We start from the raw sequence: 144179 nt of genomic DNA, 5'->3' as shown, positions 1-144179 counted from the left end.
TCCTTCTGTTTGTGGATGACATTGTATTCATTGTATCAATCTCCAAAACTTGGCAAAACCTAAAAAATTCATAATCCCTCAAAAGAGTTTAGCTTAACTATCCACATAAGAAAAAATCAAGTGAATGAATATTATTTATTGTTGGGTCTGCATTGACAATCTATATAGAGAGTTTTTTATTTCAACAGTATATATATTTATGACATAACACAAATGGATTATGATTTGTGTCCAACATTAAATAGAAGCAGAAGGAATAGAGTGGGCTAGATTTCCTTTGGGAATTTGTACTGTTCCTTTAATAACTCCAAGTTATTTTTTAAAAATGAAAGGCCATTAAAAAATAGAACAATATTCCTTTGGTGATTTTGTATGTTTGCAAATCTTGAAATAATATATTCTCCAAAGAAATGAAGCTGAGGGAAATGGAGCTGTGCATGGCAGGCTTGAGTAATTTTAACAAATTATATACAAATAATTATGAAGGCAATAGTTTAAAAGACATTATCAAGGAAACTTACAAAAAAGAAAATGAATGGCCTCATCACATAATGAAATTGAAAGATAAACTATGAATAGCATTCTTGTTGTATCCATACAATGTCAAGAAAACTTGAAGATCTCCAGCATGTTGGGTAAATACTGTTTAGCAAATTTATGTCACTATGTGTATAAGATGAATGAACAGGCTTGGATGGATCATGATCCAAATTTCTGGAGGGAAGATTCATGTTAGTTAGATCACATATCCATTGGATATTATTTCTTCCATATTTTCAATAATGCATAGTGAATCAAGGTGAAAGAATAGCAATAACACTGGCTGTGGAGCCAAAGAATCTGAGTTCAAATACTGCCTCTGAAGCTTACTATCTGTTTGACTTTAGGCAAGTCACTTAACCTCTTAACCACTCAAGCATTAATTCCTTATTTGTAAAATGAAGGGGCTGGAGGGGAATTTCAGAAAGGCCTGGATAGACTTACATGAACTGATGATGAGTGAAATGAGCAGGACCAGGAGATCATTGTACACTTCAACAATAATATTATAGAATGATCAATTCTGATGGATGTGGCTCTCTTCAACAATGACATGATCCAAATCAGTTCCATTTGTTCAATAATGAATAGAACCAGCTACACTCAGCAAAAAAACTTTGGGAAATAAGTGTGAACCACTACATAGCATTTCCAATCCCTCTGTTTTGGTCCGCCTGCATTTTTTATTTCCTCCACAGGTTAATTGTACATTATTTCAAAGTCGGATTCTTCTTATGCAACCAAAAAACTCTATGGATATGTATACATATATTGCATTTAACATATATTTTAACATATTTAACATGTATTGGTCTCTCTGCCATCTGGGGGAGGGAGTGGGGGGAAGGAGGGGAAAAATTGGAACAAAAGATTTGGCAATTGTCAATGCTGAAAAATATTACCCACGCATATATCTTGTAAATAAAAAGCTATATAAAAAAAATTGAAGGGGCTGGAGTTGACATCTGTGAGTCAGTACTGAGTATACAACAGGTGCTTATTGATTGAATGACATTGATTTTTTTTTAATCTTTATAAATACTCACACTAAAAGACAGGAGAAGACAGTCAGTTTCCACTGCCATGACCCAAAGCTATCTTTAATGTTATTCCTTAAACCACACTTTAAAATGTTAACATCAGAAATCCCAAGATAGTTTGTCTAAGGACTGAGGTGATGAAGTGTGTAATAATTCCTGGAAGTTGGCAATAAACTCAAAAATTTAATTTCATTGAAACATTCTTTGAAGAACAGATGGTTAATGGATAACAATATCCATGAACATCTACTAACAAAAATTAAGGTCAACCCAGACATCAACAACAACTATAATATCACTCAGGACTCTTAGCTTAAAGGAGGAAAAAAAATACTCTCCTGTTTGAAATCAAGGAGGGCCCAGGAGTTTTGGCAATATTAAGTCTTCTTTAGTCACACAACAGACAAAGACTGTTTATTCCATGAGCTACTGGTGCTCAATAAATTACAATTCTATTTCAAAGACAAATTGATATTTTCTTTACGTAAAATTTTATTGGTTCCAGTCACCCAGGCCTTAGACAGTGGCCCAATACATTGTTTAGGTACCACACTGTCCCTGCTTCTATCTAAAACATGTCTGATTGTTGGGGGAAAAACCTCCCCAATAAAACAATAACATCCTTCCTCTCTTCTTCCCCCTGAACCTAGAAGCCACAGGTAGTTTTCAACCAAGTAATATAACTGCTGAAGGGTAAAAAGTTTTTGCTTTTTCCCTAGGGAAGCCTTATATTAGATGGCAAACATCATTACTTCTTCAGTGGGAAGTTCTGTTTCTATAATTTGAAAATACATGGCTTAAGTATACACAGATACAGCATGAGTGCTTTGAATTCCCATGCATTTCTCTTTCTACCTGTGTAGTAGGCAGGATATGTCCCTCCCTACATGCAAGAGAGATGGGAGGCAGTTTCTTTATCTCTAAAATGAGGAGGATGACTACTAGTTTATCTGCTCCAGAGCTCTAATCTGAAGTTTCCTCCCATGAAATCTTTTCCCAGAAGGCTGGAACTCCATGGGATACAGCTTCATCCTTTCATGTTAAGGCTGGGATTTCTATTAAAATGCAAACCTCTATAATAATTTATACTGTTCTCAATATTTTTAATGTATTTTCACACTTTAGTATAAGTGAAAGATCTGAGAAATATTTTTAGAGGATAAAGGGAAAAGAGTAGGGGATAGTGGAATTCTTTGGAAATGGTGAGTTAAAGCTAGCGAAAAAAGGCTAAGCTAGAGAATGCATACATGAATCAAAAAGCATTTATTGATTTTTATGTTCCAGATATTATGCTAAGCAGTTGGGATGCAAATATAAAAAGAAATTGTCCCTGCACACAAGTTGCTTACATTCTAATAGGGAAAGTTATTGTACATAGGGAACATATTATACATAGTGGTCAGAGGAGAAATGGTGAGTTAATATATAGTGTGGTCAATTGATTTGATTACTGTAGCAGCACCATGAAGATGATAAGGTGACCTAGGTAAACAGCTGAATGATACATAAAGATGAAGTATTGCTCAGGATCTAAGGTCACTATTAAATATTGTGAACTAAATTGGCTAGTTTGCATTAATTCATTCAAATATGAGTGAATTAATCTTTCCAAGTATTCAGGGTTTGGATTCTGGAGGTCCAGTGTACAGATACCAGGAAAACTTAATTTTTATAACTAAAAGCTTCTCTAGCTCCAAAGTTTTGTCTGGACCAAATATTCCCATTCATTTCTTACTCATTTGGGGAAGCATTCAGCTAAACCAAATATTACTAGGGAGATTATGAGGTTATCATATTTTTAGCATTTTAGTCACCATGAAAAAGAAGAAAAAGTAAAATAGTACTTAGAAAATTGATACTATTCCATAAGGCTAAGATATGTATGCTGAGCTTATTTTTCTTTGTGATTACACGCAAGTAAAGCATTACAAGTCAAACTGGTATTGCTAGCCCCATCTGTGATAGATGAGGAGGTTGCCATTACTGTAAAGTAATATGTCTAAAATCTCATTGAATGCTAAGAGTTAAAACAGTGAGGATTAGATCTTAAAATAGAGGACTTCCAGCAAGTTGCCTAAATTCTGTACCATATTTCCTCTTTGAAGCTATCCCACAAGACCATGATTTTTAAAAGTAATTGATTTTGGGACACACACACACATACATATACAGAATGTAGATATAGAGATATAGATATGAATATTGGTTTTTGACCAACTTTTAACCCCAGAAGTCAAGCATGTAATTTTGGAAAATAAAGGAGTAGATAATGATGTGTTAAATTAATTGTTAAAACATGTCCATCACTTACATGCCTTTATGAAATGTGAAAAATTTCTTTGACTGATGAAGCAATATCATTAGATAAAAATTGGATGTGCCCCTCATGGTCCCTTAAAAAGCTAAACTCATCATCTCTGAAGTTCCAGGCAGGAACCACTAGCTGAGGAAGAACCCAGTCCCTGAAAAGATTCATATTTTCACCTGTGATCTTCCTCTCACTATTGGCCATAGCTTCTAGCATTAGAGACCAGGAGACAATATCTCATTCAAAAGTTCAAGAACTCTTTAGAATGAGGAATTTAGGTGGGAGCCAGTAGCTGAGCAAGTGACCTGTATTTTCAAAACAGACACATACACAAAAAGACAAAAACTTGAGAGGAAGCGGTTTTAAGCAACATCAACAAAAAAGATCTGATCATAGACTCAAAAGAAAACTAGACCTGGCAATTGAGAGTCAATCTGTGGAGAGGATTGGGGAGAAGAGAAAGACCATTTGGACGGACCGAGTAGTACCAGAGATGTAAGTTATCTTGGTCACATGTGCCATCACCATTGTGCTCTAACTTTTAATCTACTCTTTCCATCCATGAAATGTTTTAGGAGAGGCAGCATGGCAGCAGAGTAGACAGCAAACTGGCTCCAGAATCTGGAAGAACTAAATTCTAATCCTACCTGTTCACATTCTGATTGTGTAACTCTGGAGAAGTCATGTAACCTTTCAATACTTCATGAAACAATAAATAAGTTGCAGAGAAGGAGCTAATCTATTCTGAAAGTAAGAATTCCTCATTGGGAGCTCCCAAAACTGATAAAATCCATGTTAAAAAAAAATAGAAGAGGAGGGGGAGGGACGAAGGGAATGAGGACAGTGTGGGGCAAGAAAATATTTTAATTTGAAAATTATTTGAGAACAAAATGTATAATCATCAACTAAATATTTATTAGGATCCTAGCTTTGAAGGGACCACAGAGGTCACCTATTTTACAGACCCCCTTATCTTACAGATGAATAATTTCCAGCCCACAGAAATTGCCCAAGGACATAAAGGTAGTAAGCATCAGAAACAGGATTTGAACTCAAGTCCATTGATTCCAAAGTTAATACTCTATTCCCTGTAACAGAATGCCTCAGTCATATAATCTTCAGAAGAGCATATCTCTATGCTTGGTATATAGCTGCAGGAATTGCTGTTTCCAATAAAAATTCATCACCTAATGACTACTATTCTGGTTTTTATGTGCATGATAGGGCTGAACATCGTATCTGCAACCTTATAGTAAACACATAGGTGGAGTCCTTATTGAAGTATAGGTAACCCTAATTGATGACTGTCAAATATTATTTACTAATAAGCCAGGATGTGGAGTCTTCTCAGGAAGCTATATAAAGGACCAAAGAGAAAAGTTCCTTCCTCATTTGAGGGTGTAACTTGGGATTGAGGCAGCCTCCCTTTGGACTTCCAACAAGAAGGGGAGGAGCTGGTTAGCCAGCATGAGGTGATTTCTGAAATAGTTTCTCTGAGGAGAAGTGAAACACTGCTAGGATATTTCTACAGCTAAATGGGACTAAAGAGCTATGCCTGGCTAGTCAAGCAGATCTGCATGTTTGTGTAGGAGAATGATGGGAAATGAGCTTGAAAATGTAGGTTGAGGAAAGAATGTCTAGGAGATTCTGAAAGTCAAGGGAAGAAGTTTGGATTATGCAAATGATCCCTGAAAACAAAATAGTGCTTTATAGTATATATATATATATATATATATATATATATATATATATATATTGCATCCATTGAGAGGAAATATGGTATAATGGATGGCAAGCCAACCGTACAGTCAAATCCTGCATCTGACACATAAGTTTGTGACTATAAATAAATTATTGAATTTTTGAATGCCCCAGAAAACTCTCTAAAAATATATGTTACAGAACAGTTACTTATCTGAACTAGTAAAGGGAGTTCCTTCACCAGGAGTTCTCCATACCAGTGAAATTATAGGTCTAAAACATATCTTTCATTATTCCTCCTATTTAAACCCATTATTTCCTTTTTAACAAAGCCCTCCTATGAGTTAAATACTTCTAAGTAATAGTTATACTAATGTGTACAAATACATGTGTGGGCAGTTTATCAATTTCATAGATATTATTTAATTTTTAAGAAGAGAAGAACTTCACTTAGACCTTAGAAATCATGTAGTTCAACCTTATCATTTTACAGATGAGGAAACTGAAACTCTGAGAGGTTGAGGATCAATGTTTACAAAGTAAGTTATGGCAAAACCATACCAGGTCTACTGATAAGCAGCCCAGTGGTCTTGCTGCTGTCTTGTGTTGCTTTCATAGATTTGAAAAGGAATAACTCAGCAAAGACCATACCAGGGCTTTATGTCCTTGTAAGGAATTGGATGCTATAGGATAAATTTATCCTATAGCATCCTAGCTTACAAACAGACAAAATCATATCCATCATAACACAAGTGCCTACATTAACTGTGTGCTTGTGGATGCTGCTTTATAAGGTACCTCCATATTTGGGAAACAATTTTTTTTGAGTCTGTTGCTAAATGGGTTCCAGACGGACACAGAAGGACCAAAGGCAAGTCAGCAGGGGCTGACTCACAGGCGTGAGTCAGAGATGGGTGAAAGATTTCATGGCCAGGAGACAGAAAGCTAAAGATCAACCAATGCAGTGGACGCACTGGCTCCCTCCTCAGCCATCCCAGAGAAAGGCAAGTTCTTGGCAACTGTTCACTGGAAGACTGAAATCATTAATGTTGTTGCTGTTCTCAGACCTCTATCAAGGGAGTAAGCAGAGTCAACTCCTGTACATGGGATGGGATGGAAGCCAAGGGCTGGATGTGTCTCTATTGCACAATCCACAGCATGAACTCCATCAGGCCCTGCTTTTCTAGTTTGGCTAAAATGTCCTCTTACTCCCTTTTAGCCCCGAAAACTACAATTACTGAAGCAAAATCAAAAGGGGACAAGGCAGGAATTGAAGCTGGGAACAAAAAGAGAGAAAGGTATACAGCAAGCCTTTATTAAGCCTCTTTGTATGTTCTAAGCTTCTGTACTATGCACTGGGAAAATAAATATTAAAAAAATGAAACTATCTCTACTCACAAAGAGCAGTCTAATCTGTTATGGAGGAGTGAGAGAGAACTTGAGTAATTGAAATGCACAGATAATTCCTAAAATACATTTTAACCAGTAGTTTCAATATTCTTATCAACAAAGTATTTCTACCACAGGAACTTTCAACCAGTTAAATTGTTTTTTAAGGCTTTATTCCTTATGCTTATCCTATTTGGAAATGAATACATCAGAGGGCATGAAAATACCCCCAAAGGGGATATAACTATAACTTGAAAATTATAAATATATTAAGTATAAAACAAAAATACTATGTAAGAGGTTGGTGGAGGAAAAATGTCATTTACTGGGGAGGTTAGGGAAAGCTTCATGAAGAAGATAGCATTTGAACTGGGTACTAAAGGACTGATGGGATATCAACAGATAAAGAGGAGGCATAATATTCCAGACTTAGGAACAATATAAGAAAAGTCAGGTAGGTAAGGGAGCACAAAGTACATTAGGGAAAAGCTAATATTGCTGGAATATAGAAGCTATGGAGACAAATGACACACAATAAAGTTGAACAGGCACGGTAGTATCAAATGACCAAAGGCCTTGAATGCCAGACATTTGAATTTTACTCAGCAGCAGAGAGCAACTAAAATGTTTTGAGTAGAGATGTGATAGAACCAGATACAGGGCCCTCAAACTACGGCCTGCGGGCCAGATGCAGCAGCTGAGGACATTTATCCCCTTCGCCCAGGGCTATGAAGTTTCTTTATTTAAAGGCCCACAAAACAAAATTTTTGTTTTTATTATAGTCCGGCCCTCCAACAGTCTGAGGGACAGTAAACTGGCTCCCTATTTAAAAAGTTTGAGAACCCCTGGGTCAGTTCAGAAAGATGGTTGATATCCTGTTTAATACAAGTCTGTGATAGAATGTAAACATCTTAAAGACAGGAACTATTTTTCATTTTATTTTTGTAATCACAGTATGCTTTTGGAGTTGGGTTGGAATTCACAAATAATAGGCCCAATGTTTTCCTTCTTAGGCACTATCAGTATATATTAAAGATTAGACACTGACATCAAGAAGTTCATGATCGAGCAGGTGATAAGGTAGCCAACGGTAATTAATGTGGAAAAGTCTTTCTTAAATATTTTGCTGTAATGCTATGGAAGGCTTAATAGAACTTCAGAGTCCTTTCCTTCCAAGACTTTACAGTCTAAGATAGGAAATAATGTAGACACACATGCAGAAATCAAAAAAATACTAGAATAAACACCATTTCATTTCTACACTTTTTGCCCAGATTTGGGGCTGGTAGGGAGTTCTGTTATAGATCAGCATTAACAGCTCCTGTTAAATAATAAAAAGTAAATAAATAATAAAGTAATGCCAATTTAAAATATATATATATATATATTTTTTTTGGACGGGGCTTTTCCAGTATCCCCCAAATTATACAATTAAGCGCTCACTTTTTCCATTAACACCTAAAGGTCAACCTTTCAACTAGTACAAGCTAAAAATATTGCCATAAGTCTACAGGAAAAAAAACCACCTTCTGATGAAACTAGAGCTGTGGGAATAGAATAGTAAAAAAAAAAAATTGTCTGCAAGCATGATGATGGCTGCTAGTTTCTGATATTTGAGTCATGTGCTTCCTTTTATACTTTGGACATACTTTTTTTTTCTCTGAAGAACTTTCAATTCTTGCTTCTACACCTCCCTTCTCCTCCTTTTACTTTCCTAACTTTAGAAAATGTCTTTTTTTGTAAAAAATACTGCTAGAATACTAACAAGCAGACTGGGAAGTCCCTGAATTCTTTAAGCAGAAAAGTGCTATAAAATCTTAATTAATGATTAGCTAATGAATGTTATTCATGGTACATGGGGAGCCCAGGACCAAAGTTCTCTGAGGGCATTTCACTGCTGTATTTCTCAGCAGAGTTGATCAGATACAGAACAACATAGCCAGCTGGAGAATTCAGACCTGGGAAGGGCAACCTAAAGAAAAGACCAATCAAATATACCAATCCCACAGACAGAAGTATGTAATCTTTGACCACCTATTCTCACAACAGCATGAATCACCTGCTCCTTGGTAACAAAACAAGATGAGTGACCCCAGATAGTAAATTAACCACAATCTAAAAGGGAAAGTGGATAGAATGAATCAGAGTAAAGTTGAGGATTGGCAAAGGCAAGGTAGCATTTCCCTTTAAGGATCTAAGACTCATTCTGAAGTCAGACATAGAATGTAGACTCAGAAGATCCTAAGATTTAGGGCTGGAAAGGACCATAGAAATAATTTATCTAAGTCCCCTTATTTTGCAAATGAGGGATTGAAGCCCATAGAATTCAAGGGACCTGTCCAAAGTAGTAGAGCTCAGATTCCATCCTTGTAGGTGTTTTTTGCACTAAATGACCACATCAGTGGTTTAATGGGTATATGTTCATTATTTGAAAGCATATTATGTGGAATACATGTATAACAGAATACATGTGTAACTTGTTTTCAAGTCGGTCTTGAGCTTGATAATAATGAATTGGGTTCACTTTGGGGCTTTCCCAGTAATAACCTAATAATGACAATGATAATAATTATTATAAATATAAGTAAAGTACCAGAAGCAAGAAACAAAAGTAACTGTAAATACTCAGTAACTGAAAAGACTTCTCCCTGATAAAAATCAACATTACAATCATTAACTCACAAAGTAGAGTTGTCTTACAAATTGGAAGCCAGGTCTTTCTGATTAGTTCCAAACAGATAAGGACACAGGATAGCTCAGACCATGGCAAACATTGATGCATTCCAGCAGGCACTCAAGGTTGGGGACCATATTTCCATAGATTCCCAGTCCCCACCCCCAAATGTAGATCAAAGTTTTTCTCTTCCATGAAGCCTACCTAATTTTAAATAGTCTGACTCATAGGGCATGAGTCTTTCCAGTAAATGTCTCCCTGTCATAATATATTTGTATACTTGTACATATTTATATGTTTGCATTTACTTATGTATGTTTGTATACATTTATATATTTGCAATTACTTACATTTTATATAGTTATTCCACTATTGCATATAGCATCATTTATCCTCTTTTTATGCTCATAGAATTATGTAAAACATTGAAATAAAAACAGGCTTATCTTTTGGGCACACACAAAAAAAATAAGCTCTGGCAAGAAAGAACTTTCATCATAGGAGAAAAAAAATCAAATAAGGTAAAATGAATCAGAGTTCTGAAGACTTCCTTTTCAGTATTCCTCACTGTATAAACCTCTCCTGAGGTCTGTTGCTAGGGGAAATCTTGTGAATTAAAACTTTCCAGTTAAAACATCAAAACTTACAAAAGTCTCTGTCCTTTGAAGTAAAGTCCTTCCATTCTAGACCTGAAGTCCAGGACTCTCTCTGAATGATTAGGATTATCAATATCTCTGCTCAGCAACTTTATGGGTACATTTTCATTATATGAAAACATATCAACTAAGTAGAATATATGCATAATTTGTACTTAAGTGAATCTTAGTCACTTATGTTATGTCAAGATGACATAACAAAATGGGTTCACCTTGGAGGTCTCTAATAATATTTTTGTGCCCTTAAGATTGGGAGCAATAGTATCTGGCTAGAATCTCCTAAAAAACCCCTAAGCTGCCTGCCGCTGATCAGAATTGATCATTGTATAATCTTGTTGTTGTCATGTACAATGATCTCCTGGTTTTACTCACTTCATTTAGCTTCAGTTCATGTAAGTCTCTCCAGGCCTCTCTGAAATCATCCTGCTGATCATTTCTTATAGAATAAGATAAGTTTGATATGGAATTATGTAAACCATTTCCATTAGTTATTCTATATGAGAAGACTCAAATAAAAGAAAAAAAAAGAAAGAAAGTGAAAAAGTAGCATGTTTCAATGTGTATTTAAACAATATCAATTCTTTCTTTGGAGGCAGATAGTCTGCCTCTTCATTAGTCTTTTGGGATTATCTTGGATCATTGTATTGTTGAGAATAGCTAAATTACTCACAATTCTTCAATGAACAATGCTATTGTTGCTGAGTACAAAGTTCTCCTGGTTCTATTCAGTTCACTATGCATCAGTTCACCTAAGTCTTTTTAGGTTTTTCTAAAATCATACTGCCCTTTAAAAATACACATTTTTCTCTGATCACCGCTTTTGCTGTCTCCCATAAAATTTGGTATATTGTCACATTGCTGCCATTATTTTTAATGAACTTATTTGTTGTGTCTACTATTTAATCATTCATTATGATTGTTATTTAGTTTCCAATTAATTTTTCAATCATATTTCCATATTCTTTTGTTGAATGGTTTGCATTGCATGATTCTACTGCATTGTTACATTATGGGCTGAAAAGGATGTATTAAATACTTCTGCTTTTCTGCAAAAAAAAAATTAATAAATAAAATAAAATCATACTGCTTGAAATTTCTTATAACACAATAATATTCCATTCCATATCATATACTACAGCTTGTTTAGCTATTCTCCAATTGATGGGCATTCCTTTAATTTCAAATTCTTATAAATTCTTTACATAAAGAGTTGCTATAAATATTTTTGTATAAAGATATCCTTTTCCTTTTTTGGGGGGGATGTCTTTGGGATATAACCTAGCAATGATACTTCTAGATTAAAGGGTATGAATACTTTTGTAACTGTTTGGGCATAGTTCCAAATTGATCTCCAGAATGGTTGGATTAGTTCACTATCCAACATTTTCATTTTTTTGTCAGCTTAGGCAATTTGATAAGTATGAAGTGATACTTCAAAGTAATTTTTAACTTACATTTCTTTAATCAATAGTGATGTAAAACATTTTTTCACCTGACTTTGGTAGCTTTGATTTCTTTGTCTGAAATTTTTTTGCTCATATCCTTTGGCCATTTATTAGTTGGGAAGTTACTTGTATTTTTTATAAATTTGACTAGTTTTCTATATATTTAAGAAATGAGGCCTTTATCAGAGATACTTGTTGCAAAATCCTCTTCCATCTCAGTTTTCATTTTCCTTGTAAATTTGGTTACATTGACTTTATTTGTGCAAAACCTTTATAATTTAAATTATAAAAATTTTCTATTTTACATTTTTAATGTTTTCTATATCTTCATTGTTCCTAAATTCTTCCCTTATCCATAAATCTGACAAATTCTCTCTTAATTTGCTTATGGTATCATCCTTTAGTACCCATTTTGATCATATCTTGATATACAGTGTGAGATGTTGGTTTTTACCTAGTTTCTGCCTCATTGTTTTCCAGTTTTTGTAGAACTTTTTGTCAGATAATGAATTTGTCAGATAAAAGAATTGGGTCTTGGGTTTTATCACATACCAGATTACTAGGGTCATTTACTATAATGCAATTTATATCCAATTTATTTCACTGATCTAGCACTCTTTCTTAGCCTACTAAATTGTTTTGATAATTATTGCTTTATAATATAGTTTGAGATTTGATACACATAGGCTATTTTCTTTTGCATTTTTTATTGTTTCCCTTGATGTCCTTGAGCTTTTGTTTTTCTAGATGAATTTTGTTATTATGTTTTTCTATCTCTATAAAATAATTTTTGATAGTTTGATTGATAAAGCACTAAATAAATAGATTAGATAGAATTGTCATTTTCATTATATTGGTTTGGTCTACCCACGAACAATTAATATTTTTTCCAGTTGTTTAGATATGACTTTATTTCTGTGAAAAGTGTTTTATACTTATATTCAAATTAGATTTTTCTTGGCAGGTAGACTCTTAAGTATTTTATATTGTCTACATTTATTTTAAATGGAATTTTTCTATCTCTTGCTGCTGGACTTTGTTAGTAATATGCATAGAAATGCTGATAATTTATGTGGGTTTATTTTGCATTCTGCAACATTGCTAAAATTATTAATGATTTCAAGTAGCTTTTTAGTTGATTCTTTAGGATTTTCTAAGTGTAACATGATATCTTAAAAAACAATAGTTTTGTTTCTTCATTGCCTATTCTAATTCCTTCAGTGTGTTTTTCTTCTCTTATTGCTATAGCTAGTATTTCTTTTTTTTTTTTTTCATTTTGTATTGTGTTTATTTCAATTCATTGAAAGGAATTACAGAATCTTAAAACTGAAAGGATGTCCAGGGAACAAACTAATCTATATTTGTACAGCAATCCTTTTCATCATGTTTACAATAATGATTATTTAATCTTTTTTTATTTTTAAATTTTTATTTTTCCCAGCTACACCTAAAAATAACATTTTTTTATTATACATGCATATTCAGGTTTTTTTACATATTTCCTTATGAATCATATTGTGAGAGAAAAATAAGAACAAAAAAGAAAAATCATAAGAAGAAAAAAACAGAAGAAAAAAGGAAAATGAAAATGAACAGAGCCCATATTGATTTATATTCAGTCTATATAGTTTTCTCTGTCTGTAGATGATATTTTCCATCCAAAATTTATGGGATAGGCTTGGATTATTATACCATTGAGAAGAACCAAGGCTATTATGATTTATCATTGCACAATCTTACTATCACTGTGTACAATGCATTCCTAGCTCTGCTTGTTTCTTTTTTTCTTTTTTTTCTTTTTATTTTATTTAATAGCCTTTTATTTACAGGTTATATGTATGGGTAACCTCTTGTTCCAATTTTTCACTTCTTACCCCCACCCCCTCCCCCAGATGGCAGGATGACCAGTAGATGTTAAATATATTAAAATATAAATTAGATACACAATAAGTATACATGACCAAACCGTTATTTTGCTGTACAAAAAGAATCAGACTCTGAAATATTGTACAATTAGCTTGTGAAGGAAATCAAAAATGCAGGTGGGCAAAAATATAGGGATTGGGAATTCAATGTAATGGTTTTTAGTCATCTCCCAGAATTCTTTCTCTGGGCGTAGCTGGTTCAGTTCATTACTGCTCCATTGGGAGATGATTTGGTTGATCTCATTGCTGAGGATGGCCTGGTCCATCAGAACTGGTCATCATATAGTATTGTTGTTGAAGTATATAATGATCTCCTGGTCCTGTATAGCTAGTATTTCTAGCATATTATTAAATAATAGAGGTTATAATGGAACAAAGAAATAAATGGAATTTTCCTTAATATGATATTTGATATTTATCTAAAACTAGCAGCAAGCATTATCTGTAATAGGATAAGTTAGAAGTCTTCCTAGAAGTCAGGAATAAAGTAATTGACATAAAGTTATTGATGTAAACAATTTCCTCCTAAGTATTACTTTGATTGCATCCCATAAATTTTGGTTTCTTGTCTTATTTTTGTCATTTTCTTAAATGAAATTATTGATTATTCCTACAATTTGTTCTTTTACTTTAAAAAAGTAAATAAGTAAAGCTTGATTCCCAATTAAGCTTTAATCTCTCCACTGTTCATTACTGAATATAGCTTCTTTCATTGTGTTATAATCGGAAAAGGACTCATTTACTATTTCTGCTTTTATGCATTTGGTTGTGAGATGTTTCAGTCCTAATATATAGTCAGTTTTTGTGTAGGTGGCATGTAATGCTGATGAAAAGGTATATTCCTCCAGAAATCACCATATCTAAGTTTTCCAAGATTTTATTCACTTCCTTAACTTTTTTCTTGTTTATTTTTTTAATTAGATTTATCTATTTCTGAGAGGAGAAAGTTGAAGTCCTCAACTAATATAATTTTATTATCTATAAGTCATTAAACTACTCCTTCAAAAATTTAGATGTTATATAATATCTCTTTCATACCTTTTTTTGTGTGGAATAATTTCCCCCATCCAATTTCCCTTCTCCTTCTTCCAATATATTTTTCTTCCTATCCCATTTGTTTTATTTTTGGGGGGTATCATTTCATCAGAGTCACTTGATATTTACACCCTCTGTCTATATTCCTTCTAATTGCTCTCATAGTAATAAGGTTTTTAAGAATTACAAGTATGTTTTTAAACAACTTAACTTTTTTGAATTTTTTACATTTTCTCTTATTTCTTTTCTTTTTTTTATCTTTTTTTAAACTTTTTATGTTTCCCTTGAGTCTTCTATTTGGAGGTTGAATTTTTTTTATTCAATTCTAGTCTTTTAATTAGGAATGCTTGAAGGTCTTTTATTTTATTAAATATTCATTTCCACCCTGAAAGATTATTCTCAATTTTACAGTTGGTTGTTAACCTGACTCCTTTGCCTTCATCTAAGCTCTCTGGTTCTTTAATGTGGAAGCTAGCAATTCCTGTGAATCCTGACTGTAGCTCCACAGTTCTTTCCTTTTGTCTGCTTAGTGTTTTCTCATCGATCTCTGAGCTTTGGAATTTTACAATGATGTTCCTGGAAACTTGCGTTTTAGGCTGTCTTTCAAATGGTGATCATTGGATTCTTTCAATTTCTATTTTGTTCTCTGATTTTCATATATATGGGTAGTTTTCTTTGATACTTTCTTGAATAATGTTATGCAGGTTTATTTTTTTTAAAAAATCATGGCTTTCAGATAGTTCAATAATTCTTATATTCTCTTTCCTGGATCTTTTTCTAGGTCAGTTGTTTTACATTTTTTCCCATTGTTTTCACTTTTTTTATTTCATTTTATCATATCTTTATATCTCATAGAGTCATTAGCTTCCACTTGCTCAATTTAAATTTTGAATATTTGTCTTTTATTTTTTCAAATTTGAGTACCAAATTATTTTCATCCTTCCTTTAAGAAGACAAGATTGATATAGGTTATATATGTCAATCATTCAAAACTCATTTCTACTTAACCTCATTCTGTAAAAGAAACATGGACAAAAAAACTCAAAGGAAAATAAAGAAAAAGTATTGTTGATATGCATTCATGTTCCACCAGTTCTTTCTCTGGAGATACACAACACTTTATATCTTAAGTTCTACAGTTAATTTTTTAGTGAGATTTTATACTTCTATTTCTATTTGGCTAATTCTATTTTTCAGAGAGTTGTTTTCCTTGGAAATTCTTTTTTGCATATATTTTCCCATGCCATTGACTCTTTTCCCCTGATTCTTTTGCATTACTCTTGTTTTTCCCCCAATTTCTCTTTTGCTTTAAAAAACAAAACATTTTTCAAGCTCTTCTAGAAAATTTTGGGGGGCCTGAGACCAAATTACATGTTTCTTTGAAACTTTGCATGTATCCATTGTGACACTCTTGTTGTCTTCTAAGTTTATGTCTAGATGATCCTTGTCACCATAGGAACTTTTTAAAGTCAAATTCTTTTTTTGTTTTTTGCTCTTTTTTTTTTCTTTTTTTTTTTTTTTGCCTTTTTTGTGATTTTTTAAATTTGCGAGTTGGGTTCTTTTTGTGCTGGGGCTCAGATTCTTACTCTGACTTTCACTGGGATTTAGGACTTAGCTACTTGCTTTCCTTGGAGGGTATCCTTCTAGTTTCTACTAGGGGACTCCCTTTTTGGCTTTTCCTGCTAGGCTGTACCAGGGATAGGATCTTTCTTCTGGGTTGCTGTTATAACAGAATCTTTCTGATGTCTGATCCTATAGGATGGATCTTGTTGTTGGTCTACCCCAGAGGTGGGACCCTGCTGCTGAGTTGCTATGGATACAAGGTCTCTCTGATGACAAGCCTCAGTGGTAAGGTCTTACTGTTGACTAGCTGCAGGGTAAGATTTCTGCTACTTGTTAAGGGACAGGTCAGTTCTCTGAGAGCCTCCACAGCTGTGGATCATAACATCTGAAGGACTTGCAGGGTAGCCTTTGCTGACATAGGTGTTGTGGACTAGGAATGAATAAATTGGAGGCAGAGGGAAGAGGAGATAGATCAGAGAACACTAAGGTCTCTCAGTCTCCTTCTATCATCCTCTCACACAAGGAGATCCATTCTGGGTTGGATCTCCAGCAGCCACTGTCAGGTGGCTCCCATATATTCCAGCTCCTGTGTATTCCAACAGCTTCTGATCAGCAGTGGGGTCAAGATCTGACAAGATCTTGTGCTAGAGATTGGGTTTTTGGGTGGGGGCCTTGCTGTCTTCCTCAGACTGCTCTCTTGATTAGGTGTTTTCAATGAATGTATTTCACATTTTCTTCCATTTTTTCATTCTTTTTAGTTTGTTTGCCTGATTCTTGCTGTCTCATAGAATCACTAGCTTCCATTTGCCCCATTCTAGTTTTTAATGTGTGATTTTCTTCAGTTAGCTTTTGTATCTTTTTCCATTTGGTTAATTCTATTTTTGAAGGTGTTGTTTTCTTCAATGGATTTTTTTTTTTTTTGCATTTGGCTAATTGTATTTTTAAAGGAGTTATTTTTTCAGTTAACCCTTTTCCTTCTTTTTCCAGGCTGTTGACTCTCTCTTGCATACCTCTCATTTCTTTTCTCACTTTTTCTTCTATCTCTCTTATTTGCCTTTTAATGTCTTTTATGAGCACTTTCAAGAAGTTTCTTTGGGCTTGAGACCAATTAATATCACTCTTTGTGATCTCTGTGCCCATTTTGTCCTCATCTGAGTTGGTTTTGGTCTCTCTGTCACCATAGTCAGCTTTTTATGGTCAAGGTTCTTTTTTATCTTTTGCTCATTGCCTTTCCTTTTCTTTTGATATTTCCTTTTTTATTTTTATAGTTGAGACCTGGTCCTGGGATGAAGAGATCACAGCTCTAAAATTTGACTTTGAGCACAGGGGCCCCTTGTGTTTGTTTCAAGAAACAGCCTAGTTTCCCAGAGTTTGCCTTCTGAACTGGGATTGGAGGTCCCAGACCACTGGTCTGCTTCTCTATTGAACCAGGATTGAGGGTTGTAGTTACTGAACACACTTTTCACCACAGTGAGATTGACTTTTCTTGAAGTTTTTCCAAGGTATCTTGAGCCGGAGAGTGATTTCATTCCATCAAATTCTGTTCAAAGACAGTTTCACATGGTTTTCAAGGGAAACTGGGAGAGCTTGAGCTGCTTTTTGGTTTTTGTCCACCATTTTGACTCCACTCTCTGAAGTCTCACTTGCCTAGGTAGTTGCTGGTTTGCAGGAAAATGGGGCCTTACTGCAGGCTCTCTATTGTGAGACAGGTTGCTGCTGCTGCTCTTGACCTTGCTTCCTTCTCATCCCAATGAGAATGACCTTTCCTATTATGTTAGTGAACAGCTTCCCTACTTCTAGATCAATGCTAAAATGTTTTTTTTTAATTGTTTGGAGGGGAATTTGGGAAGACTTCAGAGGGTTCCTCCCTTGATCCTCCATCTTGGCACAAAAAGTCTTATCTGTGTCTTTTAAAGGGCAAATCCAAAGGCCAGCTTAGATGTATGAATAATTTCTAAGATATTGACTTCCTGGTGCTCTCTCATGGTTACAACTTTGAAAGGGGTGAACTTGAGTCAAAGCTGGAAGAAAAGCTGTGACAAATAAGGAGAATTCACATTGGAAGAGAGAATTTATACTTTATTCGAGACAAGAAAGGGGAGAGGAGCTTACATATTTCACATATATTTATATGCATATTAGATACATGTAATCATATAATAATTAATCATAATTAGAGGCAGTTCAGTGTCACAGCAGATAGAGCACTGAACTTGGAATCAGGAAGAACTGATACTGATTCCTGTCTCAGATACTTACTAGTTCTGTGATCCTGGCTAAATCATTTAATCTCTTTAAATCTCAAATTTACCTGTAAAATGAGGATAATAATAGCATTTATCTTGTAGGGTTCTTATGAGAATCAAATGAGATAGCACATATGCTTTGCAAACCTTGAAGCAAATAAGTGCCAATTATTAATAATAATAACAGAAAATATAGAAAAAGAAAAACAGAAAGATGAGAGCATACCACTACTAGGTTTGTATCCCCGAGACATCATAAAATATGGGAAAGAACCTACCCGTGCAAAGATATATAGCAGCCCTTTTTGTGGTAGCAAAATGTTGGAAATTGAAGGGATGCCTATCAATTTGGGAATGTAATGGAAAACTATTTGTGCAACAAGAAATAACGAACAGGCAGATTTCAGTAAAATGTGGAAACATGTGGATATGAGAACCAAGAAAATACTATGCACATTATCAGCAATATTGTGTGATGATAAATTATAAATGACTCAACTTTTCTCAGCAACACAATGATCTTAGACAGGTGCAAAAGACTCATGAGGAAAAATGTTATCCCCATCCAATTAAAGAACTTATGGGCTCTAACTGCAGAATAAAGCACACTTTTTCCCACTCACTTTATTCTTTTTTTTTCACTTTTTTTCTTAGTTAGTTGTTTGTTTAACTAGCAAAAAATATTGACTCTGGAACTCTAAGATTAGTCTCTCAAGCATATTTTAATGTCTTAAAAGATTTCTTGATAAATTCCAAAGCAGAAATAACTTCTTGAAGACTTCTGATTATTAAGATCAAGCAAAACATAAAATGGAGATTTTTGCTTAGCAAAATTGTTTGCTACTATTATGAAAGATACTATGTTCAGGGTAAAATTAGAAAAGAGATTCTCTCTAGTCAGTAAAATTCTCTCAATGCTTCTGTTTGGGGATGATATTGTATTGATTGAATAAAGGCTTAGAATGTTACTTGGTTTCCTTAGTGTGAACCACAATTACCCAAATGAGACCACACTGGAAAAACTAAGTACAAAAAAATGTTTATTGTCTAGACTATTATAATGTTAAGTCTAATTCATTTAGTGTGTTATTACATGTATCTATAACAGACAGTATAAATTAACAATGAACTAGATTAGGAATAAAACAAGAGGAGGACAGTGAGTTGGGTAGCATTTAAAAAGTATGTATTACTTTTAATGATTGTAATTAGCTCACAAAAGCCCTTCTTTAAAAAGAAATCTTATTTTTATTTACAATATATTTATTTATTTTGAAGTTTTTTCCCCACTGCTACACAGCGATAAATTATTTTTAGCAATGATATAAAAAGAAATAAATAAAGCAGCTTAATAAAAATACCTCATTTGACAATCTACAAAACATTGTGCTTCTGTAGTATTCCACCTTTGCAAAGCAAAGGATTCATTTCCTCCTTTTTTTTCCTCTGGGGTCAAGTTTAGCCATTATAATTACACAGTATTTCAGTTTGTGTTTCAGTTCTTTTCATTTACATTCTTGTTAATGTTGTTTATGTTGGATATATATATTTTTGGCTCTACTTATTCGATTCTGCATCAATTCACATAACTTCCCATGTGTCTCTGAATTATTCATATTCATCTTTTTTATAGTACATTATTCCATTACATTCATGTAATACAATTTATTTAGCCAATTGCCAATTGGTGGAAACTTTCTTTTCTTCTGATTCTTTGTTGTCACAAAAAGAGTTGCTATAATTTTTTTTTATACATAGAGACCTTTTTACTTATTTTTAATTTCTTTGAGGTATATAGTTCATTATTAATTTGCAATGTCTGCCATAGCTATTTGTATTAATACACCCTTTAAATGGACTATATTTCACATTATAATAGTCTAGACAGCAATAGTGGTATCATTGGATCAAAGGATATATATAGTTTAATAACTTTTTGAGCATAGTTCCATATCGTTTTCCAGAATGATTGGAATAGTTCACAGCTCAATAAATAATGCATCTTTGTTCTTATTTTCACAAATCACTTTAGCAAATGTCATTTTTCTTTTTTTGTGAGTTTAGATAATTTAATGAATGTGAGGTGGTTACCTTAGAGTTGTTTTAATTTTAATTTCTCTAGTTATTAGTGATTTAGAGTATTTTTATATGATTATTGATAACATTTCTTTCTGTAAAAACTGCCTATTCACATCCTTTAACCATTCGTCAGGAGAATGGCTCTTCTTCTTTAAATTTGGCTCAATTCCCTATGTATTTTTAAAGTGAGACCTTTATCATAGAACTTGCTGCAAAGATTCCCATTTCCTTTTCTTCTAATTTTATCTGTATTGATTTTATTTGTGAAGAACCTTTTTAATTTTATGTCATCAAAATTTTCTATTTTACTTTCTGTGAACTTCTTGTTATATCCATAAATCTAAAAGATAATTTCTTCTATGCTTCACTAATTTTTTTATGATATCAGTCTTTTCATTTAAATCATGTACCCATTTGAACTTCTCTTAGTACATAGTGTGAGATACTGCTATATATTTTGTTTCAACTACACTAATTTACAGTTTTCCCAATAGTTCTTATCAAAAAGTGAGTTCTTGCCTCTCTTTTAAGTGAGCTCTTTACTGTGCTCATTTGCTTCTGTATATTGTATACCTAATCTGTTCTACTGATCAACCATTCTGTTTCTTACCTAGTACCAAGCTGTTTTGACTATTACAGCTACCGTGATAGCCACGGAATGTAAAAAGATCTAGAGGAAAACTTTTAAAATATTGGACATATCCCCTCTACAGGATCACAACAGTTGAGGAGAAATAAATGGCTTGTATTACATTCCTTTGAGTCAATGTCCCTATCAATGACACCATGCTTCATTGAAGTAAAACCTCCAATTATCAAAATCTAGGCATGAATTCCAACCCACCAAGTTAAAGCAATACTGATATACTATTTACCTCATATTCAAATTCCAAAGTCACTTTGTTTATTTTTATTTCCTGATGGTTAAACAAGAGATATCTTTCTAATTCTTCCAGAAGTTGTCTAGGAATTTTAGATTTCAGCAAACAAAAGAGTGAAACTGCTTCCCATTGCTGGATGAAGGAAAATATGAGTTGAAGAGCAGTTTTATACTTCAAAAAAAAAAAAAAAAAAAAAAAAGAGTTGGGCACATAGATAACCAGAGAATCTCAGGAAGGATTCTTAAACTGTGGTCTGTGTGAGGGGTCCACAGATAGATTTTAGGGGACCCATGAATTTGAATAGAGAAAAATTTAGAACTTTATTTTCATTAATATCTACTTGAAATGAGCATTTCCTTCAGTGATTTAAAAACATTATTTTGAGGATTACTTGGCTTCCCTGTCTGCCAAAGGGATCCACAATACAAAAAAATAATGTTAAGAATCTAGACCAAGGGTAGGAACAAAATGAAACCAAAAGAAGAAAAGATTGAACTCTCAGAGCTCAGAAAGAAGGATTTTAGGATTATATATTTTTGAGATCTTGAAAATAATTTTTCTAATCTCATTTTCCAGACAAGCAAATTGATTGCCTAGAGAAGAAAAAGGGCTCATCCAAAATTTCACAGAGAGTGAACTAGCAGAAGTGGGAACATTGAAAACTCAGCTCTTCTGACTCAAATCCAGTGTTTCATTTTGATTGTCTCTTCATCCTCTTACCCTTGACCCTCCCATCCCTGCATTGCTCTGGCCTTGGAAGTCACTTTAGGTTGTTAAATGGAAGTATCCAAAGACCATGACTATCTTAATTTGATAACGCTAAACTTGATTTTACCCGTAATTACTAACTCAAATGGAGTTTATCATCTTCTAAGGTGGTCAACATCTTTAGGAAGTTCATTCTTGTTTATAAGATGATTGGTCTGAAAGTGGGCTGCTGTCAATGCTTGGCTATCAAAAGGGGTAAGAGACAAAACAGAGAGCAATGCCTCTTCCTTCCTGTCAGATTGAACAATGGATAATAGTTAATCTAGAGAGCAGGTTTGGAAGATAGAACCGGGAGAGCCAGTGCAGCCACTTGCCACACCTGGCAGATCCTGTCAAACTAGGTGGTGGCAGGGTACTTGTTGGGCCATCATGATCTTTTCCAGTATAGACCAAGGGAACAAACCCAGCATCTGTGAATTATTTTGCTTTCTTTTTCTTCAGGAGGTAGAATTTATAGCCTTTCACATAAATTCTACCTGCCTATTGATTCTTTTCTTGGGCAAATGTCAGGAATGTGCTGCTATATCAGGAGAAAATAGACATGAGCTTTTAGGAACAAGGGAGCAGGTAATCAGAGTGCAATGATTATAAATGTAATAATATAGTCTATTTAGTGTTATATAGGGATTTGGAGCTTTAATGTGGGGACAAGTATCTAGATAGCTAAGAAGTAGGAGGTACAAGTAAAATTCAATACAGATTGAATAAAGAGAAATGTAGACATAGTTTAGTATTGGAAAAAAAAACCATTTAAAATTCTTGCTGTTTCTCCTTCATTTTCTTTATTTTTTTAAAATTAAATGTCCTTTTTAAGTGATGTGGTTTCTAATATAGCAATATTTTTAAAATACTACAAATTGTAATAAAATATATTTACCCAGAATATTAAAATAAAACCAATTATCAGAATTGTAATGGTGGATAGTGTAAGGAAAGCACATATATTGCAAATTTCCTTCTTTCACAGAATAATTCAATTTTGTATCCTAGTCATATTTATTCTTGACCTGAAAGACTCCAGAATCCTTCAGTTTAGTAAATGTATGTACTTTATTTTCAAAGAAGATCAATAATATCAAAAATGATGTCTTAATGTGCATGGATTGGATTTAAGTGAGGCAGAATTGTACATTCATTAGCGTCACTCTTCTAGAGACATCCAAGTACATTGGCAGGACAAAAGTAAAAACACCTTGACAATGGCTCAGGATGCAGTGGATGATCTTGACATATATTTGCAGTCTGACCAAGCTCTAAGCACTCCCCAGGACCTACTTCAGCTGCCTTCATGGCTGTAGGAACAAAACATTCTTATCCACCCATTCTACTGGGGAAAGTGTTCACATGCTTGGAGTAGATAATCCTCTAATTTGTCAATGGTTTTGAGGTCTGTAAATTACTTTCAACCTGGTTTACCCAGTACCCAGAGACAATTTACCAAGGTATGGCCATTATGTATACTATAGCTTCTTGGAGCCAAAGGTAAGAGCTGTGTGAATCAAGTAGACACCAAAATGGATGAACAAGTCCTAAAAAGATTTGGCAAGCACTCACACTAGAAGTGTTAGTCCTCTTGAATATCTCACATACCCCAATAATAATACAAAATAATAATAATAATAATAACTAGTAAGGCATGATCTGGTGGCTAAAATTATATGTGAGAAGCTCTCTAATTTTCATGGATTGACAGATCATAACCCTGTACTCCAGATACTGATCTTAAAATATTCTTGGGATAGTCGGTCAGTTCAAGAAACATTTGTTCAGATCTTAATCTGTGCTAGACATTTTTCTAGTGCTAAGAATATAAAGAAAGGCAAAAATGTTTGTTTTGCTCTCAAGAAGCTCACACAGTAATAGGGAATGACAGCATGTAGATGGCCATCATACAGATATATACGAGTATAGAAAAGGGAATCAAAGAGAGAAGATACTACTAGCAGAAGGAAGGTACCACAGATGGAGGAAAGGGGATTGGTGGGAGGGAAGGACAGAAAGATCTGTTGCATAAGGTGCGTCTTGAAGGGAACGACCGATGGTAAGAGGTGGAGGTGAGAATAAGAACATTCCAGGTTTAGTACACATGCCAAAGAAATGAAATTGGGAGTTGATGAATTCACAGGAGATGATGAGGTCACAAGCGCAAGAGTATAGATAAAAAAGAAGGCCCAGTTTAGAGCCTCTGGGGACATTTATGGTTAATGGCAATGATATGGATGAAGATCTAGCAAGGGAGACTGAGAAGGAACAGTAAGACAAGTAGGAAAAGTGCCAGGAAAGAACAACATCGTGAAAACTTAGAGAGGAAGGATGTCTAGGAGGAAATGGTGATTAATAATTGGAGGCTGCACAGAGATTAAGAAGGGCGAGGACTAAAACTTAACCAATAAATTATACAAGAACAAACTATTCATTATCATAGACAGAACAATTGCCAGGACATAACATTGATCCATAAAAACTTAAGAACAACTCAAAATTCTCATAACCTCCAAATTAAATGGAATGGAAAGCTTTCAAAATATGGACACCTCATTAAGGGGATCAAAATCATGTGGGAAGTACACATCATCCCTGTTGTCCTACTAGAATTGTACAAAAACTGTTATCAGTGAGTTTACAATTTCCATCCTAATAATTTTATCCTGTAAAATGAGCTGGAGAAGGAAATTACAAACTACTCCAATATTTTTGTCAAGAAAACTCTAAATGGAGTCACAAAGAATTGGTCATGAATGAAAACGAGTGAAAAACAACTTTATTCAATTTTGGAAAAGTGTTATTTTTATTCAGCTATGCAACAGGATTAGAAGAGATCAAGCATGTAGGAATAGCAGCAGATTAGTGACTTGTTCCAATATAATTTCTATGTGAATCTAATCAATCAATAAATATTTGTTATACAACTATTATGTGCCTGGCATTGGGCTAAGTGATAAGCCCATAGAAAAAGATGGAAGAATGTTAGAACAATTCACATTTATATAGTGCTTTAAGATTTACAAAGCACAAAATGAATTATTTGCAAAGCATTTGGCATAGTATCTAGCATATAGGAGGCATTATATAATTATACTTCCTGTCCCCCATGTTTGTAAGAAATTGAAGTAGATGAGGATTAAGTGAGTTATCCAGGATAACTACTAAGTGTCAGAGACTGGGTCTGAATTTCTGATTCTGGACCCAAAGTCTATCTGTCATGCTACCTTGTTGCTTCCATAATAACTAACACTTCTACAGAACTTCAAAATTTGCTAAGTGCATTTCTCCCATCAACCTTCTAAGGCAAGTAGTACAAGTATGCTCATTTTATATGCTGCAACTTTATCCTGCAATTTAAAGTTGTTAATTATTGCAACTAATTTTTAGTTGATCCTCTAAGATTCACTAAGTATACCATTATATCATCTACAAGAGTGATAGTTTTATCTCCTCTTTTCCTATTCTAATTCCTTCTATTTCTTTTTCTTCTCATTGCTATAGTTACTTTTCTAGTATAATATTGAATAATAGTGGTGATAATGAAGTATACCTATTTTAGAGATAAAACTCAAGAGGGATTAACTAAGTAACTAATATTCAGGAAAGATTAAGTGATTTATCCTGGATTATAAGGCTGATTAGAGGTAAAGCTAGAATTTGAACCAAAATATCTTCAGTTCAATTCAACAGATATTTGTAAAATGCCTAAATGTGTATAAAATACTATGCTACTCTTCTAGATATTAGAGAGATAGGCAGATATATACTAGGCATGATCTGCACCTAAAAAAGACAAATCCAATTAGCATAGTTCGGTAATGTCAGTGTCCTTTTGTTTATCTGTGGAGAGGAAGACCTTAGTGCAACAGTGATGAGCAAATATTTGAGGTTATGGATTAACTCAGGCAGCTGAGGCAATCATGGCGACAAGAAGACGATACAGCCAGTCCTCCACTGTCCACATTTGTAAGTTCTCCCCAAAATGATTTCTAAACCTTTAAAGTAGAATATATAAAACGCAAAACATAGAAAGGAAAGTGTGAGAGGGTAAAAAAACAAAAACAAAACAAAACAAAAAAAAAAACAAGAGAGGGAGGGAAAGGGAGAGAGTGCAAGAGGATAAGAGCAATATAGAAGTAAGCATGACTTGAGATAGAAGCTTGATATTCTTGGAATCTTCACAGGGTGGGTCCGAAATCCAAGGAATATATCAAGGAAACAAACAATTTTTGAAATGAAGGGGGCATAATTGGAAAATGAAATGAGGTTCATAGAATGAACTGAACTAAGTGATTAGTTGACATTTCTCTGATAATGGTATGCAAAGGAACCAAATGCCATTCTTCCGGCTTTGTCAGAGATTTTATTAGGATTTTAATTCTTTTCCCTTGGAGGTCTAGAAGAAGCCGGAGAGCATAAAGAAACTGGAAACTTAGGACTAGGACCCATGACTTCTTGGGCAGAGCTATTCCTGTGTGGGTGAATAATTTGTGGTGGGAGGGGGACAGGGTGGGAAAAGAATTAGGTGGGTCCTTCCTGAAAAAGTTCAGCTTTCTCTGTATAAATCTCACCATGTAGTTTTTCTTTATTTTTCTTTATCTTCCCCTTTTCCTCTCTTGTTTTAAATCAGGTAAAATCAGGTTAAAATGAATATCAATAGTCTTGAAGGGGAAAAATAAGTCAGAAAAATGAAAATGCTACTGCTAATAGGGGTGTGAGTAATAAAGGAAGGGAGGCCATCCCACCCAGCTCAACTTGGATACAATTGGGGTGAAGACACGTCAGAATATTTTACATATATGAACCTCAGGTCTTTTGAAACAAGAGTCGAAAGATCAACTTTGGTTGCTCCAGTGATGTGTTTCTCTGAGTGATGGCCTGATAGGACAGAGACCTTCAAAAAATTGGCAGAGGACCATCACCTCAATGCCATAACTTAGGAATAGTTCAGCTACCCAATTAACTAATTCTTATATTTTATCTCCTCAGACTGACTTCAGTACCTCCATTTTTTTTCTAGGTGGGATAGTTGGGAATGGAAGGGAGTAGGGCAGAGAAGGAAACTTGTGTTAACTTCTTCTCTTTGCCAGGTATCAGTTCTTCCAAAATGTGGCATCTGGTGAGCTTCTTGGTGTTTGTGGCTTCCTGGGATTCACTCGGTGGACACGCCAACTCAGGTAAAAGGTGGATTTTCATCCCATAAAGAGATATAATACAGTAAATATGCTTCACAGTAGGCCCTTAAAAATGATTACTGATGAATAAATGTGAAGTTAACTGACCATAAAAACAAGAGAGCATAGTAGAAAGAATTGGGAAGTTATATGCCTGTTATAGTTTTGCAAGATGCATCACAGAAGATGGATGGGTGTAGGAAAAAGGCTATTTGGTGGGTACAGGATGTTATCTTGGGAAGCTCTAGTCTATTGCAAAGGGCATTCACACTTTGGTTTGAGAATTAGACTCAGTGGCCTCTCAGGCCCCTTTTAATTCAAAGCTTTTGAAAAAGTCAGAATTGGAAGTTAGTCCTTTGAGATTTGGTTTCTTTATCTTTAAGATGAGGGGGACTGGACTCTCTAAAGAGTCTTCTTGGTTAATGATCCCTTGTAAAAAAAAAAAAAATGGAGCATTTAATTACCTAGTTCCTTAGATTATTTGCTGCAGTTTCATGGGTCTCCCCAACATGATGTCAAGTTTCCTGAATTCAGGAAGATATTTCATAATATGCTATATTGTACTATCAACATACCCAACATATCTGAATATGCAGTTGTTGAAACATTTTAGTGAAGTCCAACTTTTTGTGACCCCATTTGGGGTTTTCTTGGCAAAGAAAATGGAGTTGTTTGCCATTTACTTCTCCAGCTCATTTTACAGATAAGGAAATTGAGGCAAACAGTTTTAAGTAACTTGCCCAGATAACATGAGTAGTAATTGTCTGAGGTCAAATTTGAACTCAGGTCTTCTTGAACCCTGATTTCAAGCCCAGTGTTCTGTGCACTATGCCATCTAGCTGCTCTGAGATGGAGTTGGTACTCAGTAATTATTGGTTGATTCATTGGGGTAATCAAGAGTTTGCTTTAGTTTTGTTTTTTTCTCATACTTCCATCTCTCCCTTATCAACTGATTTAACTTTGTGACATTAGATTAAATTTATTGTCTCCCTTTTTCTTCCATCCAATGTTCCAAGTGTATACTAATGTTGGTTACTATTCCTTTTTTTTTTCCATGTCCTCTCTTTTTATATGGATGATTGCTGTACACCTACTATGTGCTAATCATTATGAGGGATACAAAAATGTATAGCATACCTTAATGCAGGTGTTTGTTACAACTTTTCTGGACTATTAAAGTAGCCTCTTATCTTGATAGATCATTCTGCCTCCACCCTCTCTGCCTCAATCAATCTGTCAAGGTACTGTCATAATGGCTTTCTTTGTGCATACTTTTGATCCTATCACTTTCCAGCTCAGTAACTTCAGTGGCTCCCTATTGCTTAGCAAATAAAATTCAAATTCTTTTGCTTGGCATTAAAAACTTTCCTTAATATAGCAATACATTTAAAAATACTTTTAAATATTAAATACTTTTCAAAAATAATTTGTTTTCCCAATTACATATAAAAATAATTTTAACATGCTTTTTTTCAAATTTTGAGTTCCAAATTTTCTCCCATTGAGAAAGCAATTTAACATAGATTATACATATGTGATCATGCAAAACATTTCCACATTACAAGAACTTATCTTATTTTACCTACTTAAAACCTCTAGTCAAATGGAATATTTTTTGGTAGTTGAATTCTTCATTATCCTTTAAAACTCACCCCAAAGTTCAGCAGTTCCATGAAGTTTTCTTTAATACAATAGTAATCTTGCCCCAGAGATTTCACATAGCAGTCTGTTTTACAAATGTGCTGCTGCCATAGCCCTATTCTAGACTATGTGTTTTCTGAGGGCAGACAATACCTTTTCTAAATGTTTTACACTCCCTTCACTCAACACACAGCTCTATACAGAGAAGAAGCTCAATACATTTTAAGGAAATATTGAATGTTGAAACTATTATAGTCCTAGCCATGAATAGAATCTACCATCTAATTAGGAAAATGAAGCATACATCCTGGGAAATTTAGGGGCTAAATTTCCTCAGAATTAACTTGCTCTCAAGAGTGTAATAAATCTATGCCCCTTAACTTGGAAAAAATATAAAATTTAGGGGAGAGTGAGGAGACCAACCTGATACCTCCTGCTTCTGATCTCTCCTTTGGAGACAGAGGAAAGAAATAAAAAGGATACTGGTGGCCAAAAGGACCCATCATAGGAAGGAAAAGAGGATTCTGAAAAGGGAGGCTGGGAATGGGTGTAGAGGGAAATCAAAGGAACTTCTGTAGACTTCACAATTTCGCTGATGCCAGTTCTGGGTTCCTGGCCATGTATCACCACCCACCCTCAGGCTTACAATCTTGCAGAATGGTGGAAGTTCTGACTTCAATGCCAGGATTCAAATATTGGCTTACATAGACTTCTACTCATGCTCTCCCTACTGCACCCACCACTCCTCCTTTCTTTAGTGTTCTCTAGCAGCAAGAAAGCCAACCAAATCCTGAGGATTCAGAAACGAGCTAATTCGTTCCTGGAAGAGATTAAACCTGGCAACCTGGAGCGGGAATGCCATGAGGAGATATGTGACCTGGAAGAAGTCCAGGAGATTTTTACAACTAGGGAAGACACAGTAAGTTGGGATTGCAATATGTCTTATCCTCTCACAGATGAACACTCACTACAAGAGGTTCTATACTGAGCAAGGAATCAAGTTCAGAGTCAAGTTAGAGGTCAATTGGATGCTATTCTGAAACCAGCAAAGGAGCTGTTTTACTTTCTTGATTATCTAATTGTTAATGCTCTCATTCCTCCTTCTCTTCTCCTCCAGAGGCATCTAGGTGGTGCAATGGATAGATTGTCTGGCCTGCAGTTATGAAGACCTGAGTTCAAATTCTTTCTCAGATATTCACTAGCTGTGTGACTCTGGGAAAATCATATTATCTCTGTATACCTCCATTTCCTCATCTGTAAAATGGGAATAATAATAGCATCTGCCTTTCAGAGTTGTTTCGAGGATCAAATAGGTAATAATTGTGAAGTGCTTTGCACAGTAGCTGGCATGTAGTAGGTACTTATATTAGTAGGTAAATATTAACTTACCTTCTTTTCAAATTATTTTAGACTTATTTATTTTGATACAAATTGAATGCTTTGTAAAATTTAACTTCCTTGAGGGTAGGAACTTTCCTTGTTGCATTTTTTTTTTGCTTTGTTTTTATGTCTCCAGGACTCAGTGTAGTATCTTGCACATAGAAAGCACTTAATGTTTACTAGATTGAATTAGAATCTTAGAGATGCTCTTTTTTCCCCCTCTCTTCCTCTTGTTCTCTCCTCTTTCTCTCCCTCCTTTTCCCCTCTCTGTCTGTCCCTCTCCTGCTTTCTCTCTGTCTGTCTGTGTTTCTGTTTCTCTCTCAAACTTCTGGAGGATGGAGGTCTTTGTGTTCAATTCTTCCATTTCTTCCTGTTCACTACACCAACATGGAAAAAATGGATCTTTCTCCCTTTCACAACTCCTTGTAAACAAGGAATTGGGTTATTTATCCTGGGGAGCTAGATGAAAGGAATACTGCTGGTGAATAATAATGACAATGGCACTCCAAAATAGGATGAGTCTTTTCTTCCAAAGAATCAAGTCCAGTTTCAGATATCATTTTATTTTGCTGTACTGAGTTAGGACTTCTCATTTTGCAAAGATAGAAAACTGAGATCCATTCTGATTCAAAACAAGTATCAGCCTCCAGTCCTTCTTTGACTCCCATGTGTTACTGGAAGAATACTTCTATTTCTGGAGACTGCTTAGCTCCACTCCTAGACCAGGAGAAAGTTCCCAAACAAAAATTCTCCTTTCTCTGCTTGGAGAAAAGGGAGGAGAGACTGATGAGAAGAAAGAATCTTAAGGACAATCTGACTAATCAGCAATAATCTTGGAACAATTACCTGTGGGAAGGTAAGGGAAGAAGCATTAATTAAATACCTACTATGTGCCAGGCCCTGTGCTAAACACTTTACAAATATTATCTCATTTGATTCTTGAAACAACGCTGGGAAATAAGTACTATTATTATTCCTATGTTATAGCTAGGGAAACTGAAGCAAACAAAGATTAAGTGGTTTGCCCAAGACCACAAAGCTAGTGTCTAAGGCTGGATCTAAACTCAGGTCTTCCTGATACTAGAGCTAGCATATTATTCACTGGCCTAACTAGCTGCCTCTGATTTGTTCCTATGATAAGTGTATGGTGATCCCCAGGACAAAGCCTAGAGAATAGGATCTAGAATTAAAAGCAGGTCACAAAGTCAGAAATGTTCATGGATGGGGTTAGAATAACCCTATTTTACAGAATGGGAAAATTGAGACCAAAGAAAACTTGTCTTATGGCACAGTATAGGCTACCCTTTGCTTGGTCTTATTGACACAGCAACTTTTTTCCCATTTCTGACTTAGTGTGGGCCTGCAGGCAGTGCTGTTTTGAGAAGAAATCTAGCCTGAAAGGCAGATAAGTTTACTTATACTTGATGCATTTGTCTTGATCTAACCCTCCACTAAAACTTGTGTTTCTTCCCTTCACAGTTAGCTTACTGGTCAAAATATGTGGGTAAGTACCAAATTTTTTATTATGACTTTTGCTATTCCAACAGACAGTAAGCCAACAAACATTAATTTCTTCTGGGTTCTTCCAGCTTTGCCTGACTTTTTCTTTAATTTTTAAGGAAAATTAGGAGAAAACACCACAAGCTTATTCTATCTGAAGATGGAAAATTGATTTCATGCTTCTTGAAACCTGTTACTATCCTCAGAATATCTTCTGTGACTATATCTGGCCCATTGAACCAGACTTACAGATGTACAGAGTATTCTTGGCCCCAGAGCCCCAGTCCATTTTCCTATCCTTAAGGAAAAGTACTTACTCCTTAGTCACATTCACACAATATTTTAGATCTGCAAAAACCCTTGACAACCAGTCCTCTCTGGGGCATCCTTAAGAACTTGGGTATATATTTTCTCCCTCAAAACTGTGCCAAGCTTTTCAGGATTAAATCAGGAAATTGGCCAAACCTGGGAGGTTAAAGAAAAGACTGTTTTGTGAACAATTGACCCCACCTCATTATTCTCCCAATTCCCATCCTCTAAATATCTTCCAGATGGAGACCTGTGTGAGCCCCATCCCTGCAATAATGGGACCTGTATTGACGGTATTGGTAGCTTTCAGTGCATCTGCAATGAAGGCTGGGAAGGACGCCTTTGTGAGCATGGTAACTCTCAGAAGCTTATCTTTGATTTCTTCTCTTGACCAACGTGGTAGGTCAAAGTAGCATTTGCTAAGGAAGAATTGGGAACCCCCCAACAGGAGAGGGTTTAGGGCTTTATAGCAGGAATGACTCTGGTCCCTTTTCACCCTAAATTAAGTTTCAATTTCTTCTTTTTCCAACTAAATCCCTGCCTTCCTCAGGTATTTCAGAGAAAGATGATTAAAATTGTGACAGTGGCAGTGTTTGACTAGGAAGTCAGAGAATATGTTTGAGGTGGGGAGCATAGCAAGGAAAAGGGGGATTAGAGTGGGGACAATGAGCTCAAACAGGAATGAGCAAGCCTGAGAGGGGGCAGCAAGCTTGGCTGGGACACAGATTGTGTATTAATGATGGAAATTTATGAGTGGCTAAGTAGAATGTAAGCTTCTTGGGGACAAGAATGATTTGAATTGGTATCCCCAATGATAATACAGTAAGTGCTTAATAAATGCAGGAAAAAATCATAGGGTTTGGAATTGAAGGGTGCCTTATAACTCATCTCATGAAACCCTCTCATTTTATAAATAGAACCGAGACCCAGCGAGGTGAGGTCACAAAGTATTTGAGATCACAAAAGTGGCAAGTATAAGAACTAGTATTCCATTCCAGGTCTCTGGCTCCAAATTCCACCGGATGCTGTTGAATTGAGAAGCAGGATTTTTCATAGGATCACATTCTTACAATAGGGATTATTAACCTTCTTTTGAGTCATGGACCCCTCTGGCAACCCGATGAAGCCTATAGACCCCTTCTCAGACTAAACTTTTAAAATAATTAAATTAAATAATTTAAAATAATTGAAGGAAATAATCAATTTCAGTTAGAGATAAAAGAAAATAAAGATGTAATTTTTCCCCATCCAAGTTCACTCCCCATCCCGAAATTCTATTGGGGGAGAAGGGGAGCTGTCAATGGATCCCAGGCTAAGAATCCCTTCCTAGAGCTAGGAAGCTCAGGTGCCACTTATTCCAACTCCTTCATTTTACAAATGTGACCCAGGAAGGTTAAGAAACTTGTCCCCAAATCATACAGATAGCGAGCATCTGAAGAAAGATTTGAACTCAGGTCCTCTGATTCATATAATAGCCCAAAGGACTATATGATGCTCATTAAATTAAACTGAGAAGTACATTCTTTCTTTGGCATGCACTCTCCCTGAGCATCTTAGGAGGGCCATCATTTGAAAGACATTTTTCCATTTGTATGAAGTTACATTTATCAGTGTTGCCATCATCTGTTTATTCATACACCCCCTTAGAGATAGTTCAGGATTGTTGATTAGGGATAAAAACCTACTTTCTCTTCTTTCTCCCCTCACCCCTCATGGCCACTCCCATTTCAGAGGTGTTGGGAACCTCCAGAGCCTGATTGATTAACTTCCTGCTCTTGTTCCTGTCTCAGAGGTGAGGTATACCAATTGCTCCTTAAACAATGGTGGCTGTGCTCACTACTGCACTGAGGACCTCAAGAATCAGCAACGTTATTGCATGTGTGCTCCTGGATACAAGGAGGAGGACAACCCTATGGAGTGTAAACCTGTTGGTGAGTGGGGAACCAGAAATAAGAATGGGGAACCAGAGGGAGAATATCCAAGGTCTTTTATTCATACAAAAAGAGAAGATGGGGCAGAACTGGATCTTTGTGGGAGAACTAGCCATAATTTTTGGCTCCATTGTCATATAAGTATGTCATTTCACTGAGGGCCAACCCAAGAAAATTAGGAATCATCGAATTATCTGTCTTTAGCGATCAAATTCTTTTCTTTTTTGATCTGATATATCTTCTTATGGTGCCTTTCTTATGTTCCATTCCTTCAGAAACTTAATTCTCAACTGTTTGTTAAGTAATCTAAGCTAAAGTGATAGCCCATAATAACTTGAAATGGGAATTCTTATGGGGAATCATTCCCCATAAATAGATTAAAAAGGGTATATTAACTCAGATGGAAAAAATGCACTAATCATTAAATGAAATGTAACATTTCCTTTTATTGAATGTAGGCAGCAAACATTTTTTTCCAAGGCTACCATAGGCTTCACCAGGATGCTGAGGAGCAAAGAACCTCTGGATTAGTGTGTTCCCATCTCCTATGAGCATTCCCAGGCTAATAGTGGAATCTTAGATATCAAAGATAGGTGACAGGGGAGGCACATGTTGGCTGGGAATTGAGTAGAGAGTCCACCTTATAGTCCACTATAATAAGGTGGACTCTTATTTTGCTTGTCCTTAAGGCCAACCCTAATGAGTTGTTCATCTTATCTAACCCCTTCCTGATAAATGGTCTTCCAGACTCCTAGTTGAAGACTTCTAAAGAGAAGAGCCCACTACCTTCCAAGATATCACTTGGGGTTGTTCTAATTTTGAGAAATTTTCCTGATATCAGCCTAAATTTGATTCTATGTAGTTTCCACTGTTGCTTTTGGTTCTACCCTCTGGGCAGGTTTTTTTTTTTTTTGGATTTTTTTTTTGTTGTTGTTGTTTTGTTTTTTGCTAAATGACCTACCTTTAAATACTTGAATATAGCTGCCATGTCCCTGAGTCTTCTCCTTGCCTGGTTACACACACCCAAGTCTTTCAATCAATTCTCATACCACTTTTTTTGTAAGATATTCACTATTTCTTTAAGGATTAATTTTAGTGTAACAATAAAAACCAGCTGCCACTGGACCCAAAAGAGGGAGACAAGACTGAGTCACTTTCTTTTTCCACTGAGGGATCTGAATTCTGCACCCCAAAATGTCCATAATCCAAATAGAGCCTAATCTTCAACGATAGGAGTCAGGTTCTTTTGTTTCACTCTCTGACTTTATGATACTTGACTCAAAATACTAGGGAGAGTGATTTTAACTTGTTAAGCTTATTTGAGGAGACCCTGACAAGTTAAGTTATGTTCAGGGTCTCCCCAAAGGTAGAGTGGAAATGTTCTCAAGGTACAGTGTAAATCATGTATAAGACAGTATATAAATACTGTCCTATTTATTTCTTCTACACAAATGACATTTTAAATAAATATAAACCTCACAAATGCTCATTGACTGAAACACTTAAGTTATAGTAATAACATTATTATCATTATACACTCCAGGGAAATTAGGACAAACATTAGAATCTGAAGCAAGAGCTGATAAATAGGCTTTTTACATTTCACTTCAATTCTGCACTATTCAGTCAATCCCCTTCAGATCCATGCTTTCTTGTAAGCTTTTTTAGGAGCTAAGCTCTTCTTCTTGCTGTTAGTCATATTTTCTGATTCTGGAGTTCCTCTTGTTGCCAATTAGTTCTTACTGAACTTTAATCTCTTGAAATCACAAGGCTGACTCTAAGGGTGGAACTATCCATCTCAGGGTGATTACTTAAGCACTCATACTCAGGAAAGAAAGAAAGAATATAAAGGCCCAGGCTTAGCTCTTCCATCCCTATTTTAGTTGCTATATGTTTAGAATTTGCCATTTTTACTGAGATGGGGAAGAACGGCTTCTCCTATCCCCAACCATCAATCTCTTACAGAGAACTCAGGGAAAACAACTTGCTACCTAGAAAAGTCAAAGGGAGAGAGTGTGCTGGAAACTGTCTCTCCCTTTTAATGATAGAGTACTTCACCTCTCTATAGAGAGAGGTCCAGAGGACTACCCAGAGTTTACTGTATCATATCAAAGCACCAAGTCCTTTCAGCATTGAGCCATATATTTCCCTGAAAGTATCTAGGGCACAGGTTCAGTACCACACCAATTGGACTCTGGGAAGAATAGCCTATGCTTTTTATTTTGGTGGTGGGGTAGGGGTAACATGGAGGGGTTGCTGCCATTTACTTGTCATTACACTAGAATTTTCTGGGAATCAAATATAAATTTGCTGCCTACAATTTTCTGACTTTGTTCTCCTTTTAAAAAAAATCAGGACATTTATCTTTTCCATCAGTCATTTTCCATGACCTTTCAAACATCAGCGATAGGAGCTCAACAATCACCACCTGCCAATTCTTTAAGGCCTGGATAGTGACTAGAATTTATCAAGGATAATAATGTCCTCTCATTATTTTCTGAACTATCTTGAATATAAACTCCCTGTTAGCCATTTTCATCCTATTATTTCCAGGACAAAGAAAACAAAAATGGAATAGGAATATTGAATAGCCCACCTTCTCTTTATTCTCTTCAGGCTTTCTTGGGTGTCTCATCTCAGAAGTAGCATACCCTCTACTTTAGAACAATTACCTGGAAGACACATTCCTGCTCTCAAGCCTCTCTAGGATTTACTCTTTATTCTGAAGCTCTTCCTATGTCTCCTCTTAGCTAAATCCTTCCCCATTCCCCTTGAAATCTTGACTCAAATCTCACCTTTCATGAAGCATTCCCAGACGACTCTGGCTACCCTTATTCTTACAGTCCTTGCCACATAATACCTTATTCCAAGTCTACAACCCAGGGATTTAATGGTTCTCTAATTTTTATATATTTGCGTTTTATGATTGCAAATTCTTTAAGGTCAAGCACCATGACTGATCCAATATCCACCACTAGTCCTAGTATAGAACTAACTGGACATATGGTAGCTTTTATTTTTGATTAACAAGCTACAGGCCCAGGCAACCTAGTAAGTGCTTATTGTTGGTATACTGACTGATCTCTGAAGAGAAATAGCCACAACCATGAAATGTTTGGATTGGAAAAGCTTTTAGAGACTCTTGATCCAAATGAAGAAATAGAGGATGTAATTTACTTGAGATCACACAGCTGGGTCAGCATCACAAGTAAATCTGTATGAAGGAGGTGACTATGATAGATGGAAAGATACTGACCTGGCTGGATGTTTCTATAAAGGGCTTTTGAGGACTGAGCAGTTTGCCTATTTGATTTCTCACTGACAGTGTCTCCTTGTTTTCTAGCAAATTTTCCATGTGGGAAACCAAAGGTGAGTTATCCAATGCCAAATTCTGAAGAATTACAAATCCGAATCTTAGGAGGGAGACCAGCAAACAAAGGGGACAGCCCATGGCAGGTAAGAAAGTCTCCATTCAGAATTATAACCACCTTTAATTTATTTATTCATTCAAATAATTCTCAAGTTTTTACTACTATTATTACTATCTCTCCTCCTCACTACTATTACTATTATTATTACTACTACTTCTACTACTATTATTACTACAACTACTATAACTAGCTAGCATTTAATGGTACTTTTAGGTTTACAAAGAAATTTACAAATGTTATCTCAGTTTAAAAAATATTATCTAATTTTATTCTCACAACAATTCTAGGAGGTAAGTTCTATCACTCTCATTTTGCAGATGAGGAAAAAGGCAGACAGGTAAAATAACTTGCCCAAATTCACTTCCCTAGTAAGTATCTGAGTGTAGATTTGAATTCATATCTTCAGAGTCAGGGCTCTATCCACTATACCACCTAGTACAATACAGTATATCATACCCTCTGTATACAACATGAATAAAACACAATTTATGTCCTTGTGGAGCTAAAGAATAAAAGAAATATACAAATGACATACATGTAGAGATAAGATTTTTATACAGAAAAAAAATCACTTCTTTCTGCTGGCTTTATGATCTTAATTTAGAACTATTAAGCTCATGGAGTGATAAAGCACCCAGGTAAAGATGTATAGGAAGCATATGGAAATTTGAGTCAAGGCTAGAGAAAGGGAATTGAAAGATTTTTATCTCTTTAGCATCAGTGATTGTCCCCCAGAAATGAAGGTGGAACTCTCAAGTTATATCAATGTGAATAATAAACACACTGAAGAAGATAAAGGAATAAGAGAAGTGAGCAAAATTATCAAAGATAACGTTCTTTAAAAGATGAAGATAAAATTATGAAATTTGACAACTTGCAAGTAAAACAATGTATTCACTGAGAAAAAGAAATAATTTTTCTAGAGGACAGAACAAATAAATTTCAAAACTACTCATTTAGAAGAATGGAAATTTTGCAAACAAAAGTAATAGCTCTAGATGGGGGTAAATGGGGGCAACAAAACCCAGAGTGATAACCTAAACATTAACTTGTTAAGCTGTCAAAACAATGTATTCACTGAGAAAAAGACATGATTTATTATTTATTTATTATTATTATTATTGCTAAGGCAATTGGGGTTAAGCTGCCCAGGGTCACACAGCCAGGAAGTGTTAAGTGTCGGAAGCTACATTTGAACTCAGGTCCTCCTGACTTCAGGGCTGGTGCTCTATCCACTGTGCTACCTAGCTACCGCAGAAATAATTTTTCTAGAGGATGGAGTGAACAAGTTCCAAAAGTATTCATCTAGAAGAGTACTTGGAAGTTTTGCAAACAAAAGTAATAAATCTGGAGGGGTGGAGTGTTACAAAATTCATATAAACTAAGTATTAAGTTATTGATACCCCCTAAAAAGAAAGAATATTAGAATATGCCTCAGGAATGCTTTCTTAAAGGAATAGACAACATTGTACTTCACACCTCCAAAAGTGTCAATCACAAATTCAACCTAATTAAACACATTATTATTAAACTTCAGGATTATAAGGATAAGTAGATTGTTTTGTAAGCAGCCAAAAAAAGAAAGGCTCCATATCAGAAGTTAGGAATAACAGAATTGGAATATAACAAGTTGAAAATCAAGGGAAACTGGATTTCATACCCAAATCAGGTGTTCAACAAAGCTGAACATATTCTTCAAAGACAAAAGTGGCCTTAGTTTCTCCTCCTCTGCCAAATGAGTGGGTAAACTATATCTAGCATTCTTTCCATCTCTGAATCCTGTGAACTCTTGTTTCAGGTGATACTGTTGGACTCCAGGGCAAAACTAAAGTGTGGGGGTGTCCTTATTCACTCTTCTTGGGTGCTAACTGCAGCCCACTGTGTGGAACATCCAAAATACCTTATAGTAAGACTTGGTAAGGAAATTGCACATGGTCTCTCTGCTTGTGTTGGGGAAGGCAAGCTTGGGGTGTGGGAAAGATTAGAAAATATCTTAATCATTTTCCAACTAATATCTGATATTTAAGAGACTACTTTAAATTTCTTTTTGTTAATTTCTATGATTCTTCATGAGGTTTTAGAAACTTCTATGTGTCTGTGACCCTGTGTATCTAGAGTCAGAAAAATAGTGAGGAGATAGTCATTTTTTTCCTGAGACTCTCCCTCGGAATTTGAACCATTTCTATTTTTATCAGGATTGAGGGAAAGGAAGAAACAGTGGTCTGAGTTTCCAGGGACTGCTTATTTCTGTATAGATGCCCAACTGACTTTGAAGAAGTAGTTCATCCTTGAAAAGGATTCACTAGGATCCAGACCAAGGCTAGCAGTTCATCAAGGAAGGGTGACTGAATCTGAGTCACATTATCCCACTGAGTTTCCAGAGGCAAGAGCATAAAACCATCTGACTTGTACTTCTGACTTTGCCTTAACTAACTGTGTGGTCTCTGGTTGCTACTTTTTCTAGTTAAACAACTGTCCTCTAGCAATGTCTTCTACTATGAAATGGTAATGTAACACAATGAAAAGAAGACTTTAAGTGAAGAGGAGGTGTCTAAATTTTACAGCACTTCCCATCCCTGTCACATATTTACCATTATGCTGTAAGGGAAATGGAATTAGACTGAAGACAGAAAATCTAGGTCCTACTTCTGATTGTTATTTACTAGCTTTGTGACTTAAGTCACTTAACTCTTTCTATGATCTATGGTCCTCATGTAAAATGGCAATTATAAAATACCTGTCCTGTATATAATCCCTTTTGTTAAAAATATTGAATATTGAAGTGGTAGAGGGCTTTATCAGATATTAGACTTCCATTTTTCAGTAAAAATATTTACAGTCATTACCTCCACTTTCTTCTCCATCACATTTCAATCCCCTGCAGTCTGGATTTAATTCTCATCAACATGATTGAAACTGCTCTCTCCAAGGTGATAAGTGATTTTTTTATTGCTAAATGCTTGGCTTAATGTTCTGTATATCTTTGAACAAATTACTCAAGCTCTTGGTATATTCAGTTTCTTCTTCAATAAAAGGGGAGAAAATAGTTGCCCTACCTCTTTCAAAGGGCTATTGTAAGGATCAGAACAGTTTTGCCAAATATGAAGGGGTAGACAAATGTGAGTTAGGATCATAACAGTGGGAACAGTTCCCCAAACAGGGATCCCATGAAGATGAAGGGATCATATCCTGTCATAGTCATAGGGTTGGATCTGGAGGGGACTTTAGACATCATCTAGTCCACCCTCTTTGATTTATTGATGGAAAACCAAAACTCAGAGAAGGAAGTGACTTGTTCAAGATCATATAGATAACAGAACCAGGATTCAAAAAAAAATCTGGCATATAGGCTCATAGATTTAGAACTAGAAAGGACTTGAGAAGTCATTGAGTTCAATGTGGGAACATTATGGGTGAAATAATAAGAGGCAATATATTATTATGAAAGGAGTCCTTTTTTACTATACTGCAAGAGGTCCATAGGGTCATAGATTTAGAACTACAAAGGACTTGAAAGGTCATTGACCCCAACCCTCCCATTTTACAGATTAGGAAATTGAGGGTCCAAGAGGCTATACAAATAGTTTCAGGGATGAAATTTGAACCTGGATTCTCTACTTCCCAAACTAGCATTTTTTCCATCATTATAGAACTAGAGGGGGAAAAAAAACTACCTGAAAAGACACAGGAGCACTCCATTAAAAAGGACTTAACAGTTCCTATGTGGGAACATTATGGGTGAAATAATAAGAAGCAATGTATTATAATGGAAGGAGCATTGATTGGACTGAGAGTCAAGAGACTTAGGGCTTAGCCCTGACTTTGTAATTATCTAAGCAAATATGAGAATTCACTTTATTCTGTTTAGACCTCAGCTTCCTCATTTAGAATATCAAGGAATTAAATGTGAACTCTAAGGTTTTTAATCTATGATTCAGCATCCCTCCATGAAACATAATGATTCTCTATTGTCCAAATCTGTTATGATTCAAATAATCTATATGAAGAATGCTAGTCTGTCCTTTACCTTTTGAGAGAATTTCACCAGATTATTGTTATTGTTCTCCTGAGATAAGCAGCTTAAAATGGGAATAGGAAGAATGATCTGATTTAGAGCTGCAATGAAGGATTATAAAAGATGATCTAGAACAACCTCCTAATTTGACAGGTTTAAAGAGGTTCAGTGATTTATCGAGTATCTCTTAAGCAATAATTGGCAGATTTGGGATTGGAACTCAGGTTTCCCAGCTCTAAATTCATTACTTTTTCCATTACAGCACAGAGTAGGCACAGAAAGTGAGGGTTTGTGGGAGTGATCCATTTCTTTCATCCTTTGAATTCCTTGAATCAAAGTTTACCCTGTAGGAAAAAGAGGGAGAAATGAAGTAATGGCATCAAGCACATTTCAGCTCCAGGATGCCGGATGTGTCCATCAAACACTTATTGAACTAAGGTTATTTATATGACACTTATTATTTATATGACATCCTACTGGGTTCTCTGGGTAATAAAAATATAATCAGATCAGAATCAGGTCCTGGCCTTGAGGAGACTAAAGATTTAAATCTAGGAGATTGGACATAACCTTCATAAAGAAATTACTACTACAAGGCAGTATTTAAGTATATGCTAAATAAATCTTACAGAAATTCCCAGATGATCAAAGTTTGTTCTTTTGCATTTTGTTCTTCATATTGCTCTTTTTAGGTGCCTAGTCCTCACTGAAAAGTGAACATCCCATGCTCTAAAACTGTCTTCTTATCTCCCTCTCATTCAGGATTCCCATTCCCTCAGTGCGCTGATTTCAAACATCTGAATAAGATATTATTGATTTCTGACTGTATTAACCTTCTAAGAATATTTAGATTTCAAAAGAAGCTATATTTAGAAAGATAATGATTTAGTGCAAGCTGTATTAATTGTCTGAGCTCCATTTGGGGTTTTGGAATTCATTGACTGGCCTACAGGTCTAGATGACGACCTGGGTAAAAGGAGCTTGGAGAAATTTAAACATATTTTGTATGAACTAATTGGTGTACATAATAGGGGAAAATATTATTAGGACTGAAATTCTCCCAGAGAAGCAAAATTCTCATTATGTAAAATAACAGGATTTTATAGAGTATCTTTTGGGAGATGCCTCCTTAACTCAAATAAATGGATTTATAATGATGAATTTTCAGGTACTATGATGGTCTAGCAATTGGTAAATATTTAGGTGATGGGGTTTCCCCCACCCCCATTATGTAGCTTAAATGGATCCATTTGATTTTCTCCTATTTGATATTTCATCTCTTCGTCCTTACCAAAGTTGTTCCTTCTGCCTAGTTCTATCTCTTGGACTCTCTTCATTCTTTCAAGGCTTAGCTCAAGTCCGCCCACCTACACAAAGCTCATCTTGATCTCCAAACCTAAAATTGCTAGTATTTTCCTTCCACAACTATATTCTGAATTTACTTGTATTTATATTTTGTTTTATATATATAATTTTAAATTAAGTTTTATTTTTTTAAATTATAATATTTTTTATTTTTAAAATGTATGCAAAGATAGTTTTCAATATTCTCCTTTGCAAAACCTTGTGTTCCAAATTTTTCTCTCTCCCTTCTCCCTACCTCCTTCCCTAGACAGCAAGTAATCCAATACAGGTTAAACATGTGTAATTCTTCTAAATATATTTCCATATTTATCATGCTTATGCATATATATTTATACAAATATTTTATATTTACTGATGTTTGCACACATGCTTCTGGAGGTCAGTGATGGCTTCTGTGTCTATCTTCCTACTCCCAGTGCTTAGCATATATGATATGTGCTTCATAAATATTTGTTGAATGAATTAATTGAATGCCCACTCAACATAAACATAAAGACGACCCTCTGTGTGTGTGATTATGGAGAGATTCCCAGTAGCTAACATTTATATACTACCTGAGGTTTCCAAAGCACTTTGCAAATATTATTTCAGTTTATAACAACCATGGTTGGTGGGGGGATCTTATTAAGATCCCCGTTTTATAAACTGGGAAACAGGCAGAAAGAGGTAAAGTGACTTTCCAAATTACAGAGTTAGGAAGTGTCTGAGCTTAGATTTGAACGCACATCTTCCTGACTTCAAGTCCAGCATGCTATCCACTATCCCACCTAGCTGTTTGTAAGACTGAGAGATGGAAGGAGTGACCAAGTATTCAGAGGTGTCAGACTTGCTGCTTGTGGGCAGCATGCAATTCACAAAACTTCCTACTGCAGGAACCAGGCTAAACTGTAACGGGGAAATGTTTAAGAAAACAAAGATTCAATACATTGTAGATAATGTTACTTTGTGGTTTTCTAAGGCAATATGAGGCTATATGTATCGATTTCTGTCTGAGTTTAATATGTTCTAAGGCAGGCTACATTTTCCCCAGAAGAGATAATTGAGATCCCCTGAGCATAATTGAATTGCCTAAGATCATATAAGTAGGAAATAGCAGAAATGGACTTAAACTCTGATCTTTGATCTGCAATTCTAGCACCTTTTACTTTATGCCAAACTACAGTCAAAACACAGAATAGAGAGACTCTAATCCCGGACTTGCTTTGAAGGAGTGCATTGCCTGTATATTTCTTTATGTGGGCAATCATTTGCTGGGGGAAAGAAACAGGTGGAAGAACAGTTTCTGAGTCTTTTTTTGCTTTTTTTTCCCCTCTCTCTCCCCCTCTCTCTGGGTCTCCTGACACCTTTTCTTTGTGCCAGGTGAATACAACATACGGCGGCACGAGAATTCAGAGATGGATTTTAGCATACAGGAAACTATTGTGCACCCAAACTACACCAAAAGTACCTCGGACAATGACATTGCACTGCTCTACCTGAACAAGCCCGTTGCCTTCTCCAAATACATCCTGCCCATCTGCCTTCCCAACCAGGGACTGGCCCATAGAGAGCTCATGAAGGTGGGGAAGGAAATGGTGATAACAGGCTGGGGCCGTCAGTTTGAAGAGTCCAAGAACCGCACCTATATTCTCAGGTTCATCAAAATCCCCCTGGCCTCTCATACTGAATGCTCTCAAACCATGCAAAACAGCGTCTCAGAGAATATGCTCTGTGCAGGAATCCTTGGTGACCGGCGCGATGCTTGTGAGGGGGACAGTGGGGGCCCTATGATTACAGAATTCCGGGGGACATGGTTCCTAGTGGGCCTGGTGAGCTGGGGAGAGGGCTGTGGGCGACCAAACAACTTTGGCATCTACACCAAAGTCAGCCAGTATCTCAGCTGGATGCAGGACCACATCAAAGCAAAAGAACTTTCATCAAAGAGTGAATCAGCACCTTAGTCCTTAGGGAAGGACTCAGTGGAGTTCAGAACCCAAAGTGAGATGATGGGCCTTCCACTGGCATTAAACAGAGTGCAAAGCTTACCCATGTCCATACTTATTTTTCTCTTAATCTGAAAGCTATTAAGCACCTACTATGGATGGAGAGGAGATGCCAATAGAATAAGACAAGAACCTACCTCTCTTTGAACTTGCCATATAGCATCTCCCTATATACACATCTCCAGACAATGCCTTTGACCTACTTCTCCCTCATGCCTGGAATTTTCTCTCTCCTTTCTTTTTCCTCTTGACATTCTTGGCTTCCTTCAAGATTCAGATCAAATGCCACCTGCTGTAGGGGTTCTCTTCTGGTCCTTTCATTCACATGAATCTTCCATTTCAAAGTTTTCTTCCTCTTAATCTGTACATATCTTACTGCTCCTATTTATTTATATGTTGTCACCTCTTTAGGAGCCCTCCATTAGTATGTAAGCTCCTTGAGGGCAGGGATTGATTTGGGTTTTTGTTTTTTTGGTTTTTTTGCCTTTCTTTGTATCCCAACACCCAGCACAATGCCTGGAGGATAGTCGGGTAATAATAAATATTATCAATTAATTAACCTAAATAAACACTTTATTGATTGAAAACAAAATGATATGTATGAAACACTGGATTTGGTGTTTGGATGACCAGATTTTACTCTTGGTCTCTATAAATGAGTACCTATGTGAAAATGAACAAATTATTTCACATCTTCAGACTTTAGTTTTCTCATCTGTAAAGTTACTGGTCTGAACTAAATTATTACTAAGGTTCTTGAGTTTCAAATATAACAACTAAAGCACATCCATAATTACAAATTGACAAAATACAGATGAACTCTAAGTTAAGAGAACTCCATATACATAACTCTAGACATACAGTTATTTATTTTAAAAAAAGATTTTTTATAAATTTCAGTCAAAGACTTGGGTTTAAATTCTGGTTCTATCAATCAACTAAAGCAAGCATTTATTAAGATCCAATTATGTGCCAAGCACTGTGTTAATGGTTAATAGTCCTTTCCTTTAAGAATTTCACATTTTAATGGGGAGGCAAAATGTACAAAAGTTGGTACAAGCAAGATACATACAGAACAGATTGGAGAAAAGCTCTCAGAGGGGAGGGCTCTAGAAACTGGGGGAAAACGAGAAAGATCTTCTGTAGGAAATGACACTTGGGTGTCATTTAAGATTGGAGTCTTAAAAGACTTAATTGTATTTTTATTGCCCAGTTGTTTCAGTCATGTCTGATTCTTTGTGATCCTCTTTGGGGTTTTCTTGGCAGAAATACTGAAGTGGTTTGCCATTTTCTTCTCCAGCTCATTTTACAGATGAGAAAATTGAGACAAACAAGATTAAGTGACTTGCCCAGGTTCATACAGTTAATAGTGTCTGTGGCCATAGTTGAATTCAGGAATGTTAGTCTTCCTAACTTCATATGCAACACTTTTACCTACAATGATTTTAGGCAAATTATTTCCTCTCTCTGAGTTTCTTCATTGGTGAAAGGAAAAGGAAAGCATTGAACTTTAATCTGAGGTCCTTTGGAACTCTGCATTGTCCTTTATTTGTAGATCTTTAACTATTTGACAAAAGGTCGGGTAAGAATCATGGAAGAAATGTAGGGAAAGGTAGAGTTCAATTCTTAGGAGTCTTTGCTGGCTGAAATATTGGTTAGGAAATAAGATAACTCACATCAGAAATCACAATGTAAATCAATGAGAAGCAAGGAAGGGACTTATAGAAGTGTGATGATTTAAAACCAGTTTTTCAACTCCACATCAATTGCATTAAGCCAAGGACTCTTAAGTATTAGAGGAGTAGACTCCTACTCTCCTTAATAACTTTTTTTTTTACTAGTTTACTAGTTTACTAGTTAGTTTACTAGTTAGTAAAGTAAGAAGTAAAGTAAAGTTAGGAGTTAGTAAGTTAGTAAAGTTAGGAGTAATTCCTTTACCTTTACTCTATACTTAGTAGAACTAGGGGCAAAAGGAAAAAGGCTTCATCTCCTGTTTTCTAGTACTAAGGACATAAGATTAGGGATGGGGAGCCTTTTTTTCTGCCAAGGATCATTTGGATATTCCTAACATCACTTGAGGGACTTGCAAAATTATCAGTTTATAGAACTCAAGCAGTAAGAAGTTTGTTGTACTTAGCTTTCAGCTCGTCATTGACCGTAGTTGCCTTGGCAAATGATTTCACAGACCTTACACAATTCCAGAAACTCTCTTCATTTCTTCATTGGTATAAGGAAAAGGAAAGCATTGGACTATAAACTGAGGTCCTTTGGAACTCTACATTGTCCTTTATTTGTAAATCTTTAACTATTTGACAAAAGGTTGGGGAAGAATCATTGAGGGATAATAGGGGAAGGTAGAGTTCAATTCTTAGGAGTCTTTGCTGGCTGAAGAGTTGACCAGATGTTCCCCACCCTGATATAGACTGAGAGGTGAAAGGGCATAAATCATGTAGTAGTCTAGTCTCTTCACTTTAAATATGAGGAGATTATGACTTATACGGTTTAAATGCTTGTCTAAGATCATAAGCAACAGTCAGGTTTTTTCCCTTTATGCATTCATGTTGTATTTTTTTATTATAGCTTTTTATTTACAAGATATATGAATGGGTAATTTTTCAGCATTGACAATCGCAAAACCTTTTGTTCCAATTTTTCCCCTCCTTCCCCTCACTTTCTCCCCCAGATGGCAGGTTGACCAATTCATGTTAAATATGTTAAAGTATATATTAAATACACAGGAAGTGGTTAAGTGTCTGAAGCCAAATTTGAACTAATATTCTCCTGACTTCAGGGCTGATGCTCTATCCACTGGGCCACCTAGCTGCCCCAGGGTTTTTTTTTTTGTTTGTTTGTTTGTTTGTTTGTTTTTTGCAAATGTGAAAGACCATTGAACTATCCAGGGATATAAATAACCTTTAGTTATTCATGGCCTAAGAATTTATCTTATGTATTTCATAGAATCAGAGAATTTTAGAGTAGGAAGGGGCCCTAAATATCATCTGTGAGGAAACTGAGGCCCAGGTCCTGTGATCTCCTCTTTGTCCTTCTTGATGTCCATTTATAAAAGTGGGGACTGGAAGAAACAACATATCATGGAAAGAAGATGAGATTAGAAGTCAGGAAACTTGAGTAATAATTCCAGTTCTCCTTCCTGTGGGACTTTACATAAGTAACTTAGCTTCTCTGAAAGTCTGTGTTCTCATCTACAAAAATTAAGGATGTTGGAACTTATCATCATCATCATCTTCATAACTACCACTACCACTACCATCATCATCACCATCATGGCTAGCACATTAAGGTTTACAATAATACTTTGTGGTATCCCACAACCCTGTAAGGTGGGTATTCTCATTATATTCAATTTACAAAGGAGGAAACTGAGGCAGACAGAAGTTAAGTCAAAAGTCACAGAATAAGTAAATATCTAAAACTGAATTTGAACTCAGATCTTCCCAGCTCCCATTATCAAAACTCTGTGATATTAAATAAGGAACAAAATATAAACCAGTCAATATTTTTCCCCTTCCAGCTCTAATAAAAATATTAAAAGACATTTAAGATCTAGTGGAAATTTGTGAATTATCTTACTATAGTTATTGCATCTACAACAGAGAGTATGCATGAATAGGTGGTTTGCCTACATAGTATGATTTGAGGGGAAGTCCTACATACTCCAAAATATTTTCCTCACTATCCTTTCACAAAGTCTGACCAACTCATAATTAGTTACCCTTTAGGGTTAAGCATTATTCTCTCTAGGCTCCTCTTTTTAAAGTCTGCCCTTGAGATGGATAACTTGTTAAATCATTAACAATGTCATATGACTTAATTTATCAGGGACTCTTGGTAAGGTTCAACCTTAAAAATGAGAGGAAATGGAATCTGGCAAAGATTCAGACTCCCTACAGAGAGCAGAATGGCAGTGGGTATCTGAATAAAATCTATCAGGAAGGGAGATACGAGAAAAACACGGGGAGATGTGCTGGTTATAAGTGAGTTGGATTTAAATGAGACAGAGCTTTCCATAGTCATCGGAGTCCAGTAGCAAGACATAGGTTAGGATGATTGGCAATGGTTCCCGATGAAAGATTGTGGCCATTTTAAATTAAGATGTTTCCCAGGTTTCAATTTGTCTGAAACAACAGTGGTTAAAAGCTAGGTAAGAACTGAGGGGGAAAAAAGATGATCTAGTTTGCCCTCTCAAAAGCATCAATCTGGAACGGGAAGACCCTCAGAGTTTCTGGCCAGAACAGAGACGATTGCAATTTTCCCTCACTTAGAGCCATCAAAACCAAAACAAGAAGTAAATGAGACATGTACTGGGACCTATTATTGGCCAATCAGTGAGAGCCTAAGTGATTTGAGTTTAAAAGTATAGTCAAGTAGCTCCATTTGAATCCCACTGGGTTTTTATGAAAGTCAGCTTTTTCAGAGCTGTATTTCAAGAGTTCATCAATTAAAACTACAAGAGATAAGAGTTAACTGTCAAAAAAAATTTAAATATAGAATGAATAAGTAGGGGAGAAAATTTAGCCCCATATCCCAAGATAGGACTATGGAATGAGATTCATTTGTTCAACAAATATTGAGATACTAGTACAAGTGAGTCATTTTGCTAGGCACTAGGGAAGATAAAACACAATCCTTGCCATAGAATCATTAAATGTTGGAGTTGGAAGGGATCTTTGTGATCATCTTGTTCAGGTCCCTCATTTTATAGAGGCCAGTCCCTAAATTCCCTCAGTTAGTAATGGCATAATGTACTCATTCTACTTCTCCATGTTGCCTCTGTCAGAGTGATACCAAGCAATTCTGGCGTATAGGATGAGCACCATAGGACATATCAAGGGAAAGAAAAGACTCCTGAAATGAACTTTCTTTTTTCCCCCAATAGTATTTTATTTTTCCAAACACACGTAAAGATTATCTTCAACATACATTTTTATAAAACTTTGTGTTCTAAATTTTTCTCCCTTATTTCCCCTCTCCAAAAACAGCAAGAAATCCAGTATAGGTTAAATATGTGCAATCCTTTTAAACATATTTCCATATTTGTCAAGTTGTGCAAGAAAAATCAAACCAAAAGGAAAAAACTGTAAGAAAGAAAGAAAGAAGCCATTAGAAAAGAAGAAACAAACCAAAAAAAAGGTGAAAATACTATGCTTCAATCTACATTCCATCTCTGTAGTTCTCTCTCTAGATAAGGATGTTATTTTCCATCCCAAATCTATTGGAATTGCCTTGAATCACAACTGAGAAGAGCAAAATCTATCACAGTTGATTATCACATAATTTTGTTACAATGTTCTCCTGGTTCTGCTCGCTTCATTCAGCATCAGTTCATGTCTTTTCATGCTTTTCTGAAATTAGCTGACATCATTTCTTATAGAACAATAACATTCCATTGCTTTCATATACCCTAACTTATTCAGTCATCCCCAACTGATGGACATCCACTCAATTTCTAGTTCCTTGCCACTACAAAAAGAGTTGCTACAAACATTTTTGTACTTATGGATCCCTTTCCCTTTTTTATGATCGCTTTGGGATACAGACCCAGTAGTGAGACTGCGCAGCAGTGAGGTATGCACACTTTTATAGCCATTTGGGCAGTTCCAAATTGTTTTCCAGGATGGTTGAATTATTTCACAATTCTATCAATAATGTATTAAAAAACAATTTCAGAGTTGTTTAATATGCATTTCTCTAATCAATAGTGATTTAGAATATCTTCATATAACTAGAAATGTTTTTCTTAATCTGAAAATTGTTCATATCCTTTGACCATTTATCAATTGAAGAATGACTTGTATTCTTATATTTGAATCAGTTCTCTATATGTTTCATAAATGAAGTCTTTATCAGAAATACTGGCTGTAAAAATTTTCCCCAGTTTTCTGTTTAAAATATTTAATCTTGGCTGCATTGACTTTATTTGTGCAATTTTTAAAATTTAATGTAACCAAAATTATTTATTTTGTATTTCATAATGCTCTTCAGTTCTTCTTTGGCCATTAATTCTTCTTTTCTCCACAAATATGACAGGTAGACTATCCCTTGCTCTACTATTAGTGTAAATTATGAACTTTCAGAAACAAATTCTGTTGAGTATGACCAGGGTGGGGTGGGATGGGATGAGAAGTGGTTATGGTATGAAAAAACCTCAGGGAAAGATTTAAGATTTCAAATATATAAGACCTTAAGGAAGGAAAAAAGGAAGGAAGAAAGGAAAGAGGACAAGGGAGGGAGAATGGAAGGAAGAGAGGCAAGGAAGGAAAAAAGGAAGAATGAGGAAAGGAAGGAAGGAAGGAAAAAAGAAGGGTGGGAGAAAGGGAGAAAGAGAAGGAAGAAAGAAGGAAGGAAGGGTTTATTAATTACCCTTCCTGGTTATAATCTAAGAACTGCACTAAGCTTTTTAAAAATATTTTCTCATTTGATCTTTATTACAACCCTGAGAGCTATTATTATCATCATTTTACAGATGGGGAAATGAAGGTAGACAGAGTTGAGGTGATTTGCCCAGGATCATACAGCTAGTAAATGTCTAAGGCTTGATTTGAACTCAGGTTTCCTGACTCAGGTCCAGCATTCCATCCATAACACTATATAGCAAACCAGGGGTATTGCACCATGATGGGGACATGGAGATCCCAGGATACCATGAAGATACCACAAGGCCATTGTTGGTAGGGCCACCACCAGGGAAAGGATTGGGGCAACCACTGGGTTAGAAAGATCACCCTGCCTAAGGACCATCTGCTAACTTCCTTTTATTTTTCCTTTTTTTTGGAAAATTTAGAATGCAAAGTATTACAAAAATGTATGTTGAAGATTATTTTTACATGTATTTGTAAAAATAAAAATAACTTTCTTTTAAATAATTATTCTTGCTAATTAGGTACTTAGTATATTTAGATTCTAAATAGATTCGCCCACTTAAAGGCAAAGTTTATCTGTGTCTTTCTTTTTTATCACCAGCTCTTAGAACAATGCCTAATATAGAGTAAGAGTATTTATTAAACTCATTCATTATTAAACTTATTCATTTAAATACTTGACTGATGAGGACTTCTTCAAAACTTGTTGATGTGCTTTCTCAAAGGAAGATACTCAACAGTTAGGGTAAGTGAATTACATTTAATCTTTTTCTTGCCTTCAGGTGCCTGAAGTCTATATGTTTCCAGTCTCTCAGACCTGTCAACAACTTCTGTTGACTCTTTTTAAGACTAGTGAAAAACTTTTTTTTTTTGCATTTTTCTTTTCAAATTTCCTCTACATTAAATACTAAGTCTTGCATATGACATAACCTCTGGTAGGACCAGGAACACTGACAGAAAGTCAGAGGGGCAGAACTGGACAGCCATAGGCAACCCAATGCCCATATTTTCCTTCCATAGCTTATTTGAATTTCTTGTAATGCTGTGAGATAACTTCTGCATTATATCATATTTCCTCCCTTCCAAAAAGTAGCTCTGAGTCTGTACTCCCATGAAGACAATATTCGGGCACCAGGTTTCCAAAGAGAGAAGTCAAGCTTTTTTTAATTTTTTGCGGGGGTCATTTTGCTTCTATTATGGCTAGAGTAGAACTCTGATAAAAATATTTTAAACAAAGTTTAGATCTAACTTACGTCTAGAATCTCTCCCAAAAGAATTGTAGGAAGGGTGCTCAGTGTACATGGCAGATACTTCAGATAACCTCTCATCTTTGATATGTCTCTGGAACTCTCTGATTAGCACCTATCTCTGGACTTCACACACTGTCTGGAAGTTTTTGCCATATGACTCACAGCATCTTCACTATTCTTTTTAAAGGAAAACACATGCAAAATGTGGGAGTAGTGATCCCTTCCAATCCATCCGACTTTATGTGCCTGAGAATCCAACCTGGAAAATTAAGGAAGAGACAATCTTTCAAAAGTAGTGGAAGTTTTGTTTTGGATCAATAGAAGGTTTTTTCCTCTATTATCCTTAAGTCTTATAGGGACTATTTTATTTTGTCTGTGAAACCAAAAGGCTGTGGTGTGAGAGCTTGCTGTGGAGGATGGAAGTCAGGGATGTAGCATGAGAATTCAAACACAAATTCCTTACCATACTAAGATTTAACAGAACAAAAAGATCAAGACACTTTTAAAAGTGTGACTCTCTCACCTCCTCCTTTGTTCACTCCTAGCCCATGGCACTCCCCTTCCCCTCTCCTTATCTCCCAGAGATAGGTCTTCTTTTCCCCAGTCTTAGGCCTTTTTTTTTTTTATCCCTTGTCAGCTTCTCCTCTAGAAAGTGATGATTAGGAAGGATTGATACAATGTAAGAACTCTGTGAGTTTGCTCATCTGTGCAAGTACTTGATTATTTCTCATTTTTATGGGAGAAAGGGTACTTGGTAACACATATTCTCTAAGAAAGAGATGTGAGTGGCATTTTTCCTTCCATGTTCAAATTGATTATATGTATATCAAATGATTATATGCATATCTATATCTATATATCTATATAGTACTCCTTACCTCCTCTAGGAAAGGTACTCATGATACTAAATAGAAATCACGTATAGGACAGCTATTTATTTTATTTTTTAAAAGGAAAGAAAATCCTGAAAGTATAACACTCTTAAAATAATAGCACCACACTTATTATACTTTCCTAGGAAGCTAAAGAAAAACAGCAACTTTGGGAGACTGTCAAACAGACTTTTCACCTTCATTTCATATCTTCCTATCTGACAGACTCATAAGACCCAGATCTCTTGGCCACCCAAGGCATGGTTTAAACTTTCTTAGTCCCTTCACAACAGGATCCTGTTAGTGCACAGAAGTGATGTAATTGCATGCAGTCCCTCCTCCTAGGCAGTCAGGATAGACTCAAGAACCTAGGAACTCTTAAACTCTCATATTGTTGACAGGACTAGAAATACTGTTATCTGGATTGCTTTCTTGGACACTTACTAGTTGTGGGTCCCTTGGTGAGTTGTGGCAAGGAGGAGTTAGACTAAGTGACCTTTTAGATCCTTTTTTGGCTCTAAATATATAATCCTATAAGCCTATGACCTGTGTTCAGGGAGGAAAGAGGCACCCAGGGTCTGAAGGTTCAGATTGATTTGCCTAGGTAAGTACATATTCTCACTCACGTGTGTTCTAGCTATGAGCAGCCTTTGCTGCTGCTGGTGTGTGTGGTGTGTGTGTGTGTGTGTGTGTGTGTGTGTGTGTGTGTACGTAGAATTTCCCTTCTCCCTTCAGAGGAAGTCCAAAGAAGACCTGCCACAGTCCCAAAGTGTCTTTCTAAAAGGACAGGGAAAAGATTTTGTACAACTCGTTTGAGAAGGGAGGTCCTTATATAAAAGTTCATCCTCTGCAATGTTCAGTAGCTAATCCTTTTTGACCAACCAGTAGCATGCTCTTTAGCAAGAGCCAGGAACACATGTACCACAGAAAAAGACCAAGGCACATATCCATTTCCAAGGACCTAAAACATACACTCAGATCCATGTGATAACCCTTATTTATTATTATCTCTATTCTGCTGATGAGGGAACTGAAGCTTAAAGGGATTAAATAATTTTTCACATGAGGACATAGTTAATGTCAAGATTCAAATTTGGTATCTCTTGACTATAGATAATAATTGCTATAATAATAAAAAGCATTTATATAGTGCTTAAAATTTGCAAATCGCCCTACAAATATCATTCCATTTAATCCATAAGTAATCCTAGCAAGTAAATGTTATTATCTTTATTTTATAGATGAGGGAATTGAGGCAGATTGAGGCAAAGTGACTTACCCAGGATCCCACAGTTGGTATATGAGGCCATATTTGAACTCAAGTCCTCCTGACTCCCAGTCCAGTGCTCTATCCAAAGAACAGCCTAGCTACTATAATTTTCCCATTATACTATGTTGTTTCTGCAATATAACTACATGCATACAATTATTATTCAAAGCTTCAGATGCTAAGTGTCATAGAAATAAAGAGATAACAATTATTACTATAGGAGTTCATAGAGAGAAGTAATAATAATTTTTATCTGGGGTGATGAGAGAAGGCATTTTGGAATAGATATCAAAAAGATATCTTGGAGTGTTCATAATTGGATTAGCTTTCAAATATAACACACACAAAAAGAGAAGCAAAGAACTCTAGCAACCACTGTTAGAAAGAACTCCTGGGTCAAAATCAATGTGACCAGGTCAAGGGTGTGTACTTATTTCCAAGGCTGGGTAATCACTGGTGATGCCCAGGATTTCCTGGCATGGGTGAGTCAACTTTGTTGGTTGTGTAAACTCCAATCAGGCAATTCTCTCTGTGTGTCTCTCCCTCTCTGTTTCTTTCCCTCTCTGTCTCTGTCTCTTCTCTGTCTCTGTCTCTCTATTTCTCTGTTTTTGTGTGTCTATCTCTATATCTCTATTGCCATCTCTCTTCCTCTCTGTCTCTGTCTCTCTTTGTCTTTCTCTCGCTGTCTTTCTCTGTCTTGATTTGTCCCTCTCTCTCTCTTTTCCTCTCTCTCTTCCTCTTCCTCTCTTGTCTCGTTTTGTCTATCTCTTGATCATAGAAAAAACAGGACTTCCCGTGCCTTCTGTAGGGAGGTGCCCTGGGGTTGGGGTGAGGTGAGAATTGCCTTTGACTAAAGATAGTAAAGAGTCAGCTGATTGGAAAGAAAGGAGTTGAAAAGTTTAAATTCAAATATCATAGTGACTGATTTGGAATCAGTAAGACAAGTAAAAAACCTTATTTTTTTACTTTTATTAACTAGGTGTAGCTGGCTGACAAGTCACTTAATCAGTTTTAACCTCAATTTCCTTATCTGGAAAATGAAGGGGTTGGTCTCTAAGATCCCTTTCAATTTTAAATCTGTAATACTATGAAATTGACCACATTATTAGGTTCTCTCACTTCATATCTATTAAGATGGCTTCTTCTGCTACCTAAGAGAAAGTCTTCCTGGAATTAAATCAATCAATCAATTCTTGATGGGAGGAACAGGGTAAGAGTGAGGTTTAACACAAGAATGGGAAAAAGTGGGAGGAAGGCGAAGCAGCCAGCCTGATTGAAGGGGAGGGTGAGTTTTGAGAAGCAGTGAGAGACAAGTTGAGTGGGGTTGCTGCCAGGTTCAGGAGGATGATGAGTGAAGTTTTTATTTATATATTTATTTATATTCGAAGGTATTTATTGCCTCCCAAGAAGGAACAAGGTGTGAACCTTGAAGATCCCCTTTACCTAAGAAGAGGCTATCAGGAAGTTTTCTTCACTCTTATAGGAGAAAGGAAATAAATTGTGGACAATCATGTTTGATTGGGCAGTGGCCAGGGTAGACCATATATCTTGTCAATATTTACAAGATGTCAATCATTAGCTGGTGGCTGTCCTTAGGGCTCCAGAAGCCACCACAGCCCTGATCTCCCCATAAGGTGAGTATTCATTCTGACAACTTGGATTTATTTGGGGGGACCTGCAGGGAGATTGAGGGGATAACTGGGGAAAAGATGTGGATAGTATTGAGAAAATATAGGCTCAATCCCATATGGATGAGCTGATTGCCTGTTATCCTGAAAGGAAAAAAAATTGCATTCCTCTTTCCTTTTCTTCCTTTTAAACCCTAATAATACAAGCCAGAATGGACTCTTATTTCACAAAGTAAGAGATATGGCCTCCAGCCTTTCAGAATAGCCAGTGGTTTCCATCTGGCAAATGTGACATCAGCCAATATCACTCCTTTGGGAAGGAGAAGAGGGCAAACAGTGTTCAGTGAACTTGTGGGTAGAGGTGGGACTATTCTAGCTCATCCAATCTTATCTTGTCTTTCTTCATTCAGAATCCATTCCAACAAAGGATCAGTTGGCAAAGGCAAGCCTCAGCTTCTTGCTATACTGATGCTTTCAGATTGTATATCTCTTAAAAGATTTAAAACCTCTTGGGGGCAGAAATTATACATTATATTAATTTTTATTTATATATTATATATATTTATATTACATTTTATATTTTATATACACTACTCACAAAGTGCCTAGCCCAGGGTCACACAAGATTATAAATGCACACAAAGATGCAACTAATTTGTGGGCACAGACCAGTGTTTATAGTAGGTGAATGGAATCAGAAAATAAAACACATGGTTCCTAGTCAAAAAAAGTTTACTACTTTGTGGGAAAGAAAAATCAGATGTAAGAGATAAAAAGCAAAATTATCAAATATTAGATTGAGGGAGTTGAGTATGTCAGTAGGAGTGTTGGGACTGAAAAAGATAGGAATGTTTAAAATGCCTTGACATTCTTGTTTTCCATCCCTTTTACCTGTGTGTGTCTTTTCCTTCTCTGAGGTATCTTTTTGTCTTTTCTGCTTCAGAATTTCTGTAACCTCTGAAGCATTTTATTTCCTTTTCTCATCATGACATGGAAGTTCTCACTGATTACAACAGTCCTGGTCCTGGATCTGATCTTCCTCTGCATGGCTGGAGCACAGTCAGTTAGGCTATAATGGGCTGAGGTTTGAGTTGATGCACTGAGGTCCCAAGTCCTTGAGGCTAAATAGTAATTGGGCTATACTCTATTAATATACATGCTTGGATAAAGAATGGCCCCCACCCACTCTCTGTGCAAGTTCTGATGTGTTGTATAGGAAATGACGATTTTGGTGGGTGGAGGCAGAGAGAGACAGGAAGAGAAGCTGGGAGAGATTGGGCCTGGTTCCATACTCTTAGCTGCTGGTTGTGTGGCTGCTGGTCTAGCTAGCTTCTTGACTTAGCTACACACATTGCCATTGCCCATTCTCTTCCACCTCCGATCCTTCTTCACTGAGAATAAAGACTGACGATTTTCCCCTAACCTGAATTCCTGACTCCGGCTGATTTTAAAATACACGATCTTCACAGTAGGCAGAGACTCATAACTCATGGGAATAATGCAGCTCATCATGCATGCATGTGTGTTTTGTTTTGTTTTTCTAATTTTTCTGATTCAGGCAATTCACTCTCCTTGACCAAATCCCATGATTTCTCTAATGAGAATATACTCCCTCCACTGTGGTAACTTGAAATTATCTTTTTTTTTTTCAATCAAGCCTTATCAGCAACATCTATTTATCTAATCCCATGCTAGGTACGATGGAACACAGACACACACAGACACACCAACACACACACAAATTAGGGTGTACCAAAAGTTTTAGTGAATTTAAGTTATAAAAGTTTAAAACCACATTAAGATTTTTGAGACGCCTTGTATAAGATATGGTCTGTGAGTTTATGACACTTCTGGACTACTTAGGAGTTAATGTATAGGGAGAGAAGACTAATATACATGAAATTGGAGTGAATGGCATAAAATAATAAATAATTAAACACCCAAATGGTAAACAGACTATACAACTGGCTTAAGAATTGAGAAGCATAGTAGAATATGTGGTAGACTTCAGGGTAAGAGGCTGATTTAAATTTCACATTAGATACTTAGCAATTGTAAGTATCCTTCAGCAGGTCTTTTAATCTCTTTTAACTTCTGGAAAGGCTCAGATGGGGATAATGATATTTATATTACTTATTTTACAGAGTCAATATGAAGAAAATACGTTGTAGACTTTAAAGGGCTATACAGGATGTTTAATTTTAAAATGCCACTAAGACTTCTAGGATGCTTGATATAAGTGAAGTTTATCATTATTATTGTTATTATTATTGCCTTTGTAGGCTAGGGTGGATCAATATTTTCATAAATATTTGATGTCTTCCTCATCAGAATATAACTCATTATACTTGCAATTAATTTGAGATTATTTCATTCTTCATATTTAAATCCCCAGTGCCTGATAACATAATAAATATTTAATAAATATTAGTTGGTTGAAGTAGGATTTATTTTAGGAAGGATTTGGATAGACAGAGAAAGGGGAGGTTTTTCAGAATGGGGCCTTAATAGCTATTACATGTCTCAATAGCACAGGAAGAAAAAGGGGAAAATAAGATATATAGTATTTCCTTGAAAATATAAAAGTTATAATATCCTAATGAACCAAACAGTGACTCCCAAGTAATAATTAATAAAACTCATTTGACAAAAGCTAAAACACCTTTGCTACCTCTAAATCTCTCTGAAACTTATCAGGGACCACTTTGATTTGAGTTATTTTGAAGTATCTGTAGGTGCCATTGAAGAGAAGGATATCATAGGACTGATGTGTCTAAATTCAACCAATATTTCTGCTTTGAGTGAGACTAATTCTAGTTATGCAGAATGCTTACATGGTACTATATATAGTGTGGGGGAGTGGGGGTATAGTACTGGAACTTCCTTACCATTCACATCTCCTCTGAACAAACTTAAAGAGCAGAAGGCAGTTCTAGTAAGGAACACACAGGTTCATGGCAATTAGCACTTTCAGGTTCCTCTCCAAATCCTCGACCATGAAGGTATAGCTAAAGAAGTTTGATTTTTGGAAATTCCTTGGTGCTCATGGAATAAATACATCACTTGATGAAACTAGTGGTAGAGTTGAGGGGTTTTCAATGCATAAGTAGGATATAGCTAAGGAGGGTACTATACAATCCACTTCTATAACTACCTATGCTCTTATAAGAAGGCTTGGGGTGGGAGGAAGGGGATATTCTTTCCAAGATAGCAGACTTAAGAAACCACTTGGAAAAAAAAAAGTTGTGCCATTGACTAATGGCAGATTAAGATATGTGAGTTCCATCAAACCACTGAATAAGAGAAATAGAGAAGAACCAGACATTTGATATTAAATGATTTTGTAATCAAAATGCCAAGGAGTTTATGGTTGCCAAAACTGTCTATGGGATGGCCAGTAGTTCTCAATGTTGGTGAGAACACAAAGCAGATCCTTCATTGAGAGAAAGATAAGAAAAAGGATCCTTTTTATCTGACCAATGGAATTCTATGAATTTGAAAGCATAATCCTTTAATGACCAGAGTCTGCTGTTCCCACTACATTCAAACTTCCCTGTCTTCCTGAATTTCATTACCTAACCCGGGATGTAGTTTTATAACAATCAGAATTGTTCTCTAGGTGCTGATGAATCTACTTCTGCTAAGCCTTTCCATACAGGATTGGACAATGACTAAAAGAGCATTGATTCTTTCTATTATTGGCCCTTCACTTAAAGATACCTAAAATTGATGAATTAAGAAAAATTGAAGCCACCAGGATCTTGAGACTATGAAAGAGAGAGAACCAATTTCTGGAGGAACTGAAACAAGGGAACATTGAAAGGAAGTGTGTGGAGGAGAGCTGCTCCTTTGAAGAAGCCCAGGAGGTTTTTGAGTCCCAAGAGAAAACAGTAGGTCCCCCTTCTTCTTTCTTTCTATAATGCTGTGTCCTCCTGTCTTTTCTCTATGACTCAATCCATATGCTCTAGTTTTCATAGGCCAACTCAATACCAAGTTTTCTATTTATTTATTCTTTCATTTGTTTGTTTATTTATTTTGAAGATCATCCATGGCTCTCATGTAATTACGAGGTTGCTCTGTTCCCTTTTCCTCCCATTCTTGCCCTATTTCCTGTCACACCTAGAGCAAACATTTCCATCATCAGTAGATATGTGTTCAAGGAGTAGAAATTTGTTTTAATAATAGCTGAAGTAGCTATAAGACTGAAGCAAAATTCAGCCATACATGTGCATTCCAAAGCCATGTATAGATTTCTTTTTTAGAGGCTTGGGTTCCAGTGCTAGCTTGTCTACTAATTGTATGGCTGGGACAAGTCTTTACTTTAGAGGGCCTCAATTTACACATTTCTGAAATAATGGAATTGGATTAGATAACCTTTAAAATAGCTTTCATCCTTTATGTGATTTTTAAGTGTGTGATTCTCTGCTGTGTTATGTTAGCTGCACCCCAGCCCTGCTCCAGTGGCACAAAGATTTAAAAGTTCAGGCACACTGAATTGATCAAGAATAGATACTTTTTTTTCAACAATGACATGATTCAGGCCAGTTCCGAATGGTCTTGTGATGAAGAGAGCCATTTGCATCCAGAAAGAGAACTTGGGAACTGAGTGTGGTTCACAACATAGAATTTTTATTCTTTTTGTTGTTGTTTGCTTGCATTTTGTTTTCTTTCTTATTTTTTTCCTTTTTAATCTAATTTGTTTTATGCAGCATATCTGTGGAAATATGTATAGAAGAACTGCACATGTTTAACATATATTGGATTACTTGCCGTCTGGGGGAGGAGGTGAGGGAAAGAGGGAATAAATTTTGTAACACAAAGTTTTGCAAGGGTGAATGATGAAAATTACCTATACATATATTTTGAAAATAAAAAGCTTTGTTAAAAACAAAATGCAAAAAACAAAGAATAGGTACTTTTTCTTCCATATCTTCCATCCTTTTCCTCATTAGTCACCAGAGGGACCTTGGAGCAGAGAAGTTAACAAATGAGGTGAGGTTCAGCAATCCCATCTGTCTCTGGAGACAGGATCCTTTTTTTTAAAGTGAGAGTATCCTTCTAACTTGTTCTAGTGAGTTGGAGGCAAAGACATGAGGATAGATAGGCTGTTCCTGAAAAGGAAAATAGAGCTAACAACTCTTTTTGATGACTCTTTATTGTGTGTTTGTTTCTGCAGCTGGAATTCTGGTTCTACTACCAAGGTAAGAAGGGGAGGAAGTAAGGTTATCTTTCATCCTGCTGGATAGTGGACAGAGACTCGATCAGGGATCAGGGGACCTAAATTCTAATTTTGGCTCAGCTAAACATATTGTGATTTCAGGCTAGTCACTTTGGTGATTTTGTCCTCAGTTTCTCTACATGTAAAGTGAATTAGGATATTCAAGTGGGAAGGAATATTGGAGATCTTCTAATCACATATTCATAGATTGTTTTCTTTATTTTCTAAAGGAGGAAACTGAGGTTCACAGAAATTAGTTGTGGTCAACCCAGCCCAGAGTGCTTTCCAAAGCATATTACCTCAGTAAAGCAAACAATAACTGTCTTATTTACCTCATAGGGTGGATGTAGGGATCAGATAAAATAGCAAACAGGTTAGAACTTTTTTGAAAAGTTAAAAATGTCCATCTACTTTTTTAATTACTTCACTTATTCAATGAAAACTGAAATAGGATTATTAATATAATTTTAAAAATTATGTTCTTTTTTTTCAAAGCTGTTGCTGGGAAGCCTCTGAGATGAGGGATTAAATTAAATAGTCTTGAAGGGCTTTTCTGATTCTAAAATGCCAGGGCGGTAGCTTTGGTGTAGGAGGCCACAGTAACCTCATGGAAGCTAGCACCCATTGCACTCCTACCCCAGTGACTTTATGGGGCCCTGCATCATGACAGCCCAAGAGAAAGAGAGTCCTGGGGATATGAAAGACTCAACAGGCTTATGGGAAATGATGTATGAACTAATGCTGAGAAGAAATAAGCAGAATCAAGAGTAATTTACACAATGACTGCAGTGTAAATTAAAAAAAAAAAGCATTAAAAGGAAGCCAAACTCTTAAGTAACTATAAAAACCAATATTGGCCAATAACACATTACCCTCCGCTTGGCAGAGAGATGGAAGGTTTCTAGGTATAATATGTGCAGGATGTTGTATATATTATGAAATGTGGTGAATGCTTTGGTTGTTTTTTGCCAAACTATTTTTCTCTGTTAAAGAGAAGATTAAGTTCTAATGGTGTAGGAGGAGGGATTTTGTTATCTCCTAGATGATTATGATGTCAAAACCAAGAACATTAATAACATTTTAAACAAAATGTGTATGCTGGTGGGGAACCAACAGTTATGTGGGGACTCAGTTCATTGCCAGGCAAAGTAATGGATTCTATCCAGGCTCTACTAGGAAAATACAAGGTGCCTGTAAGTGGTTTGGTCTCTAACTAATAATCTTGATAAAACAGAGCTTTGTTTTGGTGTCCAGTTTTGCTAAAATTAAAATTAAAAAGGAATCATGCATATTGAATCTTGGAAAGACAGCATATGAATGCAAACCCCCATTAGGACCTTATAAGTCAAGCAAAGGAGAGAACCGAAAGACTTAGCAGGAAGATGGTGAAGAAAGCAGTGAACTTTAATCAAATTCTTCCTCTATTATTTTCTATTTCTCCTTCCTTTGGAAAGTTCTTTAATCTCTCTGGACCTCACTTTCCCCATCTGTATGGTTTGGACTAATTGATCACTGAAGTCCTTTCCAGCTTTAACCAACTCTATGCTCTTATGACTTAGGACATATCCATTATTTTTAGGAATAATCTAGGACAAGATCGTGTTCAAGGAAAGAGATCTCCATTAATCAGACTCTTGGCTACCATTAGTGATTGGGGGAAATGCAAATGAAAGTACAACAAGTCAGCAACAAGAATTGAATTTTTTTTCCCTCTCACAATTGCAGGGATGTCTTAAGAGCAGATCATGATCATATCAGTTCAATGTTATACACTCTGAAAAATGCCAAAGGTACTATTATTTTTAATTAATACCTTTTCATCCATGATTTCATATGCTTCCCATCACAAATTTGTGAGGTTTTGTAAGGCAGAAATGATAATTTTTGTAAATGAGGAAACGGAGCTTAATGACTGGATTCAAAATATTTAGCTAATAATTATCACAGCTGAGGTTTGACCTCAGGTCTTCTGACTTCAGGTCTAGTTTTCTTTAATTCATTAAGCATTTATTAAGCTCTCTCTAAAGCTACTAAGGCTCTCATCATTAGCAAATCTCATCCTTTACTTCTCTATAATAAGTAGCATTGTTGACTGCTCCTTCCTGTATAGCCTCTTTTTTTCTGGGTTTTTATGACCTGGTTCCCCTCCCATCTATCTAACCATTCTTTCCCCTTCTCCTTTGTTGGATCATCATCCACATTAAGTTCCCTAACTGTAAGTATATCATGCAAGTATCTAACCTTTGGCCTGAAGCTCCCCCTTTTCTTTCTCTCCACTCTCACTATTGGTGTCTTCATTAACTCCTTGGTTTTTAATTATTTTTATGCACATGACTTTCAGGACTGTATGTCTAGGTCTCTTTTCTGAGCAGAGTTCTGCTCCAGCATGATCAATTAGATGTTTCATTTTGAATTGGATGTTTCATTGGATGTTTCAAATTAGATGACCCATAAATGTTTCCAATTCAAAGTATCCAAAGCATCACTCATTATCTTTCTCCCCAAATCCATCCAGTTCTTGTCTATTTCTGTCCTGCTAGCATTCCAATCTCCTACTTCAAAACTTTGGCATTATCCTCAATTTCTCATCCTCCCTCCACCCACATATCCAATCAGTTGTAAAATCTTGTTGTTTCTACCTTTACCTTATCTTTCTGATGTTCTCTTCTCATTAGTACTCAGACAGCATTTTAGTTCAGGACTGTGTCAATCTTGCTTGGATTATCATAGTGACTTCCTATTTAGTCTTCAAATGAGGATTATTTCCCCCTCTTCCTCTGTAAATACAATTAGTTATTTCATATTTTAAGGCAATTCATTTCTCATTAGCTTTCTTGTTCTTATTCTCAACCCAATCTCCCCTGGTTTGTTATACTTTTCCCTAGTTTTAGAATTTTGCTTTTTATTAGTTCTTTTTTTCTTTCTAGTTTTTAACTAGTTATTTAATTCTCCCTCTCTTTTTTTCCCTTTCAGTTTAGAAGTCAAATAAACTCTTGCTTTCCCTTTCTTTTAAAACTTGTTTCATATACTAGTTTTAAATGTTCATTTCCTGTGCCTTTATAAAAATTTTCTTTCACTTTCTTCATGATTTGCCTTTCTGTCTTAACTAGATTTCTATTCTTTAGCTCATGGTCTTTATTTTTACTTAGTCCTCTTTAGTCTCTCTATTCTTCACGGAATTAAAATTTTTATAGCACCTTCCTCTACACAGTTTACATATTACTGTCTTGTATACCTTGCTCCTTGGCCTTCTCGTTCTGTGGTGTTTCACTCTTAGAAATATAAATTCCTGCAGGTGATAGAGAACATATTGCCCTATAGTTAGAGTTTTGGATTTTAGTTTTAGAGATCTTGAACTGTATTTTGAGTTTCTTTGATCCTTACAACACATTTTCCCATCCCTTCCTACATTTTCTGGTGAATGTAGAATATGGTAGTCTTGTGTAATTCAAATTTCCTTTCATTTATATTTGGAGGTCTTTCTTGTGGTCACTTGAAGGACTTGTTTTTGGTTAGAGAAACTATTAAATTTAATGTTGTGTATTAGAGATAGAAGCATGGGATTTTTTCTGGAGGAAAAATCCTGTATAAATTGCTTTCAGTGTTCAAAAGTTCTGAACAGTTTTCTTGTATTATATCTTGTGTTATAGTGTTTAGGTTTTTTGACTTGTCATGTTTTTCTAGAAGACCTGTAATCATTAAGTTTTCTCTATGAATCTTATCTTTGAGTTAAGTATTTTTTGCTTGCATGGAAATAATGTTTTCTTTTAATGTTAATGTTCTTTGGTTCTACTTTCAGATTCTTCTGTGTATTTTCATTCCCACTCAAGTCACTTTTTCTTTTGTTTCTTCAGGGAGACTTGCCACTGTGGGTTCAAAGTTTTCTATTCTGCCAATTATTTCTCCTGTGTAGGCTGTAAATTCTACTATCACATTCTTATTTCTATTTTAAACAATTCAGGAATGAATTTACAGGATGTTTTGCCCCATTAAGTGTTGATTCATTTCCCTTTGTCTTGCGATATTTATTCGTAGATATCTGAATTCTTTTTTTTTTTTTTTTTTTTTTTTTTTATGAGGCAATTGGGGTTAACTGACTTGCCCAGGGTCACACAGCTAGGCAGTATTAAGTGTTTGAGGCCATATTTGAACTCAGGACTTCAGGGATGGCACTGTATCCACTGCACCACCTAAGCTGCCTCTGATGTTTGAATTATTTTACCTGATCAGGAGACCATATTTCCTTCTGTTATTAATATCTTTTCTGTTCGTTTTTTGGCTTATGCTGTATGTCTTTAATTGCATTTTATCCTGAGATCTTGGTATTTTCAGTCTTTTTTCTTTTCTTACAATCCTCTATCACACTTTCTGACTCCTTCCTCTGAGTGTGATTTTCCTGGGAACTGGATTTTAAAGACATCTTAACCTCCTCTTTACTGGATAATTGAATTCACCAGTCTTTATCTCTGTTTCAAGTAACTTCACGGGGTGAGAGGAGAAGAATTGGTTGAAAGTGGAACTCTTTTGTAGCAAGCTCAGTATAGTGCCATAGAGTCACACATACCTGTCTTGCCCCAGTTCCCTTTGTCCCTTAGTTTTCTAGATGAACTACAGAGGGTTGTTACACTGATGTTTTGACTTAACCATGCTTCTGCCTTCTGGTTTTCCCTAGGATTGTGAGGAAAAGTAGGAAATGTAAAATTGAATTCTGTTGCATGTCCATAGGTCAGTTTTTGCAGTCCTTTTGTAAGAAGTAGTAGGCAATGGTGCAAAAAGTATCTAGTGAGCACATTAGAATTAGCAATTAGCTTTATCTACTGTTAGTTCATTGAATTATTTGGATTCTTGGAGTCTTAGACCCTGGAGATTGATTTATCATCTGAGTCAAATTCCTATTTTATAGAGGTTTAAAAGCTCATGAGGACCAGAGAAAATGTCTAGTATGCCAGACATTGGTCTGGCATATATTGTTGGTCATGTAATGTGACAGTCCCACTAATTTGTCTCTGCCTCACATTTCTCCTCATTCATGTTCATCTTCCATCAAGCTGCCTATGCAAGCTTTAAGTACAGGTCTGACTGTGTTATTACCCCACTCAAGAAATTCTAGTAACTCCTTATTGTCTCTAGGATAACAATAAACTCCTTTCTTTGGTTTTTTTAAAAAAAGGTTAAAACTGAGTTTCAGCTACTCTTCTAGCATCATTAAATACTATTTACTCCACTTTGTGCACTCTACAATCCAGCCAAGTTGGAATTATTACTGTTCCTCACAAAGTGCACTACCTCTCTATACAAAATGCCAAAATCCATTCCTTTCTATCTCTCCCATGGAGAACTCAAATATACTTTCTATATGAAGACTTTTCTAATCCCCCAAGTTACTAGTACCTAAACTAGCTTGTATTATGTTATATTTATTCTGAATATACTTAAATATTTAGATATTGAGACCCCTGTAGGATGTTTCTGTATGAGATTATATGCTTCTTGAGGGTAGGGATCATCTTGTTTTTGTAGTCTCAGTGTTTACTTTGTGGTTGCCACATAGCAGATGCTTAACAAATGCTTGTTTATTAATCGACAGACACAGTATTGGGCCTTGGAGATACAGAGACAAAAATGAAACAGTTTCTGCCCTGAGGGAATTTGTATTCCTTGAGAGGGGTAGAGCAGGAAAACTAGACATATATAGGAAATTAAATACAAAATACATACAAATTACTTCTTAGAGAAGAATTCGAAACTGATGGGGATATAGAGTAGTATCAAAATAGCCTTATTGTAGTGAAAAGCATTTGTGTTGAGTTTTGAAAGGAGCCAAGCTTATCCATCACTTTAATTGTCCTGGGTCATAAGCATTCAGAATAATGACTTGAGCCCTTGCATCCAAGCACAATTTCAGAAGAATTTCAAGAAAGATAAAATAAACAATAGGAAAGAATTCTATTTACTGAGTCTTATGTTTACTTGAATCTTGACTGGTGTTAGGGGTCAGTCTCTAGCTATGGTCTCTGACTCCAGGGAATCTGTACATCATCAGTTTTCTTTTTCTTTTTCTCTCAGATAAAAGTCCCTACAAATCAAATACCTGTAGAAATGGGGGTGTATGTCAAGTGAAGCATTATCAAATGGTTTGCATTTGCCCACCCCGTTTTGTGGGGAAACACTGTGAAATTGGTGAGTATAGGAATTTCATTCTTCACCCTTGGGCTCTAAGCCAAAGTCTCCTTTTCTTCAGAGAAGGCCTTTCTCAATTAGCTTGTGATCAATTGATAATCAGGTTCATGCCTCCTACCCACCAAATTCCTGCATAACAGATCCAAAAATAATCAAGAGAGATAGAACTGTGGTGAAGCTACAGATAGAACTGTAGAATAAAACCTACAAAGTTCTCCTTCATCATCTCTGCCTCTTGGCTTCCTTGGGTCTTTGGGTTCCTGCTAAAATTCCACTTTTCACAGGAAGGTTTTCTCAAAATCTATTAATTCTAGTGCCTTTTCTCTGCTGATTATTTCCAGTTAAATCCATATATAACTCATTTGGGTATAGTTATTTGCATACTGTCTCCCCCATTAGCCTGCCAGCTTTTTGAGATCAGGGACTGTCTTTTGCCTTTTTTAAAATTCCAAGTGCTTAATATGGTGCCTGGCACATAGTAGGAGCTTAATAAATGTTTATTGAATGACTAACTGTGTTAAAGAAGACAGATTGATTCCTGATCTGAAGGGCCTAATGCGTTTGTTTCAAGTGGGAGGGAATAAGCATTTATTCAGCATCAACTATGTGCCAAGAACTGTACTAAGGACTTTACAAATATTATCTAATTTTAATTATTCTAATTTTATTTATATTTATTTTATTACCTAATTTTATTTATGTGGTATTGCTAATGGGAACATCAACTTATGGCTATTTACTGTTAGATTAAAAAATGTGTCTACATATCTGTATCTATTTATAGATATGTAGCTATATAAAATGTTAATAATTATTAATAACAAAGATGCATCAGCTATTCCCATTAGAATGCCTTGTCCTGTCATTAGATTGAGTTTCTTGAGATCAAGGGTCACAACTTATGAACTCCATAGTTTAAATGTTACAGTTCCAATGGTGTTTTCCTCCTTGGAGGCTCAAAGTAATATCTATGTCGTTGTTGCTGATGATAAAGAGTAAAAGAGATGTTGAAGTCAAAGCAAGATTTATCCTGCATACATAGGATAAGCCTAAATTTCTTCTTGATACAAAGATCTCCTTCCCCTATTAGAGTGTGAATTTTTGAGGGCAGAGACTGTTTTCACCTTTCTATATATACCCAGTGCTTGGTACAAAGTCTGGCACATTATAAATACTTGATGTTTCTTGATTGATTGACATCATTGTCCATTCTTTGAGATTTGTTGCTCTGAGATGGAAAAATTAAAGCAACGAGGACTGGAGCATGTGGTGGGAGAGGGGTTAGCAAACACATGTTGTGGCCAATTTAATCTAATCCAATTAAAATTTATGATAAATTTTGATATGATATGATATGATTTCATATGATAATATATATTTGATATGATAATATAAAATTAAAATACTGTGCTGGAAAATAAAAGTAGGCCCTATCCTCAGGAAGCTTACTTTGGGGATAAGGAGGGAATGGAAGGAAACCATATGCAAATAGATAAGTATATAGGTGCTAGTTTAAAAAAAGTTTCATTAAACTCTTTTAAAAAACCTATCACTGTCATTGATTCCCTCCCAACTTTTACTCTTCAATAGACCTCTTTCTTCAAACAAATAAGTATAATCAAGTAAAATAAATCTACACATTGGCCATGTCTAACATGTGTGCTTTGTTCTGCACCCAAAGTCTACTATGTCTAGAGTCACAGATTTCTTTTACTGTGAGTCCCCTCAAGATGTGATTGGTTACTACACTGATAGTGCTATTTTTCTTTATATTGTGGAAATCAAACAATTTTTCTATTAGTTTTGGGTACTTTGCTCTGCATGATTTCATAGATCTTTATGTTTGTCATTGTTTACAAAGTAACAGTATTAGGTATCTTCATATAATATGATTTATTCAGCCACTCCCCCATTGATGGGAACTCACTTTTCTTTTAGTTCTTTACTATTATGAAAAGTGTGGCAATCAATATTTTTGTATATATGGGACTCTCCCTCTGAATTTGACTTGCTTAGGGAATATATCAATTCATGGTATCCCTGGGTTTAGTGACTTTCTTACCATAATTCCACATTGTTTCAAAAGTTGATCCAATCCACAGATTTACCATCTGTGCTTTAGTGTTCCTGTTTTCTCTAAACCTCTCCATAATTTACCAATTTTTACATTTTCTTATATTTGCCAGTTAGATGGGTATAAGGTGAAACCTTAGTATAATATATGGACATTTTTGAAGGGAGAAACTGTTAACTAAGGGAATCTGGAAGGCTTGCTGTAAAAGATAGCATATGAAATGAACCTTGAGGGAAGCTACCACAGTAGATCAAAGCGGGAAAATCCAGCATTTCCAAGTGGCAAGATCCTCTCATGCTTGAGTTATTCTTATTCTTAAAAATAATGATCTTTGAAATTGTATACTTTATAATAATAATTAGAATTTATAAAATGCTGTAAGTTTACAAAATGCATTAAAATATTCCATTTGATTCTTACAACAACCCTGGGAGTTAGGTGCTATTATTATTTCCATTGCACAGATGAGAGAATGCAGAGGTTAATCAACTTGCCTAGTGTCACAAAACTAGTAAGTATCTGAGGCTGGATTTGAATTCAGGTCTTCCTGACTCTAGGTTTTGTGCTCTATTCATTGTGCTCCCTCGATGCTTTTATGTTTTTAAAATAATTTCCATCTAAGTGCCTTCATATTGCTGGACTTAGAATCGAGAAACTGGGTTCGAATCTCACCTTTTTCCATAATGTTTTTGATTCTCAGAGTACCTTTGTGAAACAGATTTGTATGACCTGGTCAAGGTTTTAAAAATATTGCACTCTATAAACTATTTCTGTCCATCTGAAGACATTCCAAATGGACAAATTGATTAGAATTGATGTTATTATATTTATTTTACAAATATGGAGAGGGAAATTAAGTGATTTGCTTCCAGATGACACAGTGAGCTAGAAGCAAAATTAGGACTAGAATTTAGGTGTCTTGGCTATTGAGAAAATGTTCCTTCCACCTCTTCTTCTCTTTCTCCACTCCAGGCAAGATCATTGCCACTTCAGAAACTCAGGAGCTAGGAATTATAGATGTTGAGTTGGAAAAGATATTAGGGGTCACCTAGCACAATCCCATCATTTTAAAGATGAGGGAACTGAGGCTGAGAAAGGTTAAATAATGTACCTAAGGTCATCTAGGTAGTAAGTGGTAGGAATGAACTGGGGTCTTCACACTACAAACCTTCCCAATTACACCAAATTGTTGACATAGGGTGAGGTTTTATATCAAATAATCAACTTCAGGTGGGGAGGGTTATGAACTTGGGTCACTGTCCTAGGCCATGCCAAAGGCTAACTAAGAGGTCCTACTCATGCTGGGACATTCACAAAGGACAACATGTGTTTTCCTTTCCAAAGCATCGCCAATGCTGGTACCAAAGTGGCAGCTGCTGGCAATACTGCCAGGGACAGGAGTCTGGCCACGCAAAATGCTCCTGTGCTGAGGGCTATATCATAGTAGAGGATGGGAAGAAGTGTGAGGAGGAAGCTGAATGAGTTCCACAAAGGGCTGGGAGCTTCATAGCATGGGAGACTTGCCCAGAATATCCACCTAGCATTCCCTCCCCAGCCCAATTAGTGTGATCTACATATTGTGTTTGTGTTTCGGAAAAATTGGGTTGTTGGGAAATGGGATGGTGGAAGAAACTCTAGTCACAGGAAAAAGTAATGAAAATGAATCTAAGGAAACAACTGTCCAAGTGAGAGGGTCACTGGGCTCCAGTTTAAAAGAGGTGGCAAGAACTATCAGGCCTTTTTCAGGGCTACTCATCCACCTTGGGTGTCCACCTCATTCAGCCAGCTCTCACTGGTGGCTCTAGGGAGTAAAATGAAGTCAGCAGATGAACTAAACCATGTTGGGAACAGCTGACAAGCCTCAAACCCATTGGTGAATTAGGGGGTTATCTAGGAAAAACCTTCCCCTAAAGAAATGGGTGAGTAGGAACAATTTGTTTCAACATCCACAAAAGCAGCTGAAACAGGCACCATGAAGCTCTTAGAGCTTGGTCAGACACCACAGACACCAAAGACACCAAGGTCATCCACAGCGGTCCTGGCTTTTGCCCTGTCACTGGACTTCAATCTGACTCTTGAAGAGAGAGGGAGGCTAATGACTTTCTTTGTGCAACTCTACCTTACTTAAATCCAATCCATGCACTAGTCGAGAGATCACCCCACAATGTTCATTAGTCCTCTTCAAAAATAAAGGATGAACTACAACAAAATCCAAAACAGACAAAACCCCCCAGATGCAATTCATAAAGTTTTAGTCTTTATTTGTGAAGAGGAGATGTTTCTCTTCTGGTAGTGATATCAGGAAGTTACATAGAAAAGCAATTTATTTATATGATGGAAAAACATCTTTATGTATATGATACTTAAAACACTTCCCTTCCCTCCTATTTTGTCGTAACACAGGGCTGAAAACACAATACTGAAAACACAGAGGGCACTCAATAAATGTTGAGGCAGTGTAGGATATTGGGAAGGAAACTCAGAATCAGGTATGAGTTCAAATTTCAATTCTATAACACGGGGCAAATTACAGCCTCTCTGAGGTTCACTTTATCGGCAAAATGAGGGAAAAATATTCTACGTCACAGGGTTCTTATGAGGAAAGTGCATTTATAAACCTTAAAGCAATATATAAACATGAATAATAATTAGAAGATGCATCATCCATGCACTTAGTTATGTGAAATATCAATCTAATTCAATTTATGGAGAAACTGAGGAGAGATGTTAAAGATACACACACAAAGCATGCATTAGATTAGAATATCAGAAAACCTTAGTTCCAATCCCTGCTCTGTTATTTACTACTTGTATGGCCTTAGGGGAATTATTTAATGCCTCTAGACCTTAGTTTTCTCCTTTTTAATGAGGGGTTTGGACTAGATGCTCTGTAAGATATCTTCCAGCTTAAAATCTTATCTTAAAAATCTAAACTCCATCAGCTAGCTAGTGACACAGTCTGGATTAGGCCCCAGGTATCCCAACAAATCCCAACATTTGGCTTTGAGTGCTTTACCCCTCAGATTTCCTATACTGATAATAATAATAATTAATAACAATAATGAGGCTGAGGATGATAATAATGGAAGCTAGTGTTTATAGTTTTAAGGATCACAAAGACTTTGAAAATGTTATTTGTTTTATTCTTACAACAACTCTTTGAGGTAATACTATTGTTATCCCTATAGTACAGTAAGGAAACTGAAGTAGACTGAGTTTAAGTGATTTTTCCATGGTCATACAGTAAATGTCTAGAGGTAGAATTGATCTGATGTTTTTCTGATTTCAGATCTAGTCCTCTATTCACTGTCCCCTCTAGCTGCCTAATTAAATTAAATCAGTTGTCCTAAAAAGGAAAGAAAAAAATTTACTCCTTTCATTGTTATATTGTGTTCTAGAAATTTAGAACCAGATTGCCCAAACCACAGGACTATGTGCATGTGGGTTTTTGATTACATGCTATTTAGCAGTTATGAAGAATCCCCAAATAGCCACTAAAAGTCATTTCCCAATGATTTGGAATGTGGATTCCTCAATAATTTGGAATGTTGATATACTCGTGCCAGAGATTGGATCTTGACACAAAAACCATCTCTTCTTTTAGCTTTATTTCCTTGTGGGCTCATCAAAGTGCCCAATACAAGGGATCTTCATGAAGAAATTTTCCAGGGCAACATGACACATGAGAATGTGTGTTGGAATGTAACTGGAAAAGGAATTTTTTGGAGCAACAAGACAGGTGAGAACAAGGAGAAAAAGGCTTTCCATAATGTTAAAGTTGGGGAAATGTAATCAATTACAGAATGGAAGATAATAGATATGATTCATTCCTTTCATTCATGGAATATTTGTTGTATATCTGCTATGTGCCTAGTCCTATGTATGACAAGAGAAGATACCATAATCTTATGGAGCTTAGAATCTAGTTGGGTTGATGACTCCCATAAGAAAAGTTATTATAATAATGATTATAATAATGATGATTGTCAAATACTGAATTCCACAATGTAAAATTCTTAATTTTATTATACAAGATGTTCCAAAAGTTTTAGTCCAGCTGTAAGCTTTAATAATCCCACCCACCCACCCACTCCCGGCAAGTGGGGTTAAGTGACTTGCCCAGGGTCACACAGCTAGGCAGTGTTAAGTGTCTGAGATCAGACTTGAACTCAGGTCCTCCTGACTTCAGGGCTGGTGCTCTATCCACTACACCAATTAGCTGTCCCTTTAATAATTTTTAATAACTTAAAACTGCACTAAGACTTTTGGAATACCTTACATCATTTATGTCTCTCATTTAGTGTTTCATATATATAAATATATATTATACATGTTATATACAACATATTGTAAAATCTATAACATGAAGAAATATATAAACATATGTATATACTGTCTTATCTCATGGGATCATACATGTAGAACTAGAGGAGATAAAATGTATAGTAGAAACTCAACAGATGTTTATTATTGCTTGTCAAATGAGTTATTCTTGGCATGTGTTTGGAGTGCTGGATTTGGAGCCAGGAAACCTTGGGTTCAAATTCCACCTTTGACACTTACATATATATATATGTCTATGTGACCAGGGGCAAATGATTTAACTTCTCTGAACCTTAGAATTTTTATCTGTAAATGAATGGTCTAGGACTAAATGGCTTCTAAGCTCCCTTATAATTCTAAATCTATGATCCATCCTTTGTCCTAATATAAGGTGATATAAAAGTTCAAAAAAGTGGGGGAGCAGTTGAATGGCACAGGAAGTGAGAGCAAGAGAGAGACAGAGACACAGAGACACACAGAAAGAGAGAGAGACAGAGAAACAGAGACATAGAGAGAGGGGGGAGCAGAGAGACGGAGACAGAGAGAGACACAGAAAGGGGGGAGCAGAGAGACAGACAGAGACAGAGAAACAGAGAGAGACAGAGACAGAGATAGACAGACACAGAGAGCATGCATTTAGTGTGGCTCAGATAAAGCTTCTTGAAGGCAGCAGTAAATGGAGCTGGATCCTGGAAGAGAAGGATTTGACCATGATGAGACAGGAGGTCAAATAGGGATGGGTAAAACAGGGAATACAGTGTAGGATTCATGAGTAGATTAGCCTGGCAAGAACAGAAGGTACCTACTGAGAAATGATAGAAAACCGGGTTTGAAATGCAGGCAAATTCTAAACTGCAACAGGCCCCGATTCATGTCCCTCCCTTTGTAGAGGACAGAACCAAAATCATTGGAGGATTTTCCTATCACTGGGGAAAATGCCCATGGCAGGTAATGTTTCTCTTTGTAGGTTTGGTCTCTCTTTCCATCTTCCATCTTCCTCCAGTGGAGAAGTTTGGAAAAATAGAGGAAATTGACAAAACTCTGTTCTAAAAGTCTATGGGATTTTAATCTGCTTCTTCTATAATTTGTCCATTTCCTGGGTCTTAGTTGTGAGAAGTCAGTACTTGAGCAAGAGAATGATTTGCCTATATTCTTCCCATCACGCAGGAGAATTTCCTCTCTTTACAAAAAAGTTTCTGTTGAAATATTTTTAAAAATATGGTTTAAAACAATACTTACTTTTTAGTGATGGCCCCTGTCTCTAACAGAACTCTCTTTTGTAACAAGTATTATCAGGCCAAAAAAAAAAAAATCAACACATTGGTCATGTATGAAATGTAAGCCTCATTGTGCAACTGTTGTGTACTAGCTCTTTGCCAAGAGGTAAGAGGTATGTTTTCTCACCAGTTCCAGGGGATTTACCTAAAAATTTGCCAGTAGCTCAGATGGGACAGAGAACCAATGGAGATTAAGACAGGAGGCATATTGGCTGGTTTACTGTTTGATTAAAGTTATTGTACATTAGGAAATCTGGGATTACTGGGTGCTGTGCTTCTGTGCATGGATTTTTCTGTTTTTGTTCAGCCTTGATGCTGCTCACAGGACATGCTACACAGTGAATTATTGTTATTAAAAAATGAAGAAACAAGGAGACCCAGCAATAACAGAAATGGTACCCTATAACAGAAACAGGGTACCCTATAAAGATGAGTTAGTGAGAAAATGATTTCAGGCTTCTTCATTTCCCTCCTTAAGGTCCTGATTTGGAATGAACAAAATCATGACTTCTGTGGTGGAAGATTAATCAGGAATCGCTGGGTGGTCACTGCTGCCCCCTGCCTGGAGATCATGAAGCCACATTATGTGATTCTAGGTGAGTCGGTCTCTTTGTCAAAGGTACCCTGAAGCTCAGGTCTCTGAGCTGAATCCCACCTTTTAGCTTTTATTCAAGGTAAGTCAAAAGTTGTCAACTATCAGTAATATACTATATGCAAATAATTTTGCTAAGGAAAGCCCCAGTGAACTTATAGAAAAGGAAAATTCCTAATAAAACGAAGAGAGAATAATACAGACTACAGCAATATCAATATCTAATGTTTATACCACTATAGGTGAGTATGCGAAGAGAGCCAAGTGAAGAGAAGATTGATGTGAAGGAAATTCATACATACCCTTACTACGTCTTGGAGAACTATGACAATGAGATAGCCCTTCTCTACTTGAGCCAAGATGTGGTTTTCAATAAATACATTCTTCCTATTTGTCTTCCCAACCACAATCTGGGGACACTTCTAACTAAAGAAGGAAAGGTAGGGATGGTGAGTGGGTGGGGATCCACATACTACCTAGGTCCTCCCTCCCTTCCTTTCGCATGTGGATTTGCAAATGATTAATGTGGAAACTTGCTGAAAATCAACAAACAAGATAATCACCGATAATATGTTCTGTGCTGGTTACAACGTGGAGGTGAAGGACTCTTGTAAGTGAGATAGTGGTGGGTCCCTGGCTGTGTTCTACCGGGACACCCATGGTACTCGCTGGGGGTTGTCAGCTGGGGAGAAGGCTGGGCTGAAGAAGGCAAGTATGGCGTGTACACTCGAGTTTCCAATTATGTCTCATGGATCAAAGAGACCGCTGAAGTTGCAATCGATGCCAGTAATGTAACTCCAGCTACAAACTGAAATGATCTGACCATGATCAATTCACAATGGGAAGATGGGATTTCAAATCTGAGGACAGTATGGAAAGCTGAGAACACCTAATACCAAGTGAAACTTTGTGCTCCCCAGTGTTGTTTTTTGTTAAATAAAAATACCCCCCCCAAAATAAAAGAAATTAAAAAACAAACAAATCCACAAATATATTTATTATAATTTGATAATAGTTTTATTTAAAAGTGACATTACAGTGGAAATATGTATAGAAGAATTGTACATATTTAACATATATTGGATTACTTGCCATCTAGGGGAGGGGATGGGGGGGGTAGAAAGGGAAAAAAAATTGGAACAAAAAAATTTGCAACAATGAATGTTGAAAACTATTTTTATGCATGTGTTTTGAAAATAAAAAAGCTTTAATAATTTTTAAAAGTGCTACTATATACTATTATCTGCAAACAACTTAATTCCCAATCCATAATCAACTGACATAAAAAAAAATCTGGAGGGAATTAGGTCACACCTTCATAAACTGTCTTCTCTATTCTGCTTAAAGGAAGCAAGCTAAGTAAGTAAGCAACTGAGTAAGTGCCTCTAAATTCCCTTTGGGAGCAGTGGATCTGCCAGGAATTATGTCGAATTGAACTGAATTACACTTAAATATCTACAGGATTTTCATGGTTTCTATATCTTAAATCTGAGTAAATAATAAATCTTTACTAAAATATCAGTGTGATGTGTATGTATGTATATATACACATATATTCATACATACACATGCATATGCATACATACATGCACACAAAATATAGGTGTATAAATACTCATGGGCACAGTGCATATAAAAATATGCATACCACTATATACTGATGCACAATAGAAAACATACATATATGTATGCACATATACATGTGTAATATATACACCCAAAATGTACACATACAGGGTCAGGTAGGTGAAGTAATAGATAAAACACTGGTTCTGGTGTCAGAAGGACTTGGTCCAAATTTGACCTCAGATACTCTGGCTGTGTTACCCTGGGCACACTTAACCCCAGTTGCCTCCCTTGCCCCAAATATATACATATACTAATGTGGATGTATTTTCTGTGTGTGTGTTATCCATAATTTGAAATTTGAAGTTTGACAAAGAATCTTCTTTTCCTGTGCTATTTCGTATTCAGAAATTTTGTTGTTGTTTGTTAAATTCATAATAAAATAAATTAAAATGAGAAAAATGTCAGAGTTAATCAACTCTTCTTTGGAGGGTTAGGGCCGCTACTTACATCCAAATGAGTTCTCCCAACTATGTCTCTGAGACGTGATGAACAGTCCAAACCTGAAAAAAGAAGTTATACATAGTCATTTATATAAAAAAGAAATAGGAGAAGTGACTGTCTATGTGGGGACAGAAATATAGGTCAAGAGCAACATATGAGAGTCAAAGTTCAAATCACAGACAGGCAAGTTCTTCTATATTCACTTACATCCTTTAAATCCTAACTATTCCTGGAAAGCTCAATACCAGACATTCTTTGGATTCTTACTCTATTTGTCAGAAACTAGGCTAAATGAGATATGAAAAAAAAAAAAAAAAAAACCAGTTCCTGCTCTCAAAGAGCTTACAATCTAATGGGAGACAACATTCAAACAACTATGTACAAAAATCATACATATAGGATAAAATAGAGATAATCAAGAGGGAAGGCACTAACTTATTAAGGAGGATCAGAAAAAGCTTCTCATATGAATTGGAATTTTAGCACAATTTTGGTTAGACCTGAGAGGCAGAGATGAGGGAAGAAAAAAGCATTTTAGGCATGGGGGCTGAGCAGTGAAAACAAACTTTTTATATTGATTCTGTATATACTTATATTGATCCTTACTGCCACCCCCTTAGAACAAAGCTTCTTTTTACTAGGGATTGTTTCATTTATTGTATTTGTACCCTCAGAAACTAATATGGTGCTTGGCAGATAGTAGGTGCTTAAAAAATGCTTGTTGCTTTATGTAGTTGTATACTGTTTTTTCTTTTTTTAAGTTGCCAGGAATTAGAAAAGGCCAGGGAAAAACCAACATATATTCTATTTATAAAAAGTTCATTGAACTAAACATTAATGGACTTTTTGGAGACAAGTTTGGTAGTACACAATAAAAGCTACAAAGGTAATTAATTATACTCTTTCATTCAAAGAACTGAACCAGCTACACCCAGCGAAAGAACTCTGGGAGATGACTAAGAACCATTACATTAAATTCCCAATCCCTCTATTTTTGTCCGCCTGCATTTTTTTTATTTCCTTCACAGGCTAATTGTACAATATTTCGGAGTCCGATTCTTTTTGTACAGCAAAATAATGGTTTGGACATGTATACTTATTTTGTATTTAACTTGTCCTCTAATATATTTAACATGTATTGGTCATCCTGCCATCCAGGGGAGGGGGTGGGGGGAAGGAGGGGAAAAATTGGAACAAAATTTGCCAATTAACATTGGCAATTGTCAATGCTGTAAAATTACTCATGCATATAACTTGTAAATAAAAAGCTATTAAAATTTTTTTAAAAAAGACTATGCCTCAGAGAACGTTATCAAAAAATTTAAAAACAGGTATTTGTTCAAATATATTTAGTCACCTTATTTGTAATTGCAAAAACCTATAAATCACAATGTCCAATAAATAAGCGCTAGCTCGGTAAATTGAGGTATACTAAAGTAACAACACTATATAGTGCAATTTCAAAAAGATTTTTATGAAATAATATGAAGCAAGAAAGCAAAACAAGAAAAAAGTATACAGTCTAACTATTTTTAAAATGTAACAAAGGTGAAGGGGGATTGTAGTAATTGACAAGTTGTTTTGGATACTTTATGATGAAATTCATCTGTTCAAATGTAAATAATGGAAAAGCAAATTTGTGGCTGTTTCAAGTTTTTACAGAACACTCTCCCTGCTCCCCTCATGCTACCAAAAAAAAAAAAAAAAGCTTCAGGTGATTTTTGTAGCAATATTATTTCCCTACCACCATATTTTGAGATTACAACAAAATTAAATAGGATACTTTCCAGATCACCCTTGGGAGGAAAAAAAAAATGTAACTATAGAATTTCAGAATTTCTCTGTTGAAGTCGCTTAGAATTTTTTCCCTGACTTGGTCTGTCTTTATGTCCTTTTGAGCAATCTATATTCTAACCCCACTAGAATAAGGGCTATGTGGGGGGCTGAGCCAAAACATGGATATAAATACTAGTAATCTAAGAAAGAACTTTAAAATCAGAGATGTTAGTGATTAAGAAAAACTTTTGAGTATGAGTCTCGAGGACTAATCTACGACAGAATGAAAAGAGCTTCAATGTCTTCTTGTTTAGACAAGTTTTAAGAGGAGCAGAATTGTTTTTTTTAAACAGCGTAACTCCCTCGAAATAACAAGAACATTCCTTTGCTCTGTCTCCATTCATCTCTTGGGAACCAGACATTTACTATATGTAGGTGCTTCTCTATCTCCTAGGGAAGCTTCTAAAAACATCTATAGTTTTATCTGCTTGTCTTACTGGCTCAGGTTAAAAATAAAATGACTCCAGAATGACTATGAACTTTTTTGGGGTGGAATTAGGAGCTAAAATTTCACCCAATCTAAACCATACCCCTTCTATTTACACTCACAAATAAAGCCAGTCCTGACACACACATATTCAACAACCATCTACAACACCATCCACAATTCACTGTATGGTAAACATACGTTCTGTTTCTTCAGACCCATTACAATAAGCAAACAAATACAAATCCTTCTTCTTGCCTGACCCTCCATCATATAAATTCACTCAGCTAGCTCCTGGGAACTTGAAAACCCAATTCTCTTGTTCTGACCTATCAACATGAGTCACTAAAGCTGTAGTTTCTAGAATAGTAATACTCCTTAAAAATGCTGTGCAAATTAGGATTTTATACATCAGATCCTATTTTAAATGCCCTACACTACGAGCTTGGTATTAAAAGGGATCCCATGGTGACTTTTTACAAAACCTATTATGTTGAAAGTGAAACAAACCAAAGGAATAATTTTTGAATGAGTGAAATATCCCTATCTCTTTTCAGCATTGACTACTTTAAGAATCTTAGTGTCAGCCAAGTCTTGCGATGGATACCTGTGTTACAAACTATGGTGTATGTTTGTATCTCAAGAAAGGACAAGGTTGGTCTAAGAGATTTCAATCTCGAGAGTCAGTTTTTTTGAACCCACATTTCTATAGTAACAATTTTTGCCTATCATCCCATCACGAAGGGTTTGTGCCAATTATCCCTCAGGACTTCCTAAACCTCATTAAAAAAATGAGGTAGAGAGCAAAACAAACAAACAAAAAAATCTCTAGTCTAACTTAGCTCTCTCATCACCCACCCTTTTGATCAGCCTCCTTGACTCGTATTCAATCAGTTGTCAAAATTGATCTTCCCAAAGTACATCTAATCTTGCTGCTTCTATCCAATAAATTCCACTGTTATCTTGGAGATCAAATATAATGTTCTTTTTGGTTTTTAAAGCTCATCACCTGGACCCTTATTACTTTTCCATGTATTTTGTGACCCAATGACTGGTTTCCTCGCTGTTCCTTGTGCATAGCACTCCCTGACCGTATGTATTTTCACTGGCTGTCTTTCATACCTAGAAATTCTTCCCTTTTCATTTCACCTCTGCCTCCTGGAGTTATACAAGTCCAACCAAGATTCCACTTACTGCAAGAGGACTTTCCTGGTGCCCTTTAATGCTAGTTGTCCTCTCTCAGAGTATCGCTATTTAGCAAAATGCCTAGTAAGCCTTAACACTTGCTACTCGCCACTGTCCTCACAGTACTAGTTTGGGGCAAGCCCTACTGTTACCTGGCTATGCACAACAAAGGTGTTCAGGAGAGCCTGATGCATTCTCAGGATAATCAGAGGATTAAGAAATGGCAACATGATAAGGATGACACTTTTTGCCATTTTGGAAGAGATGACAGAGCAGGAAGGAAGCAATGACTAATGTAAACCATGACATAGTGGGTGCCCTTCTCCTACAAACATGGAAGGTTGTCTCCTTTAAAACTTTCCTCAATCCCTCAGGAACAGAAATGCTAAGAAATACAAACCTGGCCCATATTTCCTAGATCTCTTATTCAAAGATTAGTGATAGTTGAACATGGTTAAAGTTAATCTTTATTATTTTCTGGGAGGTATCCTGAATATATCTGATACCAATAAGGAATATTTCATTGTTTATCAATTTTCTAGGGAGATTCTTATAACCATTTTTGATGGAAGTATATTCCTTCTTTCTTGAAATGGAATTTTTTTCCTTACTGATTTGAGGTTATTTTAAGGGGCATCAATTCTTGTCTTGTGTTATATACTGCACTGATGAAATTCAAAAGTCATTGGGTTTTTAGTGTCTTTTTGTCCCAGTGCTAAAATGGGCAAAAATTTGGTTTTTTTTTTTTTTTTTTTGTCTTGTTGTGAGTTAACCTTAGGGCTATAGCAGTATCCATACATTGTTTGAAAATACAACACAACAACAACCCTAAAGGAAAACATCAGGCACACTGTGTAGATCCTTTGTAGGGAATTTATGGGAGGACAAAGACAAGAATTGTTCACAAAATGAGAAGCTAGAATGGATTTCAAATTGTACTGTTATGATCCAGTGAAATATTAAAGAAGTCTTCCTTAGTTTCTTAGCACTCCTGTCTCAGCAGTATTCCCTCCCCACTTTACTGTGTCATTTGCTATATCCTGTGAAACCGGATAGATAAATTTGTCAGAGTATCTAGAATAAAGAATAATGCCTTGCATGTGTTACAGCTCAGGAGACTTTCCTATGAGAAAAATATAGCTCTTCTGTTCTTATATAGTTGGTGTTTGGGGAACAGGGAGAAGATAGTTCCTATGCAGGTCTCTTGGATGTGCTCTGGGATAACAAAGGTTATTGCCTTTCTAGTTAATTATTATAGTCCTATTGCCATAAATTGGAGAATGAATTGCTGCTAAACAGGTTCATCTTTCTGGGACTTAGAACGCTAGGTTACAGCAAAAAATATCCCTAATCTTACATAAAATCAAATAGGGGAGGTGACCTAGCAACCTAAAGAATATGGAAGAAATACAAGAATTTTAAAAATCTTCCAAAATAACTAAGTTCTTACCCCCAAACCACTTCTCTAATTGATAAAACATGCAATATGGTTTTCTATTATATACACATTTCTTCTGAAACAATAAAGAGACAGCTTCCCAAAACCAGATGGGCATTTATTGTCTAAAGTCTGAAGCAGTACAACGAGTATTCATCTGTACAAAGTACACAACAGAACGGTTTAAATACAATTGGGAGAAATGCCCTTAGAGTCTCAGTCCAAGGACACAATACAGAAGTTGAACCAACAATTTACAGATACACTAAAAAAAATTTAAAATGTCATCCTTTCCCAAAAGTCCAATGGTGCATTTCTCACAGTAGAGATGAGGGAAGATCAGCAAGGTCACAACGGCATTTTATTGCCTTCAATGCTGATTTTCACTGCATGAGCAGACCTGCTCTTTTTCCGTATATCTGTGAATTTCCGCATCTGTTTATCCAATCGACTGATTCCTTTCTTAGAAGTTCCCTGAAACTAACAGATTAAAAAAAAAGTTAAGAAAAGAGAGCAGAAATGAAACACACCCAGTTCTGTCTTCTGGCAATGGAAATACAACAATCAAATTAATTAGATCTATAATATCAACAAGATACTTTGGTGGGCTAAGGACTAGCACAACAAATATGCACAGCAAGTGGTAATAACAATTCACGTACATATGCTATTGCATTAGAGTTAAAAGAATGTTTAGTACTGATGCCTATTTATTGTTACTTAGTACAGGGAAAATTTTCTAAGGTAAAAAATCATGTAAAAAGAAGGGGGGAAAAAAAGAAGAATCCTGTCCTATTCTATTTGAATAAAATTAAGCTACATACTAAAACCACTTCAAACTTATAATCCCACAGAAAATTGAGCATGAAAGGATCTTACAAGATAATGGGGGCATATTATACCTAAGGGGGTAGAAAATAGCAACAAGCTGACAGAATCTGAAAAAGTAAGAAATGAGTAATAATTATTCTAACTTGCTTTAGATGCAAGAATATTTTCAAAGAAAAAGGAAAAAAGAAACTTCTTAATTGAAGGGACTTAAGACTCCTTAAATAGTCTGATATAATGGACAAATCCAGATTTACCACTATAAATTATAAAATTTTAACTTTTATTATCAATCTCTAATTGTCCTTTATCCAAAGAGATATTGTGTGTCTGCTTAAATATCTTTTGGCCTACAGCACTAACCTGCACATGACTTTTAGCAAGTCTCATAACCTCTCTGAACTCATCTATAAATTTAGGGACTTAGACTAGTTAGGGGTTCTTATCCTGAGGTTTGTAAATTGGCTTTTTAAAATTTTTTTATGACTACTTCAAATCAACAGAACTGATCTTCCTTCATAATTTTATATGTTTATAGAATGTTATCTATGAAAGGGTCATAGTTTTCACCAGAGTAACAAAGGAAGTCCATGACACAAAAAAAGTTAACCCGTAGACTAAGATTCTCTGAGGTCCAGCTCTAAAGTTCTATGATCCCTCCTATACAGTAAATTTTTTAAAGGCACAGACTATATAGCAATTCATCTTAATCTAATGAAACTGAAACACTAAATGAATCTTGACCAACAAAGAAGATACATTTCATGTAGGATGAGTGAATAAAATGGATTTCTTCTTCTTCAGGCATATTATAGTTCTCAAATTTGACACTAGATGGCAGCAACTGAGAGAGCTAATAACAGTAGGAGAGCAAAAATTCAGAAGTACAAGATTTTGGATTTTAAGAGAGGGGAAAAAGGGGGATGAAGGAGACAGAAAGAAACAGGGATAAGGGAGTTAGGAAAAAGGCTGTAGGGAAGGAGAAATGAAAAGATGCTGAGAAAGGGAGATGAAGTAAAGAGGGGGAGGAAAGAAGAGTTTTGGGTCCTATTAGGTATCCTTTTATGTTTATAGAAAAGGACTGGGTGTACATCTCAGTAAGACATAACAGAAGTTTTTTAAAAAGTAGTTTCTGAGTTTATGATTTTGAATGAGTTACCACCTCTCTTGTTACCACTCAAGAGACTCAAAAAGCATGATTTGAACAAAATCATTCTGAAAGGCACTTGAAATCTCTAGTCTAAGATGACAATTTCAAAGATATTTGAATTTCATAAAATATATGTTAAGGTCATAATCACAAATGACAAAGCTTGGCATTCCTGGTTAAGATGTGAATGTGATCTTCACTCCATAAATACTATTAGCTAAAGCACATGCAGAGATTCACACTTCCTCAGAGATACCTCTCTGATTACAAGGGCATCCTGTTGCCTTCAATGCTGAACTTGACAGCTCGATGCATTTTGCTGAGTCGTTTCTGCTCTGCAAATCGCCTCTTGTGTTTTTCCAAGCGGCTTAGACCTTTTCTAAGAATACCAGGCTAGAAACAGTATTTCAATTAATGTATAAAACTAAAATTAACTAAAGAAATAAAGGACCATTTGGCTAATTTTGTCTTAACATTTTACTTTTATCTTAAAGACTCAGATCACACAATTTCAACCATGTATTTCCCCTAACAGATTTAATGAAAATAGTGAAGATCATGTGAAAGCAGTTATTCAGGTACAGTAATAATTTCTCAGATATCCTAGGATACTAAGTTTATATAAAGTAAAGTCTACAATAAAAGATTTCTCTCTTAAAAGACTGCAGTTGAAAATGGAACTATATACATCTTCATAAAGGGTCATGTTCATGTTCTTGACAATCATTGTATTGCTTCTGGATACTTGATTTGGCTGGAGAAGAAAACACTAAGCCTCTCTCAACACACATACAGATGACAGGGAGGGGAGATGAGGCAATAAAAGAGATCTTTTTTCCCTTTCCATTGTCACTTACCCTTGATGATTCTACTTCCACATTCCACTTAGGTCTGACAACATAATCCTTGTTGGAGGGCATTGGTACCCTGGCACGAGCACAAAAGCCAGGGTCTCCAGGTCTAAGAGCTCTGGAATAGCAAAAAGGGAAGTGTTTCTTTTTAAAAGGCTGTCTTAGAAAAGTAAACTTTAAGAGTCAGTTTTATTTATTTTGTTACAATACAAAGTGATAAAATCCAAAACAATCTTTCCAATAAAATTAGGCCTTTAAAAGTTTTCTTCTTAACCAAAAGAATGAACATTCCAAGGAAAAGAAGCAAAGGAATAAATCTAAAACACTTTGCTACTTAGGTACTATATTGAAGAAAGACAAACTGAGTTTCTAATTAAAAAAAAAGAAAAATATCAGGGCTGTAAAGCAATAGTAATGTATCCATTTATTTATACACATTTAATGGATATTATTTAAAACTTATTGATATAGATCTAGAAATGTTAAGGATTAACATGAGAAAAAGAAATTTAAAAATTAAGTATAAGCAAAGCAGCTTCAAAATTGTCTTTATTTGCATATGACAGATATGATGGTTTAGTTTGAGAAAAGCCTAGAAATTCATTGGAAAAAAAATTGAAATTAGTACATTTAGTAAAGTAATAGAATATGAAATGAACTCACAAAAATATAAGCCCTTTTGTCTATCTTTAAAACCCAGCAAGAGAGAGAAATTCCATTCAAAATAACTACAAATGCATAAAATACTTGAGCATTTTACAAAGGCACAATCTATATTTATATGAATGTGACTACAAAATATACTTTACAGAAATAAAAGAAGAATTAATAATTTGAGAAATACTCATTGTGTATGGTTAGGCTTTGCCAATAAAAATGGCTGTAATAACTAAATCAATATACAGATTTACCAAAGAATCACTTCAGAGAGTCAGACAAAATAATAACAAAAATTCATTTAGAAAAATGATAAATATTTAAGGGCCAGCATTTGTGGGAAAAATGGAATATTGATGCACTACGGGTAGAATTGTAAACTGGTTTAACAATTTAGCAATAAATTAGCAAATTTATTAGGTGACCAAAGGAGTCTTTACCACAAAGTCTGTGTCAATAGCAAATGATCCCTGGAAGCAGCATAATGACTTAGAAAACCACAAATTAACTTACTAATGATGTTCCGAATTGTTATTTACATTGTGTAACAATGGCCAGGAGTTGCAAGTTTGAAACCTCTGATGCAGAGGAACATAAGATCACAAATCTTGAGAGAAATAACCTAAAAAGATAGCTTTGTAATCAATGGAAGATTAGGTAAGCAAGACCCAAATAAAATCTGAAACATGAATAATATTCAATAAAATCAAGGAGACTAACTATTGGGGCAATAAAGTCCTTTTGCTCTTACCCCCCCCCCAAAAAAAAGAGAGAAAGAAAAAAAAAAAAAGCTGGGAACATTAGAAATCAGTTTGAAAGAATTAAGTTTAGATCAGTGTCTTACACCATATGTCAAAAATACAGAAGAAATACATAATCTAGATAACCTAAATACAAAAAGCTATATTTTAAAATACCACAGGTGATTAGAAGGAAGAATGCTTTCTTGTCCACTACAACTATCCTAAATCATCCTAAAAAATAAAACAGATTATTTTGATCAGATTAAATTGAAAAGCTTTGTTAAAACAAAAGGACTGATGCCAGAATTAGAAGAAAATCTCAATAAGTTTTTTTTCCAATATCCAAGAATCGATACAAATATATAAAAATAAGACATTCTTCTGTATTTAAGGAGTGAAATGGCATGAACAAACATCTTTTGAAAGATATAAAAGCTGTTAATACATAAGACAGAATGTCTCAAAACATTACTGGCAGAAGAAATGCACATTAAGACTACTTTGAGGAATTAACAAGGGGAAAAAAAGAAGATAGCTAGAATATAAGGTGCTTGTCAAGTGGGGAATGACTGAACAAATTGTGGCAGTAAATGTGCTGGGACATAATTACATAATGAGAAACAATAAAAGATAATTTAGGGAATATGCATAGTGTCAACTGATGCAAAGTATAATGAGCATAGCCAGAATAATTTATATAAGAATACTATAAAGAAAAAGAACCCTGAAAGAACTAAAACTCTGTTAAAAGCAATGATCAGTCATGTCTCCAGATGACCAATTCCTGAAAGACTTAAAGGAACAAAAAGAAACATGTAGTTTGTTTTTGGCTCCTGTGTGGATCTGCTTTGCTTGACTATTAGTTGTAATAAGCAGGGGGGTGGGGAGGGTGTTTTTTTAAATTTCTTTTTCTTGATTATTAATGAGACACAAAGGTTGAGGTGTTAGTGATAATCATTATCCCACAAAAAGCCATCAGACTTTTTTTTTTTTTAATGCACATTTTTTAAACATTAAAAAAAAATATTTTTAGACATTTTTTGAAAATGCACAGAAGAAAAGCAAGTTCAGAAACCAAGCAGGAGAGTTTTGAAAGTGAAGAGTGTAATAAACATTCGTGTGTATGTGTATGTGTATATATATATATATATATATTTATTTATTTTTTTTAAAGCAAGTGATATGAAATAAGATTTATGATTTTATATGGAATTTCTATTCTACTATGTATGTGAAGATATTCTTTTTAGGTTTTTAAGTTTGGAACAAAATAAATTTTAAATGGGAAAAAAATTATGGTGTCGCTATACTGCCATTACATTAGTCAAGATGATAAAATATTTTGATAAACACTAAAGGGGCTGAAGGAATCCACCAACATATTCTTGGTGGAGTTGTGAATTGGTCCAATCATCCTTGTCAACAATTTGGAATCATACTAATGAAAAGTGCCTAAACTACATGTAGCTCTGGTCCACTGATACCACAACCAGAAATATCACCGAAGAAGATCAAAGAGAGAAGAAAAGGTTCCATTCACAATGTTGGTGCCTTCTCTGAGACTACTTGTAAGTTAGCATGAGATTATGTTCTTTATACATAGTTATTTACACACTGTCTGCCACATTAGCTTGTAAATTCCCTGAGAGTGAAGACTGTTTTTGTCTTTGTATTTCCAATAGGACCACAGGGCCAGGCAGAAGTTAGATGCTTAATAAATAACCAGTAACTTATTGACAGCACTTTCTATACAAGGGTGAAGAATTTTTTTATTTTTTGGGGAGGGGATGGTGGTGGTGATGGTAGTGAGGAATTGGGAAGTGACAGAAACAAACAAAAATCAGTGAAACATCTAAAAATAAAGAAGAGGAACCCTAGCAAAATTTTTAAACACTAAATGGTGTTATTCTAAATGTTTTGGTATTTTCTCATCAAACACAGAAGGCAGAAAAATTAAGTTATACTGAATCTATTGTAGAGAAAAGAAAAAGCTTACTTTTCTTCTCCTGTCAACACCTTTTCCAAATCTCTTCGTGGTGTCTGACCACCAGAACTATACAGAAAAAAAATCAGAGTTAAGACTTTCTCTTATTTTTAATTATGAAGAAAATCAAATTGAAATGTTAAGCTTTTCCAATCTATCAGTGTAGATAACATCCTTTATTTATATTTTAGTATCAAGAAATGCTTTCAGAGCTGAATCTTGAGGGAAAAAAAAATCTATATGACCACATTTCACAACATTACTTTATTACAGTTCTCCTGGCTAAGTAGGTAAATGGAGAGGACAATCATGTTGGGATAAACTTTCAGACTTTCTAATGTATGAATAATCACTAACAAGGCAATGGAGAGAGAAACCTGAAAGTGGCAATGTATGCAATTAGAGCTTGGTGACCTTCTCTCTCACCTGTTCATTCGTCTACGCTGAGGCATTTGTTCCAGATCTCTCTGTTCCCTCTCCTCTCTAGTCATCCCTTTGTAGTTAGAGGTGAGGCCAAAGATGGGTCGAGACCACTCATCTACAATTTGAACAAAAGGGCCAGCTGTTATGGACATGTCTGCTTACAATCATAAAAATACTCTCCCCCATTTTCAAACTGATTATACTCAAAGCCCTTACAACACCCTACCTTTGAAAGTTAAATACTTTTAGCATCTCTTTACGATTGAGCATGACTGATAATTTCTGAATTGGAAGACATAAAAAGTTGTGGCTACATTAATTCACAACCTGCCCCAACCCACAATTTCCTGTCACTTCAGTGATACGCAATCAGGCTAAATATAACTCATAAATCATTGTAAGGTTTGCAAACTGTTTTCTGCACAACAAATAAATTAAATAAGTAAAACATGTTTTTACAAATTTTTAGAGAATGAAATGAGGCTCAATTAAGCAATTTGGTCATGCTCAAGAAGCAAACAAAGTGGCAAAAAGTAAATTCAAACCATGCTATCTGACTCTATAGAGGCTCTAATATCTTATTGAACTATGGTTGTCTTTGCAAATACACACAAATAATAGTTAACTCAATGTTCTCCTTTCAATTAGTTGTATAAGCATTATATAAATATAGTTTAAGGAAACAATGGGTTGAGAAAGAAGCCTATATACACAAGTAAAAGGATTTTTTTTTTGCCCCACTTACAAAAATACAAAAGTATTCATAATCATATTGCTAAAAAAAATCTGAATATTGAAATGAGTAAAATAAATTCCACATTTTTAGATGAGAAACTATTAAGCATGAGTTATCCCTCAGGTGACCAAGTTAGGTGGAAAGAAACTTTTTATGTATTTGCTGTTCAGTTATCATTGTGTTTCTCTTTTTACAACACGAGGAGACTAATATTTGATTTAACATATTACAGAAATTAATCACAAATCAATGGAGATAGAACCAAGGATTCTGCACATGAAACACAATAAGGATTTTCCCCTCATTTTTTTAAAGATAGATGGCTATATATTAGACAGAAGCTAATATAGAAAAAAAGGTGCTACTATGAAAAGATTTACATACTGATCAATTTTCCTGCCATGTCTTTGTTGGGTCTTGATTCCTTGGGATGCTTATAAAGATACATCACTGCCCGTCCAATACCACTGTGCTTCAGGGTCTCCTGGCTCACACTAGGTAGCTGGAAATCAGACATGAATATTCATTAAATATTAGAGAAACAAAAAGCTTGTTGACCAAATCTGGTGGAACTGAAAGATGCAGTTCAAGTCTATAGGTACATAATTCCACCTCTGGAGTTAGGATACTCCAGTCCAAAGGTCTTAAACTGTGGGTCACTACCCCACATGGGACTGTATAACTGAATTGTCAGGATCGTGAAAAATTTGGCAACAGTAAAAAAGTTTCTAAATGCTCTACATTCTACAGTATTAAACTTGAGATTTAATTCTTTATGTAAAAATAAGAAAGCATATATATCTCATTGGTAGGTAAATTTGCTTTCACCTTTAATAAAGGGTAAAATTATATCTACCAAAAATTTTTTTTAAAAATAATTTTCTTTGTGATTTATTATCAGTAAATGTTTAATTTATATCCCTATTTTATATATCAATGTGCCTGGAGTCACATAAAAATTTCTCAGATGAAAAGGGGTTAAATTTCTCAGATGAAAAGGGGTTGAGAGCAGAAAAAGTTTAAAACTTGTTCTAGACAAGAGGGAAGAAAATGTAAGGGTTGCTGAGGGGTGGGGAGAAAAAAAAAAACAGTAACAGTGAAATATTATTCATCTCTGAATCCAGGTGTATAACAACATTCAAAGCATATACTACATTCATAGGTAATATGCATTTTCTGGATGTCAAAGAGACATATACAAAAAATTTGCATTTCTCTAGAATAAAAGGAAAATTAAGAATGGCAAAGTTTATTGGGTCCTTAAAATTATAACTTTTCAATTCAGTTGTACAAATTAACCCAGGTCTATTAGCATAATTTTAAAAATAAAAATACAAAATATGTCTTTTTAGGCTTCAATATTCTCATACAGTGATGTGATCAACAGCATCATCCTATATTCACTACTACTACTTAGCAGAAATATACCACTATGTCATTTCTGCTAAAAATAAAAATAAACAGATTTGGGCTTATACCTTTATGCTTATGGACATAAAAAGGATTCTTATATAAAAAAATCTGAAAGTTCTCAGTATACTATTCAAACTCAAGAAAATAGATATAAATTCCCTAATAACCTTTTTCCATATTTTTTATTTACTTAAATAATTGTAAAAGAAAATAGGCAATATCTAGGGATCAAGTCATTAGAAATAATGCTCCAACCTCTTGTAGGATCTTTAACAGTTCCTCCCGAATCTTCAGCGCTGGCAAACTCCTATCTGGTAAAGGTGAAAGCCACTCTTTGATGGCAGACATTACACCACTATCAATAAAAGTTTCTTTAAGATCCTGCCTGCAAAGGAAAATTCCAAGAGAAATGACTGTAAATTTTTAAAAATTTTTTTTTAAGAATTCAAGATTCTATAAAATCATATCCAGATGAATAGTAGACAGTCAAGTTGTATAGGAATTAAATTTCAGAGCACTTAAAGAAATTTTGATATTCATCCCTAGATTTATGATTTTGTCCCTGCATTGACATAGATTGCATTGTTATGACTAAACATATTGATCTGAAAGCTACTTAGTCAAAAAATTCATCACTTTGTAGCCAATCTAGTAATAAGCCATTCAAAACTTGGCCAGGATGGTTCTAGGAGAGATACATGGTTCTTCACTGTACCCGCAATCTTCATAAAGCAGAAAAACAATCAAGTTGTATGATATGATCCTAATATTATGAAAAACATTTCTATTTGTACGACAACAGAAGTAACAAGACACTTACTTTTTAAGATGCATAACAACAGTAGGTAGCAAAGTTAGCTTCTTCAGTGCTGGCTTTTTTTGATTGTTCAATTGCCTATCTTCCTATAAAAGTGAGGCAGACAGAAAATTGTAAATAGTTGTAAATAGTTACTAGATAATTAAAAAATTAAAACAACTTCTAGTTCTAAGTTTCACATTAAAAGATACAAAATTGTCCCTTTTGATGTATTTGCTGCTCTTTGTGAAGATTAGAATGGCAAAAAAAAGAACTTTTTTTATTGAAGCCCAAATTATGAGATTCATAGCTTTCTGAATGTGGGTCAGAAACACACAACTATTACTATTTAATAAAATAATAATAATCATAAAAATAAATAAAATAAAATTAAAATAAAATAATAATAATAATAAAATAATAAAAATAGCCATTATAAGGTGAGAGCCAAAGAAAGAATAAATTATTTTAACTAAAATGTTAATTGCTTTCATTAACTTTTCAGACAACTCATACAAAAATATAAGCTTTAATGGAAAAAGCTAGAGAGATCTCTTTTAAATGTTAGGAAGAATTTTGTAACCCTAAGAACTGGATGACACTGAAATGTGTGGGACAAATAAGAATTGCGGGCTCTACTTAGAAGCTCCAAAGGGAGTGGACAGAGTACCAGCCCTGAAGTCAGGAGGACCAGAGTTCAAATCTGGCCTCAGACACTCAACACTTCCCAGTTATATGACCCTGGGCAAGTCACTTAACCCCAACTACCTCAGCCAAAACAAAAACAAAACAAAACAAAAAAAAACCAAACAGCTCCAAAGGAAAATAAGGCAGCTGTATTCACACCAACAGATTAGTATTACACTGATGTAGGGAAGTAAACTAGCTTTTATGCTTGTGGCTATAAAAATGATTCTTATATAAAAATATCTGAAAGTTTTCATATTACTCAAACCCAAGAAAGTAAATACAAATTCCCTAATAACCATTTTGATATTTTTTATTTACTTAGTGAAAAAGTTCCCATAATTTTATCAAGACAAATGAATATTTGCATTCTCAAAATTTAGGTCAAAATGACAGATTTATCTGAATAGTTGTTAAATGGAAGATTCAAAAGCTTTTTTTTAACACAGAGTCCAAAAATGCCACCAATTCAGTTAGAAGTATGAGGGAAAAAAGGATCTATGCTAGAATATGACCAATCTCACCTCAGCTGCTTCATTCATCTTAACAATCATGGCACTAACTACATCATCTGCATCACTAATAAAAGTTCCACCATCACGATTTCGCCTGCGCTTTCCACTCATGCTCTTCTTACGCTGCAGCATCATCTCAAAATCTGACATGAAGTCCATACTGGAGTCCAAGGAAGACAAAATTAGGTATAGTGAAAATGTTAAGAAAGGCCTTCTCCCCATCACCATTTTAAAAAATCTACAAACTTACATAAGCATGTTAAATTTCAATTCTGGAATATGCTGCTGAACTTCCAGGTACTTAAAAAAAAAACCCACCCACAACCCTTTAATGATACTTTCATCTCTAATAATTTACCACCTGAAAACAAAGCTATTTCTTAAACTGATATCCACTGTTGAGTATATAATAATTTCTGAATTATAAGATTATCTGTATGTTTTAAACTATCCACAAAAATAATAAAAAGTGTGTTAGGGTTTTTGGGGGGCAATTAATATTTCATAGTAGATGCTTTTAGAAATGCTTGCTAAATTGAACTGATAGTAAGCGCTTTGGGAGTAGAGAAATAAACCAGATAGGGTCCCTCTGTACTCAAGAAACTTACAGTATAGCACAGTAGTTTTAAATGAAGTACAACCAAATATTGGATGTTACAATATGCAGATAAATGAAAATTTATAATAAATGTTTTTTAAGGTGAATTTACTTACTCAGCATATATAGTATGCTAAGTACAGTATTTGTAAGTTAACCAACTTGCTTATTACATGTGGGTACTAATCTCAAAACAGGCCTTGAACTAAAAAAAAAAAAAATCAAAGAGAGTTGCTCTTAATGAAGGAAAATTGTACATTTGTGAATCTCCAGACTCTTCTATAATGGCTTAAAATTTCTGGTAAGCATTTATTATCTCTTCCTCCTGCTACCCCTCCCTCAATACTGAATAATAAAAGAATCAAAAACCCCATAACATATATTATATAGACAAGAAAAACAAATCACCATATCTAAAAACCTGGTTCTCATTCTGCATTGTAAGTCTCATTACTTCTCTGGCAGGCAAACAGTATGTTTCATCTTCAGACTTTTAGATTCATGGTTTATCATTGCAATAACTGATAGTCTCAAGTCTTACCAAAAATTTTAAGCCATTATAAGAGTCTAGATATTCACAAATGTACAATTTCCCTTCTAGCTCTATGCTAAAATATGACAAATCTCACCTCAGCTGCTTCATTCAACTCTTTTTAAATTTTTTGCAAGCTCAAGGTCTGTTCTGTCTTGAAGCTAGCATCCACATGTAATAAACAAGCTGTTTATCTTATAAATACTATACTTTCATCAAATGAATTTATAATAGGCCTTGCAATAAAGAGAAAATAATTTTGCAAGAGAGGCAGTATAAATATTAAGATTTTACACACGAAAGAATAAAGGAGGTCCAGGCTTTAAAACCCAATGGTTAGTAAGTTTCCAAACTTTAGACTCCAACTCCAGTCCTTCTACTACACCAAGCTGCTCAAGAGCACTGCACTATGGACTCTGTAGTCTTGAAATTAAGTCTCACTTTTTCTACTAACTTGTGGCCAATATGGTCTTAGACAAATCAATTAATCATTAGGTGCCTTAGCTTCTATTAGCATAATAGGGTGATACTATTTGCTTCCCCCATCTCCTTCACAGGGTTCTTGGGAAAATGGAATGAGATCACAGATGGTGAAAGTGCTTTGCAAAATCAAGTGTGATTCAAATATAAAGTAATAATATTTTGCAAACTTATTTAAAATGAGACAAGATGACATTACAAAGCCAACCAACAATATGTACATATTTAGAGGCAGCTAAGTGGCTCATTGGATAGAGTGCTGAGCCCAGAGTCAGGAAGACTCAAGTTCAAATCTAGTCCCAAATACTTACTAGCTGTATGATCCTGGGCAAGTCCTTAACCTCTCTTTACCTTAGGTTTCCTCATCTATAAAATGAAGATAATAATAGCACCCACCCTACAGGATTGCTGTGAAGATCAAAAAAAAATTATAAAAAGTGCTTAGCATAATGCCTGGCACACAAAATGCTATCTGTTATTATTATTATGAGTTCAAATCTGTTTCAGTTAAAAAGTAATATAAAGAAAACGATCTGGGATCATTTTAATCCATATTAAAAAAAAAACCTTGTTAGTAAGACTAATACTTTTCCCTTTGGCTTCATGAGTAAGCTTAGGGTAGAATAAATTGGGATCAAAAAAAGATTTTTTTTTTTTTTAAATGTGGCACTGATTTATCCTTTGTATTGCAGTTAGGAATCTAGATTTTAAATTCCAGATATATGAACAATGTAAAGACTATGTTGACCAAAGCAATTATGGTCAAATAAAATTACAATCATTATCTCAAACAGATAACAAACTGGATAAACATTTGTCCTCAATTATAAAATTCTTTTAAAAAACACATTTTGCCCACATATGGACTCACTGTTTTCCTCTTTTTATGTTATCATCAGAATCTGAATCATCTGCTGCCTCTTTAACTTGTGTTTCATTTTTTTCTTCTTCCAAATCTTCTTGGTTAAAACCCTAAATTAGAGGCAGTACAGATTAGTTAATAGCAATCCTATTTTTTCTTGCTTCGTATGCTGTATACTCTTCCCTCCCATCCTACCCTCTTAACCCTCAATGTAAGAGAATTTTAACAAAGTGAAAATCACATGTCCATTCTAAGTGATGAGGCTTGATGTTAGATTTATTGCTCTTTATCCCAATTTGGATAATGCCAATTGGTCCATAAGCACTGATTACATAGCTACTATTGCTAAGCACTAGGGATCTGAAGACAGAAAAAAATGGGTCCTTGCCTTCAAGAACTTCACAGATAACATTTAACTATCTATATAGACAGGATAAATTGGAGATAATCAATAGAGAAAAGGCACTAGCATTAAGGGGAATAAAGACTGACTTTCTCATAGAATACGAGATTTGGAACCTGAAGGAAGCCAGGAGACAGAGATAAGGAGGGAGAATATTCTAAGCCTGAAGGACAGTCAAAGAGAATGTCTGGTGTCTGGAGATAGAGTCTTGTGGGTGGAAAGGCTAAATGACACTACATTATGACTGATCTAGTGGCTTAGAAAGGAAGTAAGGTGCAAAAAGTCTGGAAAGGTAGGAGAGGCCAAATTATGAAGTGCTTTAAAATTCAAATAAGGGATTTCATATTTTATTCTAGAGATGACAACCCACCAGAGTTTAGTGAATATGAGAGTAACATAGTCAAAACTTTTTCTTTAGGAAAATTATGATGACAACTTAATGGAGGATGGATTTTAGTGGGAAAAGATTTGAGGCAGAGAAACCAATCTTTCTGCTGTGAACCAGCATGGTGGCAGGAAGTGTCAGCGAAAAAAAGTCATGTACAAGAGATGCTGCAAAAGTAAAAAATAAAAAAGCCTTAGCAATAGCTTAAATGTGGAGTGAGGAGTCAACACTGACAATGAGGTTGTGCACTTGGATGACTGAGGAGAGAGTGGTACCTTAGACAATGATAGGAAAATTCAGAAGGGGGGAAAGGTCTGGGGGAAAAGATAGTGAGTTTAATTTTAGAAATGTTGACTTTAAGGTATCAACAAAACATCCAGTGTGAGATGTCTAATTAGTAGTGGGACATGTGCGTTTAGAGGTTAAGAGAGAGATTAGGACTAGATAAACTGATCTAAAAATTATATATATATATATATAAAATCTGATGTATTTTAAAAGTAAATGCTTCATATATTTACAGTAAATTCTTCTTCCTCTTCATCACCAGATTCTCCAAATATATCTGCTATCAAGTTCCTGTAACAGATATAGAAGAAGAGTTATTTTTGTTTCCTCATTTTCCTTCCTTTTTTTTTTTTTTGGCTGGGGCTTTAGAATGAGAATTGTGTCTCTTTTTCCTGCCCAGACTCTTCACAGGCCTAATCTCATTACTGATGAGCACCAGAGACTTGACTCGGTTTATTTCCATTCCTCCATAGATAGCCTGGTAGTCTCCTACTCTCTTGGGAGGCTTTTACCAAACTGATGTTGGACTCAAAGGAACTTGATCAAGATACCTGATCAACTTGGGCCACTATAATTCAGAACTTTCAAGCTCAAATGATCCACCAGCCTCAGATTCTTTGCTAACAGGAATTACAGGTGTGTACCACCATATCGGGCTGCTTCCTCATTTCCAAAGTATCCAAAAAAATCCAAATCCGAAATAGATCATTAAAAAAGTCAGGATACTGTCATAATATTGTGAGCTTAATAGGCAATCTGAATGTATATGAAACATACAAAGTTTTCCTAAACTTTATTTGTAAGAATCCTCTAAAAATTCAAACACATTTAAATTGTCACTTACTCCTCTTCATTTCCTGAATCACTGTCACTCCCAAACAGATCTTTCTCTTCACTTTTCTTGCCAATCTCTTCCTTCCCTGCTTCTTCTTCTTCACTCTCTGATGCTACAGCCTTTTTCTGTCTTTTAGCAGATTTTTCTGATGCAGCATCACTGTCAGAGTCTTCTGCATCAGAGACGATGCGCCCTTTCTTTGCAGCTGTTAACAAGCAAAGTAATGTTAATAATAAATCTCTACAGTTACTTTATATTATCAAGTTTTCATATGCTTCATCAGTTCATTGCCACAAAAATTTATTAAGCACCAACTGTGTGCAATATCTTTGTCTATAGGGCTTATTATTGTTCCTATATAATATAATTACATCATGGAACTATAGTAAGGAAATATATGACACAAAAATTATTTTATATCTATATTTTTAAAAAACGCATTAGAAAGGTATTATGTAAAAGTCCATTATGAGTATAAACATTATCAACTCCAGAAATCAAATAAAAATTTATGGAAAATGTGGCAATTCAAATGGGCCTTAAAAGACTGGCTGGAATTCAACTGGTAAAGAGTAGAGAGAAAAGGAAAATCATTCTAGGAACAAAGGGCAGTTGTAAACAAAACCAAGAGGGTATGTTCAGGATACCCAGTAGTTCAATACAGAATATTTCTTTTCTTTCTTTTTTTAAAATTATAGCTATTTATTTACAAAACATATGCATGGATAATGTTTCAACATTGACTTTTGCAAAACCTTGTGTTCCAACTTTTCCCCTCCTTCCCCCCACTCTGTCCCCTAGATGGCAGGTAGTCCAATACATGTTAACTATTATACAGAATATTTCAAGGGATGAGATAAGTCTGAAAAGGTAAAGTAGTACTATATGGTGGATGGTTCCTTGAATGCCTAGCAAAGAATAATTACTCTACATAAATAAAGTAATAATTACTTGCTACATAAGATTTCTGGGCAAAAGTATGATATGACCAGCTTATTATTCCTGCTGTCATGAAATTTACAATCTACAGTAAGGGCATATTAAGGGCTAGATAGAATGGAGAGCAGAGAATACAATTAGCATAACTTACTATGTGCTATTGTAATTGTCTAGATAGATGCTCATGAGTGAAATTTCTACTAAATGAGAGAAGTGGAGATGAGGGGAAAATTTTTTCAGAGCTGAGAATAGGGGAGTAAAAAGAACAAAAGAGAGCATGTAGGTCAAGGGCAGACCCTCAGGAAACACATCTTAAGGATGAGGAAGTAGTGAAAGAGGCAGAAAAGGAATAACAGAGAGATAGGAGGTGAACCAGAAGAACTTGGTATCTGAGTATTGAGAGAATACTCAGTGTAATATGCTGAAAATGGTTTTTATAATTGTATCATTGTCACTAAGCATAACCAACCTTCTGAAATACAGTAAGAATGGGAGAAGGGGGATGAGATAAGGGAAGAACTCCAGAATGTTTAAAATAAATGTTCTCTAAGATTTAAAAGAAACAGATCCTGAAAGTGCACTAACATAGCCTTCAGACTGATTTGCTTTATATATATTTTTTCATGCTAGTATTCTGCTTTATAGCTAGCAAATAACTATTCTCTTCCTGTAATCCCCGACATTCAAAATTACTACTTGATTTAGTAGAAATTTTTTTCTTCAATTATCTCCCAGTTTCTAGTCTGTTTTACTTGTTCCTTGCACAGTTTCCCAAACCCCCAAATTCCTATTACATCATTAACAAATCCCAGATTTTCATTTTTTATTAAATGCCTTTAATATACCTAATTTCTTCTGAATAAACTATATCCCTTGCTCCCCTCTGGAATAGTGGGAGAATACTTTTTGCATGTTCTTTGACACTCAGGGTTAGGAAAAGGAGGACACTACCTTTTTCTTTTTTAAAAAAAAATTTGTTTTTATCTTTTTATTTCCAAAATATATGCACAGATAATTTTCAACATTCACCTTTGCTAAACCCTGTGTTCCAAATTTTTTCTTCCTTGTTTCCCCCCACCCCCTCTTCCTTAGAAAGTAATCCAATATATGTTAAACATGTACAATTCTTCTATACATATTTCCACATTTATCATGCTGCATAAGAAAAATTACATCAAAAAGGAAAGAAAAATGAGAGCAATCCTGGTCATTCCCACTCCCCTCTAGGGAGATAAGCTTGAAGCTTAAGAAAAATTCAGATTAGTTTGTATCAAGATGCCTTACAATCCCAAAATGTCCACACTTTTTTTCCCCTTTGTAACTCAGTTGACTGAAACATAGCAGACAAACACCCTCTTCTCTCCCCCCAACACAAACTGCTTTTAAATTCCTTTTCTTTCCCTCTGGTACGGAGTTGTTCCTTCCTTACACCTGGAAAAACTCTTCTCTTCTAGAACCTCACTTCTTTCTTTACTAGTTTCTCTTTCCCAATTCTAGATTTCCTGGGATCCCCTCTCTTCCAAGATTATATGAGAGCTATGTCCCAGAAGTTCCCATTCCCTGGAGCCATTAAATTCCACATTTTACCAATCTGTCTCAGACCCCGTAAGATGGCCCAGCCACCAAAGGCCAGACAGTCCTCCTTTTTCCTTTTGGACTGTGCACAGACCTGCCTGGCTGCTACAGAGCCTACTCTGGCTCCCTTCCTACATTCACTGGTGGCCTTACTTACCAATGTCTGGGATCTGGCATAGTCTATGAGGGGGAGATGCTACTAGAGCCGAGCCACGAGGCTGTTGAAATCAACAGGACTCATCAACTTGTGCTTAAAAAGGCTTTGCCCTGGAACTAATAATATCTGGATCCCAGACCATTTGTAAGAAACAAAGTATCTTTACCCAAATGGTAAATCTCATCATAACTACTTCATCTCTCAGGTTCAGAACTCTGAAATTCTCAACACTCAAAACTCTTCTGTTTTTCTACTTTTCTCCTGCTTCACTTTTTCTTAAAGTGCTTTCTGGCTTCATGCCATTTAGTATTTCAAGACCTTCCTGTCCACCCAGTTATGATTTTATTTCCCTCTCTTTAGTCGAGCCTTTATAGTCATCAATCACTTCAACAAGGTATCCTCTACTCCTGAATCCCTTTCCTTGTTCTTCCACTTCCCATCCTGCTCATCTCCAATACTGGCTTCTATTATCTGATTTTTTTCAATCCTACTGCCAGAGCCACATGGCACAGCAGGAAATCAATTAAAAAAATCTAGGTTAACTACGCTTTGATGCAATACAACATCAACTGAGCTTTCACTGACCTATGACAATTCTTTCTTTTATTCATATCTGATACTTTTTCATATTCTTCCTAGCGACTGCTCCAAAGCTCTCCCCTCAAACTTCCTTCTCTAGTTTTTAATAAAAAATTGAGTAAAGCTCTTTTGAGTTCCTTCATATGTCCTCTCTCCCCCAAACTCCAAAAGCTCTACCATCATTCACTTTATCCTCCTTTGTTTCAGTTCCAGATGAGGTAATCTTTCTTCAAGCCAAAGCTTGTGCCCTTGATGCCAACCTCTTTGTTCTTTAAGACGTTATATTACCAATCAGACTTCTGTTATGGGTCAGAACTCTGAACTTGAAACAAAGGATTTTTACAAGGTGCTAAGTTAGTGAAATTGATAGAGACAATAGTTATATAATTTATCATGGTTCAGTATTATCGATTTAATCCTACAAGGAGATGTTATGGGCCAGAACTTAAAACAAGGTATTAAGTGAAATTGAGGAGACAGTGGTTAAATCTAGCTTTAATCCTATAACAAATAATGGTTTCTTAGTGATACAATGATTAGTTTGTACTCAGTGTGGAAGAAGCTCTCAGCCAGGGAGATTCAGAGACAAGTGGACAGAAGGCTGGAGGCTGAAGGCTGGAGCACAAGTCCAAGCCCTAGGACAGATTCATCCCACCTCGCACCACCTTGGTGGCAGGCTCTCTTCCTTTGCTTCTCCACTGAAACCAAGACTCTGAAAGGCCTCCAGAAAACTAGCCAAGCAAGTGAAGGAGATAGGACTTTGAAGGAGACAATAAAGAATTTGGACTTTAACTCCTGGCTGCACTTGTGGCGATTACAGAACTGAAACAAAGGCTGCTCCCAGAAACCCCAAGAAAACCTCAACAGAGAACATTGCTTAAGAGAGAATATTACAGACTTCCATTTCACAGACTACTTCCTTGATGCTACAAATACACTGCTGTTCTCCATTCCCAATTAAGAAAATAAAACTTCCCCTGACATACAAGTTTTCTTCATCCCTGCTTCTACAAACCTCTGAGAAACGTCTACTTGTTACTTCTACACATCCTTACTACTCACTGAACTCCTCAATTCACTGAAATTTGTGTCCTGTCTCCATTAGGAGACTGAAACTTCTTCTGAAACTGTTCTCTCACAGGTCACACTCCTTAATCTCTCTGCAGCATCTGACCCTGCTTAACACTCTTGTCTAGATTTCCCTCGACTTCTACATTTCTTTCTTGATTTGCTTTTTGAATCCCTTTTCTTGTCTTTCCACTAATACCATTGCTGATTCATCCTCTTCCTGCCACCTAAGAATGAATTTCTCTCTCTCATTTATTTTCAATCTCTCTGTGTATTATCTACTTCTCTATTGTCTACAAAACATATTCATGTCTCTTGCATCCTCAAAACCCCATTTGTTCTTTCTATCCCTGCCAGCAATCTTGACGATGTATCCCTTATCTTGTTCATTGTTAAACCCCTTGAGAAGGTCATTTACAACTGGCACCTCCACTTCCTTCCCTCTCATTCTCTTATTAATCCTCTGCAGTCAAGCTTCTAACCTCATCATTTACTTGAAATGGCTCTCTTCAAAATTACCAATTATTTCTTAATTAGCATCTTACCTCTTTGTAATGATCCCTCTCTTCTTGATACCCATTTGCTTTCTATAACACACTATTCTCTCCTAGTTCAGCTACCTTGGTCCTACATCCCTTCTGTTTCCTTTGATGGATCTTTATCCAGGTTAAGCCTGTTATCTGGGAGTATCCCCCAATGTGCTGTCCTGAACTCTCTTCTCTAAATTATTTTACTGGTGATCTTAGCAGCACTCACGGATTCAATCATTACCACCAAGCTGATGATTCTCAGATCTCTTTCTCCAACCCGAACTTCTTTGCTAACTACTTGTCTCACATTTCCAACTACTTTTTGACATTTCCAATTGGATGTCCTGTAGACACCAACACATCTAAACTTGTGACATGTCTCAAACTGAATTTACTTTCTTCCCAAACCCTCTCCATCTTCCTAACTTCCTTTAAAATTACTGTGGGGGTTTTACCATCTTCTCAATCACCCAGCCTTTGCAATCTATGAGTCATTCTTGACTCTTCATCTCATACCCTGTTCATGTTCAATCAATTGCTTAGTGCTGCCAATTTTTACCTTCATAACATTTTCTCTGCTCTGATATTTCCACCATAATGGTGCAGGCTCTGGTCCCCTCATCAGTTGTCCTTCCCCTGAAAAGCACTGTTTAGCTAACTATTTATGGAGATAATATACTTCTGTTCTGATGTCCAAAGAAAGTCAACTTCTTTTGGAGAAGTTCTAAAATCAGAATTGACAGCTGTGCTAACAAGGTAGCTGTAAAAAAGTCAAGTTGCTTATAATTTTTACCAAGGTGAGAGAAGCAAATAGTGGCAAATAGCTCAGCTGTCATTTGGTTCTGTCTCCAATGTTTCAAACTCAAACTATTATTGAAGTATCACTCAATTTTTTTTGAGTATAATCATTATCCTACATATATTTATCTCAGTGAATCCTCTTTAAAAACAATACAAGCCAATTATATTCCCATTACTCAGACAGCTTTTAACTTTTCCTTTAGCTATAATTTTTAATTCACAGTAAGATAAATTCAAAAATAAACCTTTATAAATTTCATTGAGACACTTTAAACATCAGGTACAAACTAGAAAAATAAAGAAATTATAATGGGTCTATTAACAGATATGATAGTAAACAAAAGTAACAAAAATGATCTTACGTGCTTTCTCTTCATCTTCACTATCAGAAAGGATAGCAGCTTTCCTCTTTACTACTTTCTCTTCCTCCTTCTCTTCATCCTCTTCACTATCCATTTTCTGTCTTTTAGGTGCTTCATCTTCACTGTCAGAACTGTGAAATATTTTTTCCTCTGGATGGTTACCTGAATGAAAAGAGTCATTCTGTAATTTCCCTTTATCCCGTCTGTTCTCTCTGTCACTATCATCTGATTCAATCTTCTGTTTTTGTTTAGAGGAATTTTCATTTTCAGAATCACTGGCATGGGCTTTCTGAAGCCCCTCACTTTCAGAGTCACTTGGCTGGCGCTTTGGGACCTCCTCATTTTCAGAGTCAGTAGCAACTTTAGGAGCCTCCTCAGCTTCTGAGTCACTAGCACGGCCCTTTTGGGGCTCATCAGCTTCCGAGTCACTGGCAGGGCCTTTTTGGGGTTCTTCAGCTTCTGAATCGCTAGCAGGATCTTTCCTGGGCTCATCAACTTCCGAGTCACTGGCTGGACCTTTCCTGGGCTCATCAGCATCCGAATCACTGATGGGACCTTTCCTGGGTTCATCAACTTCTGAGTCACTAGCAAGAACTTTCCTGGGCTCATCAGCTTCAGAGTCACTGGCACCACCTTTTCGGGATTCATCAGCTTCAGAGTCACTGGCAAGACCTTTCCTGGGTTCATCAGCTTCAGAGTCACTGGCACCACCTTTTCGGGATTCATCAGCTTCAGAGTCACTGGCAAGACCTTTCCTGGGTTCATCAGCTTCAGAGTCACTAGGAGGACCTTTCCTGGGCTCATCAACTTCTGAGTCGCTGGCAGGACCTTTCCGGGATTCATCAGCTTCTGAGTCACTGGCAGGACCTTTCTGGGACTCATCAGCCTCCGAGTCACTAGCAGGATCTTTATGGGGCTCTTCAACATCTGAATCGCTATCAATGCCTTTCTGAAATTCCTCGTTCTCAGAGTCACTAGCAGGAATCTTAGGGGCATACTCATTCTCTGAGTCACTTGCATGCCCATTGAGAGGTTCTTCATTTTCAGAGTCACTAGCAGGCAGCTTCTGGGGCTCATCATTTTCAGAGTCACTTGAGGGATGATTCAGGTCCTCATTTTCAGAGTCACTTACTGGAGGATCTGGCTGGTCTTCGGTGTCAGAGTCACTGTACTTATTTCTATGAAGCTCCTCATTTTCAGAGTCGCTAACATTGTGATTTGTAAGATCCTCATTTTCTGAATCTGTCATATGATGTCTTTTAATACGTCCATCATCTTCTCTATCACTATGATCATTCTGCAAGAGAAAAAAAAAACCAGGAAAATTAATAACATTTAAAAGGACTATGACTTATGAAAAGATGCTCCAAGTCATTATTAATCAGAGAAATGCAAATTAAGACAACTCTAAGATACCACTACACACCTGTCAGATTGGCTAAGATGACAGGAAAAAATAATGATGATTGTTGGAGGGGATGTGGGAAAACTGGGACATTGATTCATTGTTGGTGGAGTTGTGAACCAATCCAACCATTTTGGAGAGTAGTTTGGAACTATGCTCAAAAAGTTATCAAACTGTGCATACCCTTTGATCCAGCAGTGTTACTACTGGGATTATATCCCAAAGAGATTATAAAGAAGGGAAAGGGACCTGTATGTGCACGAATGTTTGTGGCAGCCCTTTTTGCAGTGGCTAGAAACTGGAAACTGAATGGATATCCATCAGTTGGAGAATGGCTGAATAAATTGTGGTATATGAAAATTATGGAATATTACTGTTCTGTAAGAAATGACCAACAGGATGATTTCAGAAAGGCCTGGAGAGACTTACAAGAACTGATGCTGAGTGAAATGAGCAGGACCAGGAAATCATTATATACTTCAACAACAATACTAGATGATGACCAGTTCTGATGGATCAGGCCATCCTCAGCAACAAGATCAACCAAATCATTTCTAATGGAGCAGTAATGAACTGAACTAGCTATACCTAGAAAAGAACTCTGGGAGATGACTAAAACCATTACATTGAATTCCCAATCCCTATATTTATGCACACCTGCATTTTTGATTTCCTTCACAAGCTAATTGTACAATAATTCAGAGTCTGATTCTTTCTGTAAAGCAAAATAATGTTTTGGTCATGTATACTTATTGTGTATCTAAGTTATATTTTAATATGTTTAACATCTACTGGTCATCCTGCCATTTAGGGGGGGGTGGGGGGTAAGAGGTGAAAATTGGAACAAGAGGTTTGGCAATTGTTAATGCTGTAAAGTTACCCATGTATATATCCTGTAAATAAAAGGCTATTAAATTAAAAAAAAATAAATAAATAAACCTCTGACATTTAGGGAAAAAAAAAAAAGGACTATGACTTTTTAAACTTAATTGAAATGCATTTCTAAAAATGTCCAATACTTATGAATTAAAATGCTTATTTCCTAGCTATATATCAGGAGTGAAGAACCTATTTCAGCCAAGGGTCATTTGTATATTTGTAACATCATTTGCGGGACCATACAAAACTATCAACTTAAAAAATTCAAGTAGTGGGAGGCTGTTGTCACCTCCAATTGCCTTGGCAGGGAGGGCCAGACTAAATGATTTTGTGGGCCTTATATGGCCCAAAGACCTGATGATCCTTACATGAGCTATAAATACAAAAAGGAAAACTCTATCTGGAAATGTGCAATGATGAACAAACAAAAGAACATTATGGTAACACCATCTGATGGATATCCCAAAAGGGGAATGATAAACCAGCTTTTACCAAATGAAATCTAAAAAGCATTATATCAAAATTATTTAAAGGCATATACTGAATTTAAAGGTATAGCTCTCTAGTACGTGAGACAGCCTCCAAAGTCCTAACTAGACAAACAATTAAGAGATATCGGCGCAAGAGGAACAAAAAAGGCACCCCAAAACTGATTTTAAAAGGCAACATACAAATGCTTGGGTTTTATTATAAGTGACTCTGGATCCATTGACAATATTAAAAGAGCAAATGAAAATGTACTTTCTCAAAAATCCATCCTACTGTCACAATTTTCCATTTATTCTTATTCATGTGAAGAACTATAAACTGCATCAATTACTCCCCAAAAGTATACTAATTGTTTTCCTAATTTAACATAATACAACATATAAAAATCACCTGTTTCAAAAATATATTTTCAAATTTCATTCAGAGCTTCACATCACTAAAAATTTCCAAAAGCTAATAGAAAACATTCTCCCAATATACTAGGATGAAAAGTAATTTAGTCTTTACTTTTTCAAATATGATTGTTTATTCCTATAGTCAGAATCAATTTTTCCAAGTATTTATTTAAAAAGCTGTTACTAGTATTCTGTGTTCTACTAGAACCAACTGTTCTACTAGATTTATTCAATTACAGAAAGCCTTAGTGCCCTTCACTTCCACTCCCTAGTGAAATCTGGGAGTGATATGACATAAGGAGATGGGAATATAACTAAGAATCAAGTATGATATTTAAGTGAAAAAATATATAATTAATCTTTGAGGTTTAATATTATTATATTTCATGTTTTCATAGTTTAGAGATAGAAGGGACCCTCAGAAGTCATATAAAATCCAGTCCTCTCTTTTTAAATAAGAATTAAAGCCCAAAGAAGTTAAATTATTTGCCCAAATAACATAGAAAATAATCAGGATAGGGATGGAATTCATAGGCCCTGACACTTAATCCTGTACTGTTTCCACTATCTCCCTACAATCTGGCTCCAATAATCTTTTCAGAATTATTTCCTATTATTTCCCAACTTCCCACATTCTATGTTCTAGTCAAAAGTGACCTCTAGCTATACACCAAACAAAGTACATCTCTCTTCACAAAATTCCTGTCTCAAATGAACTCTCCATCTCTACTTCTGCTTGTCTCATTTCTAGTCTACCTTCAAAGTCCATTTCAAAAGCTTTATTTTCTATGAAAACTTTTGGGATCCCAGATCTCCCACTCTCGATGTAATCACTCCTTCCCCCCTTTGAATTATAATACCTAAAATTTCTTATTGCAAGCTCACATTATACCTTGGGATATTTCTCTTGTCTTTTCCCTAATTTAACGCAGATGGGGACCTTTATTTGTAGTAATTACATAACACATAACAATGTCCAGGTCCCAGGGACCTTCTAACTTCAGAAACTAGGAAACTAGGTGGCACAATGAAGAGGCTTAGAGTCAGGAAGCCCTGAACTCAAACGCAGCCTCACAGCCTCTACTTAGTTGTGACCCTGAACAAGTCACTTCACCCTGTTTGCCTCAATTTCCTCACCTGTAAAATGAGTTGGAGATGGAAATGACAAACCACTCCAGTATCTTTATCAAAAAAACCCCAGAAAGGCACATAAAGAAATGGACACAACTGACAGGACTGAACCACAGGAACATTTTACTATTATGAACTCTACCAAATACTAGAATAGGATACCAAAAAAGACCCAAAACTCTACCAGTTCTGAAACAATAATTATAGTGAAAATTTTATTCCAAATGGCCAGCTATCAAGCAATAAATGATAACAATCAAATGGCAACACCATTTATTAACTGTGGAAATGGCTGAACAAATTCTGGCATGTGAATGTAGTAGAATATTGCCCAATCACCAAAAAAGATACTTGTTCATCATATGGTCTCCTTTGAAAGAATGCAATCTCCTTGAAGGCTGGGACTATCCTGAGCAATTAGCCCATTGTAGGCATTTGATACATGCTTAATGATTGAACAATTTAATAAGCAGGTCCTTACTATCTTCTATATTTTTTTTATTTCCTTTGCAGGACAGTTATTTTTTCAAATTGGAAACTTTTTAAAAGCCTATTACTTCACAAATTATTATTCATAGTTTGAACAATTTTTTTGGTAAATGCAAACACTTTATGTTTCTGGGTCAAAATGCAAACATCTATAATGATTTACTCAGAATAATCAATTTTTCAAAAACTTCTGCCAAATATAAAAGTTTTGTATTATCACAAAATTTTGCAAAGATTCTTCCTCACAAATGATGATTTTAAAAATTTGATTATTCTTATAAGAATTGTTATACAGCTCAATTTTAAATATTCCTATCTTGAGTTCTTCCTATCTTTCCATTTTCTTATACCTTATTCCCCTCTCCCTCTTCAGATAGGTTACAATATAGTGACATGGGCCTCCTCCTTTTGTTCTTTTCACAAGATACTTCATTTTCTGATTTTCTGCATCATTAGCTGTCCTGCAGTTTAGAATTTTCTCTCTTCTCACCTCTTTCTCTATGTTTCCCAGTTACACTTAAAATCCTAGCTTCTATAAGAAGCCTTTTCCATTCCACTTAATATTAGTAACTTCCCTTTGAAATTATTTCCAATTTGTATGCATCTTTTTTTACTCACAATTATTTTTCTGTTTTCTTATTAGATTGTGAGCTCCTTGAGGGCAGACTCATTTTGCCTTTCTCTGTATCCACAGAGCTTAGCACAGACTGACACACAGCAGGTTCTTAATAAATTCTTGTTGATTAGACTTGATCGAAGTGATTGTGAACAAGAAACATGTCCAAATTATACAGGGGGTTATATTTTCATCTTATAGACCTGAATGCTATACTGATATCTACTTCAGTTCAGTTGACAATCATTTTCAATCCAACGATACTATTAACAGGCTTTTAAAGTAACAGATATTCTCCAAGTTTCAACAAAATATCATATATGTTTATCAATGAGTAACTATATGTTGCTTTATTCATTTATAATGCAAAATAGAAAGATTTTTGTTTTTCAATTAATTTATCAGAAAGGAGTCCAAACATGTGGATGATTATTTTTCCATGTACAAGTAGAACCCTTTTAAGTTGCTTTGCATGATTTGGAAAGAATCAATCCCACCATAATAGTAATTATTGGCAGAATAAAGCATTTTTACACTTAACAAGTCTGTAAGCAGCCTTACATACATAAGCAATTCTTCTGATAACAAAAAGATGGCTTCTGAAAAGATTCTTTTTATTTTCTAAGAATCTAATTTTCTCCCTGCTCAACATTTTCTATATGACACCTTTCAACACCATTAAGTTTTATATGATCTGCAGCTAACATAGATGGCAGCAGTCTTTCTTTCCCATCAATAACATAACTTTGTTGTTACAACATGGTAAAGTAGCGGGAAGAAGTACATCAACCCTTTGCAATCTCACTCTTGCAAGCACATCTAGAAAAGCTGCTAGAATGAATTCTGATTGGGAAAAATAGTGAGTCATTTCTCTATTTCAGGTGTGCATAGGGATAAGGGGTATGGAACCTAGCCAGGGGCATAGAGGTAGAGCATTCCAGTAGTAAGAGAAGGTGTGTATGAAGAGCAAAAAGAAGCCTTAGACACAAACAGGGTGGATTCCGACTTTGTGCAGGATTCACAAACAGGTGCCAACTGAAAAGTCTGTTACTCACTACTCAGTTCCAAATCACACATCCAGGGTAAAATGAGGAAAGAATCTTTGCTTAGGATGATATTACAAGGTAAACTATGGTTACATGTCCTACTCTGTATACCAAGCAAAAAAGGAAATTCAGAAGCTAGAAGCTTAATTTGGATTCCAAAAGTATGGTTTAGGCTATAGGACTGATCAGGACCCAGCTTCTAGTTTTTAAGCCTGCAGAGGAAAAACAGGGCAGAAATCCCTAGAAAGAGAAGTTCCAGTTCTGTCATTTTGTCCCAACAAAGCTTTCTAGCTGGTTGATAATGGCAGATTCAGAAGCAATCTACTGAAACTTGTAACAGGAAAGACCTTAAGGAGCTCAGAAAATGAGGCAGTAATCATTTACTTTGAATCAGACTATTGTGGGAACACTGAATACTTATAGGTCCTCAGCCAAAGATGTCTCTATGATCTCAGAGTAACAAAACAGTTAATATTCCCAAGAGGGGAAAAAAAAAAACACAGCAGGACCAGTAGACACATTCCCTTCAAAAGAATAAACCAGAGTAACATCAAATCTGAAGTCAGGAAGTAGGCTGGATAAATTAGAGATGAAATCTCACCACTAAAAGCTATTATGGCAACAGGGAAAATCAATTTACAAAACCTGAAGAAAGAATGACTAAAATGTTTAGAAGCAAAACCTCAGCTTGGGTTATAGATTCAACTAGAATTCTTGGAAGAGATGAAACAAGTTTAAAAAAATTTTTTAATAAGTGAAATGATAATACTAGGCAAAAATTAGAAAGAAATGAGAGCTAAGGGAAAAAAGAATTGGAAATAAAGGAGTCAAACTGTTCAAACAACAAATTCCCTGAAAATTAGAATGGACCAAAATGGAAGCTAATGACTTCATAAGAAAAAAAAAAAAATGAAAAGACAGGGAGGGGGAGAGAGAAAAAATAGGGGAAGGGTGAGAAGTAAGATACTCTAATGCAAAAAACAACTGACCAGGAAAACAGAATGAAGAGAAAAAAACATAAGAATCATTAAACTACCTGAAAGCCAAGAACAAACCAAATCATACATACAAACAAACAAAAAAGCTTAGGTATCATAGTTCCAGGTTTTTTTAAGGCTCTGAAGGTAAAAGTAAAAAATAGAAAGAATCCATTTGTCATCTCCTGAAAGAAACTTTAAAACAAAAACTCTCAGGAACATAAGAGTCAAAACCAACCAACCAGCCAGCCAGAAAGAAAGAATTCAAGAATCCAGGAGCCACAGTCAGACACAGACACAATTTAGCAGCCAACCATTATAAAAGAGCAGAGAGTTGGAATGTTATATTACAGAAGGCTAAGGATAAAGGGGAAAATCCTTTAATGAAATAGAGGATATCTAAGCATTCCAGATGAAAAAACAGAACTATCTAGAAATTCTTAAGTGTAAATTGAAAAGTACAGGAAAACAAAGAGGTAAACAGGAATGAACAATGATAAGGGATCAAAGAAAGATGCATCACTTGCATTCAAATATCAGGAGATGACGAACCTTTTCTCTTATAGTGGGAGTCTAATTAGAAAATGCCTGGAAGTAGTTTTGTTGTGTCTTGATGATCTGAAAAGAATGAATAAGGAAGGAAAGATGAATAAACTACAGGAAGAAAGAAAGGGGAGAGCTAGGGAAAATCATCCCACATTATGAGGAAAGGCAATAATCATTGATACAAACAAGGATGAAGGAGTGAGAGGATACTTGAACCTCTCATCTGAACTAGTTAAAGGAAGGAAGAATACATATTAATAGTTTAGTACAGAAATACTCAATAGGGAAAAAAGGAGGAAAAGACGGAAATAGAAGGGAAAGTAAATGACACGAGGATTAATTATCAGCAGAACTGTAAGAATGTATAAAAATGTCTATAACAGCTCTTTGGAGAATGGCAAAGAATTGAAAATTGAAAGGATGTCCATCAACTGATGAATGGCTAAACAGTATGTGAATGTAAATGGTATGTGAATGTGATAGATTATTGAGTTGTAAGAAATGATAAAAGGCATAGTTTCAGAAAAACCTGAGAAGACTTGTATGCAGTAAAGTGAGCAGAACAATTTATATAATGAAAACAATATTCTAAAAATGAGTAACTTAGGAAATGTTGATCAATATGATGAACAACCATAATTTTAGAGTATTTGTGATGAAACAGGTCACCCATTTTCTGTTAGAGGAGACAGATTAAGAGTTCTGAATACGACATTTTTAAAAAAAGATACCAGCAACACAGAAATTTGTTTTGACCATATATTTTTAACATGAGTTTTGTTTTTCATTCTTTTTCAAGGATGGAGGCAGATTTTTGCTTATAAACATATATAATTTAAAAATAACAATACTCTGTGAATCTCACAAAGCCCTACTTTCTAGATTTGTGCCTTTTATTTTATACTTCTATTTTTCCTTATTTCCTGTCTCTATTGGCATATACTAGTTTCAGCTACTGCAATGGATTTTTCTTTCAAACCAGTTATATATTTATCACAAATGTACATTAATTTCCTGAAAAATTATATTTCATTCTTGAAAATGTCAAAAAATTATAAATATCTTGAATTATTTCTAATTATTAAAAACTGCATGGGGGAGGGGGGGGAGAGACCTAATCATTCTATTTTATTCACAAAAGGAACAATGTAGAGAAATATAACAGATATGGTATTTTAGCCCAGAAATTTTAAATCTCATAGATGGCAGCCGTCTTTCTTTCCCATCAATAACATAACTTTGTTGTTACAACATGGTAAAGTAGCTGGAAGAAGTACATCAATCCTTTGCAATCTCACTCTTGCAAGCACATCTAGAAAAGCTGCTAGAATGAATTCTGATTGGGAAATCAGACTTCTTCAAATGAAGCAACAAGATTTCAGTCAGGCAGAGATGGAGATGTTTCTGGAAAAATCATCAAGATGGCTGCTCACAGAGAACCCTAATTGCATTTCAAACTTTTATTACTTAGTGATGAAGGTCTTGGAAAAACCAAATTTACAAACTATCACTTGACTGGTGAATTTAAGAAGTACGTAGTCAAGGATCATTCCTCTGTGTTCTATACTCAAATGGGATACAGAGAAATTTAGTGATCTGAGAGGTGATCATTAATAATATCCAAGTTCAATGTACCATTATAAATCTTGATGTAACATTAAAAATTACCTACAAGAAATTACCTACCTGGCATAGGAGATCTGGTAAAAGCATGATTAAAAACTCCCTAAAGTGTTATGTAGTAACAAAGTAGATATTATGTACAGAAAAATCAAGGTGAAATTTGGTGTCTTCCATAGAAAGAGTCGATAGCATTGACATTTCAGTCAAATATAGCTACAATCTTGAGATGTCCTTCTGTTAGCTTGCTAGAAACTTAATTTAGAAGTCATTGCCATGGCTGCTCTTGTACTTCCAGAGGTTGTCATGAACCTGTAGCACAGGCAGCAAAATATAAACAGGGCTTATGAAACTGCTTGTTTACCAGAGTTCCCTAAAGTTAATGACCTGTAAGGAAATGAAGCTACAGCCCCATATCAGAGGTCTAGTTTCATAGTCTTATCATGTCAGTGGTATGGTGTTTGCCACTTGATTACATAGCTAGTCAGAATATGGGTTTAATCTTTCTGATGCTGAAGGAAATGAACTTTGGAGGGAATGTAGTAGTTTTTAAAATCTGTAATTCATATTTTAGACTCATATCTGTTTTAAACTGAAATTATGTCCTCCTTGAAACTGTTGGCAATCCCACTGCAATATTAAGTGATAAATCTTGCTCGTGATAAATCTCACTCAAGATTACCTTTCCCATTTGTTTTTCATTTATCAGAGCTTTTTAAACTGTTTTCACTCACCCCAGCAAAAATTTTGACATGACGTTGGGTATATAGATATATAAAATAGGTATACCCATCAAATATTTACTGATAATAAATAACTTCATGAACCCTATTCAATTATTAGATCTTACATGGGATCATGACCAATAATTTAAGAAGATGGGATTTAGATCATAACAAATTTGTATTTTAGACATTTAAAACTTGTTTTAAATGTCTATGAAGGACATATGTTTAAATGTCTATGATAGACATATACCATGTTACAATTTGGCCATCACATTTTTATGACAATTTTGTTTTAAGTATTTTAAACATATTATTAACAATTAAGTTACAGTCCAATCATAATTATCACAAAGATAACGGACAAGGTTAAAAACTTTGGGCTACCATTAGATGACTGGTCACAACTTAGTAATGAAGTTAAAAGTTTAAGAGTACATATAATTTAGACAATAAAGCTAAGTTTTCACACTACCTAAACAGTGAATCTATGGAGGTTTGTGGAAGGATAACATAATAACTATTGTACATTTTTCTGTAGTTGACCTGTCAATAGAATAGAATTTAATGTATGTGGGTTGAGTATCAATTGAATACAGCTTTTTAAAGCCTATAATGTTAAAATGTATGGGAATAGCAACCATACTTTAATAGGTGGCTTGATATTATTATGAAAATAATTTAGAAATTGTTCTTCAATTCTGACAATCTTCAAATCCAAAGGAAAAAATACCAAGACATTAAGTCATTAATCCGATAATGCTGCGATGACCACTACTGGGATTGTGAGGGAATGAACCATTTTTAGTGATGTCTATTTAAATTAAGCTTTAGAATGAGTATTGTATTTTGGATTCTATAACAATAATGAAACAATTGGTCAAAAACAAAACAGATGGAGGAAGTAGACAACACAATTTGTCTATATTATGAGTCTATGCCTACTGATGATGAAATGTTGTCCAAGTTGTTAGTACCAGTTGACATTTGTTGACTCAAAACTGACCCTGTTTGTATATAACTTAGTGAATCATCATTGGGAAGCACTGGCAATTATAACAATTTTGTCATGTCAGTCTTGTGAATCTGTCTTGGGTAGACTTGCTTTCACCTTTGATTTTTTTTTAAATTAATAAGGTGCAAGAATTGTATTCAATGCCATCAAATAATTTTTGGTCACTGATGTCTTATCTCCTCTTCCCTCTGCACCCTCAATCCTAGCCCCAATGTGATCCTGAACACCAAGAGTTACACTTCATTGTCTGGAAAACTGTGCTGCAAAAACAAAAAGCATTTTAGTAGGAGAAAGTGGAAAGAAAAGAGGAAGTTATATTCAGAGAGGTAATGGTTCTTTATGGTAAAGTAAATTAGGTATAAGAAGGTTAGTAGAGTTGAAATTAAAAAATTATGTGGTCAGATTGTAAGGGAAGTGATAGGAATGACAACAAGATATAAAAATACTATGAGCTAGTTACTAAAAATCCCTGAAAAAGTTGGGAGAATGACCTGGAAGAGGTCAATGGATGACAACATCAAGGATTAGGGAAAATGTTTCATAAACAGAGATTGGACAGACTTCAAAGGTCATAAAGGAACCATGACAAGAGAAGCATCAATAGAAAGAGTAAGATCTGTCCATTCTTCCTCCAGGATAGATCATAGTTCTAAAGATAGAAGAAACCTCAGAGGCCATCTTCTAATATAAGGCAAGTGAAACCCATTTGTCTAAAGTCACAAAGACAATAATAAAGTCTCCAAAGGAGCTGGTTATAACGTATTCTCAGGAAAATGTATAATTTTGGTTAAAACAAGATGGGAGCAATACTTTTTTGAAAAGCTTGAGGATATACAGGGCACCACTAAAAAAGCTAGGCAAAAAGTGGAAGAAATGTTTTGGAATGGATTTAATAATGAATAGAATAATCAGGTTCAGTAGAAAGTATCCTGTTCTAAAATGGGTAAAATGTTCTCCAAAGCATAATAAGAATTTTAGGATAAAAATTTTATACATTTCTATTATAAACCATGCATTTGTCTATAAATAAATATAAAATAAAACAAATAAGTTAAATACTATAGCAACCGTGCCAAGTAATTTTTTAAAATCTCCATTTCTTTACTGCCTACAAAATTTTCACTTGAGCATTATCTTAAAGATGATATATAATGGAAATCTCAGAAGTCTCAAGAAATATAGTTTTTGTCTACAGAACAAATTACTTTTAGAGGGCAAAAATATGCAGAATAAAGTTATGTTCTAAAGCCACAGAATTCTCCATGAACTCAAGCAAAGTGAAATGTACTGTGTTCAAAGTAATAACAATGTTGTGGAATGAGCAATTGTGAATGATTTTCTCTTTTCAGCAATACAATGATCTAAGACTACTCTGAAGGACTTATGAAAAATGCTATCCAGAGCCAGAGAAAGAACTAATTTGTATTCATATACAGATTGAAGCATATTTTTTTTTAAACTTTATTTTTCTTGAGGGTTTTTTTAGGAGTAGAAGGAGAAATCTATGTTTTTTTACTTTTACGGAAATGTTTTGCATAATTTCACAAATGCCTTCTTCTCACTGGTGGGAGGGAGAGTACCTGGAACTCAAAGTTTTAAAAACAATGTTTTACATGTAACTGGAAAAAAAATATTAATTAGGAAAAAAGTTATGTTCCTTTTAAATATTAGTCCTTAAAGAAAAATAATGAGCAAACTAAGGCAAAAAAGCAGTTTAATGATTAGTTTATAAAAAGAGATATATACTTGAACAATCTCATTGCTGGGTCTCATTTTCTTTTTCTGGCTTTCATGGGACTAAGCACAGAAGATTTGGTTTTTGAAGATACTTGGACATTTGAGCTCAAGAAAGACCATTAATTAGAAATCAGTTCATCTTTGGAATTTTGTATTCACTCCTAAAGATGAAATGATTTTGAAAGAATAAGTTAATCATCCAAATCACTCAATGTTAACTCTGAAATCACTCATTAACAATTCTGATTTAATAGGGTTTTTTAGAAGAGGGACATATTTAGATATCCAAAAGTCCTACATATTGGTAGTAGTAGTATTTTTGAGGGAGAAAAATGCAGATGGAATTAAGAAATTAATGGCAGATGGAGGTAAGTGTAAAGATGCTCTTCATTATTCCTTAGTCCATTAAAGTGGAATACCCCAAGTTCTTCTTTCACAGGCATTTCCAAAGTGAGGCTGTATCATGGACTGATTGATGCCAATGAGTTATGTGTAAAGGACTTATCAGAGAATGTAAAAATGAATTTCATTACACTCTTCCCAGAATATTCAATCACGGTGTTCATCTATGAAGCAATCATACACATTCATCCCTTAACTCTTGCTCTCCCCAGCTGTACAAGAATTCCTCCTCCCCACATACCTACCCCATTTCACCTCACCCTGGATGGACCTAGTGTCTGGGGGCGGTGACTACTGAGTAAGATGAGGAAGACCACTGCCTCTTCCTCTTCTCACTGGGAAGAATAGAATGAATTCACGGACTGAACAGACCTAATGCAATTTGCTTCAAAGATCTCATTACACCATTATAATGCCCTCCCAAATTCTCTTCCTTCTCTATTAATGTCAATTACAGACCCCATCATCTGTCCAAGTTTAAAACTTCAGTGCTTCTTACACTCTCCACCCCATTTAACCAATTGGTTGGCAAATCCTGTCTTCAACATCTCAATACCCATCTCCTCTTCATTCACCAGCCACTAGCCCCTAGACTACTATAACACTCTTCTAATTGGTCTGTCTGCCTCAAGTTTCCCTCCAATCCATCCTCCATTCAACTGCCAAAGTAATTTCCCTGAAATGCATATCCGACCATGTTATTCCCTTACTATTCAAATTCTAATGACTACTAATTGACTCTAGAATCAAAAACTTATTTTTGCATTTTATTGTATAAAATTTTATTTATGTGTAAATTTTATAATGTACACAAGCGTAAGAACAGTAGTACATGTATGTCACTTATAAATAAGTAAATATATACATATCTACACAGAACAGTGCATATTAATTTTTTTAAACTGATGGAGTATGCAAAAAAAAAAAAAAGAAGAAGAAATCAAAACAACAACCACAACAACAACAACCACAACAACAAAACCCTCTGGAAATCACTGTTCTATATAAACAAATCATCATTTCTGGCCCTGCCATTTTAACTTCTCTTCTGTGCCACATCTCCAATTTTTTTTTATTAAGTAGAAAAATAACAGGATAAATTGAGGCATAGCAGATTAAATGGTTTAAAATTTAAAAATCAAGTAACAACAAAAGAAAGTTTTCTGAGCACCAGTAGGACCAAAAAAAAACCAAACCAAAAAAAAAAAAAAAACACCACCCCAGCATAAACTATTTGATAATCATGCATATGTTGACTATCCATGAAGAGTTATTATTACTCCACAGTTCAACATCATACTGATAACTTCTAAATAAAACTAGTTCTTATAAAGGAAGAAATAAAGGGAAGGGAGAAAGGAAGGCATATCTCAGATGAACTCTCATTTAAGTGAACTCCACCTCAAAGTTCTGATACAGAAGGACTTGGCTATCAGTAACTAGGGTATCACATGCAAGATCTTGTTTGATTAATTTTCCAAAATAAAATTTCAGAACTGATGGCAAGATAAAGAAAAGACATTGAAGAATAAAGGCCTAATTACTTCTAATACATGCATGTCCTTTTGACAATAAAGGGTTTCCCCAAAAAGGATTTCTTTTACAGAAAAAAATATAAAGAAAAAGCAAATTAACAAACTTTGTACAAGAAATTTAGCATCCTCTGTACAACTGTCTATTTGCTATCACTGTTTGTACAAAGTCTTCATAATTTACTTGACCATCCTTATCACTATCTACTTCCCTGATCATTGTGCACAGACAATTGAGACAAAATATTAAAACAAGAAAGGCAGTGTGTTACAAAGGACAGAAGGTTAGTCTTGAAGTCAAGAAAATTTGGGTTGAAGACTAATCTTTTCACACGTATTTAGTTGTGTGAACATGGGCAAGTTACTTAACTGCAAGTCTCTTCCCACCTCCCATCCACAAAATGAAAAGCCATTCTCTAATGGAGAAGTAAAGGCCTAGTTACATAGTAGACAGAATGCCAGACCTGGACTTAGGGAGGCGCATCTTTTCGAGTTCAAAATCTGGCCTGAGACTCTTGGAGAAAGAAATTACAAACCAATTCAGGATCTTTGCTAAGAAAACCCCAAACAGAGCAAGAGTCAGACACAATCAAAGAAAACTAAATAGAGAAGTGACCAATGGACATTAAAGAGACATTTCCCATTTTCTTTGCTGCAGCCCCCTAAGAACCATGGAATCTTCTAACTTCCCATATATGTTGTATGCCTCTATTGAATGCAAACTGAGAGCAAGGTACTATTTTTAAATGAGTATTTCCAGCACTTAGGAAAGTATACTTTACATACAGTAAGCTCTTAATAAATGACTGATTGAATGATTGATTCTTTCATCTGATAGATGTCATTCACAACAATCCTAAGAATTAGATCTTCAACTTAAAAATATTTAAATATTTTTCTATGCAATATTTGTTGGTGGAGTCAGTTTCACTTTGTATTCAAAGTGCTGGAAGAAGTCTTAGAGATTTTCTAATTCAACTACCTCATTTACAGATGAGGAAACTGAGGCTACCCTGAGAAGATTTGCTTCTCTGCACCCTCACCCCCACCCCCAAACTCACTCTCTAATAACCCTCAGCATACTTCCTGTGGGACCCTTTGGTAATGGCTTGACCTTGACAGTAAAATAAAGGGTTGGACTAGAAGGCTTCTAAGAATTTTTTCAGCTCCAGATTTCTTCTCTTAGGGATTCTTTGTTTACATTGCTTACTACAGGAAATATCAAATATAATTTTAAATAACTTTTAATAGATGAGAATACCGATATGACTATCAGTATATAGTTGAGCCACTGATTAAACAGAAGTCAAACACAACATATTAGATGCATTATCGAGAAGACAACAATGTACAGTATTAAGTCAAGTTAATGATGCTGAAAAACAGGGGGGAAAGATTAAAGTTATTAATTGATTACCATTAAATTCCTGATGAACTTTACCTGACTTAGCCAGAAAAGATGTCTTTCCAAGCATAAAAACTTTACAAAGGGAAACCATTTGGAATACAAACTCACTGGCAAATCACTATGGTAGATGAACATCATAGTTTCATGAAACAGAAGCAAAAACAAATCTGTAGAACCTCTGGAGACAGACTTAACTAATATCCCAAGAGCATTTCATATGAAATTGGCAGTAAGGCAACAAATCAAAGGAAAATAGGACAGGTTAGGGTTTTCATTGTCATTGCAATTTAAAGTTCAATTCTTAATGCATTATTATTTGTTAAAGGAAAAATGACATTTAAGACAATGAAGTTTTAGTAAGAGAGACCGAGTCAGATAAAGGATAAATATGAGTTGAAAGCCTTGAAACTACTAAGAGATTCTTTTAAATGTCATGTCAGGGAGAAAATTACAAAAGAATGGGATAAAAATCATTGACACCTGAAAATGACAGTTGACAGGGCATTGATAATACCAATTTATACATTTACTTTGTCATTTTTATTAAAAAAAAAATGTAATGATCTATACAAAAATGTGTGTGCTGTTATGGGAAGGGAATGGGCAAACTTTCAGAAAGTTTTCTGCAACTGATGGAAAAAATACACATAGTAAAAGATCCAAATATATTTTCTGGTCCAGGCCTATCATATCCCAATGGAGAACCGTTTTGAAATAACTTGAGCAGTTGCCTCAAACACTGAGAGGTTAAGTCATTTGCCTACACTTTCAGGACTTCATGACTGCAAAAAAGAATTGGACTCATTAAAGCAAAATACAGCCTTAAAGTGCTCACATAATATCTGTCACACTTTTTAAATTATGCCTGTTATGGCGATTTATAATCAAGTGATCTTTGATGTTATTATAGTAATCGTTTTGGGGTACCATGAACCTTACCCATATAAGACATCAAACTTTTATAACCGCTCCACCCACTGGCTTCTCCATAGTCCCTCTCCCTCTCCTGCAGGCCCCCTATGTGTTTCAGGACATATTAGAAAATATTACATAAACTTAGTTGATAAAGCTGCAGCAGAGTCTGAGAAGATTGCTTACAATTGTGAAAGAAGTTCTACTATAGGTAAAAATGAGATCAAACAGCATGGTATGTATCAGAAAAATCTTTCATGAAAGAATCAATATATAAAGTAAATTTCATGGTTGTCTTATTTTAAGAAACTGTTGATTTTTTTCCCCTTTTTAATCTGATTTTTCTTGTGCAGCATGATAAATGTGGAAATACATATAGAAGAATTGCACGTGTTTATCAAATACTGGTTTACTTGTTGTCTAGGAGAGGAGGGAGATAGGGAAAGAGGGAGAAAAATTTGAACACACAAGATTCTGCAAGGGTGAATGTTGAAAACTATCTTTGCATGTATTTTGAAAATAAAAATTATTTCATTATTAAAAAAAAAAAAGAAAAAAGAAAAAAGAAACTGCCACAGCCACCCCAACTTTCAACAATCACCACCCTGGATCAATCAAGCAGCCATTACCATTAAGGCAAGTCTCTCCACCAAAAAAAGATTTCAACTCACTGACAACTCAGATGATGGTAGTTTTTAAAGCAAAAAAATATTTTTAATTAAGGTAAATACATTGGGCTTTTTTAGATGTGACATTACTGTACACTTAACAGACCCCATTTACACACTGTAAACATAACTTTTTATGCTCTGGAAAAATAAAAAAAAATCATGTAACTTGCTTTATTGAGATATTTGGTTTATTTCAGTGGTCTGGGACTGAACCCACAATATCTCTGAGGTATGCCTGTACATAGAAAGAAGGAAATTAGTAATAAAGATACAGTGGAGATAGATTTTATAAGATTTGTGAACTGATTAGATATAACGGGTAAGGGAAGTTAGGCAAACAGTTAAAAAGCATTTTATTAAGCCCAAGCTATGTGCCAAGGTGTGTGCTAAGTATCAGATGAACTTGTGTGACTGGAAGGATAATGATAATTCTCTTAACAGAAATGTGGAAATTTGGCAGAAAAATGAATTTGGGAAGAAACACATTAGACTCTTGATGAAATTTGAAAATGAATGAATTTGAGATGTGGATGAAACACCCTAGTTAATGTCTAGTAGGCAAATTGCTAAGGTGGGACTGGAGTTCAGGAGAAAGATCAAGACTGAATCAAAGACAACAAATTTAGAATTTTGTAAAAGTTAATGAGCTGTTTAAATTTCTTCATCTGGATCAGCCAACCAAAAAGTATTTATTATGTGCCTAATGTATTCCAACACTTACAAACAGCAAGAGGTGTCATATATGTAAATGAAGATGTAATTATAAACAAAAGATAAAAATCTTCTGAGGATTAGAGACTGCAAAATAAAAAGTGTAGGGAGAAGAGACTCTAGGACAGACCCTTAGAGAATGTCCATATTAAGAAACTGGGAAGAGAATGAGAATCCAAGGAGTCATTAAAGAAATTGGAAAAGTTATTAATTTTTTGTAAATTTTTTACTTTTAAAAACTGTTAAATTTTCACAAATCAATTTACATATAACTACATTTGTGAAAATAAACATTTTAGCAGTTAATATTTTAAAATGTGCAACTAAATAAGAATCCTTGACTTACTGCTAATGCTTTTATTAAACATTAAATTGTTTCATGACAATGTTGATATTTGCTCAGCATTTACCTTTCACTGAAGCTAAGCTGATTACAAACTGTAATACCCAGGGCACAGTCATCCCTGCCTCTACATCACTTCTTTTACCTGGCATGTCCACCTTGCTTCTCTCTGTCTGTTCTCCAGGCTCAAGCTAATGTACCTAGATTGGTAACATGATCCTTTGTAAAAAGGAAGGAGCTGGATCAGAAGTTCTGAGGTCCCTTCCAGCTCTAATTCTAAGATTTCATGACACTCGTTAGGAGTCTTTTGATTGATTGTTCCAGTTCGTTCCTGATCTTTTCTTGGAGTTTTCATAACTTTACTGTATCAAACTTGATCACAGTGTCCTAAACACTTCTCTTTATATTTTATATTTGTCAAATCAGTCTTCCCCAACCATATTGTGATATATCAGTGAAGGAACTGTTAACTTGTCTTCTGCTCCAGTTCCTAACGAAAGACTAGACATTCTATACAGATCAGAGTGGGACAACCAGAATGGTAAAGGACCCCGAGTTCATGTTCTTGGGGGTCAGCTGCAAAAAAGTGGGGATGTTTAGTTTGGAGAAGTCTAAGAGAGAATATGAGAGTTGTGTTCAAGTCTCTTAATGGCGGTCATGTGCAAGAGGAGTTAGGCTTGTTCTTTTTTGGCCCATTAGAACAATAGGTAAGGAGAATTTAAGGCATAAGGCCAGGAAAACTTTCTAATAATTAGAAGATCTCATTGGAGGTCTTAAAAACAAAAGCTAAAAAAACTTCTTTGGAGCCTCTCAGAGTGAGGATTCCTTTTTTGGATTTAGGTACTGAATGGCCCTTTTAAATCTTATATTCTACAAACACCACAAGCTCTGAAGAATTAATTACAGGTGACACAAAGAGTAATGGAGTGATGTATGGTGGGTATAAATAAAAATAGTCCAAATGATGAATTATACAAGAGAAATGATTTAAGGGATAGCATACAAGAAATGATTGGAAATGGGGAATTGACATATGAGATACAACAGAATCAAGAGATAACTTGATTGCTGCATTAATACAGTTCTTTAAAAGGTAGAGATCTTCTGTAAAGGATTTATAGAACAACACAAAGATTGGGAAGGAATATAAGGGTTGCGTATGTGCTGCTGGAGGGAACAAACATATTGAGAACATATTCATTGCATTACTGAAGAAGAGTGTGGTTCATTTTCACATGTGAACATATATCCTCTTCACTAATTCAATGATGTATTGCTTAGGCAAAAAAAAAAAAAAAAAAGTCTTTACTATTCCTATTTCCTTATGCTTCAAATCTTGCATATAACAACTTGTAGTAAAGTAATAAATGTTAGTTTTATTTTTATTATTAATGCATGGTACTGCTTATGTGACCTAGGCAGGCAGCAATATGTTTTGTTTTGTTTTGCTGAGGCAATTGGGGTTAAGTGATTTGCCCACGGTCACACAGCTAGAAAGTGTTAAGTGTCTAAGGCCAGATTTGAACTCAGGTCCTCCTGACTTCAGGGCGGGTGCTCTATCCACTGTGCCACCTAGCTGCTTTGGCAATATGGTTTTTAATGATCTTTACACATGTGAAGTTTGAAAGAGATAAGACCTTAGAAACCAACTAGTCTGAATACTAGACTGAAGACACTAAAATGTTTTCAGGCAGAACTTACCTACAGCTTGAGTTCTTGAATCTCCATAACTTTTTAAGCTGAATTTTACTTTGATCATCAATACATACACAATTAAACAATTTAGTCCTGGAACTTCATGTTTGATCTCACAGTAAGAACAGACATCTTAGTTTAACTTTTAAATTCTCATTTACTGTTCTGTAAGGATCAGATCTTTAAGTAAGGTTTTAGCAGATAGTAATTTAGTATGAAAATTTATAATACACTCCACAACTTGTGACTGATACTTTACTTCTGCAGGCTGTTGATACTTACTGCCATCATAGGGCACCAGTAAATTTGCTTAATCCTGAAAGCCACCATTAGGCTAAATCTATTTTTATATCCACCTTCAAGCTAAAATTATCTAATATTTGAAATGAAAAGAATAAAAATTTCAAAGCAACCAAAACTATTTTCACCAACAATTTATAAATAATAATCAACTCTACTTTTACTTCCAAAAACACTTTTAAATTAATTTCCCCACCCTCCCCAGCTTGCTTCCCTACAAATCACTAGGTTTTGTCGACAAGTTCTAACACAATAGCCAAGATCTACTCTAAAAGAAGCAATTCTAATCAAATACAACAATGAATCCTCCCCAAAGATGCTGTTCAGCCAATACCTCTGAATGATGCTCTAAACTTCCATTGTCTGATCCAGAGTGCTGCTCAATTACATCATCTTCAACTTCTGACCCTGAATCCCGTTCATCCTGTACTGGGGTAGCTCCACCATCATCTGCTCAAAAACAAAACAATAAAAATCCCACTTAAAGAGTAGGATGGATGATATCTCGGGCTACAACTAGCATTAAGTTTAAAGTATGGCCAAAGGTTGCCACTAGCAAACAGTGTAACTAAGGACATTATGTTTCTATATTAGATTTGTATTAAAAATGCTGTGTATGTGTGTGTAGTGACAAGTATAACGATGACTAGTACCTACATCAATACAATAGAGATATGCAGAACTTAGAAAACATCAATAGAGAAGCCAGAGAACAAGTAAAAGCTCTCTAAACAACACTTCTATTTGGCCAACTAGATCATGCTATTTTCACTTCATGTTGAAAATCATATCTCTAAAATACTGCATGGCAAAGGAATTCACAAATATGAAAACTCATAAAAGGATCAAAAGATAATAATACCTCCAAATAATAATTTTGCACATAAAAGATGTGAAGTAATCATTTAAAAAGTAAATCAATCTACACAAGTATTTGATTATCATGTGAAATGGGTCACAAAAGTTAACGTTTATGTTAACTCCCAATCATAATATAGATATGCTGGCTTGAAAAGGATTCTTTACTTTCAATACCTATTTTACACCTGACCTCCAATCAACTTATACTTTTTTTTTTAGTGGTCAAAGATCCATGGGCAAATACAATAAGCATCTTTTAGAGAATTTAAGACCATCCAACTCAAAAAGTCATTGATCCTAACTGAGACATTTACAACATAAATAATGCTGGTAAAAATAGATTAAAATATTTAAGTAATCAAAGTTGTAGTTTGAACATTAGAAAGCATTAAAGAAAACAATATTTAAGCATTCCCTAGGATTTTATGTTGACAAAGCACTTTGTCAACTATTTGGTCATAAGACAATCTAAATAGAAAGCAGGATCAAATTTAAACTATAATTCTAAAATAATAATCTGTCACATCTGGGACAAAGAACTCCCAGTTAATCTAACCAATAACATCGGACATCACTGGTAGACTAAAGACAAAGAGTGATTCAGCAAGAGAGTTAAAAAGAGAAAGAATAAAAAATACAAGCAGTATGTAGGAAGAGAGGCTAGCACTCTCTTTTGGGTGGGAGAGTTGGTCTTTGAATCTTCAGTGCCCAGGACTAAGTCAACGATATTGCAGGTTTGTTTAATTAATGACAAAAATTAAAATTACACACAGTGTGTAGAGCAAAATGTCACTTAACAACTAAATGTCATTTGGGAGCTACCTTTGATCTAGAACATTTACTGAATCCATATAGCAACAGAATCATTTCCAGTATATTCACTGGCTAAAATACAAAAAACCTTCCTGAATGGTAAAAGAAACTCAGAGAGTTTATAACTATTTATTAGTTAATTTAAATATCCGAATCAACTAGTTACTTCCTAATAATTTTTAAGGTGAAGAAACTGAGGTACAAGAAATATGACTTATCCTCAAGGGTACTATATGCCAAGCCTCCTGATCTAGACCATCGACTTTCTAACACATCAAACAACTTTACCAAAGTCCTGAAACTCAGTTAGAAGTTTAGAGTTTTTGTCACTGTAGCCATAAGTTTCCTCATTTCTCCAAACTTTCATTTCTTCATCTGTAAAATGGGCTTAATTCTGTTACACTACTTAACTCACAGGACTTTTGTGAGGAAAACACTCAATAAAGGCCAAATCCTACAAGGAGGTGAATTGGTTTGGGTAAATGCTTTGGTTTTGGTCTCCGCAGGCCATGTGAGGGTTTCGGTGGCGAGAAAGATTGTAAACGTGGTCAGCGGCAGCAGGCCCGGGACCGTGGCTCAGAAAAGATACACCAAGTTGGGATTTCCCCGGACGAGCAACTCTGTAGCCAAAGAGAAACTGACTCTGAAACTGACGAGGACTCCTGGGATACCTAGTGTCTCCCCTTCCCGGGCTTCCTCTACCCCGCACGACAATCTTACTCCCGGTGGTCAAACAACGGTCGGTCAGCCGGTCAGCAAAAAGCCATTAGGCGCCGACCTCCCTCTGCTCCACCAGAATCACGTCTTTTCCCTCAGGGACCTTCAGAGACCCTGAAGATGGATCCAAACTTGAAATGAAACCCCCCCCGGACAAAACAAGGGGTTTCCCGGCAAGCCTGCCCTTCGTTCTCTTTCCAGCCCCTGCTACCCCCGGGGTCTCCTCACCTGACTGGTCGCCGCTGTAATATTCCATCTCCATGGCGGTCCCGGGCCCGAGGTGGGCGCCTGGACCGGGAGGCTCCGGGCCTCCCGCGGCGCGCCCCCAGCCTTCTCTCCGCTATCAACCCCCTCCCCTCCTGGCTCTACCCGCCCTTGCTTGGGGCTCGGGAAGCCTCCTACCGGACCCCGAATGGAGGTGGGTGGGTGGATCCCAGCGGCCAGCAGCAAGGAGGGACGGTGAGGGGGTGGGGAGGTGGCCGGGAGCCCCGGGAAGAGCCGACCGTAGTACCTAGGCCCGGCCTAGCGTGATTTATCCCCCAGCCGGCGGGAGAGAGGCTTCCCAGCAGCACCTCCGTGACCAAAATGGCGCCTGCCCAAGACCCTCAAAGGGATCCACTGCGCAGGCGTCAGGACGACTCAAGGGGCCAATGAGCGGCGGGAGACGGTGGCTGCAGAGGGTTTTTGAGAACGGGCGGTGGAGAGCGTTGAAAGGGTTGCTCTGATTGTGTTCCTGGAGGGGAAAGCTTCTCCAGTTCCCGATCCAACCTGACTGCGTAATCCTGGAATGGAAGTTCGGTCCCCAGCTCCGACCATCTTTAGCCTCATCCTCGTGCGTTTCTAAGCCACTCCATTCAAGAAGCACTAGGTGGCCAGCTGCTGAGACTACAGTTCCCAGCATGCAAGAGTATGCCTCAGAACTACTACTCCCAAGCGTGCCTCAGGAAGCGAGGGGAATTCTGCTCTCCACAAACGTAGTCGGTGTGGTGGTGCTCGCTAGGTTTCAAAGTTGGCTGCGAATGGTTCCGACCGTCATTCTTTTCCAAAAGAACAAACTGGTCTTCATATTTGGAATATTTTTATTCCAAATAATAAATAAGGGATGTTTTTAGGGCGGCAAGCTGTTTGGGTAGGAGATATGGAATAGAGAAAGACTGTCCAGCCTCTTTTCTGGTTAGGCCCAAGTTCAGGTCTTCGCCGGGCAATCATCTTTCTGCCCCCTTAATTGGTAGAGCTGGATGGGAGTAGAGACTTCTGGGAAATGTAGTCTAGGTGAATACGGGTAAGAAGAGGTGGCGCGCTTCAGACAAAGCTTGGATGGGTCTTCTGAACTTAGCCTTTTTCTATCGCTCTTTGCAAGTGAGAAACTAATGATTTATTTAATTAAAAAAAATCCATTGAAAGAGGAAAAAACAATCTGATTAAAAAAAAAGTGAAAAAAGCCCAACGACCTTATGATTTAACTTAAGTCAGAATTTCTGTTGTTTTCACAGCGATTTATACAGTTCACACCTTGGTCCACACTTTTTTTTTTTTTCACTCAAGCCGAAACTGAATCCCCACCTTGTGGAAGGCAGACGTTTGGCTTGTTGAAGTAGATAAGTGCGTTGAAGTCAGGAAAATCTTAAATTCTAGCAGATCTCTGATACTGGGTATATATTTCGGGGAGAATCAGTCTTTTGATTCTAGGTTACTCTAAGAGTATAAATTACATTTTCGGATCTGCATGGGTAGAGTTTCTCTCCAGGAATTCCAAAGGCAAATGAAAAATCTCAAGTCCAAATGAAATGACCAGGGCTCTGGGGAAATAAAGAAACTATAGAAATACTATTTTCTAATGGGATAGTTAGTAGTTGATAAGCATTTATTAAGGGGAAAGAGAATAAATTTTTATATAGTATTTACTATTTTCCAGGAACTGTGCTAAATCCTGGTGATATAACAAAAGGCAAAAGATAGCCTGTGTTTTCAAGAAGCTCACAATAGAAGGGAAAAGAAGCTCACAATAGAAGGGAAAAGAAAAAAATAGATACTTCTTGCACAACCTGCTTTTGGGCACTCGGGTAACAAAAGAGTAAGCTGGAGATAGGAATGTACCTGATAAATGTATAATAACTAGCTCAAACAAACAAACTACACAAACTTTTAATCACATTTTCTCCATTATTTTACTTAAACTATACAATTCATAAAATAAATCAAGTCCTAATTTGTATCATTTGCAAATTACTAGATGTAAATGCTTTAAAAAATTTAAGGAATCTACTTTTGAAAGCCAGGTTTGAGATGGTTCTAGAGTAAATAGCATTTTAGTGAAAGAAGTTAAGATTTGGAGTAAGGGGACCTGGGTTCTAATTCTGCCACCAGGGCTAAGTCCTATAACTTCTAAACTTGTTTCTTCCTTTGTAAAATGGAAATTATCTAAAATTACCTCATTTTGGTTATTATTGGCATCAAATGAGATCACAGAATCTATTACTATTATTAGCACATCTAGTGCTAATATTTGGAGATATTATAGAGGCCATTTAGTCTACCCACTTGTCTCCCACCTCCCCATTTAAAAAAGAAACTGAGTCCCATAAAGATTTAAATGAGTTTCATAAAGTCACACAGGGTGTGAACATCAGAGGCATGGAAAACCTTAGAGGTTGTCATTGTAGAAAAAAGCCTGAAAAGACTTACATGAAGTGATGCTTAGTGAAGTGAAAAGAATATCATATACAACAACAAGATTATGTGATGATCAACTGTAATGGACTTGGCTTTTCTCAACAATGAAGTCATTCAAGGCAATTCCAATAGACTTGTGATGGAAAGTGCCATCTTCATTCAGAAGAAGAACTACAGAGACTGAATGTGGGTCAAAGCATAGTATTTTCAATTTTTTTTTATTTTGTCTTTTATGTTTCTTTCTTTTGGGTCTGATTTTTCTTGCACAACATGAAAAATATGCAAACTTGTTAAAAACAATTGTAACTATTTCCTATATCAGATTGCTTGTTGTCTTATGAAAGGTAAGGGAGGGAGGGGAAAAAAATGGAACACAAAGTGTTCCAAAAATGAATGTTAATGTGCATACTCTTTGATCCAGCAGTGTCTACTGGGGCTGTATCTTAAAAGAGATCATAAAAAAGGGGAAGGGACTTGCACTACCATTGCAAAAATGTTTGTAGCAACTCTTTTTGTAGTGGCTAAGAACTGGAAACAGTGGATGCCCATCGTTGGAGAATGGCTGAACAAGTTATGTTATATGAATGTAATGAAATATTATTGTTCTATAAGAAATGATGGCCAAGATTGTAATGTTCTCTCTAAAATGTAATGTTCTCTGTTGAGGTTTTCCTCAGGGTCTCTGGGAGCAGACTTCGTTTCAGTTCGGTAATCACCACAAGTGCAGCCAGGTGTTAAAGTCCAAAACCTTTATTGCAGGGGTCCTCATACTTTTTAAATAGGGAGTCAGTTCACTGTCCCTGAGACTGTTGGAGGGCCGGACTATAGCAAAAACAAAAACTTTGTTTTGTGGGCCTTTAAATAAAGAAACTTCATAGCCCTGGGTGAGGGGGATAAACTTCCTCAGCTGCCGCATCTGGCCTGCTGGCCATAGTTTGAGGACCCCTGCTTTATTGTCTCTTTCAAAGTTCTATCTCCCTCACTTGGGGCTCAGCTACTTTTCTGGAAGCCTTTGTCTTTCCTTGGTTTCGTGAGCTTGAGCTCCTGCCTCCTCTGCCCTCTGAATCTCTCCAAACATCCAAAGATTTGTGCTTCAGCCTCCAGACACCACAAAGCTGGACAATGGAAAGAATCTGTCTCAGCCTCCCAGAGCTTCTAGTGTGCTTGTCTCTTCTGGCCCTGAGAGTTTCTCCCTTATATGCTCCAGTGAGAATACACCAGTCATTATGTTGCTAGGAAACCATTATTTGTTGTAAGAGTAAATCATTGCTAAATTTAACCATTGTCTCCTCGATTCCACTTAGTAATTCCACTTAGTACCTTGTTTCAAGTTCTGGCCCATAACATTTCCTTGTAGGATTAAATTAATCATACTGAACTATGCTAAATTAGATAACTAGTGTCTCTATCATTCCACTGATTTAGTACCTTATAAGAATCCTTTTCAAGTTCAGAGTTCTGGCCCATAACACAAGATGATTTCAGAAAGGCCTTACATCAACTGATGTTAAGTCAAATGAGTAGAAACTAGAGAACATGGTACACAACAAGATTATGATACGATTAATTCTAACAGGCATATGGATCTTTTCAACAAAGTGATTCAGTCCAGTTCCAATAGACTTGTAATGAAGAGAGCCATCTATACTCAGAGAGAGGACTGTGGGAACTGAGTGTGTATCATAACAGCATTTTTACTCTTTAAAAAAAGTGAACAATGCAAGTTGCTTACTTGCATTTTGTTTTTTTTCTCATTTTTTTCCTTTTTGGTCTGATTTTTCTTATGCAACATGAGATTTGTGGAACTATTGCACATGTTTAATATACTGGATTACATATGTGTATATATATATATATATTGTTCTAAGGGAGGGGTGGAGGAGTGGGGTTAAGGGAGGGAGAAAAAAATTTGGAACACAAGGTTTTGCAAGAATAAATGTTGAAAACTATGCATACATTTTTTAAAAATTAAAAGCTAAAAATGAATGTTGTAAACTATCTTTACATGTATTTGAAAAAATAAAATTATTGAGAAAAAAATCCAACTTTTAAAAAATATATAAAAAAAAGATAAGCTCTTTTTGTTCTATAGTGGAAAAAAAACAAGATCTAGGATTTGGGAGACTTATGGTTTAGACAGAAGCTTGCTCTGTAACATGGTGTAATTCAGTTTTTGGGGGCTTGTCTTTTCATTTTAAGAATGATTTTGTTTTAGATGATTGCTAAGCTCTACAATAGATACATCTATGATAAGAGGCAACATTGCATAAGGGGATAGGGAGCTGACCTTAGAGTCAGAAAAACCTAGGTTTTTATCCTGCCCCTGCCTTGTACTCTATGATCCTGGGCTAGCAATTAACTCCCTTGTGCTTGAGGCAATTATGTAAGGCTATTATTTGTGGATAAAGTATCTGCATTGATTAAGGAAGTTTCCTGCACTTTTTCAGTTCCCTATTCCAATGAAATTGCAAGTTTCTTCTCCCTATCCCTAATAATAAAAAATAAAATGTAGTTCTCTAGCCCCAAATTCCCATTTAGTGCTTAAACCACTAGATGTCCCTATTTATGAAGAAATGTAGAATATTTCTTTTTTTCAAGTATTTCTCTACATCAATTTATATAGGCAATATTTGCCTCTTTACCCCAACGTGAATCCATAAGAGCTGTGTTAGGTGAAAGGAAGCACAAGAGGAAGTGTGTGTGTGTCTGCTTGCCATGCTGTCCCACTAGAATGCCAAAGGATATCAGCAAATATCCTAATCAATACCAGAATGAAAGAGAAGTGGGGATGGGGAAGATGACCTATTTAGCAACTCAGAATTAGAGTTCACTCTTTAAATTGAAAGACAAGCCTGGGAGATAAACATGTGAGTCTCTCAGAGACTTGCAGGGGTCCTCAAACTTTTAAAATAGGGAACCAGTTCACTGTCCCTCAGACTGTTGGAGGGCCAGACTATAGTAAAAACAAAAACTTTGTTTTGTGGGCCTTTAAATAAAGAAACTTCATAGCCCTGGGTGAAGGGGGATAAACGTCCTCTGCTGCCACATCTGGACTGCGGGCTGTAATTTGAGGACCCCTGGTTGCTTTTCCCTAAATTAAAGAATACAAAAGATGTAGGATGCTAGAGAAAAGCAGAGTTTTGATAATTAAACAAGCATTTATTAAGAGACTAATGCAGTCATGTTGGAATCCTAGTGTTAACTCAACTTGAAACAAGGTGATAACTCAAGGGAGATGTTAGAATCCTAGTGTTAACTCAAAGGATTAGTTGACACTAATACAATGCTTATTGGTTCACACCTTAGAGCCAATCCTTACAAGGTGATAAGTCACTAATACTGATAGAAGCAATGCTTGTGTTCACACCTTTAGAGAGCTCATATGAGCAAGAAGTATTTAAGTACTCATTGGAGTTCACAAGTATGGGAGATTCACAAAGTTAACTTTGTAACTTTGTGAATTCATACCTCCCTTAATCCCTGTCTCCAGAAGGAGGAGTCAACCTTTGGGAGATCATATATAAAAAGGCTCTTAGCTTCTGGTTAGTTACTTTAAAACATCAGCAAGAGTTGGAGAGGAGCACTCTGGGAGATACAGAAGCCCACAAGCCCACTCTCGGAGACGAAGACAGAATCATTCCATCTTTGTGCTGGTTGGAGGCTGAAGGGAGCAGAGGCAAAGAACTAGCTTCAAGAGCTCTTGGAACCAAGCAGAAAGATAGGCCTCTAAGAAAAACTAACCGGGCTACATTGAAGGACACAATAAAAGATCTGAACTTTTTGCACCTGACTGAATTTGGGTGATTATTACTTTTAACTGAAACTAAGGCTGCCTCCAGAAAACCTCCCCAAGAAACCTGCTCCCAGAGAGAACTATGTTATATTACATTTTAAAGAAGAAAAACACCACACAGTCAGGTATTGAACTAGGTTCTGAGGATAAAAATATTAAAAAATGAAGCAGTTGGTGGTACTATGAACATGCAATCATTTTGGAGAATTATCTGAAGCTATGTCAAAAGAGTTATTTAATTGCTTACCCTTTGACCCAGCAATACCACTACTAGATCTGTTTCCTGAGGTGATCAAGGGAAAAAGGAGGGAAACCCCTGTATGTTCTAAAATATTTATAGAACCCACTTTGTAGTAACAAAGAACTGGAAACTGAGGGGATGTCTATCAATTGGAGAATGGCTAAACAAGTTGTGAGATATGATTGTGATGTAAGAAATAATAAGGGGGCTGATTTTAGAAAAACACAAGAAAAGTTGCATGAAATAATGAAGAATGAAATGAGCTACACTTGTTTAAAGAATATCTGTAAACAACTAAGTTTTTATATTCTCAACACTTCAACTACAAAGGGTAGTTGATTGCCCACCTCCAGAGAAAACTGATAAACAGAAGTATATATAGTAAGGTATAGATAGATAAATATAGATATATGTATATATGTGGTTTTGCACATATATATACATATTACATATGTATACATACATATAAACATATTGTGTCTAATGGGTAGCTTTTAGTAAGGTGAAGTGGAGAAAGGGGGAGAAAAATAAGTTCACAGAAGGGAAGAAAACTCAGAAGCGAACATAGAAAAGCAGAGTAGATTTGAAAATGATGTGTATTATTTATTACATAGTTTTTTAAAAAGTAAACTGTGAAATGGAGAGTGATAGTTTACTCTTTATTGTGTTGTATAAATGGAAAAACATTTTTGTCTTTGTATTTAAGTTCAGAATGAATTTTTTAAAAACAATGCAACAATCTATCAAACTGCTAAAAAACTATTTTTTAGAGCTAGAAAATATAACAAAATTCATCTCTAAAAGCAAAAGGTCAATAATATCAAGGGAATGAATAAAAAAAATACAATAGACACTAGTCTAGCAGTACTAGATCTAAAACTATATTATAAAGCAATAGTCATCAAAAACATGGTACTGGCTAAGATATAGAGTGGTGGATTAGTGAAATAGGTTAAATACACAGGACATAATAATCAATGACTATAGTAGTCTAATATTTGATAAACCACCAAACTTTAGCTAAAGAACTCATTATTTCACAAAAATTGCTAGGAAAATTGGAAAATATGTCAAAAACTTGGCATAGACCTATATCTCACACGCCATACCAAAATAAAGTCAAAAATGGGTACATGATTTAGGTGTAAAGGGAGAGCAAGGGATTATGATAAGTAATCTTATTACTTCTTAGTAATAAGATTACTTATTATAAGATAAGTAATTTTAACCTATCAGATCTTTGGTGAAGGGAGAAACTGATGGCTAAAGAAGAACCAGAGAAGATTATAAAATGCAAAATGGACTCCTTTGATTACATAAAATTAAAAAGGTTTTATACAAACAAATCCAACATGGCCAAGATTAGAAGGGAAGCAGAAAGCTGGAAAATTCATTTATAGCCAGTGTTTCTCATAAAGGCCTCCTTTCTAAAAGATATACAAAGAACTATGTCAAATTTAAGAATACAAGTCATTCTCCAATTGATAAATAAAGGATATGAACAGACAATTTTCAGAAGAAATTAAGTATAGTTATATGAAAAAATGCTCTAAATCACCATTGATTAGAGAAATTCAAATTAAAACAACTCTGACATACCACCTTACACTTGTTAGATTGGCTAACATGACAGGAAAAGATAATGTGGGAAAATTGGGACACTAATACATTGTTGGTAGAGTTGTGAAATGATCCAACCATTCTGGAGAGAAATTTGGAACTATGCCCAAAGGGCTATCAAACTGTGCATTCTCTTTGAACCAGCAGTGTCTCTACTGGGTGTATAATCTAAAAAGATCATGTAGGGCAGGGGCCCTCAAACTTTTTAAATAAGGGACCAGTTCACTGTCCCTCAGACTGCTGGAGGGCAGGACTATAGTAAAAACAACAACTTTGTTTTGTGGGCCTTTAAATAAAGAAGCTTCATAGCCCTGGGTGAGGGGGATAAACGTCCTCAGCTGCTGCATCGGGCCTTAGTTTGAGGACCCCTGATATAAGGAAAGAACCTACATGTAAAAAAATATAGCAGCTCTTTTTGTGGTGGGAAAGAATTGGAAAATGAATAGATGCCCATCAGATGGGGAATAGCTGAATAAGTTATGGCATATTAAAGTAATGGAATATTATTGTTCTATAAAAAATGATGAACAAGTTGATTTTAGAAAGGCCTGGAAAGATTTCTATGAACTGAGGCTAAGTAAAACAAGCAGAATCTGGAATACATTGTACACAGGAACAGCAAGATTATGTGATAATCAACTATGACAGTCTTCTTAACAGTTCAGTATTCCAAAGTAAAACCAATAAACTTTAGATGGAAAATGCTATTCAAATGTAAACTGAATGTAAATCATCACATGCTATGTTCACTTTTTTGTTTTTTCTTCTGTTTTATTTTTCTCTCATGGTTTTTGCTTTTGTTCTGTTTTTCTTTCCCAATATGATTCATAAAGAAATATGTAAAAATATGCACATGTATAATCAAAAAGAAAATATTGTTTTTCATGTGTAACTGAGGAAAATAAAAATTAATTAATTAAAAAATAGTGTAACATTCTCTTCTCTCAAGTAATTTACTTTTTAGGACCTTTGTGAGGTTTCTTGTGTTATTGGTATATGGAGGCTTTCTGATTATCTATCCCTATTATAATTAACAATACACATAGTAACTTAAGGCTATTAATCATCTTAATCTCTCAAGTGTTCCTAATAGAAAATCACTGAGGAAAGCAGTTTTAGTTCTTACTGGCTTAAGGGGAATCTGACTAGGTAACACAACTATTTAGTAACAGAAGTTAAATACAAAAATATAGATACAAGAGATCTTTTTACAATTTCATCATTAAAGACAGTTGGATGGTACTGTGAATAGAGTGCTGAATTTGGATTCCAGAAGAGATGAGATCAAATCTGGAATTAAATATTTACTAACCATGTGACTTTGGAGCAGTCATTTAACCTTTGTCTGACTCAGTTTCCTTATCTGTAAATGGGAATCAAAATAATGCTGACTTCATAAGATTGCTGTTGCAAACCTTAAGGTGCTATATAAATGCTAATTATCATAACCTTACAGTGTTAGAGACATCACACAGTCTGTGTTAAGAAGTCTATGTTAGAAGAGATATCGGATCGGAATTTTATCTATCTGCTTCTTTAGATACTGTTAGTCTAAAGCAAATAATGTTTGGGTTCAAGCCGCACTTAGAGGAGGAGGTCCCCAGGGGATGTGTGTGTGTAAATCTATCTATGTATCTCCAAAATTTGACTTGTTCTCCACACATATGGGGACATGAATTAGGCTGACAGCTCCTCTCCATGTTGACTTCTTCCCAGTGTCTTTCTTTCCCTTCAAGAACCTGAAGAAAGCATAGAACTTCATATTTTCTCTCTCAAAATTTAGAAGCCAGAAGTCTGAAATTTCTCTTCCCCCAGTTCTCATCAATTCTATCCCTTACACAAGCTTAAAGAATTGAGTAATCATTCTTTATCAAGAATCCCTTGAAATGGGCTTTGAGACTCAGGTTACAGTTGTAAAATTGTTTCATAATTACCACAAAATGACTTAGAATTATAGAATATCAGAACTGAAAAGGCCCAGGGCAGTCATCTAGTCCAATTTCCTTCCTAATAGAGAAATTTTTAAAAATTTATTCAGTTGATAGGCAATCTTTATTTGGAAACTTTCATGAATTCCCTGGGCAGTCCAATGAATTGTTGATGAAATAAAATAATGTGACAATTCTTCCAATATTGACTTGAAATCTGCTTCTGGACAATGGTTAGTTTGTCAATAATCCTCTTAATGTCTGATGCCTAGAACTGAACACAATATAATAATCGTGTGACTTTTCGTTTAACCTAAGAACAGGTTTTCATTGAGAAAGGGAAATTTTCAGTGACTTTGACTAAATTCCCCCCAACTATACTCATAATAACAATTTCTCTCCCTCTGGTTCCAATTATGAAATAAATTTACCTAAGAATTCTGGGCAGCCAAGTTTTTGTTTTTATTTGTTTATTTGTTTTTTTAATGAACAAATAGTCAGCGTAACTATAATTGGGTGATTTCTTAACATGGAAAAATAGATGTTGAAATTAGTTGAGTCTAGAAATCATGATCTTGATGCATGTTTTAATTACAGATAATCTTCATTTGGAGATGCCAGAATGGAAGTCTGCTCCTCTCCCAAGTACTTATATATTTATATTTCTCATTAATAAACATTTATGTGTCAGGTATTGCATAAAGTACTTTATGGATATTATCTCTTTGGATTGTTGTGACAATCCTGGGAAATAGGTACTATTATGATCCCCATTTTACAGATGAGGAAACTGAGGCAAGCTTGCCTAGGATCATTAATAAATGTGTGAGGTTATATTTGAATTCAGATCTTCCTGACTCCAGGCCCAGCACTCTATCCACTGTGTTATGTAGCTGCCAAAAAACAAAACCAGAGATTACTGTTGAGGTACTGATGTGATAGCCATTTCAGTTCCATAGATTTAGAGTTAGGAGGGACCTCAAATGTGGTGTAATCCAATCAGCACATGGATAAGGAAACTAAAGCTAAAAGATGTTAGCTGGCTTGCCCAGGTTACACAAATGGTATGTCACAAAGCTACAATCTGTACCTGGGAGACCCATCTACCTTCCAGAGAATTAAAATTCAATCTTCCCTTTCCCTACTTCCAGAGTTAATATGGCTGGAAAAACTCTTTTCATTTCATGCTAAACATAATTTTAATTTAAAAAAAAATTAAATTGAGTCTAATATTCAGTACAAATCTTATGACACTATTTTGTGAAGAAAATTGGCCATTGTGAAGGAACATTTAATTGAAACCATCATGGTAAAAGGAAAAGTGTGATGGATTTGGAATAAGAATGAGGTTTGAATCCTGACTTTCATTTATTACATGTATGACTGGACAAGTCACATTTTTCTGAGACTCAGTTTCCTAATCTGTAAAAAGGGGGCTATTTGACTTTCTCTGAAGTAGAACTTTTTGGCTTCTTGTGAGATGACCAAGAGCTACCAAGAGATTCCTCCAGTGATAGGAGGATTAATATCAGGATTATTAATCAGATGATGTAACTTTCTCCCACCCCATCCCCACCTCTCATTCCCTACCCAACATAGGATAAACCCAAATCCTTCCTCTTTTCCTACTCCCTTGGGGATTAATTTTTCTCCAAAAGAGACCTGATTGTCCCTGAGATCTAATTAGTCCCAGCTTCCCAGATGCACCTTCTGCATCTGCATACCTGAAGGGTATACAAAGTTCCAGCTAGCTAGAATCTAGTCCTCTCACGATTGATAAGTGCTTGAGCACACAAACTGACCTGCTGATCTGCTCACCCAACAAGTTTCTGTGTCTACAAAAGCTGAAAAAAAAAAAAAAAAAAACTACGCTGTCCTTGTTGCATATCCTTGATGCTTTTGGGCAAAGAGCATCTCCTTTTTGTAAAGTTGTAAGATCCTTAATATCCTCAACGTGGATCTTGAACTAAGAGAATGCTTATTTTAGATAGAGCTGCCTTTCCCACCTGTACCTCCCACAATACCAATTAGGTTAATTTTCCTCTAAGAGATAAAAAAAGTCCCTAGAACTTGATTGACTCCACTCACTGACTTATTAATTGAATAGATGCAAAAAATGCCCACCCATATGAAATCAGGACCTGTCAGAAGGGATGTTCTGAGACTATGTGAGTCACCATATCCTGCCCCTGCCAATCATACTAGTTTCATATGAAGATTGGGGGTGAGTGAAAGGGATATCCAGATCTATCAAACTTAAGTACTAGAGTACCTTTGTTGTTTATTCTGTCTATGTTATGGATAAGTAAACTTTTTGTTAATTCTTGAATGACCAATGAAATATCTCATTTCAATTCCACATTAAACTTGGACTAATAGGATATTATCATTGGCCTAAGTCACACTATTCCCTATCCCTCCCCAAATACTTGCCCAAGCTAACTGTTCACCATTAGTAATATGTACTGTGGGCATAGTACATAGTTTATGGCTTGATAACTCACCCCATCTGTATGACTTTGGGCAAGATAATTGTTTCATGACTTTCATTTTCTATATAAATAATAATAATGGGTTGGACAAGATTACCTTTGAAATTTCTTCCAAATTTAAATATACAATATCATGAGCAGAGTGAATGAGATACTCTCTAGGATCTTTTCCAACTCTCAATGAACATAATTTTCAATCTGTTTAGAACAGAGTAGATAATTCTTTGAGTTGTCTCCAAAGAATTAAGCAATTTGTTCATAGTCACATAGCCAGGTTACCCTCTCTACTCTGCCTTTCTAGTTCTTATTTCTAATGTTATCCTAAAAATAAAGTCTAGGTACAGAGATTTAAATATCCAGCAATAAGTAGAAATCAAATATCCCTCAAATATGAATATCTGAATTCTGCAGAGCAGGGATTATTTTTTTTTAAGCTTTTGTCATTTACTGTATTGGTCAACAATTCATGGAAATAATGTTTTTGCTGTGTGATTTGTGTACTGGCCATCTTTCATGTTATGATTAGCCTATTGGCAGTGGAACTATACTCTTGATTTCAGTAATATAGTCCTCTATTTTTTTAAAAAGAAGCATAGGATGGCAACTTTAATTTACATTCAATTTTACATAAATTTGCATACAGAGTGGCTTCTTGCTCTAAGTACATAAAATTGATTAATGGAGTCTACTGCTGCAATTGTGTTCACACCTAACATTCTGGACCTGTCATATATGAAATACAGAAATGATTTTTAAAAACAATTAGTGCACAGTAATGGCAGAAATGGTAACCCAGTTATTTGTTGTAGTAAGTCAAGAAATTCCTAAGAAAAATTTCTGATCCTGGCATCCTGGGCCTCTAAAATCTGGTTCTAACCTACTTATTAATTAAAAAAAAATTCTAATCAAAGTAAATTTTTGTTAACAAAATCACTTAATAAAAAATTGCAAAAGTTTATTAACTGCTAACATTTGTCAACAAGTCTAAATAAGCTATAGTAAGCCTAGGGGATATAAAAGTGTAAAGCTACATAGAACTTTACAATTCATGAGGGAAATAAGGATACGGATTGTATCTGTGATTTCAGGGATATAGGGAATCTTCAATTAAGGAACTACCTTGACCAATACAAAGTGGTACCTTCTCTACAAATTCAAAGTCTTAGAGAGTTGCCTAGAGCCCTAGAGCTTAAGTCCAAAGATGTTTCAGAGGCTGCACTTGATTCCAGATCTTCTAGGTTCTGGGGTCAGTTCTCTTCCCTATGCTATATATTTTATTCCATATTGCAAATAGATAGGCATAACTAAGATAAATTGTGATAGGGACAAAGGAGAGAGGTAGGCAAGGTGTCTATGAAAACTTAAGGAAGACTAGAATTCTGTTAATCAAGGGAATCAGAGAAGGCTTGATAGAGAAAGTAGCCACTGAGTTAACGCTCAAAGGGAGAGAAGGATTTCTAGTTAGAAACAAGGAAGCATTATAATCCAGGACTTTTCTCTCTTTCATTCACTTTCTGTTCCAGGTAGTCTACACTTTTCTTCTTCTCCTTTCTTTTCTGATTTCTACCCCATTTCCTAGGCCTATAATCATGGAAATTCAGAATGAAAAGGGACCTCACAGTCAATCCAGACTAAGCTACCACTGACAAAGAGGTGAATCTATACCATCACTAATGTGTTTTCATCCTGCCTCTGCTTAAAACCCTCCAGAGATGCTGCAAGGTAACTTAGTGGCTAAAGGAGTGAGTTTAGAGTCAGAAAGAGCAAGTCACAATTTTTGTCTCAATTTTTTCACTTATAAAATGGAGATGATAATAACACTTACCTTGCAGGATTGTTGTGATGATCAAGTGAAATCATATTTTGGTTTTTTAAATAATAGATTTTATTTTCAAAATACATGGAAAGATAGTTTTCAACATTCACCCTTGCAAAACCTTGTGTTCCAATTTTTTCCCCTTTTTCCCTCACCCCTTTCTCTTAGACAGCAAGTAATCCAATATATGTTAAACATTTGCAATTCTTCTAAAGATATTTCCACAATTATCATGCTGCACAAGAAAAATCAGATCAAAAAGGAAAAAAATGAGAAGAAAAAGCAAGTAAACAACAACAGAAATGTGAAAATACTATGTTGTGATCCACATTCAATCTCCATAATTCTCTTTCTGGATGCAGATGGCTCTGTCCATCACAAGCCTATCAATTTGGTTTGAATCACGTTGTTACTGGAAAGAGCCAAATATGTCACAGTTGATCATCACATAATCTTGTTGTTGCTGTGTACAATGTTCTCTCAATTCTACTCACTTCATTTAGCATTAGTTCATGTAAAAACCAGGTCTTTCTGAAATCATCTTGCTTGAACCTCTCATCAGAACAGATTCAAAGAAGAAAGAATATATATATATATATATATATATATATATATATATATTCTCATTTGTGTATAGAAATGTAATTTACCCAGAAGGAAAATAGGAGAGGAAGGGTATAAAAGAGAGTGACAGGGATAATAAAGGGAAGGGCAGATTAAGGGAAACTATAGCTAAAAGAAAAAAAGACTGTTGAAGAGAGATAGGATAAAAAGAGAAAGAGAGAAACAGAAGATAATGAGATAGAGGGAACTGGACAAAGAGTAATCATAATTGTGAATATGAATGAGATAAATTCACCAATAAAATGGAAGCAGAAAGCAAAATGGAATAGAAAGTAGAACTCAACAATACATAATTTACAAGAGATGCAATTAAAACAAAGACACACAGAGAGTTAAAATAAAAGGCTAGAGCAGAATTTAATATGCTTAACCTGAAGTAAATAAAGATAGGGTAGTAAAAACCAGACAAAGCAAAAACAGAAATGAACCTAAGTAAAAGAGATAATCAGGGAAATTACATTTCAGTGAAAATATATCATAGACAATTAAGTCACATCTAAAAATTTTATAGCAAGTTTCTCTAATAAAGATATTATTTTTCAAGTATATATGTAGAATTTAATTAAGTTTATAAAATTGATACTCAAACAGGCAGGTTTGAGACAAAGAAATCAAAACTAACTATAGCTATATGAAAAATGTTCAAAATCACTATTGATTAAAGAAATGAAAATTAAAATAATTCTGAGGTACCACTTTTCACCTATCATAAACAACAAATTCTCTAAGAGATGAGGGGAAAATATGTACATTAATGAACTATTGTGAACTGGTCCAACCATTCTGGAAAACAATTTGGAACTATTCTCAAAGAACTACAAAACTATGCATCTCCTTCAATTCTGCAATATTAGGTCTGTATCCCAAAGAGATCAAAGAAAAAGGAAAAGGACCCATATGCCCCAAAATATTTATGTCAACTCTTTTTGCAGTGGCAAAGAATTGGAAATCAAGGGGATGCTCATCAATTAGAGAATAGCTAAACAAATGGTGGAATATGATTGTGATGGAGTACTGTTCTTCCATAAGAAATGATGAAGAGGGTGATTTCAGGGAAAAAAAATAAAACCTACATAAACTGATGCAAAGTGAAGTGAGAAGAACCTTGTACACAGTAAATAGCAATGTTATAATAATGATCAACTGTGAAAGACTTAACTACTCTGATCAATATAATGATCAAAGACAATTAATAGTCATGATGAAAAAATGCTATCACTTCCAAAGAAAGAAGTGTTGAATTCTGAGTGCGTATTGAAATATTTCTCTTTCTTTATTTTTCTTGCTTATTTTTTCAAAATTAAGCTAATATGGAAATGTGTTTTACATTAATTCACATGTATAATTTATATTGTTTGCCTTCTCAGTGATTAGTGGAAGGAGTGGGAGAGAGTAAG

The 144179-nt window shown here is 35.4% G+C and overlaps 2 protein-coding genes and 1 pseudogene across 6 annotated transcripts; 2 read left to right on the top strand and 1 right to left on the bottom strand.

The window, feature by feature from the left end:
- The first annotated feature begins 26111 nt into the window (after nt 1-26111).
- PROC (protein C, inactivator of coagulation factors Va and VIIIa) lies at nt 26112-45572 on the top strand. Of its 3 annotated transcripts, none has more exons than XM_003763767.4 (9): nt 26112-26201; nt 27326-27412; nt 29809-29969; nt 31910-31934; nt 32482-32592; nt 34030-34170; nt 37514-37626; nt 39400-39517; nt 44341-45572. In XM_003763767.4, the coding sequence occupies exons 1-9, from the start codon at nt 26156-26158 to the stop codon at nt 44919-44921; spliced, it is 1383 nt and encodes a 460-aa protein (XP_003763815.1). In that variant the 5' UTR covers nt 26112-26155; the 3' UTR covers nt 44922-45572. The 3 variants fall into 3 exon arrangements, with proteins under 3 accessions (XP_003763815.1, XP_023354919.1, XP_023354918.1); XM_023499151.2 differs by lacking the exon at nt 26112-26201 and adding an exon at nt 27079-27255; XM_023499150.2 differs by lacking the exon at nt 26112-26201 and having other exon boundaries at nt 27079-27412.
- Nucleotides 45573-59359: 13787 nt separating this feature from the next.
- On the top strand, nt 59360-77000 carry LOC111719727 (annotated as a pseudogene).
- A 6080-nt stretch (nt 77001-83080) lies between these two features.
- On the bottom strand, nt 83081-128213 carry IWS1 (interacts with SUPT6H, CTD assembly factor 1). Of its 3 annotated transcripts, none has more exons than XM_012544657.3 (14): nt 127824-128210; nt 125539-125654; nt 104161-105457; nt 98159-98354; nt 97548-97605; nt 96248-96348; nt 93776-93926; nt 92589-92671; nt 92024-92153; nt 90740-90857; nt 89623-89734; nt 89209-89265; nt 85819-85930; nt 83081-83463 (listed from the first exon to the last, which is right to left on the bottom strand). In XM_012544657.3, the coding sequence occupies exons 1-14, from the start codon at nt 127855-127857 to the stop codon at nt 83332-83334; spliced, it is 2697 nt and encodes an 898-aa protein (XP_012400111.2). In that variant the 5' UTR covers nt 127858-128210; the 3' UTR covers nt 83081-83331. The 3 variants fall into 3 exon arrangements, with proteins under 3 accessions (XP_012400111.2, XP_031815727.1, XP_031815726.1); XM_031959866.1 differs by lacking the exon at nt 83081-83463 and adding an exon at nt 83482-85354 and having other exon boundaries at nt 127824-128213; XM_031959867.1 differs by lacking the exon at nt 125539-125654.
- Nucleotides 128214-144179: the final 15966 nt, after the last annotated feature.

This window comes from Sarcophilus harrisii, chromosome 3 (genome assembly GCF_902635505.1).
Source record: "Sarcophilus harrisii chromosome 3, mSarHar1.11, whole genome shotgun sequence".
Lineage (NCBI taxonomy): Eukaryota > Metazoa > Chordata > Mammalia > Dasyuromorphia > Dasyuridae > Sarcophilus > Sarcophilus harrisii.
Note: the sequence above shows the minus strand (reverse complement) of the source record. Positions and strands in the feature narration are given on the sequence as shown.

Bases quoted from the DNA above. Each gene is read 5' to 3' on its own strand.
- IWS1 (XM_012544657.3), bottom strand. From the start codon at position 127,857: ATGGAGATGGAATATTACAGCGGCGACCAGTCAG. The intron at 98,355-104,160 runs GTAAGATCATTT...GCTTGTTAACAG, and splicing joins TGAAGATGAAGAGAAAGCAC to CTGCAAAGAAAGGGCGCATC. The intron at 92,672-93,775 runs GTGAGATTGGTC...TCACTTTTATAG, and splicing joins AGATGAATGAAGCAGCTGAG to GAAGATAGGCAATTGAACAA.
- PROC (XM_023499150.2), top strand. From the start codon at position 27,271: ATGGAAGGGAGTAGGGCAGAGAAGGAAACTTGTGTTAACTTCTTCTCT. The intron at 31,935-32,481 runs GTAAGTACCAAA...AATATCTTCCAG, and splicing joins TTACTGGTCAAAATATGTGG to ATGGAGACCTGTGTGAGCCC. The intron at 39,518-44,340 runs GTAAGGAAATTG...TCTTTGTGCCAG, and splicing joins ATACCTTATAGTAAGACTTG to GTGAATACAACATACGGCGG.